Raw genomic sequence first — 144179 nt, 5'->3', positions numbered from 1 at the left:
CTAATTATTATCTCACGCAGTTTTGTTCGTCTGTTAGCACTGACAAATCTACACAAACGCCAGTGCTCTCGGTCGTGAACTGAAGGCAGTCGGCCACTGCGTTGTGCGTAGTGGGAAGTAACTCCCGATATTTGGTATTTTGGGCATACTTTGACTCTGTTTGGATCTCGGAGAGATGAATTCCCTAACGAGTTTCGAAATGGAATATCCCATGCATTCAGGTCCAACTATCATTCCGAATTCACAGACTGTTTATTGTGGACGTGCGGCCATACGTCGGTAACCGTTTCACATGAATCGCCTGAGTATAAATGACAGACAGTTCTGCAAATGCACTGCCCTGTTATACCTTGTGTAAGTGATACTACCGCCATCTTTGCAGGCGCAGATCGCCATCCCACGACTTGCCGCGAAAGGCAAAGGTCCCGAGTTCGAGTCTCGGTCGGGCACACAGTTTTAATCTGCCAGGAAGTTTCATATCAGCGCACACTCCTCTGCAGACTGAAAATCTCATTCTGGAAACATCCCCCAGGCTGTGGCTAAGCCATGTCTCCGCAATATCCTTTCTTTCAGGAGTGCTAGTTCTGCATGGTTCGCAGGAGAGCTTCTGTAAAGTTTGGAAGGTAGGAGACGAGGTACTGGCAGAAGTAAAGCTGTGAGTACCGGGCGTGAGTCGTGCTTCGGTAGCTCAGTTGGTAGAGCACTTGCCCGCGAAAGGCAAAGGTCCCGAGTTCGAGTCTCGGTCGGGCACACAGTTTTAATCTGCCAGGAAGTTTCATATCAGCGCACACTCCGCTGAAGAGTGAAAATCTCATTCTGGAAACATCCCCTAGGCTGTGGCTAAGCCATGTCTCCGCAATATCCTTTCTTTCAGGAGTGCTAGTTCTGCATGGTTCGCAGGAGAGCTTCTGTAAAGTTTGGAAGGTAGGAGACGAGGTACTGGCAGAAGTAAAGCTGTGAGTACCGGGCGTGAGTCGTGCTTCGGTAGCTCAGTTGGTAGAGCACTTGCCCGCGAAAGGCAAAGGTCCAGAGTTCGAGTCTCGGTCGGGCACACAGTTTTAATCAGCCAGGAAGTTTCATATCAGCGCACACTCCGCTGCAGAGTGAAAATCTCATTCCACCCAGTGTCTTTTCTACAATAACCAGTCCCCCACAAAACTGAACCACAACAATCCACCTTCTACCTCTGCTGAAAATATAATACACCTTCACTAATTTACACTCTGAACGGCCACACTACAGAGCCGCCAGCGTCCTGTTCTCCGAAACAGCAGTTGCCTAGTCGCTCGTCCAATGGCGGTCGTACGCGTCGGGGGTTCGTCGCGAGTCGCGCCAATACGTCAGCAGTTTTCCCTCCGTGAGGTGCGCCCGTCTCATAATCTCTAACCTTGCTGCTTACTCCACTTTCTCAATTTCTGTTTGGTCCTTGGTAGGTTACTTTGTGGGTGACTATATGTTCAGAATCAATGCTTTGTCTGGGTATTCTTCAAAATGCGCGCGTGCGCGCGCGCCTGTGTGTGTGTGTGTGTGTGTGTGTGTGTGTGTGTGTGTGTGTGTGTGTGTGTGTGTGTGTGTGCGTGCTCGCGTGTGTGTGCTCTCACGTACTGATTTGTTTAAATTTAAGGCACTGTTTTCCAATAGCTATGTGCTATCATTAACCTAAGTTATGCAGATAGGATACAACGAATTCCGTTGTGCTCTTGTTGCCAAAAGCATTAATATTTTTTTCCATTTTATTTTACTCGGATTGGGCTTCCTGCGGACCATGCAAATGACTACCTACCGGTTTTCAAACAATTGTGTTGCATTCGATCAGACTACTGTTGTTTCCGAACTTCTGTCAGCTTTTCTCCATTTCTTTCCTTTTTATTTTTTTTCCCCCTTGAGGTGAGAATCTAAAACCTTCGCTCGAAACATATTTCTAATTTCCATGAATTAGTTGACAAAAACGAAACTCTTACGGGATTGCTTCGCTGTCCGTCTATCCGTCTGTCTGAACATCTGTTACGACGACTTTTTCTCAGAAGTAGGCAAAGAAATCAAGTTGAGATTTATCTCTAATATTAAAGCCTACTGTCCTTGCGCGGTGTAAATAATTTGAGCTTTTAAAACAGCACAGTTAAAACATGCGGTCACATACGAATATATAACATCTTGATATTCGTTGACTCATCAAAACCAATACAAGCAGAGAGGGGAGAGCTGAAACGGAGGATCTATGCAAGGGAGATGAACTTGAAAGCAATGTTATAGAACCGGAAGTGGACGTAGATGAAGAGAAGATGGGAGATATGCTACTGCCATAAGAATTTCACAAAGCTCTGAATTATCTAAACAGAAACAAGGACCCTGGAGTAGACATTTCTTCGGAATTATTGATGGCCTTGGGGCAGCCAGCCATGACAAAACATTTCATTCTGGTGTGCAAGATATATGAGACAGACGAAATACCTTCAGACTTAAAGAAGAATGTAATAATTCTAATTACAAAGAAAGCATTTGCGATATACTAACACGAATTCTGTACAGAAGAATGGAAAAGTTGGTAGAAACAGGCCTCGGCGGAGATATAGGAACGCGTGAGGCAATACTAACACTGCGACTTATCCTGGAAGATGGATTAAGGAAATACCAAATCTGCATTGATAGTATTTGTAGACTTAGAGAAAGCTTTTAATTCTGTTGTCTGGAATACTCTCTTCTAAATTATGAAGGTATCAGGAGTAAAATACAGGGAATGAAAGGCTATTTACAACTTGTACAGAAACCAGGTGGGAGTACTAAGAGTTGAGGAGCATGAAAGGGAAGCAGTAGTTGAGAAGGGACTGAGACAGAGTTGCAGCGTATCCCCGATGTTGTTCAGTCTATACATTGAACAGGCAGAAAGGAAGCCAAAGAAAAATTTGGAGTAGGAATTAGAGTTCAGGAAGAAGAAAGAAAAACTTTTACGTCTGCCGATGATATTCTAATTCTGCCAGAGACAGCAAAGGACTTGGAAGAGAATTTCAACGGAATAGACAGTGTTTTGAAAAGATGGACACCAACAAAAGTAAAACAAGGATAATGGAATGTAGTCAAATTAATGCAGGTGATGCTAAGGGAATCAGTTTAGGGAATGAGACCATTGACGTAGTCAGTTTTGCTATTGTGGCAGCAAAGTTACTGATGACGGCCGAAGTAGGGAGGATATAAAATGTAGACTGGCAGAGGCAAGAAAAGCGTCTCTCAAGAAGAGAATACTTTTAACATCGAGTATAGATTAAAGTGTTAGGCTTTTCTGAAGGAATTTGTACGGATCTCAGCCATGTATAGGAGTGAAACATTGACAGTGAACAGTTTCGATAGAAAGAGAATAGAAGCTTTAGAAATGTGGTGCTACAGAAGAATGCTGAAGATCAGATGGGTAGATCACGTAACTAACGAGGACATAGTGAATTGAATTGAAGGGACAAAAATTTGTGGCACAACTTGACCCAAAGAAGGGATCAAGTGATAGGATACCTTCTGAGTCATCAAAGGTTCACCAATTTAGTATTTGACGGGAGTGTGAGAGGTAAAAATCATAGAGCGAGACCAACATATGAATACAGTAAGAAGATTCAGAAAGATGTAGGTTGCAGTAGTTATTCGGAGATGAAGTGGCTCACACGGGATAGAGTATAATGGTGAGACGCGTCAAATCAGTCTTCTGACTGAAGACCACCTCCACCACCACCACCAACAACAACAACAACGTGTTTTGAACTTATACGCCGATCTATCAAAACCACCATGGGAGCTCAACTTGTTCGGTCAGAGGGCTGGGCTACTCTCTGTAATTAAAAACAGTGAAGTATTCAACGAAGAATTTGGAGGGGTGTCATGTGACGTCCGCCCAGACGAAATGCCGAGAATGCTGACAAAAGGTAAAGCGCGTGCTTGGAAACCGCGAGTTCTCGAGATCGAATCTCGGTCTGACCTCGGATAGTTCTGTCTTCGTTTTAATTTAACCTTCACATCTGAACGATGTTGTAAAATTGTGAGCAAAAAACTAAACTCGGAAATGTAAGACTCATGAACGTTATAAATGATATTAGTAAGACAGTTCATTACCCAAAATCCCTGATTCTAAAACTTGATCCAGGTCCACGCCAACTGAAGGTGCCTAAATAAACCCCCTGAGAATTTGCTCTTGATAGGAATGTTCTCATCTAACTTAGTGGATTTTCGAGTAAAAAGCACAGTAACCCCTCACAATTGATTAAAACTGAACGCACCTGCAGACTGTAGGATTTTCACCAAATAACTAAGAAGTACTTCTTCATAGTTACTTCTTCGTTCTGAATTAAATATAAATTTCAAGGTATGCTTCATAAATATCCTCTGAAAAAGGAAACAACTTCGATAATCTCCAGACTACCACTTAGAAGAGAATAAATGCAGTCATCAATTTCGGCAACGTTGTTATTCGTACCATTATCCCAAAAAAATTCCCGTCATTTGTAGCACGCTTGTCTGCTCAGTAGTCATGATGGACGTAAACCTCCAGCCACTCCGCGAACAAATGCGCGGCGCAGAGCAGCGCAGAACGGGAGAAAATGGTGTTGAGTGTACGTGGCTGCGCAGTAATATTCCAGCATATACGCGCATGCATTGTTAACACTGAAAAACTAGAAACACCGCAAAAACACAAACGCGCACAAATGAACCTTTCCTTTGACGTTCCAACACTGCGTGGAACTTGTTCGCCGTTGCGCAGAGTGGCATTGTTTGGCATTCACACCGGCCGTGCCTCGCTGCGCCGAACCTACTTTGTTGGTTTTGCGTGGCGTGGCGCGGTCGAATTAGGGGCGGTTCTAGTACTTACAATATATTTGTGGATTGCAAATGAACGTTGATGCTCACACCAGAAAAGCGGTTCCCATCCTGGGGGATAATTAGCCCCTGAGGGGTTAAATGAAATTTTCTCGTGGTGAAAACAAAAGTATTCGATAATGTTTTGGTCACGAAACCACAATATTTTAGAAATATCATTATCATTATCATTATTTCGAAAGAATATAATAGTGACTCAATGAATTACAAATATCTAGATGTCTTCCAGTTACTAGCAACGTCGTTAGATTACAGATTGTGAAACGCATGTGTCAACATTTTCCTCGCGCAGTCAACCAGCTAAACACATTCTTCGTACCATGCATCTACGACAAATTTGAAACACATACGCAACCCATATTCTTAAGTATCTCATAAAAATGCCTTCTCATAGTTGTACGTAGTACACACAGTGGACCTGACATTGTTTTATTGTTCACTTCACAATAGATAAACGAATTAATTGACAGCGCAACACAGCGGTAGCTACTAATGACTACTACATTGCTTTATGGCCCACACAGTATTATTATTGTTATTACTAAAAGTTTAAAAGCAAAGGAACCAGCAATCAAGTGATTTACAAACAACGGGCCTGACTATAGTACACACATTTTAATTTGATAAATTTCAAATGGGGATACAGGATGTGAGTGAAGCAAGAATCTCTAGAGAGGGGCGAGGTGCAGCGGAAGCGCGTTTTGTAACATGTGCCTACCCTCAATGCGGATAATTAGCTTTCTTTTATGAGGAGTTGGAGATAGCACTCGCGATGCACCGATAGTACTTCCATCATTCTGGAAAAGTTGTTGTAAGAAATAAGCAGTATCAACAGTGTCATTGATTCATTAGTTCGCGATTTAATAAAACATCAATAAAAATTAAATATTAGCTTGATACATAAGTTCGTAGCGTTCTTCCGTAAGCACAACAGGTACACATAAAAAAGAGTTTACTTATCAGTAACATATTCTCCTTCACTATTTACGACAGTCTGCCAAAACTGAGCGACTGTAGAGGTTACATACTTTTGAGGCGAAGAACTAGTCGAGCCATGTTCGGAGTACATTTCCACCTGGAAATGAAGTTCCTTGAAGGAGAATAGAGAGAAGAAAAGGAGAAAATCTGAGGGTGCAAGATCTGATAAATAAGGTGGGTGCGGAATAACTTACCAACTCAACTCCTGTTGGTCTATGATTGTGTCTGCCAGACGTCTCAGTTGTTGACAATAAATACACTACTGGCCATTAAAATTGCTACACCACGAAGATGAAGTGCTACAGACGCGAAATTTAACCGACAGGAAGAAGATGCTGTGATATGCAAATGATTAGCTTTAGAGCATTCACACAAGGTTGGCGCCGGTGGCGACACCTACAACGTGCTGACATGAGGAAGGTTTCCAACCGATTTCTCATACACAAACAGCAGTTGACCGGCGTAGCCTGGTGAAACGTTGTTGTGATGCCTCGTGTAAGGAGCAGAAATAGGTACCATCACGTTTCAGACTTTGATAAAGGCCGGATTGTAGCCTGTCGCGATTGCGGATGCGGTTTATCGTATCGTGACATTGCTGCTCGCGTTGGTCGAGATCCAATGACTGTTAGCAGAATATGGAATCGGTGGGTTCAAAAGGGTAATACGGAACGCCGTGCTGGACCCAACGGTCTCGTATCACTAGCAGTCGAGATGACAGGCATCTTATCCGCATGGCTCTAACGGCTCGTGCAGCCACGTCTCGATCCCAGAGTCAACAGATGGGGACGTTTGCAAGACAACAATCATCTGCACGAACAGTTAGACGTTTGCAGCAGCAAGGACTATCAGCTCGGAGACCGTGGCTGCGGTTACCCTTGACGCTGCATCACAGACAGGAGCGCCTGCGATAGTGTACTCAACGACGAACCTCGGCGCACGAATGGCAAAACGTCATTTTTTCGGATGAATCAAAGTTCTGTTTACAGCATCATGATGGTCGCATCCGTGTTTGGTGACATCGTGGTGAACTCACATTGGAAGCGTGTATTTGTCATCGCCATACTGACGTATCACCCGGCGTGATGGTATGGGATACCACTGGTTACACGTCTCTGTCACCTCTTGTTCACACTGACGGCACTTTGAACAGTGGACGTTACATTTCAGATGTGTCACGAGCCGTGGCTCCACCCTTCATTCAATCCCTGCGAAACCCTACATTTCAGCAGGATAATGCACGGCCGCATGTTGCAGGCCCTGTACTGGCCTTTCTGGATACAGAAAGTGTTCGACTGCTGCCCTGGCCAGCACATTCTCCAGATCTCTCACCTACTGAAAACGTCTGGTCGATGCTGGCCGAGCAACTGGCTCGTCACGATACGCCAGTCACTACTCTTGATGAACTGTGGTATCGTGTTGAAGCTGCATGGGCAGCTGTACCTCTACACGCCATCCAACCTCTGTTTGACTCAATGCCCAGGCGTATCAAGGCCGTTATTACGGCCAGAAGTGGTTGTTCTGGGTACTGATTTCTCAGGATCTATGCACCCAAATTGCTTAAAAAAGTAATCACGTGTTAGTTCTAGTATAATAGATTTGTCCAATGAATACGCGTTTATCATCTGCATTTCTTCTTGGTGTAGCAATTGGTAGTGGTACACCACACCGTCGCTGCTCCTCCATATGCGTAACATTATCTTTTGTGGATGCGGCCTGGTCTCTGTACGGGGAGTTACTGCTTTGTTTGGACTCAAGTATTCCTTTCTTATGTTAGCATAAAAATATCCTTTCTCGTCACCAGTAATGATACAGGATAGGAATGGTCGGTGATGTTCGCGAATGAGTTGATGACAAGCAATCAGGGATGCAGATATGGCCAAACACTGATTTTTGTGACTTTGGCATAGAGAATGCTGTACCGATACACCCGTTTTGTGTACCTTTCCCAAGATCGTGCAATGATATTCTCGAGTACACTGACGTTTACCATCGAGAATTAATGCGTTTAAACGGCATTTCTGCGCATGGAGTGACACTAATGTCAAAACGATCGTCCTTAAGACGAGAAAACCATTTTCTTGCTTTGTAGTGTCTAATGTCAGTTTCCCCCATACACGACGCAAATGTTTCTGTAAGTTTTGAGAACATTTCTCGTGGATAACAGGGGTTTTCGTTAGTTCTTTAAATTGAGCATATACAGGCACGACCGCAAGAATCCTTAATTTTTTGGTTTACCGTTTTCGGTGAGTTACTGGCCATTTTCGGACATATCATGTCGGTAGGCGGTGGCTGTGAACGGGGTACGCGTAAAGAACTTCACGAACGTCAACTATTTGATGTTGGTGGAGTTCGTAACGCCTACTCCTTTCACCGCCACCGCCTACCAACATGTAGATGGTCAGTAACTGACCGAAGCCGATAACAACAAAAATGACGGTTTCGTGCGGTCGAGACTGTTTACGTTCCTTTTAAAGCAAATGTTTCCGGCTGCCTTCGCTGCTATCACTCTTCCATTGAACTCAAACAGAGGAATATGTCGGAAATGTTTCAATCTGTATACTTGACATTCCAATTTATTGTGTCCACGGCTTCTCTATCTGCATACAACAAAATCAAAAAATTACAATCAATAAATAAATCCGAAGGAACAGGAATATCAACATTAATAGCAAAAACGCTGCGAACTTATGTACCAACATCATATTTTCGTTTGTCGTTCAAAAAGTGTTGGAAGAAAGTTGCTTTTCATAGTGAAGTTTAGTTAGGCGCTCAAGTTGATTACGTTGGTGGAGGGGGGCGGTAATGGTTTCAGTAAGGCGCACAGTCACAGACTGGTCATTTACTCCACACTTGGATCACTTTTTATAGCACACATCTGAACTATTTTTTGTTTTCTATAAATATAAATTTTTGTATTGTGTATGTCTGAAAAAGAAAGGAGATACCCTCCTCCTTTGGACGTCACGGTCATTATGAAAGAAGCTGTCATCATAGGTCCAGAACAGTAACCTCTCCTGCAAGGAGTTACAGAAGCGTCGATTGTTTGTGCAGTTTGATAGCACCTGTTCGTTCAGAGAGCAGTATAAATTACGATATAATGAAGTGTAAAAGTCATAGGATAGCGATATTCACATGCACAGATGGGGGTAATACCGCGTACTCTAGGTATAGAATGGCAGTAGATTAACGGAGCAGACATTTGTCCGCAAGTAACTGATGTAAAAACGTTTGCGACTTGATTATGGCAGCACAACGAGAATAAACAGACTGTACACACATAATGGTATATGGAACTAGATGCATGCGACATTTCATTTTTAGAAATCGCTAGGGAATTCAGTATTCCGACATACACCGTGTCAGGAGTGTGCAGAGGAAAGGTTATTTCAGTCATTGTCTTTCACCACGGACAACGCAGTGGCCGACGGCATTCACTTAACGACCAAGAGCAGCGGTGTTTCTGTAGGGCTGTCAGTGCTAACAGACAAGCAACATTGCGTGAAATAACAGCAGAAATCAATGTGGTACGTACAACGCAACGTATATGTTAGGATAGAACGGGGAAATATGGCACTAATGGGCTATGGTAGCAGACGTCGAACACGAGTTCCTTTGCTAGCAGCACGATATCGGAAAACTGGCTTCGTGAGAAGAGTCCCAATTTCAGTTGATAAGCTGCAGTCGTGGACTGTGCGGCTGATCCCGGCGGAGGTTCGACTGCTCCCTCGGGCATGGGTGTGTGTGTTTGTCCTTAGGATAATTTAGGTTAAGTATTGTGTAAGCTTAGGGACTGATGACCTTAGCAGTTAAGCCCCATAAGATTTCACACATATTTGAACATTTTTTTTTTTTTTTTCAGTTGATAAGAGCTGATGGGAGGGTTCGTGTGTGAAGCAGACCTCACGAAGCCGTGGACCCATGTTGTCAGCAAGGCACCGAAAAAGCTGATCGTGGTTCCATAATCGTGTGGGCTGTGGTTACATTGAAATGGAATTAGTGGTTCAAATGGCTCTGAGCACTATGCGACTTAACTTCTGAGCACATTAGTCGCCTAGAACTTAGAACTAATTAAACCTAACTAATCTAAGAACATCACACACATCAATGCCCGAAGCACGGCTAGTCCGGCCGGCTGGACTTAGTGCTCTGGTCCAACTGAAGCGATTATTGACTAGAAACGGCTATGTTCGGATACTTGGAAACTATTTGCAGCAATTCATGGACTTGATGCTCCCAAACATCGGAATTTTTATTGATGACAGTGAGCCATGTCGTCGGGTCACAATTGTTGGTAATTGTGTGAAGAAGATTCTGTAGAATGGAGCGAATGATTCGGCCACTCAGATTACCCGACATGAATCCCATCGAACATTTGTGGGACATAATCGAGAGGTCAGTTTGTGCACAAAATTCTGCAACAGTTTTGCAATTACAGTCGACAATAGCGACAGCATGGTTCAGTTTTGCTACAGAGGATTTCTGACGAATCGGTGAATCCACGCTATGTAGAGTTTCGGCAGTATCCGGGCAAGAGAAGGTCCGGTATGGTATTAGGAAATATCTCATGACTTTTGTCACCACGGGATAATGCTCGCAGCGTGCGAATTCGCTCTGTGCGCATAACAACCCCCCCCCCCCCCCCGCAGTCGCCTCCTACTCCTCTTTTCCTCAAATTCTCTTGCAACAGACATCCTCTTCTACAAAAAGTAGACGAGAGACGCACTGTGCTGCGCAAAACGTTACGCTCTGCCCGCGGCAGACCTATTCCAACGCGCGCAGGAGGTGCTCGGTTCCGTGTGAACACGTTGCCGGCGGGCAGGTGCACGGCTCTGCGCCGCAGACAGGGTAGGGGCAGAGGTGGAGGATCGGCACCAGATTCGTCGTCCATCCTCTCTCCTGGTTCAGCGCCCCTAGCGTCTCCAATACGGTTTTCTGTATGCTGTTGGGGGGGGGGGGAGGGGGAGGGAGGGGGCGAGGGCCGGAGATAACAAAGGAGGAACGACGGGCGCGAAAGCGCGCCGGTTTATGTCTGCCAAGGCGGCTGCCGGAATTAGGTTAGCGGGAATGGAGGGTCCGGGGCAGGGGTAGTGGTGGGGGAGAGGATAAGGGATTCCCCGTCCCGCCAGACATTGACAGCCTCTGCAGAAATACGATACGTCAGGAAGAAAGATGTATTGATAAAAACGTGGAGAAACTTTCACGCCCTCTCGCCATCTCCTTGCCCCGGCCCCCTCCCCCAGCCCCAAGCGCCGTCTGAGCCCCTTTATATAAAAATGCAACTTATATGGAAATTGGAGCGAAATGGGAAGTTCAAAAGCAAAGAAAAGGTATCCAAATTGTGAGAATCGGAATGTCTCCGGGCTCTGCTATTGGGGAAGTGCAAGGTTATAGCGGGGGAGGATTGCAAGATGCGCCGGTAAGCAGAAAAATACATCTACGCCGCGCTGGAGTGTCCTGACAAAGGCTTGGGCCCGAGTATAGCCTTCGGAGAGGAGGAGGTTTGCCGGCAAGGCGTTATGGAGCAGTGATATCGTCGCTAATGGATGGCATACAGCTACCAAAAGCGGTAGAGGAATGATAACCTCAAATCTTGCCTCGTACTGTGGGGAACGGAGTTAAAATCCTGCTTCCACAAGTGTCATTAAATTTGTAAGTTGGTTTCTTAAACCCTGTAATGCGAACGCTACCAACACGGATACGGTTCAGTGTAACTTTCGCACCCTGGATATACATTTATATAGTGCAACAACAGTAGTGCAGCTCAACACACCAGTAATAATCATACGGCAGACAACACAAAATATACACAAGATGAAGAAGCCACTCCGGCCGATGTGGCCGTGCGGTTCTGGGCGCTTCAGTCTGGAACCGCGTGACCGCCACGGTCGCTGGTTCGAATCCTGCCTCGGGCATCGATGTGTGTGATGTCCTTAGGTTAGTTTGGTTTAAGTAGTTCTAAGTTCTATGGGACTGATGACCACAGACGTTAAGTCCCATAGTGCTCACAGCCATTTGAACCATTTTTGAAGGAGCCACAAACAACGGGAGAAAGTGGTTCACACTGACTTTTGACAACAAAATTAACCCGCAGGGTAAGAACCTTCATGAGAAAACGAGGAACCCATGCGGCATACAGAAAGAACAATACACTATGGAAAATATTAAAAATATTCGTCATACCAATGATAAATTCAGCAAAGGGGATATACTGGGTGTCACTCGTAAGAGCTGTCAGCGCTTTTTTCTTTGATATTTTGGCAGATTGCCGCACGGGGTTAGCCGAGTGGTCTAAGGCGCTGCAGTCATGGACTGTGCGGCTGGTCTCGGCGGAGGTTCGAGTCCTCCCTCGGGCATGGGTGAGTGTGTTTGTCCTTAGGATAATTTAGGTTAAGTAGTGTTTAAGCTTAGGGACTGATGACCTTAGCAGTTAAGTCCCATAGGGTGTCACACATATTTGAACTTTTTTTTTTTGGCAGATTTCTGCAGTTTCGTTTCTACTGTGCGTAGCTGGCGCCATCCCACAAAAAATACAGCTCATCACGTCTTTCATGCGACGTCCAGTGTTGACGGTAAGCGTCGGTTTGTTTCCCGTTACAAAGAAAATGATTTTTAGAGCGGAATTTTACTTGCCCATTCCATATAGAGCTCCCAAATTAGACTAGTGCGATATTTGTACTATCGATATGTTTTAATACGGACAGCAAAACAAAAGGAATAGCCAGTACTCTGGCAGCGACTGAGCAGCGCTGCTGGCGCATGGCGGTAACAGTCAGCGCGGGCCAGCCCAGTGCCGCCGCTACTGGACTACTGTTTATTCTTCCTGTTTTAGTGTTTCCATTAATACATATCGATAACACGAATATGATACAAGACTAATTTGGCACGTCCCTACGTAATGGGCAAGTAAAAGTCCAACGCTGTGTTTCAGTGAACGGTACACTGTGATACATTTATGAATAGGTCTTCAGGAGAGGAAATGAATTACCGAATAAAAAATACAGGGTGCCATTTAAAAAAGTCACACCGCTGTTCATATCTTTGTAGAAAACAAAGCTACAACGAAGGCAATCATGATGATTCATGTCCCCCTAACGGCTAAAGAACATTTCTTGAAACATTTTGTAATTTGCATCTGGACAAAGAGTTATTTAGGGTAGTCAAGATAAATCGGACACCACATATATATATATATATATATATATATATATATATATATATATATATATATATATATATATATATATATATATATAGGATCGGTATTATAAAAATTAAGCACAGAGACTAAGCCAGATATTCTTTTTTCAGTGTAACAGATGCCGCGACTTTAATTAAGTGATGCGATTTAAGGTAAGGAATGATTTTCAGTAGTATGAAGCAGAAATGTATATACTGTTGATTTAAAAAATTATTTCTGTGGTAGTGACATGTCACTCAGGTGGAAAATACATATGTAATTTACTGAACTTCACGTACTTTTCTTTTTATCGTTTCAATTAGTATTGTTATACTTATATTTTGAATGACACAGTTGTAAACTGTAGATTGACTCAAGTTAGGTTTGTATTTAATTTTAAGAGCGAACAGTATTTTCAGAGAGCCAATATTTTTCAGTTATCACTTTAAAGTGCAAAGCCTAAGGAAATTACAATTCTGAACTTCTTTATGAACATTTTAATCACATTACACATGTGTAGCTAAGAGCTTTTTACTCAGAGTGTTATCAGACTGGAATCAGTAACATTATTTTTTATTACTTTGGTGAAGTGAGCATAATATTTCGGTGCACATGGCCTTATGGTTGTCTCTGGGTGTCGGTTTTTTGTGTACTGCAGCTTATATCGCTCGGAGAACGACTAACTGAATGTAAACCGACTGCAGTACTTCTGCCGTAAGGGAAGCTTTGCTTAGTACTAATATTCCGATATTCTGTTGGAGTCCCCTACGATTTGGAGTTGCCGCCATTAGCAGTACGTCGTTTCATTATTCACTATACAGACTGTCGGTAAAATTCACAAGTAATGGTATTATATATTTTTCTTTCTGTTAGGTTTGATACGTTATGTCCTGGTGACCGACAACTTGTCTGTATTGTTTTGTTTTGGTGCGCATTTCTCATGACAGCGGAATTTCTGGGAACATCCTGAAAGTGTCCTGTAGTTGCAAATGGCTCAAATGGCACTGAGCACTATGCGGCTTAACATCTGAGGACATCAGTCCCTTAGAACTTAGAACTTCTTAAACCTAACTAACCTAAGGACATCACACACATCCATGCCCTAGGCAGGATTCGAACCTGCGACCGTACCGTTCGCGCGGTTCCCGACTGAAGCACCTAGAACCGCTCGGCCACTGCGGCTTGTAGTTGCAAACCGAAAAACAATTGTTACATCAGTTTCTCCTCACAAAAGTTAATCTGCTATTTAAATTTAAGGCACGTGTAATACAGGGTGGTTCAAAAGTCCAGAAACACCCTCATAAAATAGCAAATAGTAAAAAAAAAGAAATGTTCCTACACATGCGGAAGGGCAGGGGAAAAACTTAGAAGCCATATCACTAACATGGCGGCCATCTTGAAAGCGGCATTCGTGGGTTCAACTCGAAAATATCGAACGGGAAGGTGGTTATGTCACATATCAGATAGATAGAGAATTTCACCGGAAAAACGTTGACATTGCTAATTTGAAAATAGCTTTACTCATTATCGAGCTATAACCAATTATGTGTGGCAGCAGTGATTCACTCGGCAGGGTGACTTTTACTGACCGAAAAGGCATCAGATGAAGTTGTAAACTGTGCAAAGTGCAAATCCCATGCCTGACATGTTGCATCTGTTCCAGTGTTAGGTATCATTCAATTATTATTAATTTAACCATTGTTTCCTAATTTACAGCGTAAGAAAATATCATTAACACCAGAAGAACGCATCGAAACCATCTTCCTGTCATCAGAACTAAGCACACGGACCATTGCTGAGGATTTCAACAGTCACCACCCGACCAGACAACCCATTTTTCACACCGCAGTTGCCGGTGTGGCCGTGCGGTTCTAGGCGCTTCAGTCTGGAACCGCGTGACCGCTACGGTCGTAGGTTCGTATCCTGCCTCGGGCATGGATGTATGTGATGTCCTTAGGTTAGTTAGGTTTAATTAGTTCTAAGTTATAGGGGACCGATGACCACAGATGTTAAGTCCCATAGTGCTCAGAGCCAGATGATGTTCAGATGTGTGTGAAATCTGATGGGACTTAACTGCTAAGGTCATCAGTCCCTAAGCTTACACACTACTTAACCTTAATTATCCTCAGGACAAACACACACACCCATGCCCGAGGGAGGACTCGAACCTCTGCCGGGACCAGCCGCACAGTACATGACTGCTGCCCCTTAGACCGCTCCGCTAATCCCGCGCGGCTGCTCAGAGCCATTTGAATCATTTTTCACACCGCAGTTGCCAACATTTTAGCCAAATTCCGGGCAACAGGCTCCGTCACTGATAAATCGAAAGTTGAAAGACCTAAATCCGGCTCCGATGCAGCAATAACAGTGAGAGTGCTGGTAGCATTTGGCAAGAGTGCCAACAAAGCACTCGTCGCTTTTCGCAAGAATGTGGTGTTACCCGTACTTAAATTCTGCATATTGTATCGCAGCAGAAATGGCACCCGTACAAAATTCAACTGCTCCAACACCTGAATGAGGATGACCCAGACCAATTCGCAGAATGGGTACAACTCGCAGAATGGGTGACGCAGCAACTGCAGAGAAACCCTCGTCTTCCCTATCAGTGATGAAGGAAATTTCTCTATCAGTGGTGAAGTGAACAAGCAGAATCAGAAACATTGGTTGGACACAAATCCACACGGGACTGATGCGTCTGAAACCGTCGGTTCGCAAAACAAGCGATGGTCTGGTGTGGTGTGTAGGGTACTCAAGTGGTGGGACCGTTTTTGTTGAGGGTTTATTAACAGCCAACGGTTATCTGAGGTGGTTGGATGAAGAGGTGTTTCATACGCTGTTAAGGGAGGACAGGACATTTCTGGAATTCTTCCAGCACAATAGAGCCTGTCGCATTATGTATGCTGTGTTTGGGCGTACGTGGATGTGCCGTTACCCCAAAAATGGATTGGTCATAGGGGTGCAGTGGAGTGGTCACTACGTTCACCAGATTTAACTCCTCTAGATTTTTATCTGGGGGGGGGGGTCCAGTGAAAGCACTGGTTTATACTGTGAAAGTACGAAATCTGATACGTATTAAGCAATTCATTGTTGATGCGTGAGACTAAACGCAGCCGGATGTGTTGGTAAAGTTCATCAAGACTGGGTTCGGAGGATAGCATTAACACTCCGACGTAATGGACACGATATCGAGCAGTTCCTGTGACTGTTGGTGTTGTCTGGAGTGTGTAACGTCGGCTTAGTGGCTTCTCGGTGCGTCACACTCGCGCTGTCGAGCGTATCAGTGCTGCCCCACATAACTGGTTATAACTAGAAAATGAATAAAGCTTTGTTCAAAATAACAACGTCATTATTTTTCTGGTGAAGTTCTCTGTCCGTCTGATATATTACTTGACCACCTCCCCATTGAAAATCTTTGAATTTAATCCAAGGTGCGGCATTCTAGATTGCCGCCATTTTGGTGAAATTGCTTCAGAATTTCTCTCCCTCCACTTCCTCATGTGTAGCGACTCTGTTTTACTCTTTGCAGCTCCGTTTGATTTTATGAGGTTGCTTCCGCACTTTTGGACCACGCTGTACATTTGTGCGCCGCAATTAATTTACATGACACCCTTCAGGGTAGCCGAGAGCGCTAATGCGCTGCTTCCTGGACTCGGGTAGGCGCGCCGGCCCCAGATCGAATCCGCCCGGCGTATTAACGATGAGAGTCGGTATGCTGGCCAGCCTGGATGTGGTTTTGAGGCGGTTTTCCACATCCCGCTAGGTGAAAACCGGGCTGCTCCCCAAGTTCCGCCTCAGTTACACGACTCACAGACATTTGAAAACGTTTGCACTATTTCACGACTTACACTAGATGCAGACAGCTGGGGTACACTACTTCCGTCCCAGAGAGTTCGGGGTGGTGACAGGAAGGGCATCCGGCCACACTTTGCAATTAACACTGCCAAATCCGTCATAACAAAGCCGATCCCGCGTTGGAGCGGGACAAACGCCCGAGAAAGAAAGAAAAATGGTTCAAATGGCTCTGAGCACTATGGGACTCAACTGCTGTGGTCATTAGTCCCCTAGAACTTAGAACTACTTAACCCTAACTAACCTAAGGACATCACAAACATCCTTGCCCGAGGCAGGATTCGAACCTGCGACCGTAGCAGTCGCACGGTTCCGGACTGCGCGCCTAGAACCGCGAGACCACGAAAGAAAGAAAGCTGAACATAATGAAGATGCCGCCACGGGCAATACAAGTGCATCATAGAAGCATGTCGGACCGGGCCGGCCAGATGCTTTCATAAGGAGTGACCTGCTGATAAAAGTACTGTCACCACGGCGTCTAGCGATTACCGCTAGACCGACAAGCACAGGAGCCAGAATTTTATTATCATAGAAGCATCAAAGGGCATAGCCGCTGTGGTTTAGGTGACCTGATTGCCTCGCATGCGAGCAGTGGCCTTGTTGTGGCTAATGTGATGGCAACTGATGCCTTCACGAAACAAGACCGGGCCAAACCCGTATAGGTACTACTCATTTCTAGACTGAAGCATGCCACCTCCGAGTGGAAACCTATGCTGGTTCACGATTCCTCATGGATCGACTACCCACAACCCCTGGACTCTGGCACGGCTAGGTACGACCTTACTGTTTGTGCTAGATCCGGCGCTCCTGACTCAGCAACCTCGAATTGGTCGGCAACCTGCAGGTCCACTTCAGCCACTGTCGGCCTCCTACCGTGGTAGTCTGCAGTTCAAACCTGGGGCCATGCAGCCATTCAGACGCCTTCGCCTGTGCAGTCAAGCTCTTTACTGTCCGCCTCCGCTTCATGGGCAAGCGCTGTTGCTGAGAGTCGCCTCCTGCCCCTGTCCCCAAGGTGCGTGGCAGCCTCTACCCTGAAAATCTGCTGCCCGCTACCGGTGATGGCCTCCTTGCCGAGTTGTGGCCGTCGCCACACCACTGGCAGAGCGAGATGGTGGGCGGCTGCAGACGACAAGCCATTCGCTGACTGCAGCATCTCCTCGCTGACCGTCTACTGGCCGGCCGCGGTGGTCTAGCGGTTCTGGCGCTGCAGTCCGGAACCGCGGGACTGCTACGGTCGCAGGTTCGAATCCTGCCTCGGGCATGGGTGTGTGTGATGTCCTTAGGTTAGTTAGGTTTAAGTAGTTCTAAGTTCTAGGGGACTTATGACCTAAGATGTTGAGTCCCATAGTGCTCAGAGCCATTTGAACCGTCTACTGAAAGAATTCAGCTCGCGAGTAATGTCGTGGCAAAAATGCCACAGTATTCAGTCTCGTTGCAAACTTCCCCCATCGCCACGCCACGCTCTCTGAGGGCGAAGGGGGTGAAATGGGGGAAATTGTAAACACGCATGAGCCGTGGTGAAATTTGCTGTTTTGAAGAGCGCGCCGCAGCGCGTAGTGTAAAGCAGTTGCCTTCCGTTTCTGGCGGTGGCACCGCTGTGGCAATCATAGCTTAGGTGTCTCCCTCCTGTAGGAAAGGTCGGCAAGCGTCAGTCGAGGTCAGTCTGACTCGGCGAGTGTGGTCAGTTGGTCAGCCGGGTCAGTGTGGGGCAGTCAGTGTCTGTCTGTCGTCCGTAGTGCTAGTATGTGTTAGGCCGCCAGTCTGCTCGAGTTTGTGCAGGCAACGGGCATTGGCGGTTGGATCGATCGGTTGGTCGGTAGCGCACTGGGACACAAGATGACTTGTCCGTCTTGAGCGTCGGCGCATGTGAGGTCGCCCGTCAGTCCAGTGGTCCGCGCCGTATAGCGAGGGGTAGTGGCTTCGCGGCCGACACGAGAGCAACAGGAACAATATCGGGCTGGCGGGTGCGAGCTGCGACGCCGTGAGACGGGAGATCGGCGCGCCTTCCTGCGTACGTTGAAGCGGCTGGCAGCGGACGGTTCGGGAGAGCGTTTTGGGCGTGCTGCGCCAGGTCTTCGCCAGACATCGCAGTTTATTAGAAGTTAAGTGATTCGTGATATGTTGTTTCATTTACTTGTTAAATTCTACTTGTGTTCTTGGTCAGTCTCTCGTCCCCAGCTTGCTCGTCTGTCTCCCGCCCGCATTTGTTAGGCAGTTAGTGTCTGTCTGTCTGTCTGTCTGTCTGTCGGTCGGTCTGCCTCTGTCGTGTTTGTCGGATTCGGTGTTAACGAATTTATTGCTTAAAGTGTAAAGGCACAATTCCTGAAATATGTTTTTATCTTGCCTATCATCTTGGGAGGTGGTAGATGTGTAATGTAGAGCATATTGGTACATTTTATGTATTTCTGCATTTCATGGATTTGATTTAAATGGTCATTTTAGTATACGCGATGTTACAAAAAGGTACGGCCAAACTTTCAGGAAACATTCCTCACACACAAAGAAAGAAAATATGTTATGTGGACATGTGTCCGGAAACGCTTACTTTCCATGTTAGAGCTCATTTTATTACTTCTCTTCAAATCACATTAATCATGGAATGGAAACACACAGCAACAGAACGTACGAGCGTGACTTCAAACGCTTTGTTACAGGAAATGTTTAAAATGTCCTCCGTTCGCGAGGACACATGCATCCATCCTCCGTCTCATGGAATCCCTGATGCGCTGATGCAGCCCTGGAGAACGGCGTATTGTATCACAGCTGTCCACAGTACGAGCACGAAGAGTCTCTACATTTGGTACCGGGGTTGCGTAGACAAGAGCTTTCAAATGCCCCCATAAATGAAAGTCAAGAGGGTTGAGGTCGGGAGAGCGTGGAGGCCATGGAATTGGTCCGCCTCTACCAATCCATCGGTCAACGAATCTGTTGTTGAGAAGCGTACGAACACTTCGACTGAAATGTGCAGGAGCTCCATCGTGCATGAACCACATGTTGTGTCGTACTTGTAAAGATACATGTTCTAGCAGCACAGGTAGAGTATCCCGTATGAAATCATGATAACGTGCTCCATTGAGCGTAGGTGGAAGAACATGGGGCCAAATCAAGACATCACCAACAATGCCTGCACAAACTTTCACAGAAAATCTGTGTTGATGACGTGATTGCACAATTGCGTGCGGATTCTCGTCAGCCCACACATGTTGATTGTGAAAATTTACAATTTGATCACGTTGGAATGAAGACTCATCCGTAAAGAGAACATTTGACTGAAATGAAGATTGACACATTGTTGGATGAACCATTCGCAGAAGTGTACCCGTGGAGGCCAATCAGCTGCTGATAGTGCCTGCACACGTTGTACATGGTACGGAAACAACTGGTTCTCCCGTAGCACTCTCCATACAGTGACGTGGTCAACGTTACCTTGTACAGCAGCAACTTCTCTGACGCTGACATTAGGGTTATCGTCAACTGCACGAAGAATTGCCTCGTCCATTGCAGGTGTCCTCGTCGTTCTAGGTCTTCCCCAGTCGTGAGTCATAGGCTGGAATGTTCCGTGCTCCCTAAGACGCCGACCAATTGCTTCGAACGTCTTCCTGTCGGGACACCTTCGTTCTGGAAAGCTGTCTCGATACAAACGTACCGCGCCATGGCTATTGCCCCGTGCTAATCCATACATCAAATTGGCATCTGCCAAATCCGCATTTGTAAACATTGCACTGACTGCAAAACCACGTTTGTGATGAACACTAACCTATTGATGCTACGTACTGATATGCTTGATGCTAGTACTGTAGAGCAATGAGTCGCATGTCAACATAAGCACCGAAGTCAACATTACCTTCCTTCAATTGGGCCAACTGCAGGTGAAGCGAGGAAGTACAGTACATATTGACGAAACTAGAATGATCTCTAACATGGAAATTAAGCGTTTCCGGACACATGTCCACATAGCATCTTTTCTTTATTTGAGTGTGAGGAATGTTTCCTGAAAGTTTGGCCGTACCTTTTTGTAACACCCTGTATAAAGTTGCCAACCTTCCACCGTAAGAGTTCTTTTAAAAACAAGTTGCACGATCGGAGGCAAATAATTTTTAAAGTGAGTGTTTTGTACCGTTTCCATTCCTCCTACGGGGTGCATAGTTTATGTGTTTGTGTGAGTTGTTAGAATTTCTTTTAGTTTAAAGTAATCTGGTGTGCAGATTTGCACCAGTGTAGCCTTTCAGAGGTTGTTGTGAGCAGTCGTGACTACGGGCGTGTTAAAAGGGAGCGGTAAGGTTCTCAGCTCGAAAACTCATACTGTCAAAAGGTTATTTCTGCCTCTGAATAAATTGTAACTTGATATTTACAGGGTGCTTTCTGATTATAATTGTAAGTCTGTTTTAATAAGAAAAAAAGGCTTTTAATAATAAAATTTCCATTTATTGAAAAAAAAATTTTAATTTGTTCCATCCGTTACCCACTGGCAACTACATCCACGCTAACATTGTGTGATTAAATTTGTTAATGTTCTTGATGAATCGCTAGAAAATAAAGTAAATTGTTAAGAAAAGGTTTTGAAAGTAAATTTACGGTTCAACGGAGTATTTAAATCTGATCCACAACCCACCGTAAGGCAATCACACCCTGGTGTCTACACTTTTTACGAAGAAAAATTCTAAAATCCGATCTGATGACTACTGCTGCTGTCTCTTATACAGCTGTAAGCGTTCCACTTCCCGCAACGACCTGCACCATTTTCGTCATGAAGAATGTTAACCTGGCAGAAGGAAGAACTGTAAAACGCTAATAAGTAAATACAATGTTGCTGCTAGCAGTCAGTCAGCGCAACATGAGCCAATTGAGACTGCCACATGATGGTGAAAAAGTGGCTCATGTTGCTGATATGCTAAATGCACATTTCTGGAGTGGCTAATTGTATACACTCAGCTATACTCGTCATATATTCTTCACCTAGCTTCAGAAATTTACGATTAGCAATTTTTGTAGCTGTTGTGTAACTATTATAGGTGTAAACAAAAGCGTCAATTAGAGCGTAATAAAACATTTACATAATCCTTATAAACATAGGTCCAGAAACCAATATCTTCCTTAGTGACGTATTACCACTGAGTAAATGTCCGCCCCCGGTAGCTGAACGGCGCCGGCACGGTAGCTCAGCGTGTTCAGAGAGCTGGTTGGCCTCTGTAATAAAAAACTGAGTGGACGGATCAACAAACAAACTTGAACGGATGTCATGTGATGTCCGCAACGACCAAACACAACGATCAACAACGAACAAAATGAAAAAATAAAAATAAAGAAAATGGTCAACGCGACAGAATGTCAATCGTAAGGGCCCGGGTTCGATTCCCGGCGAGGTCGGAGATTTTCTCCGCTCAGGGACTGGGTGTTGTGTTGTCCTAATCATCATCATTTCATCCCAAATCGAAAGACTTACCCGAGGGGAGACCCTAGTCACACGACATTTATTTCAACTGAGCATATGAACACACAACACAATCCCAGAGAATCCGAGCTACAGATAGACGCTTGAGGAGCGCCGGCCGGAGTGACCGAGCGGTTCTAGGCTCTACAGTCTGGAACCGCGCGACCGCTACGGTCGCAGGTTCGAATCCTGCCTCGGGCATGGATGTTTGTGATGTCCTTAGCTTAGTTAGGTTTAAGTAGTTCTAAGTTCTAGGGGACTGATGACCTCCGCAGTTAAGTCCCATAGTGCTCAGAGCCATTTGAACAATTTTTGAACATCTGAGGACAAACACATTACAAGTGCTCCACTGTACGTGTGAAGGCAAGTTTCAGCACTTATCCTCTTCCATTCCGGAACACGTTCAGAAATCGCATGTGTGTTCCGAATCCATTGATAACCATTCAAAATGCGTTCCCAGAGTTCATCGACACTATCAACAGTGCTAAAACACAAAAAACTCTTAAATATCCCTAAACAAAAAATCCAACATGTTCGGAGAACCTGGTATTAGCGAGCTATCACCGTTGCACCTGTTCTCAAATTCCATACTACGTATTCCTGAACAATCACATCAGAGGGTGCCAGTCAACCATCGTACGCATAAGGAACATCATCGAAATAGTCGATTAGCTTGTGTTGCTGGCGGTAAAGGTACACCCGACCATTAAGTCAGCCAGGTAGGAAATGTGACCGTATCAGGGAAATCATTGATTCCCCGACCTTTGTTTACTAGGATAAGTTTTTTGTTTCATTGCTATCTCAAATGGCTCAAATGGCTCTGATCACTATGGGACTCAACATCTGAGGTCATAAGTCCCCTAGAACTTAGAACTACTTAACCCTAACTAACCTAAGGACATCACATCCATGCCCAAGGCAGGATTCGAACCTGCGACCTTAGCGGTAGTGTGGTTCCAGACTGAAGCGCCTAGAACCGCTCGGCCACTCCGGGCGGCCATTGTTATCTACTCGCCCATTTCGTCTGTACCTATAACAATCGAACTCCCTGTATGCAGACACTCGCCAATAGTGATCCTTCCTATAAACGTTCTCGTGTAATCTTCAGTGGTGTATAGTTTCTCCAGTACTTCAATGTATTTTTGAGTTACGTTGATCTCAAGTCTCACATATCGTGCGTTATTGGCGTCTTTCACAGCTTCAATAAGCCCTTGTTGGAATTCATCAGACCTGCACCTGCAGTTGTTTCCAGAAGATATCTGCTGTTAGAAAATCTAATGTCGCTTGTGCTTCTACTGTGTCTCCAGGTCACATCACGTCGCAGAGATACACTAAAAGAAGAAATATTCAACTGTGTGTAATTGACTGAAGTGCGTGTGTGTGTGTGTGTGTGTGTGTGTGTGTGTGTGTGTGTGTGTGGTGTTGGCAGAAACCAACCCTTGACAACAGTAAGCAGGTGCAACTGGGTGTAGGTACTTCTGCAGAGATGAAGAGACTTGATCTGGTTATAATAGCGTGGAGAGCTGTATCAGACCAGTCTTCGGACTGAAGATCACAACAGCAGATGGTCTCAATACGTGGTAGGTGACCCTTACACCTGTACCCACACGCTGTCAAATGTTTGTAGGACCCATTGCAACGATGTGCTATTTAAATTACTGGCTCCTGCAAGACTTTTTCGGGATCGAGTTCTAACACCCGTTCCAGTAACGGTTGTTCTTTGTCCACTGACACGACTAGAAGGTTCTCCTCCGCTCCCGCCTCCTCTCTCCCCAATCATGACGTAGACCTTCACTGACTTTGTCGTAAAGGATATTAACCCTAAGGGGAGGGGGGGGGGCGGGTGATGGTGGTGGTGGGAGTGTTGTAAAAAGTGGATCAGTGTGTAGACTACTGCGGCTAGCCGTTAGACAGCACTATATTAGTCAACCTACTTTCTAAGTTAGGATGGAAAAGCGACTCCTGTTGTCGATTAGCAATGTCTACATTCTTAAACTGGCAGAACGTAGATTTCCAGCTGTGTGCATCACGTATACTTCATCTTATCCAGCGAATTTTTTGGCAGGAATTTTCGTTGCTGAATAAATGTGAGGCACAGGTTGCATTTTGCCGCCATGTCGTTGCAGTCTCCACCGTAACCCGGACAAGTGCGGCCTTAGTGGGTACTATCAGCTGGGCCAGGTGAACCAAGGTTATGTAGCGAGGTGTTACTTCTCCCTCTCTTTCTTCTGTAACTAGGCTTGGCACCAGCTGTGGGCTCCGGAAAAAGAGGTTTCTGCGAAGTGTCAGAAAGTGCACCAAAATGGATTGCTTCGAAAATGAAAATTTTAGAAATTAATTAAAAGTTATTTCAACACTCTGAAATGGATTCATACTGAAATGGATGATGGGAACATCATAACAGATAGAAAGCATGAACATAGACTTTCAAAACAAATTTTTGACTACAAACCAAGACAAAGGAGAAGACTATGGAGGAGATGGGTGGACTTTGTTGACCAGAAGAGATGAAATCACCATAATGGAAGAAGAATATCATATATGCCGTCGACTGTAGAAATTATTAATTTCATTGCTGCAGTTAAGATCTTTGAGGCAATTTCAAGTGGCGCTCAAAAATATTTTGCTTCAGCACATGACAGACACATGTATACATGTCGGAGGATTTTGAAGTCTGACATGTGCTGAAGCAAAATCTTCTTGAGTACCAGTTGAAAATGCCTGAAAGGTCGAAACTGCAATAGTGAAATAAATAATTTCTACATTCAGCGACGAATATGCCGTATTTTTTTTTTTTAAATGTGCGTGACTGTGAATCCCGACCATAAGAAGTTAATCAGAAGAAGAAGAAGAGTCACAACTTCCATCGTGAAAATGACCACTCTTACACAGGTAGAAAGGCTGCTACATCACGAACCACACTTGCAGTCTATTCATCGAAAGGAATGTGAATCGTGTGGGGTGTCACGGTGGTGGTAGGAGTTCTGTAAAACGCATATTAGCGGACAGAGACCTGCAGCAAACACTGGACTCGCATTCGGGAGGACGACGGTTCAATCCCGCGTCCGGCCATCCTGATTTAGGTTTTCCGTGATTTCCCTAAATCGCTCCAGGCACATGCCGGGATGGTTCCTTTCAAAGGGCACGGCCGACTTCCTTCCCCATCCTTCCCTAAACCGATGAGACCGATGACCTCGCAGTTTTCTCTCTTCCCCCAAAACAACCCAACCCTACCTGCAGCAAACTGGCGCTACTCGAGCCAGTTCTGGTTTCTGAGTTAAGGTGAGAAACAGAGTGCAATTTTCCTTCTCGCATGAGCACGTTTACGAACTGAAGAACGTAAAGATTCGTCTGCGTGTATCACGTAGTAGTCATCGCGCCCGGTGAATTTATTGGCAGCAATTTTTGTTGCTGTATAAATGTCCCGGCACATGTAAGAATTCTCCCTAGCAGAAATGCAACTTCCGTCCCGGTAATGACTGCTTCTTCTCTGAGACAGCTAGAAGATCCCCAACGTCGAGTGGCAGACCTGCACAGCCTTCGTCGTAAAGGAAGCGAACCCAGGGGGTGAGAGTGGTGGTGGGATGGGGTGGCGCTGTGAAACGCGCATCAGTGGTGCCTCCCTCCGCCGCCTTCGTCAGTCAACATTTTCTCCACCTCCACCCCCACTCCTGGCCGGCTGGCGCGGCAGTCGGGAAGCTGTTAAGCGAATAGAAGTCGCGGGGCGAGGAAGCCGCCTGCCGTCTGCGGCGCCATCTGGCGATGAATGCGAGAGCCCGAAGAGGTGCGCTCCGCGGGGGCCAGAAACACCGTCAGCGGCAGGAGGAGGCGCCGGCGGCGAAAAAGGCGCCGATGTGTGTGCGCCGGCGGCTCCTTTATTGATCTGGCGGCGGTTGTGAGGGAAACATGGAATCCCGCCCGCTTTAAAGGATTTGAAATTCAATCTTGCGGGCGGCGCGTGTGTGTGTGTGCGCGCGCTCTGGAATCGATGCGTTCTCACCGAGCGGCCGCGGTCTCGGCATCGGTGACGCCGCCGTGTTGGGATGGGAGGTGGAAAGGGGGGAGCCGGAGAGTGGTGTGTGGCCGAGCGAGCGCGGCGCTAGGTCGCCCGTGCCTGGCTCGCTGGCTGCTGGCGTCTCAATTCTGCGGCCCGGCCAGAAAACAGGATGATGCATTGCGGCGCGAGGGATAAATATGTAGCAGGAGGGGTGGGTCGGCCTGGCCGCTAGACCGAGAGCCACCCGGCGCAGACGTCGTCAATAATGTATTGAGAGGGGTCGGGGGGGAGGCAAGGAGGCTGGCGTTGTGGAGCCAGCGTTTGCCGCCGCCTTCGCCACAGCCGAGTGCTCGTTTGTAGTCCTCTCCCCTCCCATCCCCCTCCCTCCCATCCCCTTTCCTCCTCTCCCCTCACCGCCGTATCCGCAGCAGCCTTGAGCGACGACACACTTACTACATGTCGCAAACAGTCGGCACTGAAGACAGCCAGGTACTTCTCCTCCGTCTTCCACTAATTCTGTTACAAAATCCATAAAACGGGCGCAATACTGTTTTATAGTGTTTCTATTTCACTGTGTAGTATTATGCAGATACCGCAGACGATCTACAGCTGTCTGAAATGGCAGAGGATACCTGAAATTTTGTGCGAGACCGGGATTAGGGGTGGCAGTTATCTCTAAAACAACCGGTTTTGGGTTATATAATTTTTTTTCCCCACACCAATTTAACCTGACCGTTAAAACCGCTCAAAACAACCGGTTTCTGTAATAATCGATTTTCGAATTTTCTTCCTATTGTTTCCTGTAATAAACGCAGAAGTCCCATACAGACAAAACATTTTGCTCTCTCTATTTCAAGATACAGAGAACCGTAAATGAAATAGGCAAATAAAGGAAAACTTCGTCTGTCCACCGTCGACTGGTTTTCTCAAGAGAGTAGTAAGTGGTTCAGTCTTATAGAGAGTCATCAGTATTCTCCTATTGACTCTAACTTTTTTTAAACCAGTTCAGAAACCATGTTCTGATCCAGGATCACGCCGCCATTTGAGCACTGCGAATAGTCAGTGCTAAATGATAAAAACTGAGAGTGAAGAACTCTTGTTATTCGTGTTAACTCGTCTTTTTTCAAGGGCTACAAGCAGATGAAGTCTTATTACGTAGACACAGGTAGCAGATCAGTTAGTCCTACTTTTACTACTGTATATGCTGTGAATGAACTGTTGTTAAGTTTTGAATTTGTTACTGTTACCATAATTCCCTTCCTCTTTTATTATTTCACGGATATCACATACAGCCGGCAGGAGTGGCCGAGCGTTTCTAAGCGCTGCAATCTGGAACCGCGCGATCGCTACTGTCGCAGGTTCGAATCCTGCCTCGGGCCCAGATGTGTGCGATGTCCTTAGGTTGGTTAGGTTTAAGAAGTTCTACGTTCTAGGGGATGATGACCTCAGAAGTTAAGTCCCATAGTGCTCAGAGCCATTTGAACCAAATGACATACAAATCATTAATCTTTCAAAGAAAGTGAATATTGTACTACATTCATACGTCGTTTCTTAAAAAAATATTTTCAGGCTAGGGTCAGTGCCATTCTGCAGCTCAACGGATGTCCGGCGACGACAGCGACAAACTACCGTATATATCAGGTGGGTGCAAGTCTTGCCCCCTACACGTACGGGCGTACCTTAACCCACGACACACGGCAAGACGGACATTATTATCTCAGCAGTGCTGTACGAATACTTACGACACATATTTTACTCATCGCTTTTCCCATGTTCTAAAACAATACAATATATCAAACGAATGGAAATTTTAGAATAAAAATTATTCTGTTTTTAAAAAAGATTTATTAAAAAGGAAAAATTTTATCACTGCTACTATGGCTAATTGATATTTCGGTTTTTTACTATATTATTATAGCTAGGACCAAACAAATACCGAGAAACAACGTTTATTGGCTCTGAGCACTATGCGAATTAACTTCTGAGGTCATCAGTCGCCTAGAACTCAGAACTAATGAAACCTAACTAATCTAAGAACATCACACACATCAATGCCCGAGGCAGGATTCGAACCTGCGACCGTAGCGGTCGTTTGGCTCCAGACTGCAGCGCCTAGAACCGCACGGCCACTCCGGCCGGCCAACGTTTATTCAGAATTGAAATACCGGCATTGCTTTTAACGGGTTGGTTATTCTCATCCCTATCAGGGACTTGATTCCAGATTTTCCACTTATCACGAGTGGTCGCCTTAGTCACTCTGGCTATCGATGAAAGCCTCCTCGACCGACCCGAATCCTCGTATGTCACCTGTTTCCACGTCCTATCCTCGCACATTTGCTATGATTTCCGTATTACATACCGGGTGATCAAAAAGTCAGTATAAATTTGAAAACTGAATAAATCACAGAATAATGTAGATAGAGAGGTACAAATTGACACACATGCTTGGAATGACATGGGGCTTTATTAGAACCAAAAAAATACAAACCTTCAAAAAATGTCCGACAGATGGCGCTTCATCTGACCCGGATAGCAATAATTAGCATAACAAAGTAAGACAAAGCAAAGATGATGTTCTTTCCAGGAAATGCTCAATATGTCCACCATCATTCGTCAACTATAGCTGTAGTCGAGGAATAATTTTGTGAACAGCACTGTAAAGCATATCCGGAGTTATGGTGAGGCATTGGCGTCGGATGTTGTCTTTCAGTATCCCTAGAGATGTCGGCCATCACGATACACTTGCGACTTCAGTTAACCTCAAAGCCAATAATCGCACGGACTGAGGTCTGGGGAACTGGGAAGCCAAGCATGACGAAAGTAGCGGCTGAGCACACGATCATCACCAAACGACGCGCGCAAGAGATCTTTCAGGCGTCTAGCAAAATGGGGTGGAGCGCCATCCTGCATAAACATTGTACGTTCCAGCAGGTGTTTATCAGTCAGGATGGGGATGATGCGATTCTGTAACATCTGTCGGACTTTTGTGAACTTTTTTTTTGGTTCTAATAAAACCCCATGTCATTCCAGGCATGTGTGTCAATTTTTACCTCTCTATCTACATTATTCCGTGGTTTATTAAGTTTTCAAATTTATACTGACTTTTTGATCACCCTGTACTATATAGCAGCACACAGACACTGCAGAATTATAGTACATACCTTTGCAACGTCCATCAAATATGCATACATTCTGAAGGACATCACATGGTTCTATAAAATAAAACACAGACACTCCAAAATGCTTACATGCCTACGGGTCGAGACGAGAATAATGTTTCTCTGTGTGAGGGAATGAAAGGAAATGTGCGAGTATAGTATGGACATGGGTGCATTGGCGCAGGTGTCGCACACAGATAGACAGATAGCAGAAGTAGTAAAGGCGACCATTCACCTGGAGTGTGCAAGATACCAGGTCAGTGCGCCTGTTACTACGTCGGTCAAACAGTACACGTTGTGGAGCAACACACGGCGGAAAACGAGAGGTGCTTACGCCTACGCTACACTGAAAAATCGGCCGTGGTAGAATGCGCTTTAGATAATCAACAACGAATTCTATTCGACGGAACATCTACCATTATGAGGACGAAGGGATTTTGAGATAGCGTTATAAAAGAATGTATAGAAATAAAAAGATCTGAAACACCATCAATAAGATCGGCCGTCTGCCGCTCAGCACAGTCTGGGATCCGGCCGAGGTTGAAGTGGGAGCGACAGACGCAGGACGCAATCATTTTCAGATCTAGCTAGAAGCCAGAGACGTCACAGTCAGGAGCGAAGCTACATAATGGCGAGCCACGGCGACACGGCAGTCAAAAAAATGTTCAAATGTGTGTGAAATCTTATGGGACTGCTAAGGTCATCAGTCCCTAATCTTACACACTACTTAACCTACATTAAGGGACTGCTAAGGTCGGTGTGGCCCTGCGGTTCTAGGCGCTTCAGTCTGGAACCACGTGACCGCTATGGTCGCAGGTTTGAGTCCTGCCTCGGGCATGGATGTGTGTGATGTCCTTAGGTTAGTTAGGTTTAAGTAGTTCTAAGTTCTAGGGGACTGATGACCACAGATGTTAAGTCCCATAGTGCTCAGAGCCCTGCTACGGTCATCAATCCCTAATCTGACACTCTACTTAACCTAAATTATCCTAAGGACAAACACACACACCCATGCCCGAGGGAGGACTAGAACTTCCGCCGGGACCAGCCGCACCGTCTATGACTGCAGCGCCATAGACCGCTCGGTTAATCCCGCGCGGCGACACGGGAGCCATTTACCACTGAAAACGGCCGAGGAGGTCTCCGTCGAAAGCTCGTGGCATTTTCACCACATGACGCGGCTAGAAGTTCGAGAAGATTTTAGTATCGTTCAAACAGTTGAGGACGTGAAAGACAGTTCAAGTGCATGTGTTGATTCGTTGTGTTTATACAGGGCACTGAAAAAATATGGAAACACCAAAAACACAAAGCATTTCCACGCCTAATACGGTGTGTGAAACCCATTGGCATTCGAAACTGCTGCAAATCGCTCTGGAATGAACAACAAAGAAAAAGAAAAAAAGCAGATACTTTCAGCAAAACAGTTGGCAAGTTCAGGTAACCATCATGAAGCTGGATAGCGATCACGCACCTTTCTCTCCAAAATCGTCCACAAGGCCTCCATAATACTGCGATCAGCTGATTATGGTGGTCAGTGGCCAAGCGATAATTTATTCCCGTTCTCAAAAAAACAGTTCTGCACGATGTGAACAGGGCCGCTGTTGTCTTGGAACACGGTACCGTCACTGGGGGCCAAATACGATGGGATGGACCGGGATCAGCTAAAATGGTCATGTAATCTTTGTAAGTAACATCACTTTACAAAATAACCATGGGGCTCACAGAACACCACGACATGGCTGCCCAAATTGTCACCGACCCACCATCATGATTTACTCTTGGCATAAAGCAGTCTACATCGAAGGCTTGGGACGGCGTAAGCAGGACGTAAACTCGGCCAGAAATTGGAATCAGCCAGAAACAAGACTCATCAGATCAAATGACTTTCTTCCTTTAAACCACAGTCCAGATTTCGTGGCTTCGGTACAACATGTTCCTGTCACAGGCGTTTGCGTCACTAGTGTGTAGTTTTGGAAATCCAGCTCGCCCTGCATTTCCCAGTTCGTGGAGTTCCTCTTGTATTATTTTGACGCTGACAGGGTTCGCGAGTGTGGCATTCACATCTGCAGTGACTTTTGCAGCTGTCCTCCCATTTTTCGTCGCAATCATCTTCAGTACCCGTCTTTTATGATCATTGACCACACACTTCCTTCCGCGATGTGACTTTGAGGATGATATTCTTCCGCTTTCCCTGCATATGGTATACATCTTAAATATTGTGCCTCTTGAAGTACCAAACATTTTGGCTACCTTGGTTACGGAAGCGCACACGATAGGACCACAAACAATTTGTCCACGTTTGAATTCACTTAACTCTCGGACCACGACTGACACTTACTACTTATTGTGGGGTGTCGATGGTCGAACCCGGAACTCCAGATGGCCGAGATGACGCTGGGACCCACCGCGCTGTATTTCGTCCGGCGGCTGAGCAAGTTCAATAGTGTCAAGGACAGTGCAGAGTGATACAGCGGTATTCGGTAGTATTTCTTTATTCACATAATTTACGTTATGACGATGGGTGCAGCATGGTGTCGGCGTGCCGCCTGTAGCCCTGTTCCATGAGTCCAGTTGGCTCAGCAACTCCTGGTATGCCGACGCCGCTGCTCCGTCATCAAGGCCGCTCAGCTGGAAGCTGGCCACGCTCTCCCCTGTCGCCGCCCGCTGAGGCGTCGCGTCTTGTGTTGTGTAGCTACCCGCGATTACGGAGACTCTTACAGTGCCTCGTCCCCACCGCCCTCTGCCCCGTTTGGCCTGCTCCATCCGACCATGCGACAAAGGTGGTTGTACGAGGGCAGTTCAATAAGTAATGCAACACATTTTTTTTCTGAAACAGGGGTTGTTTTATTCAGCATTGAAATACACCAGGTTATTCCCCAATCTTTTAGCTACACAACACTATTTTTCAACGTAATCTCCATTCAATGCTACGGCCTTACGCCACCTTGAAATGAGGGCCTGTATGCCTGCACGGTACCATTCCACTGGTCGATGTCGGAGCCAACGTCGTACTGCATCAATAACTTCATCATCATCCGCGTAGTGCCTCCCACGGATTGCGTCCTTCATTGGGCCAAACATATGGAAATCCGACGGTGCGAGATCGGGGCTGTAGGGTGCATGAGGAAGAACAGTCCACTCAAGTTTTGTGAGCTCCTCTCGGATGCGAAGACTTGTGTGAGGTCTTGCGTTGTCATGAAGAAGGAGAAGTTCGTTCAGATTTTTGTGCCTACGAACACGCTGAAGTCGTTTCTTCCATTTCTGAAGAGTAGCACAATACACTTCACAGTTGATCGTTTGACCATGGGGAAGGACATCGAACAGAATAACCCCTTCAGCGTCCCAGAAGACTGTAACCATGACTTTACCGGCTGAGGGTATGGCTTTAAACTTTTTCTTGGTAGGGGAGTGGTTGTGGCGCCACTCCATTGATTGCCGTTTTGTTTCAGGTTCGAAGTGATGAACCCATGTTTCATCGCCTGGAACAATCTTTGACAAGAAATTGTCACCCTCAGCCACATGACGAGCAAGTAATTCCGCACAGATGGTTCTCCTTTGCTCTTTATGGTGTTCTGTTAGACAACGAGGGACCCAGCGGGAACAAACCTTTGAATATCCCAACTGGTGAACAATAGTGACAGCACTACCAACAGAGATGTCAAGTTGAGCACTGAGTTGTTTGATGGTGATCCGTCGATCATCTCGAACGAGTGTATTCGCACGCTCCGCCATTGCAGGAGTCACAGCTGTCCACGGCCGGCCCGCACGCGGGAGATCAGACAGTCTTGCTTGACCTTGCGGCGATGATGACACACGCATTGCCCAACGACTCACTGTGCTTTTGTCCACTGCCAGATCACCGTAGACATTCTGCAAGCGCCTATGAATATCTGAGATGCCCTGGTTTTCCGCCAAAAGAAACTCGATCACTGCCCGTTGTTTCCAACGCACATCCGTTACAGACGCCACTTTAACAGCTCCGTACAGCGCTGCCACCTGTCGGAAGTCAATGAAACTATACGAGACGAAGCGGGAATGTTTGAAAATATTCCACAAGAAATTTCCGGTTTTTTCAACCACAATTGGCCGAGAAAAAAAATGTGTTGCATTACTTATTGAACTGCCCTCGTACTAGTCACCCATGGCCCTCAGTTGCTGTTGCTCCCAGGACAGGACCAGACTCAAACCCGCGCCCTCCTGGATGCTGTGCCACAACTTGCCGCCAGTGGTGCTTGTCAGATGGCAACACCCGCCGCCGCCTCTGCAACACTGCCATGCCCCCAGACCCCAGTACGCCAGTTGAGAAGCAAATGTGGCCCATCCTGGACCCGCTGCAGACCACTGTCACTGCCCTCCTTCAGGCAGACTGTGCAGTCTCCAAGTACTCGGCTGCCATTCCGTTCTGCCCTGGTGTTGAATCCCCAGAGGCAGAATACAGCCCGAACAAGTACATAGAAATAAAGCACAGATTTACAAAGAATATTTACAATATCGCTGCCAGACTGGCCCCTATAAGCATATACTAGTACTGGTCCGACCCGACTCTACACTGACCTGGCACACACCTCAAGCTAAAAGTGCCTGACTATTTATACTGCTTTTCCCCTCACTTCTGACGTAGTGTCAGAGAAAGACAGGAAATATGGCAGGGGTAAATTCCCGTACAAGAGCCACTTACACATCGCCACTCCCGGCTCTGGCCTACTGCCTCACCTCGTACATCGCAATAACGCTGCAGTTCCCTGCCTTGCTGTTGCTTCATTCCAAACAAATCGTACGTGCTATGCGCCACTACAGCTCCATGCCGTGTTTACCGTGTCTGGCCTACTGTCTGCCGATTATTATCACACACGGCCAGCAGCCCCAGACTTCATCGCCCAACCACGCCTTTACTGAATTTTAACAAAATTCCCTTTTCCTGTGACTGAAACTAGTACTAGCGCTGCAGTATTGGGGCAATTTCACGGATGCCGTTCATGATCAAACACAACAGCGGCACATGGTGATTCGTTTAGCATAAGCAATTATATGGAGCATGCTTTTCTCGAGGAGTTTGTATGTTTTGTCACACCCCTCTACATGATTTTTTTTAATATCATAGTTCGTGTTGGTCACTGTCCTGATGTCATTTTTATCTGCGATACGGTCCTGTACCTAACAGAGGTGGTCAAATTTATAATTATCACTTCAAAGAATCAAGCTGGGATTATGAATCTGGGTTTTGGTACTGCTCTGCTGATTCGTCTTTCATTGCGGCACATTTATCCCAACGATTCAGTGGAAATTACTGCCACACTATAGTTTTTTCATCAGAGGGAAGAGAAAGAAGTTGGTGAGTGCTGTGTCGTAAGAAACCCAAAGTTTGATAGTCCACATAGGAATCTACTGTTTCCTATGCAGGAAGCTACCCAGAACGGAATTAGTGGACCCTGTCTGTCTGCACCTAGAGTAAATTCTATGTACAAGGTTTTTAATGTTGCCGTAGCGAGTACCTAAGACATGGCGTGGGTTTCAGCCCGGTATTCACCTATTGAGACGTGGGAAATCAATTGAAAATCACATCCAGACTTGCCGGCACGTTGGCTCTGGTCGTTAATCCACCGGTCGGATTCGAACCACGACAGGTGTGTCTTTCCGTTGTAGGAGCGGGCGATTTAGCTCGCATTGATATCCGGGCAGATATTTACAGAGACAACTGGGATATTGTTGTGCAGAGTAACACAACTTTCGACAGCTACCCGTGGCGCCTCCTGCTAGGAGCCTTAAGTACATTTGTCAGGAGCCCTCGGTAGTATGCACCTGTAACAGTTCCGTTGCACCTTATGAGCACAATCGGTTCACTCCACCTCACGGTCATTTTTCCGCCCCGGGACTGGGTGCTTGTGTTCTCCTCGTGATTTCATCATCATCATCATCATCATCATCATTCATGACAGTGGCTAGATTGGACTGTGTGAAATAATTGGACTGTGTAAAAATTGGAACTTTGTAACATGCACTGATGACCACGCAGTTGAGCGCCCCACAAACCAAACATCCAATGGCTGTTTCACCAAAACATTCAACACGAGCTTGCGTTTTGACGGTTTTGCCTGTGCCCGTTTCCGCAGTGGCGAAGCCACTCGTTTTCATTGCTTGCTTTAACATTTTATTCTGGGTCACAGAGTTAGGTAACGGGCGAATTGTGGCATTCTGAATATATTCTAAGTTCGGAGTTGGCATGGTCGCATGGGCCGCTCGGCGGGCGCGGGCCGCTCGGCAGGCCGACCACGTGGTACTGGACGTTGGCCGAAGCAAGAGGGGTCCAGCCTGGTCTCGTGGCTGGGAATTCCATGGTGATGCTGTGACGAGGACGGTGCTTTGTGTCGATGAAGGAGATGTCTATGCTGGGAGTGCCAAAGATGGCGGACTTTGTGAAAGCATAATAGCAGACATTTCACAGTTCGTATCGAAATTAATAGTAGCCAGATGAATGATGGTACCTCAAAAAGAAACATGTACATTACCATTAATTGCACGAAAATTCTGATGGTGTAATCAGATTTTCAATATCTTTATTAGTTTTAAGTTTAGTATCTGACAGTAAATTATACAAGTAACTCCCAGCAACGAGTTTCAAAAATCTAAACGCTTAATCCGATTTTCTGGATCGATGTGTCTTTAGAAAGCTATTAGTATGAACCTAAATTGGTATAAATTACAGGCATTTAACTTGAATAGTATATGAGTTATTGGAGGTCAAAGTGGCCGATTACTATCGATGCCGTCAGGCCATAAGTAGTCCACAGTTACACGACGGCAGCAGTATACTTAGAAATATATTTATTTTTCTATGTCTTTGTTTATATCCGATATATACTATTCATGAACAAACTGGCCAAATATTTACTGTGTTTTAGAAAGCACAGAGACATTAAGCTACTGGCCTACTTTTGCTTGCTATTCCTTTGATATATGTTTATTTAAGTGGCTCTGAGCACTATGGGACTTAACATCTATGGTTATCAGTCGCCTAGAACTTAGAACTACTTAAACCTAACTACCCTAAGGACATCACACACATCCATGCCCGAGGCAGGATTAGAACCTGCGTCCGTAGCGGTCGCTCGCTTCCAGACTGTTTATTTAATTTGTTTATGTATTTAATAATGTATGTTAGAGCGTGTTTATGGTCCAGCTGTAGGAATATTTATTTAATTTCAAGTTATTTAAATGTAACTCCTTCATTATGTCTGCGAATGCGCGTTGGTTTTAAGACATGGCGGGAGCGCTCGTGAATGGGGAGACTGGATGGAATTGGGAGAGAGGACAGGAGGACGGTCGCATAGGACACGGAGATGGTCTTGGAGTATGGCGCGACGGACGCACGGTCGCGGGAAAGACTTGGAATGGAGCAGTTTCCGCGTGGTCGCGCGAAATAGAAATATTTCGTAGTGCCGACTCGAGCTCTTGTGCGATTTCCGTGGCTTCTACAGAGCAGACGTTGTATGCGTTTAGAAGTGAATATCTCGCGACCTATGTTATTGTTCATAACTAATTTCTTGGAGTAGGAATCTATTGTTTTCCTGTTATTCAACTTATATTTTATTTAATTTCTGTACCAAGGACACCAATAAGTTCAAAACTGGTTCAAATGGCTCTGAGCACTATGGTTCTTAACAGCTGAGGTCATCAGTCCCCTAGAACTTAGAACTACTTAAACCTAACTAACCTAAGGACATGACACACATCCATGCCCGAGGCAGGATTCGAAACTGCGACCGTAGCACCAATAAGTGTTTTGCAGAAATATCACATTCTCAAAAGTACTTCTACTATTGTACTCATCATTTAAGGTTGTTAAGATAGTACCTGCAGATTTCTTTAAATTACTATCTTTCATTTATAAATTTCTACGTAACCAATTGTCGAGTGATAGGAACCTTCGACCGTTCGATCAATGTCTATATTCGTATTGTATACTGTACACTCAGCAGTATTTGGCTTGTAATGCGGCAACTACGAATCCCAGCCTCTAGACAACGAAACCAGCCAAAACTTTTAATATTGCAACTCTGAGTCTGCGGGTACGTTGTTGAGGGCCACCATCATACCACACCATTTCATTATTTTATTTGAAAGGCCGCAACAGCGACACACCCAGCAGTCGTTTGTGATGATTAGGAGCATAAAGAGCTCATTTAGCTTGGCCAAACAAAGCTGTAGCATTTTTCTCTACTGTCTCTGCTCGATGAGCTTCATGAACAGGTGTGAGCAGTTGCGGATCCCAACGGGTGGTGACTTTTCTCATGTGCAAAATGTGAAAAATGTTGAAAACTCTACAATAACTTACTGGCAGTTTTATGACTGTGCCTCGATTGTGAAACGCCGTCCCTTGAGCGCCAGGGCCTCCTCTTCCCTTGGGACACACTTTCTTTACAGAGAGACGTTGTATCACTCCGTTCATCGTCATTCGGACTTCTCTGACCGTACTGAAAGTGATGTGGATACGCCTACGACCTACGCAGCCAGATCAACTCAACATCATAGGGAAGCGGTTACATAATTCACAGGCCCCAGCCATCCCGCAGACAGACGCAAATTGGTCGCGATTTGCCTCATCACTAGAATGCATCCCACCCGTCGATAGAGGTCATCGACCACAATGACCCACTCTCCTCCGCGCGTCAGGTTTCCGAAAACAGTGCCCATGATATCCTGGTCCTCAGGCCGTATTTAGTACGGCGCTCGAACCACGACAAGCAGTTCATTCCAAGTGGGCTTCCTTGGTTAGGCGCCGAATGCAGTCGCATTCCATGGATAAGGAATTCACTTTGGATCCGCAGCAATGACGAAGCGGTGTTTCATGACGCTGGTCAGCTAGTGGACTTGTAAGAGTTCTTGTCTTTATTTCTACCCTGGACTTGACTGTGTTTCATCGTACTGCAGCTGTGAAAGGAACTGGAACTTTAAATCATAGAATGTCTAACCGCACAAAACTTTACACTGTCATCTGGACTTGAACTTCGGCTAGTGTAGCGCATTGTACATTTACTAGTTACTGAGATTTTGTACCAATGTGTTTTCTTCCTACAGCTTTTCGTCAATATTGATGTCTTTCGTTCTTCCAAGAAGTCACTGTTCTCGTTCAGGTCTTTCGCTTTCCTAGTAATATTAGTGTTATTTCACTACTTGAGAAGAGACTTCCTTTTCAGTTCAGTTTATTCCTTTCCAAGAAGTAATTGTTTTCTCAAATGATTGATTCTTATGTTGTACTCAAGGATGCGTCGGAGTAAACGTATTCTCTCCTATCAAATAAACTTTGTTCCACCAACTGTAAGTAAACATTTCTTGCCTTCCAAACCAGGCAGGCACAACAGAAAGTGCCTAAGCCGCCTAACCACTGTGCCATAGAATAGGAAATTCTTCCAACATCTGAATATGGACTGTCATAGCGTTGTCCTCCTTCAAATACAGAAAACCCACTACTGTACTTTCTTGGTGGTTTGCGCCGTCTTGTTTTGGCCCTCTATCGGCATTCTACAGTACTGTCGCGCATAGATTTCCGTGTGTTACGTGATAGCAGACTTGTGCGGGCAAGCGAACAAAAATATTCATTCTACAAATTTATGAGTTTGGATATCATAATTAAAACCTTATGACGGCCTTTGATATATGACATTCAAGACCCACAAACGTGGATGAGGCACTGTCAATGTGTTCACCAAAATGTGTGCCAGCAAAGTGTGTTTTGCGATATCGATAAAATATTTACCTTCGTTTATTGTATATTATTTCTCTCTGTTGGTCACAATCAAAACATCCGTTTTAATGATGCAAGCCTCTCTTGTAGTTTTAAAAAATAAATTAGCGGACGTATGTATTTAGACTGTGCACTTTGTGTTCTCTGTGCGCTGTGCAACGGGAGAGACGAGTGGGCAATATCGCTTACAGGTTGATGCCTCCTATTCATACTCTCGGAAGTTCCCCCAAGAAGTCAGAATATTGGTGCTATTTAGAATCAACGAGTGGCAAGAGTATTTAACTGTGTGCCTATGCTAAGCATTTTATCATTAGATAAAAAAACTGTGATAGGCACCAATTACTGTTTGTGAGAAGGACTTAGAAGCTTATAGTCGAAACAAGACTGACTTGCACAGAATGGCTGTTGCGGATGATGTAAGTTGGGTTGCCTGTCTTAAAGTGCACGAAATAAGCTCACGGAAGAAAGGAAGTTAGTCATCCCAGTATTAAAGCACAAATGAATCGTTAAGCCATTACGAATGGCGCGCACGTTCAATCGCGCGCGCATTGCCTCTACGTAAGCGTGAGGCACTAGCGATCAGTGAGACATTTATGATATGTTTCAAGAGGACATTGTGTGTAAACATGGGTAATTGTAAGGACGTGACAGAGTGGCAGGCAGGGATAATCGTGTTTGACCATGCCCATGGCTATGCGATGTGTAAACTTTCTGCGTCTGTTGGTGCTTCACGGTGGACCATTCAACGTCCCCAAAAGCAGTGATGTAACACACGTGGCCACGGAACACGGCGTCAGGCCTGTGGTCGGTGAAAAATCCTGTCTGAGAGGGACCGCAGAAGCGTTACACTTACTGTAAATGAAAATCGCTTCGAAACTCGTTAGGAATTGCCACAGGTAGTGAATGAATGTCCACCGCAAAAATGTTAGTGAGAGAACATTGCAATGGAAACAGCACGCAATGAACATTTGGAGTCGGTCACCTCGCAAGAGGACACTGATACACCTATTTTTCAAGACGACAACAGCAAGTTGCGTCGGGCTGGAGGAATGCGTGACCGGTTTTCTGGACACTCTCTCACCCAGTACATATCGAACTGAATGCGAAATTACCTGACTTTAGCCTCATAGAAAATCTGTGGAACTTGTTGGAACAGCAGGTAGAACGCCGACACAGCATCCCCGCGATTTGGCGGAATTGTGAGATCAAAGTCCCAGAGATTGGCTTAACTTTGGTGCGACGTAACTGCAAACTTTGTGGACTCACATGCTAACCGAATCCACACTTATCAAGTCCAAGAACACAATTACACGGTATGAAATAATGCTTGCAATGATTTCTCTAGAGGTGACTAATATTTGTCTAGTGAGCTTATGATTAGGGTTTTATGTCGGCTACACTGGGAAACAAAATACGAATAATAAAATGGAATGTAGCCACTATAGTTGCCATATGTTCGTGCATAGATTTACTATACGACATGTATCTTATCAGCAACGTACATACTAAGCATTCGGAATTTTTAATACTAGTCTAATGTTATGCTTAAAGTGTTCGTACTGTTTCATAAACAAATACGGTAATGTTTTAACACATGTTCTGCTATATTGTTTACGAAGCTGGCGACCCGGATCCAACTTAGGAATATTAATGATATTGTATTTTCATCTGGTTCCCTCCAGTGAAGTTTCAGCTCTATGTGCCGACTGTATCATAATTAGTGGCGAAAACCGAATCGCGCGAAAATATCCGATAACCGAAGTAAACACGTTTCAATAAGCGAGCCGTTTGCGGGATAACTGCAATTCTGTGTCTACCAGCCGTCACTGACGTCATTGGCAAAAAAGTGCTTGAAATGTAAACCTTTCGATTAATTATCTATCTAATTAGGCTCTTATTTCACGAACGTGGTACATGAATAGTGAGGTACCGGCATATTTTGCTTTTGTTTTAAGAGGAAAAGAAAGAAGTAGTGCATGCCAACAATATGTAACTAATCCACCCACATTTTGCAGGTACCACAATTATGATCACCTCTTGTGCAGATAGATTTCAGCAGTGAATGTCGGAGTTTTAAAGAGCCAGTTTGTAATTAGTCCTGAGAATGAAATATAATAAGACCAAATTAATCGATTATCACCAAATGCAAATGACATTTGTGAATGTATTCATTCCTCTAAGCTGCACAACAGAATTGAAGTATCTCTTTCTTCGAAACCCGTAACGTCCCTATTCCAGTGTATAAGTCTGAAACTGGGCTCAAACGTGCCAATGACTTTTCTCTGCACTGGTGCAAAAGCGTGGAGCAGTGTGGCGTCACCACATGCTCGACGACGCTGCAAACTGCGATGTGTCGACACATGTGGAAAAGTGGCCGCAGCTCAGAAGTTCCGGTGACGTGTACAGTGGGTTAATGATATCACAGTGCCACCAAATTTCATTACAATTCTGTCCAACGTCACTGTGGACTTGTCACACAATGGGAAGGGCGTCGCCCACCTTACCCACGAGTAGCAACTTGGCAGGTTGGGTGTACTCTGGCATAATTTATTGAGCAAAACCAACCCACCCACTAAAATAACATGAAATATAAAAAATGTAATCAATAAAAAATTACTGGCACAACAAACTCTAGTTCGAGAAATATGTAATCATAATATTTAGCTCTCTTCAATCCCTTATACTTTAGTTCAATAGCACCATCTTCAAAACATTCAAAGTCCGATTAATTTATAACTTTATGAAACTTGCTGAGCAAAACCAACCCACCCACAAAAATAAGATGAGATATAAAAAATTAAATCAATAAAAAATTAATCACACAACAAACTCTAGCTTGTGAAAACGTAATCATAATATTTACCTCTCTTCAATCCCTTCTACTTTAGTTTAATATCACCATCTTCAAAACGTTCAAAGCCCGATTAACTTATTACTGTATGAAACCTATCTGGCAAAATAATTTTAAATTTACTATCAATCTCCAAACAAATTTTCCTTCCATATCTATTATTTAAATAGTCACATCCTGTAATGTAATACAATTCATTTTCCACTAGCCCACCGATCTTTATAAGCCAATCAGAATTGCTGACATTATTTGTCCTCCTCAGTAGAGCTTTCATTTATATAGGATAAAAAATTATGATATTAAAAATTTTCACTAAAAATTCTATGCATGTGTTAATTTTTTCTTACCATACATGACTATGTAGGCAATTGTATCTTTCGGAATTTTATTATTAATAGTGGCAAATAATTTCATTGTAGTTTTTTGTGTGGCTAACATTCATTCTCTTATACATATTTATAACAAAAAGATGGAAATCCTCACTAAGACTGAAGGGATTTAAATTGACATCGTCATTCAATTGAGTGACTCTCTTAAAATCGAGGAGAGTATCATATGATTTCTGATAATTATTTGGTGGATCAAGATTCCCAAATTCTTGTGGAAAAACTTAATTTCTTCCATTTTTCACATAGATATTTTGTAATTTAACGTGAGTGAATAAAGAAGAATCAATTATTTGATTATTTTGTCGATTAGTTTGGAAAACATCGAAAATAATGTAAGGCATATCAAATTCTGAAGAATTATAATAATTAGTAATACCTAGTTCAAAAATTATTTTTCCTTCTAATCTGGCTATTTCAACTTTTGTGATTCAAAGAAAGAAATTGGAATTTTTTGTTTTTTTTTATCTTTCTTCTTCTAGCTCTAGTTAACATTCTGATTCTTACTTAATGACAGGAACATGCATTTCCATAGATTCTACTACAATCTTACCTTCTTCTGGAAGTGTGTCTCTTATTTCAATTCCAGTATCATTTTTATCAGCCCATCTAAGAATAGCATCTACAGCACTTGAACTCCAAGTAAAAGTTATAAAAGTTACTGTTAAATGTCCACCCCACATCACTTCTTTATAATCTTTGAAAAATCCACCAAACAAATCTAGTGGAAAAGGTACTTCATTTTTCTTACTTTTTATGTTACCATTATTAAGTATATAACCTCCCACAGTTGACTCACAAGCTATAGTCGAAGTTAATCTCATAAGGACAGATGAAGAAATGAATGGATGCTCCATTCTAGACAAAATATTGTTTCCTTTATTTATAGTGATGACCTCGAACAACTTTGTCACACAGTTAGCAATTAATTTTTTTATTGGATTTTCCATCATAGGATGGATAATCTGTACCATCAGCTCCACTAATACTAAAACTCATATATAATTGAGCATTATTTGGATGAAGCCATCCCTTTCCAATATTTATATTGATCTCTGTGTTCTTATTGGGGACAAAATGGTTCAAATGGCTTTGAGCACTATGGGACTTAACATCTTTGGTCATCAGTCCCCTAGAACTTAGAACTACTTAAACCTAACTAACCTACGGACAGCACACAACACCCAGTCATCACAAGGCCGAGAAAATCCATGACCCAGCCGGGAATCGAACCTGGGAACCCGAGCGCGGAAAGCGAGAATGGTACCGCATGACCACGCGCTGCGGACCTTATTGGGGACATTTACATTATTGTTAGTGTTCTCATTCACAGGGAAGTCAATCAGATTATCATTTTCATCAGTTATAGTTATTTGTAAGTTTTAAATAAGTTCAAAAAGTGGAATACACACAGGACAATGTAGTTTGTGAATTATTGGCCCACCAAATTCTGCATTAGGTTTGAATGAGGCAATAATATTAGTTTCTTCATGAAAATGATCAGTATGATTTACAAACATCCCATCAGTCAAATTAAAATTTATATTTATTAATTCAAGATGAATAATTTTAGGAACATTGTTAGCAACAGTCTTTTCATTAGCCTCAACAATTTGGTTACTAAAGCCAAGCACACAATCTTTAATATCCATATATAAATTTACATCACTCTCAGTGACAACTCTATTTAAAATTTCATCTGCTTTAATGAGAATATTACGCTTATTTGAATGAATAAATTTTTCCAAGTTTTTCAGTCTGTACTGACTAGTTGTAATTTCTATTGTTTCTTCATCACAATTTCTTTTGCTTGCATTTGCTTTTGCTAGTGTCTTTGTCCCATGGGTTGAACAGTTTCAGCATGGTTAGGATCGGATTTGGCATGGTTAATTGAAGGGGTGGCCAGCTGCCCTTCCTGTCCCCACCCACTACCTAGTACCCCTCCCCCAGGATGGAATCAGTGTACCATAGCTGTCTGCATCTGGTGTAAACCATGAAATAGTGCTAATGTGTTTCAGATGTCTGTGAGTCATATACCTGAGGCAGGATGTGAGGACTAGCCCAGTATTCGCCTAGTAGGATATGAAAAACCACCTAAAACCAAATCCAGGCTGGCTGCCACACTGATCATCGTCGTTAATCCGCCATGCGGATTGAATCTGGGTCCGGCTGCCCACCCACGTCCAGGAAGCAGCGCATTGGCACTCTCAGCTAACCTGTCGGGTGTTTCTCCATCACAATATAATTTATTATTTTTCGATGTACTATTTAGAGTTAGAAAAGTTTAATAAAAACCAACCATTGCAACATTACTTAAGCTCTTTCCTTCTGTAGGTAGACTCAATATATTTTTGAGAACAGATTACTTGTCACTCAGTCGAAATAATCTGCTCATTTACTATTAAAAATTTTATTTAATTAAATGAGTGCTGATTGCGAACCAAAAATAAGAATTCTCAAAAAGAAATAAAAGATAAACATGGTAAATTATTATCAAATTCTGTTTGATGTGCAATTATAGGATCAAGTGTTTGTGGAAAATTACATTAATGATAGATAATTATATTCTAGCACCTGGATGGTTGAATTGGAATAAAATTATCATTTGTACATCTATTCTAAAAGTTTAGATCAACCGAAATACCGAGAATTTATTAAAAAAGTGAAAAAATTGAAGAAAACTGGTGTATAAATTACTGTTTTATCGAAAATAATGAAGAAATTATTCTGTAGTAAACAATCCAAAATGAATTTCATATTTGATCAGGATTTCGAATCTTCTTCAAACATTTTGGAAAAATGAAAAACATGGAAAAGGATTAATCAATTGGGTTTTAAATGATGTACCAGTACCTGAGATGAATCTTCCAGGCTATAAATTTTGAGAGCCTTTCATTAAGCTAGAAGAAAGATTACACATGGAGATCAAGGAATTAATCCATTAGATGAAGCTTGTAAACAACATGACATTACCTATCACAACCATAAAGATTTAGAAAAAAGACCTAAAGCTCATAAAGAACTTCAATTAGCTGCAAATGAAATAATGCATGCAAGTGATGCAAATTAGGAGAAAAAGTTGCAGCCACTGCAGTTAGAGGTATTATGTGTGGAAACAGAAAATTATGTATGGGCTTAGACATGGATGACAAGTTGAGGAGTATAAAACAGTGTTTAGAAGTTGCAATTTTTATTCTAAGGCAAATGGATTATCATATTTTATTTCAGTGCATTCAAGATCATCAAACATCACATTTTCCTTACCAGTTTGTAAATACTCAATTTGTTCTTGTAAATTCGGGAAATATTAGAAAATTTTATCATGAACCAATCGTTCACCTCAAGAGGTAATCAGCATTATAAAAAAATGTTCTATAAACTGGAAGTGTGGCAAGGGAAAAGAAGAGCATCTGATGAAAGAAATGGAAATAACATGCCAGAAATAGTGACACACAATGAAAATGTCTCCAAGCACATCTTGGAAGTACAGGAGGGATCGACCTAACGAGTATTCTGCGAACACTGCACTCCACTGCATTTCATCCTCTTCATGCCCTGCTGCTTCTACAGTTTCGTGACAATGACTTTATTTACTGGTTACTGTTCTCAGAATGTTATCTACAAAGAGTGCAAAGTGATGTGTATCAATGCGAAATTTTGTGTAATGGTATGTGTTCCTCAGTGCAGCTATCAGTCGATTGTTTAACGATTATTGTTGAACGATTAATCGTTTAACTATAATCGTTAACTATCAATTTGCTCAGAATTTTTCGCTAGTGTCGTATTTCCATTTCTCATCACAGTGTGTTAATGAAGGTTGATAAAAAGAATTTAAATTTCAGTAAGTGTAAGAGTGCTACTTAATTGACTTCTGGTTGATGAGATGGAAGACGACGAAATAGTTTTCCAGATGATTGGTATGAAGAAAGCGAAATGTGCACCTTATATCTGAGCTCAGAAATGAAGAGGGACGGTATCGAAGATTGCTCATAACCCATCCGTTTAGGGACAAAAAAATGTTCTCCAGATTTTTCCATCTTTATGTCGGGCAAGATCTTGTTGTAAGTTAGACCCACCTAGGCCACTATCTAAAGCATATTAATCCATATAAATTTTTTAATCTATATAAATGAGTAACTTTTCGATCGGCTGTTCTTTGCTGCTTAGTGAAAAGACTAAACCAAAATCAATAAAATATAAACTGAATAATTATCAATTAAATAGTATTGAATCATTTTTAACAAATGCAGAAAAAAGAAATATAGAGAAAAAAACTGGCCGAAATTTACGTATTACACTAGGTATTCCAGTTGTGAAAAAATTATTGAATATATAACAAAAAAGAAAGAAGGCTCTGGATTAACACAACATGAAGGTGGATTTCTTCTGCTACTTTTAGCTGCATTACCTTTCCTAGCAACTATCAGTTCACTTGCTGGTGGATCTGCAGCAATTGCAAATACAGTAATAAACATGAAAAAAGCTGATGTAGAATTGGTATAACAGAAAAGACATAATCGAACAATGGAAAGAAAAGGTACAGGATAAAGAAAAAAATTTCAAAAAAAATTATTGATTTATATCCTAATGCATTAAGTAATTTCGATATAGAAGAATTAGTTAAGCAATTAAAAATTGAACACTTCTGTGGCATTTTTATGATTGATGAATTAACAAGTCATCCTAGAGAATACAAATCTGGAATAGTTAATTTAAATGCATCTGATAATGTTGGTTCTCATTGGATTTGAATAAAGATATAAAATTAGTTTTTGGTTCATTTGGCAGTAATATACCAATTAAACTAGTTAAATATTTCGGAATAAATGATATATATTACAATGCTGAGAGAACACAAAATTTTATTGAAAAAAATTTGTGATCATTTACGTCTATTTTCCTTAAAAATTACTGTCAGATAATTACAAATTTAATGATATATTTAATTTATTAAATGGACATTTTTTGGAAATAAACTCATTAAGGATTTTCAGTCATCAGAGCCAAAATTGATGCAAAGGATGTAGTGGACAAACATTGTTTACTGAATGAGTTATCAATTGTTGTTACAAATCCTAATATACAAGTATTCTATCACAGTTGAATAATTATATCAGTAAAACTAATCTAACTAATTACTTCTTGAAAAAGGAAGTAGAAAAAGCTTTTGCAGATTATTTCTCAAAAACACAGTTAACCTCATACTGAGATGAGTTATGTAATCTTAAAGGTAAAGTATATGATAAACAAATAACTAAATTTACATTTATGACTAGACGTTAACGAAAAAAGCACAATTTTGAACATGATTTCAGGCTCAAAAGAATTATTGTTTTTGGTAATAATATAAGCAGAGATTTAAAATCTTATCACTTTGACATCACTGTAAGCATGGCTGATAAACTATATCTAATAAATAATAATCAATCAATAATGGAAAACAAATCAAATTTTACACAATAAAATTGAAAGAGTTTGTTAAAACTGTTCCAGTTGATGTAAAGTTGATTATATTCAGTGAAATAATTTAAATCTTATTAAATTTTTATACTATGTAAATGGATAATCATAATCACATCTACTGTTGAAGAGTAAAAAATCGCTGAGGCTCATAATACTCACAGATTCACCACTAAAAATGGACAACAGAGGATTGAAGGTCTTTGCACAGTATGTAAAACTAAAAAAAAGTAAGTTTGTTAAAAAAATTGTAGGTGAACGTGGTTCTAATATTGTTTCAGCAGTCAGTAAAGGGGTGCACAACTCTTTCACCCCTAATATTTGTGAAGAAATCATTAATGAATTACATAAACGGATAAGAAAACATTTTAAACCTAGATATGTAGTTTCTCTCTGTATGGATGATTTATGGCAAGCCAATCTAATCAAAATGGATTCTGGCAAATTGAAAGGATTGTTGAAGATGAATTGAGGAAATAAATATTTAATAACTGCTATTGATTAAATTGACGATATGAATATTTAATAACTGCTACTGGTGTTTTTTCTAAATTTGCTTGGGCTATCCGAGTTAAAGATAAAACAGATAAGGATATAGCTGAGGTTTTTGAAGAAATATCCATCGCTATAAAGCCAAAAAATTTACAAACAATTAGTAGTAAAGAATTCTGTAATAAAAAATTCAATGAATTGTTTAAGAGACCTAACATTAATCATTATTCGGATTTTAGTGAGTTAAATGCATGTCTTGTTGACAGATTTAATGGAACACTTAAAGAAAAGATGTGGAAAAGACTTGCTATTCAATAATATTATAAGTGGGTTGACTTGGTTAAAAATTTAGTTGATGAATACAATTACACAAAATATTCAACTATACAAATGAAACCAATAGAAGTTAATGAGGAAATTCTGAGACCCATTTGGGAGGCGGATCTAGCCTCTCCTAAATTTAAAAAAGGATGATAAAGTAAGGATCAGTAAACTTGAATGACTTTTTGAAAAATGATATACCACCAACTGGTCAACAGAAATTTTTGAAACTGAATCTGTTTTCATTCTAATGTTATCCCATACAAATTGAAATATATTGATGGAAATTTTTATGAGCAAGAGCTACAGAAATAAAATATCCAGACGTATATCTTGTTGAAAAAGTTTTGAGTAAGAAAAGACATAAGTGTATGTTAAATGGTTAGGATTTGATAAGTCACACAACAGTTGGATTATATTTTAAAGCAAGTGAATCTTTATGCTTAATTTCAATATATGTAATTTCATTATCTCTAAAAAATTCAACGTAATGTTTTTTGTTTTGTCTAAAATCTGCTGTGGGCAAATAATTGACTATGGGATATCATATAAAAGTAACGAAATGCTGTCAAAAAATAATACGCTTTTTTCTTCAAACAAACAAAACCAAATATTCTAAACCAACGACCTAAACTTAATTCATACTACTTCTCTTAAATCAATTTAAAAATATTCAACATGGGTGTAGGTGAAGTCGATCGAATTGTCTCCATTTATACAGAATAAAATTTTAATAATGTTTTAAATCTTTAATCTTTTAAATGTGAATTAAATGAAATGTTTTTTGTTTTGTCTAAAATTTGCTGTGGGCAAATAGTTGACTATGGGAATATCATATAAAAGCAATGAAATGCTGTCAAAAAATAATACGCTTTTTTCTTCAAACAAACAAAACCAAATATTCTAAACCAACTACCTAAACTTAATTCATACTACTTCTCTTAAATCAATTTAAAAATATTCAACATGGGTGTAGGTGAAGTCGATCGAATTGTCTCCATTTGTACAGAATAAAATTGTAATAATGTTTTAAATCTTTAATCTTTTAAATGTGAATTTAAACTTGACTTTTTGTTAAAATAAATAATAAACTGCGAAAGAGCAAGTTTAATGTAATATTTGCATTGAATAAATATTTTATACCATCTTTAAAGATAGATCATTTGAGAAGGTGGAACAATGACGTAAAAGTAGGTTATATATAGAAAACTCAGATTCTTTTTCTTATGATTGTAAAAATAAAACAAAATCATACTTTACCTATGAGTAACTACCAAAAATTAAAAAATTACATTAAAGCCAACTTATTATTTTTAAAATTTTTCCATTCTATAACGAAAAGTTAGACATCAGAGAATATAACAAAGGGGAATTAAGTTATTCTATTTGCAAAAGGAATGTGGTATGAATTTTTCCTTTGTGTTAGAAGATATATATAAATTATTTTATTTCTAATATCCATAAGGCACTGTATCATAATTTTCTACAAGAACTCGTTTCTCATACTGAAATGAGGATTCTTTCTTAACTTTTTTGTTGACTAAAGTTTTAGTATCAACATCTCTAGTTATCTGATTGTATGCTAACTCTTTCTTTTCTTTCACTTCACTCTCTATTAGCCTTGTCATAGATTCCCCATTCAACTTGTGAATATTGTGGTAATTTAATGTGAATCCTTTTACTTTCAACACAGAAATTTCATCGATTTTCTCATAATAATAACTCTTTGGTCCAGTAGATGCTTAATATATAATCCATTTATTATCTCCTAACTCATCTGTCCAGTCGCCCAACATACATTCTTTTTCTAAATTCTACATCTACATCTACATTTATACTCCGCAAACCACCCAACGGTGTGTGGCGGAGGGCACTATCATTACCACCCTTTTCTGTTCCAGTCGCGCATGGTTCGCGGGATGAACGACTGTCTGAAAGGTTCCGTGCGCGCTAGAATCTCTCTAATTTTACATTCGTGATCTCCTCGGGAGGTATAAATAGGGGGAAGCAATATATTCGATAACTCATCCAGAAACGCACCCTCTTGAAACCTGGACAGCAAGCTACACCGCGATGCAGAGCACCTCTCTTGCAGAGTCTGACACTTGAGTTTGGTAAACATCTCCGTAACGCTATCACGCTTACCAAATAACCCTGTGACGAAACGCGCCGCTCTTCTTTGGATGTTCTCTATCTCCTCCGTCAACCCGATCTGGTACAGATCCCACACTGATGAGCAATACTCAAGTATAGGTCGAACTAGTGTTTTGTAAGCCACCTCCTTTGTTGATGGACTACATTTTCTAAGGACTCTCCCAATGAATCTCAACCTGGTACCCGCCTTAACAACAATTAATTTTATATGATCATTCCACTTGAAATCGTTCCACACGCATACTCCCAAATATTTTATAGAAGTAACTGCTACCAGTGTTTGTTCCGCTATCATATAATCATACAATAAAGGATCCTTCTTTCTATGTATTCGCAATACATTACATTTGTCTATGTTAAGGGTCAGTTGCCACTCCCTGCACCAAGTGCCTATCCACTGCAGATCTTCCTGCAAAAAATGGCTCTGAGCACTATGGGACTTAACATCTTAGGTCATCAGTCCCCTAGAACTTAGAACTACTTAATCCTAACTAACCTAAGGACACCACACACATCCATGCCCGAGGCAGGATTCGAACCTGCGACCGTAGCAGCCCCGCGGTTCCGGACTGCAGCGCTCGAACCGCACGGCCACCGCGGCCGGCGATCTTCCTGCATTTTGCTACAATTTTCTAATGCTGCAACTTCTCTGCATACTAAAGCATCATCCACGAAAAGCCGCATGCAACTTCCGATACTATCTACTAGGTCATTTACATATATTGTGAAAAGCAATGGTCCCATAACACTCCCATGTGGCATGCCAGAGGTTACTTTAACGTCTGTAGACGTCTCTCTATTGATAACAGCATGCTGTGTTCTGTTTGCTAAAAACTCTTCAATCCAGCCACACAGCTGGTCTGATATTCCGTAGGCTCATACTTTGTTTATCAGGCGACAGTGCGGAACTGTATCGAACGCATTCCGGAAGTCGAGGAAAATAGCATGTACCTGGGAGCCTGTAACTAATATTTTCAGGGTCTCATGAACAAATAAAGCGAGTTGGGTCTCACACGATCGCTGTTTCCGGAATCCATGTTGATTCCTACAGAGTAGATTCTGGGTTTCCAAAAATGACATGATACTAGAGCAAAAAACATGTTCTAAAATTTTACAACAGATCGAGGTCAGAGATATAGGTCTATAGTTTTGCGCATCTGCTCGACGACCCTTCTTGAAAACTGGCACTACCTGTGCTCTTTTCCAATCATTTGGAACCTTCCGTTCCTCCAGAGGCTTGCGGTACACGGCTGTTACAAGGGGGGTAAGTTCTTTCGCATACTCTGTGTAGAATCGAATTGGTATCCCGTCAGGTCCAGTGGACTTTCCTCTGTTGAGTGATTCCAGTTGCTTTTCTATTCCTTGGACACGTATTTCGATGTCGTTTGTTCGAGGATTTGGAGAAGGAACTGCAGTGCGGTCTTCCTCTGTGAAACAGCTTTGGAAAAAGGTGTTTAGTATTTCAGCTTTATGCGTGTCATCTTCTGTTTCAAAGCCATCATCATCCGAGAGTGTCTTGATATGCTGTTTCGAGCCACTTACTAATTTAAAATAAGACCAGAACATCCTAGGATTTTCTGCCAAGTTGGTACAAAGATTTTACTTTCGATTTCACTGAACGCTTCACGCATAGCCCTCCTTACGCTAACTGTGACATCGTTTAGCTTCTGTTTGTCTGAGAGGTTTTGGCTGTGTTTAAACTTGGAGTGAAGCTCTCTTTGCTTCTGCAGTAGTTTCCTAACTTTGTTGTTGTACCACAGTGGGTTTTTCCCGTCCCTCACAGTTTTACCCGTCACGTACCTGTCTAAAACGCATTTTACGATTGCCTTGAACTTTTTCCATAAACACTCAACATTGTCAGTGTCGGAACAAAAATTTTCGTTTTGATCTGTTAGGTAGTCTGAAATCTGCCTTCTATTATTCTTGCTAAACAGATAAACCTTCCTCCCTTTTTTATATTCCTATTAACTTCCATATTCAGGGATGCTGCAACGGCCTTATGATCACTGATTCCATGTTCTGCACTTACAGAGTCGAAAAGTTCGGGTCTGTTTGTTATCAGTAGGTCCAAGATGTTATCTCCACGAGTCGGTTCTCTGTTTAATTGCTCGAGGTAATTTTCGGATAGTGCACTCAGTATAATGTCACTCGATGCTCTGTCCCTACCACCCGTCCTAAACATCTGAGTGTCCCAGTCTATATCTGGTAAATTGAAATCTACACCTAAGACTATAACTTGCTGAGAAAATTTATGTGAAATGTATTCCAAATTTTCTCTCAGTTGTTCTGCCACTAATGCTGCTGAGTCGGGAGGTCGGTAAAAGGAGCCAATTATTAACCTAGCTCGGTTGTTGAGTGTAACCTTCACCCGTAATGATTCACTGTGCTATAATCAATATATACTACAGAATCAGTATCGAAATCTATAATATGTCTTCCTATTTTATTTAACCTACTACACAACCTAAGTCTTGCATTTTATGTAGTGAATGGAGTTATGAAGATGTTTATAGCAGCATTGATTTCCATATAATAATACTTGAAATTGTACCTCATCTGTATCATGTGCTCAATAATAAAATTTACATCCTAATTATTTAGTCGATCATCCAGTAGTATATCATAAAACTGCTATAAATCTGTCACGTACTGAGTTTTCTTCATATTTTGTCTTCGCTCAAATTTTCCCCATAGTGAGTTAAGACATATCTTACCAACTGCTCGCTTTCCTTTATTCTATCATGATCCATGTTAATATCCAGCTTATCTGTAACTGTTTTGAAATACTCTTTATCACATTGATAATTATATGGATCGGTTTCGAGTTCTAATTTCAGAAAGGCTTTCATATGATTTTTTAAACATGTTGCTCTCCCTTTTAAAGTCGTATACTTCTTAGACATCTACAAATTTGTATGCCATTTCCACAGCCAACTTTACTTTGTCTGTTACCTGAGTACCATAAAACATCTTTCTTCATCACTGTGATCGCACTTTCTTATTTTTTCTTCTGCACATCTGACACACAAAGCAAACAACAGTTTCTCATTCTGTTTATCTACAGGCAAAACAGGCTGATACAATACTCCAGATGCCAATACTTTACAGTTGATAAATCTACACCATTTTTAGTATAATATCTTGGTCTATATATTTTTCTTTCATGTCGCTCAGGATAATAATCATAATATTGCATGGTTGGATAAAGGTTGCATACATAATCATGACTTACTTTTGTGCTAACATCATCAGCTTTAGCTCTTAATTTTGTTGCATTTGTTGCCCACCATTAAAAAATCTCTTAAATTCAGTTGTTCACCAACTTCTCATAGCTGATTCAATTTCATGACCTTTTTATATCCTGCTGACTTAAGCCAGTCACATTCCCAAATCCCTACTAAATTGTGTCCAGCATTTCGTATTTATGCACTTGTCATTTTGGTCTTTTGATAAAGATCATTCATTGTTTCCTTATTTTTGTTGTTAACTGTCTCACTTTCGAAACATTCTTACAACTATGCCAGAAGCACCCATGACATTGACAGACAGTATTAATTCCTGATCAAATCCATCTACTTTTGTGCCAGCTATTCTTACTTCCTCACCATTAAGAGCAGGTTGAATGTTGTTATTCTTTGAGCTGTTTAACCAAGCTACTGATTGTTTAATGTAATTCTCTTCCTTTATCCATTACAACATTTGTATTTTCAGATAAATATTTAGTTGTGTATATAGTTATGCAAACTTTAGTGATGGATAAATAACAGAATGGATCAATATTAGCTTTTTCTAGAAACTGTCTTCTCAGTTCTAAACATCCTCTTCTCAAAATGTCCACAAGAGAACTACAGTACTCGTTAATTTCTTTCTTCATATTGAACATACAATTTTTTCTTTGCTCGGGAGCTGTGCCATTTTAGAAACGCTTCCCCATCTTTCTGTTTCATAGTGTTAACACAGTAATATTGAGAATCAGGAATTGGCCCTATGTAATTTTCATTTTCTTGTGTATTGAACAAATTTGGAAAGTAGACTTTCTACAACTCTATCAAATCAAAAATTTTTGAAAACTTCTATGTGGTTCTTGGACAAAGTTACTGACACCTATAATTTTTGCATCTAACTGTTTGATCTCCAATTACATTAATTTTGTTTCTGTGTGGAAGGTATATGGATTTATTGTATTTTCAACACAGTACTTGAAAATGAATTGTAAATTGTAACCTTTTGTTTAGTGAGCTTTGAATGTGTGATAACTGTTTTCCTTTCAGATATCATTCAGCGGCATATTTCGTCATTTTTCTTTAATTTGTAAACAGTATCCCTATTAAAATAATGAACAACTATGAGATTTGGAATTTGTGTTCCAGGTTCTTGGATTGCTTCATAGTCAAACCACATGTATCTCTCAGTTCAGGTACAATTCACTCTCCCAATGAAGCCTTTTTCACAACATTGAAACTATTTACCTGCAACTATTTTATAGCATTCAAAGCATTGGTAAACATAAATAGCTTTGAATTCTCTACTAACATAAAAACCTTCTTTACTGCAATTTGGGCAACCTTGCACTACAATACCATAATCAAATTTTCTTTCACAGATACCTCCCTTTTGCAAATTGTATTGCATGTAACATTTATGATTTCCTATTTTAACTGCTTGTTTACAATTCCAGGAAAGTTCAAAAACACATTTATGTTCATCAGATCTCAAACAAATCTATTTGCATCCTTCACGTTTGTAAGTTGTATCACAACCTTCTTGTTGAATGTTTAGGCATTCTTCATTACAACAGTATCTGCAGCACTTCAGACAATTAATCTTTTTTTCTGCACTTTTGTGTTCTGCCCTTTTGCATAATATGCAAACTGTTTTCTCTATGTTACATCTGTGTTCGTAGTTGTTGTTATATGGTTTATTACAGTTATCACAGAAATATCATGATCTTAAGAAAGCTATAATTCTACATCAAAATGGTTGTGACTATTATACAGACAAATCTCTTCTCAGGACTACTATAGGTAACTGAATTGAAATTCTTAGCAAATGCAACATTTAATTGAATACCAAACCACAGTTTAACATTTTCAGTGTCATCTGTAGTAAACCCTTCTCCATTGCATTCACCCAACTGATTACATAATATTTATCTCCTACTCTGTATTTCATCTGTAATTAGTTCTCTGCCCAAAATGGTATTTTTATAGTATGTGAATGCCACAATTACTGCTGTAGGACAACAGATATTATCATTGTTATTAATTCTTGTGAATCATCTGTTACTCTTTCTGTCTTCAGCTAGATTTATTACTTTTGCCTCAATCACCTTGGCCTTTAGGAACTGATATCACTTGAATGTTAAATGAGGAATCTGCTATATCAATAGTGTCATCAGATTTTAAGATATCTCTTATTTATTGCACAAAACGTGAACAGTTTCTCGAGTATTATGTGATGCCTTATATCCTGTGGAAATTGGATAAAACATTTATCGATTGTTTGTTGTAATATTCAGCTTATCTCCTATCTTGAAAGTAGTTCTCTTTTTTTCTACTTCAACTGTACAACTGAGTGATTTCATTATATAATCTGTTTTATCTCTGAGAGTACTGAGTTTGTAAATACTGACATCATTAAAAACGATTGATAGTCAACAGAACAAGCTTTAAATTTTTCATTAAATGTCGATTTTATTTCCATTATCTCAAATAAATGCTTTTTAGGTGGCTCAGTCTCTTTTTCTTGCTCAAAGAGTTTGCTACTGAATCAATAAATTTGATCTAGTCTCACAATTTTTTCTTGGCTCGGTGTTCGAGCTTTTTCAATAAATCATCATCAAATCTGTAGAAATAATTTGTATTAGGTACTCATTTTGGTCTTGATTTAGTCTTATGGAACAATTCTGTATGAAATTAAAACTCCTGTAACCCAGTAGCATTAACTCTGATTTCTTTAATGTACTGTATTCGCTAATACCAAAATTTTTTGCTATAGCTCTGAGTTCCCTTACTTTAAACTCTCGAGGGTTCTTGTAGGAGGAGGTTAAGTATTTGGAACAATTAAATTAATTAAATCATCTTTTCTAAATCTGCTGCATACTCGTAAATTATTCCTTCTGCGATAATCACAGTTTGAGCGACTGTAAACCCTCTCAGAGAGGGTTCCATTTATTTAAACATTACCTTTGCGAAGAACTAAAGATTTCATTTTCAGTTAGTTTGGTGTGTCTATTTGTTAGAAAATGTTTTTTGAGACCACTTTCAACTATTTCTTTTGCACATGTACACTCTATTTTCATTTTTTACATATCTTCTCGTTGACAAATCTTGCATCTAGTTGAGAGCTTGTCCTTAGATGTTTGACTTAAGTCAAAGCAACTGAAATCTTTTATTTCTTGACAACCAATACACTTTTTACAAAGTGATTCACTTCGATTCTCTACTTCACTCCTGTGATTGTAAAAATAGAAAAATCTTTCAACTCCAGAAATTTTTCCAAAGGATTCTTATAATTAGGTGTAAGCTGTTTAAAATGTCCTTTTTTATTATTATTATATGTATTCCTCCTAAGCATATTATAACATCATTTATACATATGTGAATATTTATCCTTTGTATATTTATGTGAATGAAAGTTAGCAATTGGCTTCTCCACTTCTCATTTTTTACACTTCTTCATCACTTTCATTTAACGAGACACTTTTTTCATTAGATTAATTAAAATTATTCCTTAATAAATGAATCTGCTTTCTTGTTGCTGTGAGATAGATAGTTGTATAGATAAAATATTTACACTCTTAATTTTCTTCCTATCACTAGTATTTCTACTATGTATTTTTTATTTATGTGTTTGCAGTACAATATGCACTTATGAAAAAGAAATTGTAATCTTTAATAACACAGTCATACAGAAATTACAGATGGAATTCCAGGTGCCAAAGATCTGATACATGAAAAATTAACAGAGTGCTATATAATTACAGGGTCGACGAGTCTCAACACTGAAAACATTAAACAAAAAAAATTGTGTTTTATTAATGAAGGGATTTCTGGTTCCCTGATTTCCAGGGCCTAAATTTTTAGACTGCATTTTTCAAAGGAATCACAGTGTCCCAATATTTTGACTCAGGAATTTTGAGAAGAAATAAAGGCCATTATCTCGAATTTCTCAAACAAAATTATATTCCACATAGAGAGTGCTGTAGAATTTTAATTTATCTACTATACTTTTATTCTACATAAATGGATATTCTACTGAAGAAGCTAAATAATACAAGCAATACTAATATGTTTAAAATGATTAGTGGGCTAGAGGTCAATAAACGGAATTATAGTACAGGTTGTGAATGTTCAAATACTAGATATGGAGAGAAAATTTGTGTGGAGCTTGATGATAAATTTAAAATTATTTTGCCTGAAAAGTTTAATAAAAAAATAAGTAACTATGACTTTAAATTTTTTGAAGCTGGTAATATTAAACTAAAGTATGAAGGAATGAAGAGAACTAAAAATAATGATAACGATTTTCACTGTCTGGAGTTCATTGTTTGAATATATTTTTTATTGATTTAATATTTTGTATATTATTTTATTCTTGTGGTTGGTTGGTGTTGCTCATTAAATTATCTCGTAGTGCACCCGAATTGCCTAGATACTACTCCCACATTTCACCCCTTCTTTTCACGCCTCTGGGATGGAGGTCAGGATCACGATGCCCAGCGTTTAAATCAAGTGAGTTTCTCATGAGTGGCCGAGGAAAACATTTCACTTACATGGTCGCTCAGAATCTAAACGGAAAGGTCTCAGGGGGTGGCATAAAAGGTCCTTGACACGCTGATTCCCCCACATTTCTCGGTAGAAAACAACAGTTCGTAGTGGGATGAGTAAAAGAACGACATGCTAGATAACTTCTGGTATTATTGACATCTGCTTGGTGACTGACTTTACGGGGTTGCAAAGAAACTGGACGAGTTCTCACCACTTAGGATTGCAGTGTGACTGCAATTTTTGCTCTGATATATACGGTGGAACCACTAGGGACCTTTCATATCCATTCGAAGAAACCTGAACGTGATCCGAAGAGACTAAGGATGCTCTTCCAAGACTCCTGTTTCACACCCACCTCTGGCGTGATCATGAAGGGGGGCAACATTGACACATGCGTGAATAAAGCTGCGAAGGATCGCTCTAAAACCACCCACCCATGTCCCTCAGTTTGGAAAAACCCTCAGTGGCAATTGCCCACATTTACTGAGACTTTTGTCCGCCCCCGGTAGCTGAATGGTTAGCAAAACGGAATGTCAATCCTCTGGGCGTGGGTTCGATTCCCCATTGGGTCGGTGAACTTTCTCCGCCCAGGGACTGGGTGCTGTGCTATCATCATCATCATCCTATCATCCTCATCGACTGCAGGTCGTTGAAGTGGCGTCAAACTGAAAGACCGGCACCCGGTGAACGGTCTGCCCGACGGGTGGCCCTAGCCATACGACTAAATAAACTGAGAATCTTAAAAATGTGCCTTTACAGAGAAACCCTGCGAAATTGTAGTAGGCGCTTTAAGGCAGGCAACTAGCCTCGGAGGTGTGTCAAGTAGTTACTTACCTAGAGGTACCGCAGGTTACTTTGCAGGTTTTATTTGTAAAGGTACGTTTTTAAAATTCTCAGTAGAGGAGGAAATGTCGCACCGCTCCACGATCACGCGAGGGGCAGGCGTGAAACAGGAATACTGAAAGAACAAAAGGTTACTTTGCTGCTTCGGATACGTTCACATTTCTTCGAATGGTTTTGAATGGTACTTAGTGGTTCCAGCTTGTACGCCAGAGTAAAAATTGTGGCCGAGGCTGAACGCCGCAGGGGTGCGATCACGCTGAATGGGTATGCAGCCCCAGAATGTCCATAGAGGAGGGATGGAACGTCTGAAGGAGTCAGCAGTGTCAAAGTTTGTGAAGAACGTCTTCATGTTGCTCATCGCTCTGTGAAATGTCGATTTCGACAGCGAAATGTGTAGAGAACAACGCACGAGGAAAGGGGTAGTGTCATAGAACCCCTTACCCCACACTCTGAGGGCTTATCGTGTCCATTCTGACCAGCGGTGTGACTGAAATATTTTCATCCGCGTCAAGAGTAAGGGGTGAAGTATGGGTAAATGGAGCTGTTACGACCCTCCCATCATGTGACACGTTCACGGTGTTGTTGGGCCGAACTGTGGTGAAATTTGTTGCGAATGTGACATCATTAGCACACCTTACACTTCACGTGAACTTCTGAACTCTGGCCTTTTTTTCGTAAGTTTCGACACCGTTCTGTTTGAAGTGTCGACGAGCCTGATGGTGACGCTGCAGAGAGCTACGCTTTTCAGCCATTACAGAGGAAGTCTACAGTCACCTTTGACCAGAATTTCAAATTGTGCATTGGACAGGAACACAATAACGAGGGAGAGAAAAAGTGATCCTTTAATTCTGTTGCACAGTGTAGTGTTTGATTTATAGTTTTTAGGCAGTTGAAGACGACTGAATGGACTGAAAAGGAAAGAAACGAAAGACTGAAAATGGAGGGGAAGGCTTTAGAGTTGTTCTCCAAAGCCAAATTTTTATGAATGTTTTCTGATCTTGAAGTTCAATTATGTGGATGTTATCGGCTTTCACTTTCTAGTATAAAAAGAACTCCTCCTTGTTCTGTCGTTACTATATTGTCTTCCTAGCATCTTCCTTCTCTATAAATCATGATTTTGACACTAAATTCTTGCACCTTTTTAACTGTCGAGAATATCAATCTGCTGCTCACACTATAGCGTTATATTTCTTGTTTGGTATGTGGAAAATATAACTATCAGCTAAAAACCGGTACATTTCATTCAGCAGCCAAGTTAATTCTTATTTATTTTCGGACAGCATTGTTATTTTATCAGTGAATCCTGTCATCTGTAAGTACGAGTACCAGAGTTCTGACTGTGAGAATACGTTGAACTCTCGTGTTTAAAGCTATTTAGGTGACATAGTTAAATGTGCAGTAGATAGCAGCAGAGAAATAGAGCGCTCAGGATTACTGCGCTCTAACCTGCAGTGAGTAGTAAGTACTTTTCTTACTATCGAAATGTGGTGAAATGGTTTGCTACAGGGCACTCTTTTAGAGCTGTTACCCTGATCCCTCTCTTTCGGTTCACTAGGCCGTGTCCCCGTGGACGGACTAGCAGTTAGGGAGTGGATAGAGAAGTGTAGACATGTTTTTTTTTTCTTAGTGGAGACTCTGTCTTGGTAGGAAACGCGTTGTAAAGTGAGAGTGCAAGGAAATGTATGAGGATCGTTGTTGGTAATGTTTGTGCAGTGGATTTATTGGCAACTATATAATTTTTGGAACTGGATGTCACATTAATAAGATAAAATTTTCGAAATAAATTGTTTGCTCTTCAACAAAATCTTTCTTTTGCTAACTATATGCCTCCTAGTAGTTAGTAGTTAGAATCATTATATGTAGCTGGCCGTAGTTGCTGCTTGTTGTAACTGCTGTAGCTCGTGTTCTGAAGATTTTCTGTGAGGTAAGTGACTTATAAAAAAAGGGTGTTCGTGATTGAAATGAGTGTAGGCAATTAACAGAGTTGGAGGTTTCTTCATATTTCTTTAATTTCATATTTTTTGGATTTTTATTATTGTTGCAATTCAGGGCCAATCTTTTGCGTTAACTACTGGAAGTCATGTTGTCACTGTATAGCAGTCATATTGCGTTGGACTTGTATATTGTGGGTAATAAATGAATAGGTTAAGTTTGAGTTGTCTTTGTCAGGGAAAATTCTGTAAGTTACTTTTTAAATGATAAAAATAATTAAATACATAGTTTCAACACATCCTTACAGTATGATAGGATCACTGATAAGTTAGAAGTGCTGTCCTAAAATGAAAAAGAATCAAGATGGCTGCAGAATGAAATGTGTTGGTTTGACCTGAAGGTTATAGTGTGCAAATAAAAAGTTAGAAAAATAACACTATAGTTTTCACAACTGTTTGATATTTTCGATGGTTATATTTTAACGTTAGACAAGTGGTGGACGAATTTTGCTACTTGGAAATCATTATTTACAAAGAGGGAAAATGCTAGAAAGACTTTGTAGAAATGACAGCACAAGGAGGAGTGGTTTCTATAGACAGTAAAAGTCGATAACATCCAAAAACCTAAGCCTCGAGATCAGAATAGAGTCATAAAAATCTCTCCCTGAAGAAATATAGTGCTTGCATGAAATGTGTGAAGTTTATTTGAATCCAAAATGTTAGGAGATTCTTCTGACTTATATTTGAAGACCGATGTCTTGCTTTTGGGCAATATGTTTGAAAATTTTCAAACACTTTGTCTTAAAAGTACATAATGAATCCAGTCCAACACGTGCTCTCACCTTTCTTGACACGGGATGCCAATTGTAACTGCTGGCAGACACAGAATTGCAATTTGTTGAGCGTGGGACCACGGATGTTAATATGACAAACATAATAGATATTTTGACATGGAATGCATTTTAAAGGAAGATTTCTAAGATCCACAATATCCATGTTGTTCAGCCTAGCCTGACTTGTCCTGAGTTCAAAGACTCAAATCTGTCTTCGGTCTCTTGTAATCCTTCAAATGGGTGATAACGGCTGCTGCTCTGAAGTTTGTGACAATTGGATATTTTTCAGAGACGGCTACCACTCTGTACGTTTTATGCCTCAAGCTGCTTTACATTATGCAGCACTGAATGAGAAAAAGGCATCCATGACTTATAGCAAGTAATAAGTAAGCAAAAGAGGTAAGATTATTAATAGTAATGAATATCAGACTGAAAGGTTTTCGAGAGTTTCATGTGTGTGTGAAGAAAGTGTTGAATGACCGCTATGATGACTCAGTTTTGCTAATTTGCTATGGGAAGCTGCCACAAATTATCACATGTAACCACTGAATAGTAGATTTATACCTAATACAGCTTTTGCAAGGAAATCTCAGTCAGCAAATTAATTTTCGAAAGTATTTTAAACAGCTGTGTAACTTCAACAGTGTCTGTTCTTTCAGGCATGTGTTAAGGTAGACACCAAAGTCTAATAATACCAGGTATATACAAAAACAAGGGTAGAGAAGTAGCAGGAGGAGTAGGAGGAGGTGGGGAGGAGGAGAACAACACTATGAGGAAGATGATGACGAAGAAGATCAAAAATAGTTAGGACCGAAAATTATAGCTGACACATGTGGACAGACTTTCAACATCGTTTTTAATAAGCTAATAGAATAATGTGTGACCCTGTACACAACTTAAGATGTTATCTGTTTTGAAAAGTGTAGATGATTGGTGATTCTCCAGTTGATGTTGATGAGTGTGATTTAATACTTCACAATGTAGGATACCCAGAAATGAGAGGATTAAATAATCAATTAGTTAAAATTAAACCCTATAAAAATAGTTACAACATTACACTGCAATTGTATGGGCTACCAACGCTCATAAGCAAAACTATATCCGCTTCATATGAGTAAGTTCCAACAGAGACCATAAACGAATACGCTAATACAACTGACCTGCAACAAAAATAAGTGGTTAATCATTGTGATGAGATGATGACATACATATTGACTTGGGAATGTATAGGCGTGTACAGTATGGTTCAAAAATGGTTCAAATGGCTCTGAGCACTATGGGACTTAACATCTATGGTCATCAGTCCCCTAGAACTTAGAACTACTTAAACCTAACTAACCTAAGGACATCACACAACACCCAGTCATCACGAGGCAGAGAAAATCCCTGACCCCGCCGGGAATCGAACCCGGGAACCCGGGCGTGGGAAGCGAGAACGCTACCGCAAGACCACGAGCTGCGGACTGTACAGTATGTAAATGAACTTGACACAAGTGGAAGACACTGTCCAACAAACAACCAACACATTTTATTATGATCATTTGAATAACCGAACTGAACTGGCAACTTGTTTTTCTTCTGGCTTTGAAAATGCTAGTTAATATTTCATATGATCACAACAAACTAAAAGAATGGGAAGTTATCTATGAAAACATTCTGTCAGTTGAAAGACATCAACAAAAAGTTTATTACAAAAATCAAAAGATTTGGATTCATTTCACATAACCACTTCACGAGATTTCACGTACCAAACAGTATGCACTGTGTCATGAGAACAGGTAGTGACAGCCGTTTTCGATTTCAAAGAAGAGTTGAAAGTTTAGGCAGAGTTATAGTTTCAATATTAAAAGTTGTTTGTCAGAGAAGGTGAAAGCTTATTGGATGAAAGTTCATGTTGTATACTGTTTGCCCATGACTTGCAATTCAGTGTCAGTTATATCTTATTAAGACAAATACAGCTGTCAACATTTAGTTAGCCAATGGAGATGTCTCACATATTTACTCAAATTATAACAACCTACTGTTCGCAGTAAATGATATTCCAAAAAGTGTTGACGGTGAGTAAGAAAATATTAAATTCATTTGGTTCCACACTGTGACAGTATACGATGCCACATCATTTTTGCAGAAAAGCAAAGTTAACTGTGTGCATGGAAATATAAATAAAAAGCTTGATCAAATTTATATTTGAAGTATTATTGTTTTATTCTTTCTCGAATTCCCTAAGTAATACATCACAACGTAGACGCCTCTTTCAAGCGTGCAGAGAGGTAGAGCAATGGAATTTGTCACAATAGGAGTGCAAAAGAGAGAGAGAGAGAAAGAGAGAGAGAGAGAGAGAGAGAGAGGTGAGAATTACTAAAAAAGTATTTAGTGATGAGGAAGAGTTTGAGGTGTTTATGTATTTTTGATGTCTAAAATACTGTAAGATACAGTGGAATGAAATTATTGTTGCTATTACTGATTGTGCAGTATATTGACGATGCAGAATTTTAGGTGATTACTTATCTTTCGAAAAAAATACAGATATGGTTGTTCAGTAAATTACATCCATTACATTGTTTTTCATGTTTTTTTGTATGTATGTACGTGTGTGTGTGTGTGTGTGTGTGTGTGTGTGTGTGTGTGATGCTAATTTATGCAACAAAAATGGTACTCCTTATACAAATAATTTTGAACATGGCGTCAAAAATTCAGATTCTGGTAATTCATGAATGTGTTGAGTGTGTTTATGTAATTTTGATAAATAACCGAATACTTCAGCACATGGTTTTAATTCTGCTGAATTTTACATATTTTTTATGTGTAAATTCTGTAATTTAATTGGATACCTTTGATTATGGTGCAAACATTTCATATACTTTCAACATGGTGGACTACACACATTGGCTGACCGTTTTAGGTGGGAAATACTGTGCTTTAATTGACTATTTCTTTATAATTGATGGTAAACTTCTTTTTCTTTAGTTTTCCTATCAGCTCCACATTTTTTTGTTTTCATGTTAGTTAAAAACACTGCACTGTGATTGTCTGTTTCGTTTTTAATGGGTGTTAAATTTTTTTTTTAATTTTCTTGCCAGAGCCACCTTGGCTTTCATTTTAATTTCCCATCAACAGTACATCAACCAAAAAGGGGTATGGCTGTTCATGTCATGATGATGATTTCATACAAAATGGCCACGGCTAGTGACGTTATCAATAGGGCAATCACCTGCTCTCGTGAAATTACGAATATCAACGTACTGTACCACTATCCCAATAGCTACACTACTGCTTTAGTTAAATGTATTATTATTAAGACTTCGTCCATAACGATTAATACATGAAACATTACCATTTTTCGGGTGTGGACCACACGGCATAAAGGGACACCCAATAAGAAAGTGCTGCACAGAGATGATTTTAGATTCATCAGAAAACCTTGAACACATGAAAATATACGAGACTATGATGTAGTCATTACACCAGTAAAAACCGTTTCTTTAATACGTGCATCGAGAGATAATTACCTGGTTAAACGACAGAAGTAAACTTTAAACTCAAGCGAAAGCACAAATTAAAGACGATAAATATAGCAGACTTATAGTACTCTAAGCTGCAAAATGCACACTACACTTACTGTAGCTCATTGCATGAGAATGGGCATTAGAAGGTTGTCGGAAAGCAAGCTATCACACCAGTCGTTCTTGGCTAAAACATGGAAGCAACAGCCAGAACAGTATCAGAACTACATCAACATGCGTAAAGCCGACGGCTGGAAACACTGTGCCGTATCGCTTGGTTCTTCGTTCAACAAGCCTCAAGAACACAAAACGCGGCCTCTTCAGTCCCGGTGATACGCTCATACCCACTGCCTCCAGAGTGTTCCCTAGCAGAAATGTCTTTACTCGATTAGTCAAAGAGTGTGATACCATAACTAATCGATTATTTGGTACAGCAGCTTTGCATCGTGTCCAAGATTCAGAATTCGCGGGACAGTGAGTAATTTGAAAGGTTTCATTTTAGAGAACGGTTTTCAATGTATTGTTTTCATTAAAGTAGAAGGATATCATTTATTGGCAGTTGATGTGCATTTCCCAATCATGTTTCAGCTGTGTTACGAAACCGATTACTTTATTTTCGATCTATTAAAGCTAGGATTGAATGTTCTTAGTTATTTAACCCACTTTTCCCGAAATATCTTATGATATACGTTACCACTAGCTGCTTCATACAAAGGCACCCTGAAAAATAATGCCTCAGAATTTTTTATTCTGTTCTTAATAGCGACTGAGGTATTACGTGCCATGTATATCTCTCGGTCGACTTTCCCGCTTCGCAGATGCAAGCTGCAACCAACCCTCTGCTACCAGAGCCCTACGAATTGTAGTGTAAGGTGGGTATAATTTCGCACCTTACAAGCACTCATCTACATAATTTGTCGTGATTTACAACCGGAATTAAGTATCATTTGATAGGTTGTATAACGTGTTTATGAATATTTAAAGAAGACTGGCATTGTCACGTACATCTTGTAAATAGTTGTTAACGCTTACTGCATGAAAGGTGATGGACTGTCTCTTTCTTATCAAAACATCCTAATGAATGATTGCCTCTACTAGCAGAGGTTGGAACGCCAGTGGAAATGAAACGGCAGGCGTAACTCACGCCCTGGGTGGAAAAGCCCGCACAGGTGTGCTGGTCTGCTTAACACAGGAAGTATCCCAAGACAGACGGTCGGTCCACCTGAGCGCTGAAGTACAATACAGCGGCGGCCGGCCGTTATCGAAGCAGGGCCGAAAGGCGAACTGGATAATACTTCAGAAACTCTGAAAATCTTGGACGCCGCAGAGAGGAACGAGGAAGCGTTACTTCAGAAATCACGCAGGCTGGGTTATTTCCGAGGATTTTTACTCTGAGAAGCGTACCATTGTATGAATTCCTGATTAACGGGTGTAGGTATTTCCTAGTAAACTTTCCGCGCTGGACGACAAAAGTCTAAAATATGGTTGGTCGGTGTTCGGAAGAATCTGTAAAGAGGGAGCATATTCCGTGGTTCTGAGAATATGATTCACCTTCTGCAGTTACGAGGGTAGAGGAGCCGAGCTTTGCTAGGAAGCCAGCGCTGGAGAGAATGAAGTATTCCGTTTTGAGAGCCCGTTTTTGACGGTTTCTTAGTATCAGCTTTTGTTAGTATGGATAGACTTGCTGTCTTTGCTCTCAGGAGATTTTGTAGTTAGACCGGTTAGGCATTGTACTGTTGCGAACTTACATGATTCTGGACTTCGCCTCTGGGTAAGGAGTCGTCGTTGAGTAAGCAGCGTTCAATGATTGAGAGCACTTCATCTGCCTATACTCACGTTGAGACGTTGTCTGAACTCCGTCCTTGTGGCTGAGAGTTCGCGTTTCTCGTCTGTAGAACACAGACAGGAGAAGACAGTATTAGATTATACTAGTCAGAGGACAGTCTTCTGCCGTCCTAGTTTTTGAATGAGTTTTTTTTATATTTTGTGGCTGGATTTCTTCCGTCGTCGCAGACATGTACGAGAACCATCAGCCCGCATCTCGTGGTCGTGCGGTAGCGTTCTCGCTTCCCACGCACGGGTTCCCGGGTTCGATTCCCGGCGGGGTCAGGGATTTTCTCTGCCTCGTGATGGCTGGGTGTTGTGTGCTGTCCTTAGGTTAGTTAGGTTTAAGTAGTTCTAAGTTCTAGGGGACTTATGACCACAGCAGTTGAGTCCCATAGTGCTCAGAGCCATTTGAACCATTTTTTTGAGAACCATCACTCCAACACACCGGACACAGTACGTACGGTGATACTGCTAATTACTTCGGCTTATTAGGGCTATAAAGCTAAACAGCTGAGATCACGTAAATTTTATTTCCACTGAGTTTACACACTACTGTAGATCATCTTTGAAACTGGTGTCTTCTAGTGTTTGGTACGTAGATGATGTCAGTCATCTCGCGTTATTTATATTAGATCGCATAGCCATAAAAAGGGGAAGATTTGGGCAATTAATCAATCGTATTCGTTAGGAAATTAATTTGTATTCCTTTATGTCCATTAGTCATTGATATATAAATATTTATAATATATAAAGGGGTTTTAATCTACAATAAATGTATAAACAGAAACAGCATTTATCAGTTTGCAGTTACTAGTTCCCTTAATCATTCATTTATATTTATGTTGTTATTTATATGTTAAAGAGAAAGAAGGAGATATCACCATTAAGAGATCCTAAGATCTGCTACAGGGGGTAGTCAGACAGGGCCAAATCTTCGTCTTCGCGTTCAGTATTTTACCTTGAGCACATTCATTTTACACCCGCCTGGAGTAACATCCTGGAGTAGCGTTTAACCTTTCCCTGTTAACGTTGTACGTATTATTTTACACAGGGGTCCAGTGGATCTCCACGATGTGTTAATGTTGCTACACAAGTAGAAAATTAATAACTAGGTTATTTAATACAAAAAGTGTAGAGGCAATTATGAAATTGAATCAGTTAATGCTTATTTGAATGAATAATGCATTTTGTCACATTAGAAAACAGTAAATACCTACAGTTACGTTTACACAATATAAACTGAACATTCACTGATTCAACAGTTTTCTTTTGATAACTCTTTACAGTTACCATTCGGACACTGATCACGTACGTTTCCCACACTGATGGCAAGTAAATCGAGTTTTTACATCCTTATTTCTAGGGCAGATGATGCGTCTTCTTTTCGCAGCTCACACTTTCTCTTGTGCTGGTTTGTCATTCACAGCAGATGTTGATCGACTCATTTTTTCTGCTCTTTTGCTTTATTGGAATAAGCGATCTATCGTTGCCCTTTTCTTTAGCTGCTCTTGCACCAAACCGAATCCACTTTCCAAACAGCATCTTTGATCGCCATTTTCTCTTCAGGGCTATTGCTTCTAAATATTGCAAAAAAAAATGGCTCTGAGCACTATGGGACTCAACTGCTGTGGTCATAAGTCCCCTAGAACTTAGAACTACTTAAACCTAACTAACCTAAGGACAGCACACAACACCCAGCCATCACGAGGCAGAGAAAATCCCTGACCCCGCCGGGAATCGAACCCGGGAACCCGGGCGTGGGAAGCTAGAACGCTACCGCACGACCACGAGATGCGGGCTAAAATATTGCAATGCTATTGATATCAGCTAGATCAATTATTCGAAAGAAACTAGTCAGAGGCCATCTATTGCACATCCTTGCAATTTAGTACGTGGCACACAACTTGTCCACTACACAAACAGACAAACAGCCCTCCCTACTCCCCCCCCCACCTCCGCCCTCCCGCACGACCCCCCACCCCCCACCCCCCAGGAGGCAGGGTCGGTTGTGGTCTCTTCAAGATGCATAGAATATATTAACAGTATATTTGAATTCTTCTTTGGGGCATAGGAGAGCGAAGTCATTTTGAAAGCGAAACGTTGTGGATTTCACATCTCTCTTCTTAGGCACAATTTTTGATCACCCGGTAGTTAGGCTGGCTATGAACACATTTCTCCAAATGAGACATCAGTTTCTTGATATCATTACCTTACAACGTTTGACTTTTTAGACGGAGCCATAACCTCACCTCTGCTTGCTCCGCTTAATCACCATTAAAGTGAAAATCGGAGGGGACCAAGCCGAAACGGTATGGAGGATAATCAATGACAATGAGCTCAGGGCGTTGGTAATGATATCAAGAAACTGATGTCTCATTTGGAGAAATGTGTTCATAGCCAGCCTAACTACCGGGTGCTCAAAAAGTCCGTATAAATTTGAAAACTGAATAAATCACGGAATAATGTAGATAGAGAGGTACAAATTGACACACATGCTTGGAATGACATGGGGTTTTATTAGAACCAAAAAATTCAAACGTTCAAAAAATGTCCGACAGATAGCGCTTCATCTGATCAGAATAGCAATAATTAGCATAACAAAGTAAGACAAAGCAAAGATGATGTTCTTTCCAGGAAATGCTCAATATGTCCACCACCATTCCTCAACAATAGCTGTAGTCGAGGAATAATGTTGTGAACAGCACTCTAAAGCATGTCCGGAGTTATGGCGAGGCATTGGCGTCGGATGTTGTCTTTCAGCATCCCTAGAGATGTCGGTTGATCACGATATAATTGCGACTTCAGGTAGCCCCAAAGCCAATAATCGCACGGACTGAGGTCTGGGGACCTGGGAGGCCAAGTATGACGAAAGTGGCGGCTGAGCACACGATCATTACCAAACGATGCGCGCGAGAGATCTTTCACGCGTCTTTTTTTTTTTTTTTTTTTTTTTTGTTCTAATAAAACCCCATGTCATTCCAAGCATGTGTGTCAATTTTTACCTCTGTATCTACTATTCCGTGGTTTATTAAGTTTTCAAATTTATACTGACTTTTTGATCACCCGGTATATGCGGAAATAAATATGATGACCTGAAGAATGCAGATATAGAATGTTAATAAAGCTTGTTTTACTTAAAAAGCTTTCAGAGTTCTCATATAAAAAATTCGGAAGTGTTACTTTTCACTCTGCTCCCGTATGTGTCACGCTCCTTTCCAATGCACACAGAGAAGCGCCCTTCGGGTTAGGCTTCAAGGTAAATAGCAGACGACGTGTTCACATTTAGGAACGTCGTGGCACGTGGACGACACGGTGTCAGGATAGCGTGTTGGCGCAGTTGGCTGACGCAAGACAGAAGGTATGAGGTCGCAAAAGAGGCGATGCTGGAGAGGGCAAACGTCAGCTCAAGCCTGTAGCGTGACGCGTGACACGGGGTGGATCGGCGTACAGCGCGTGGACCCGCTAGCCGCCAGGTCGTGCTCTCCTGTCGACACGACCTGTTGGCCCCGTCCCACGGCGGGCAGGCCGCGTGTGCCCAGTGAACTCGTAACCTTTGCGCAGCGCTCGCAATTACACGCACCGCGCACCCGATCGTGCACTCGATTATACACCCGACAATGGACGGCGTTCACTTTCATCCGGCGAGTAACGGATGCGCACGACCGCCTACGAATCAACGTTTTCATTAAAAAAAACTCCTCAGAGAATCGGCGTAATGGAAGTGCGATTAAGGGTAACAGTCACCTAAACAAAGCGCACTTAAATTGTTGTTTTACTTATTGCACTGTGTCTGTTCTTATAGACTTGGCATGTATTACTGAAGGCACAGACAATTTAAAATACGTATTAAAAACCTACGCGGCAAAAAGACGATAATAACGTCGAAAACCTAGTCTCCTTATCCCTATTGCGCGGATCGAAATAATGTTGCGAGCATTGGGAAATGTAGACGGTGAGGCACATGGAGGCTTGGATCGGTCCACGGAGCGTGCACCAGTACCCGAAATGCTTAATGTGACCGCTCGCGATAAAAGGTAAATAAAAAAAGGGGCCAGGTGCAAGTAGGACTCTCGCTCTGAGGGTTTCATACAAACTCCGTCGTGCATGTAGACATCCATCGACCTCGGGAATCAAGAATCTCAAGTTTTGACTGATATCGACATAGATACTGGCACGATGAGACTTTCACTCTGCAGCGGAGTGTGCGCTGATATGAAACTTCCTGGCACAAAAAAAATGGTTCAAATGGCTCTGAGCACTATGGTTAGGTTAGGTTAGTGTTGTTTAACGTCCCGTCGACAACGAGGTCATTAGAGACGGAGCGCAAGCTCGGGTTAGGGAAGGATGCGGAAGGAAATCGGCCGTGCCCTTTCAAAGGAACCATCCCGGCATTTGCCTGAAACGATTTAGGGAAATCACGGAAAACCTAAATCAGGATGGCTGGAGACGGGATTGAACCGTCGTCCTCCCGAATGCGAGTCCAGTGTGCTAATCTGAGCACTATGGGACTCAACTGCTGTGGTCACAAGTCCCCTAGAACTTAGAACTACTTAAACCTAACTAACCTAAGGACAGCACACAACACCCAGCCATCACGAGGCAGAGAAAATCCCTGACCCCGCCGGGAATCGAACCCGGGAACCCGGGCGTGGGAAGCGAGAACGCTACCGCACGACCACGAGATGCGGGCCTTCCTGGCACATTAAAACTGTGTGCCTGACCGAGACTCGAACTGGGGACCTACGCCTTTCGCGGGCAAGTGCTCTACCATTTGAGCTAGCCAAGCACGACTCACGTCCCGTCGTCACAGCTTTACTTCTGCCAGTACCTCGTCTCCTACCTTCTAAACTTTACAGAAGAGCACTTGCCCGCGAAAGGCAAAGGTCCCGAGTTCGAGTCTCTGTCCGGCACACAGTTTTAATCTGCCAGGAAGTTCCATAGACACTGGCTGTTATTGGTCCTAGGAATGACAAGGTTTAAAAGAATGTTTTATGTTGGATAACAGATGGTAAAAGAGATATTTTTCGTGTTTTATAATTATAAATTAAAAATCATTTGATTTTTTCCTTTACCTTTAGAGTGAAACCTTGCTTCTTGCCAAATTTCATGAGTGACAGTCGATGACAATTACCGTATAGGTTTTAATAAGCGAATTTGCGAGTATCAAAATATGAGACATAAATGACCATATCATTTGATTGTGTTGGCTTTGAATTTACAATTTTTTGCACCACCTAGGGTCCATAAACCTTAACGTGTCACTTAAATTTCAACATGACACATCTATTCGTTCGAATCCTGCCTCAGGCATGGATGTGTGTGATGTTCTTAGGTTAGTTAGGTTCAAATGGTTCAAATGGCTCTGAGCACTATGGGACTCAACTGCTGAGGTTATTAGTCCCCTAGAACTTAGAACTAGTTAAACCTAACTAACCTAAGGACATCACAAACAGCCATGCCCGAGGCAGGATTCGAACCTGCGACCGTAGCGGTCTTGCGGCTCCAGACTGCAGCGCCTTTAACCGCACGGCCACTTCGGCCGGCGGTTAGTTAGGTTTAAGTAGTTCTAAGTTCCAGGGGACTGATGACCTCAGAAGTTAAGTCCCATAGTGCTCAGAGCCATTTGAATCATTTATTCGTTCCTGAGAAAAAGAATTTTCGACAAACATACAGGCAACAATGTGATTCTGTAATGGCCCTGTTTCTACCGACTGATGTACGAAACACTAAAAATGGTTAAGGTGAACGTTTGAGTTAAGCACGAATTGAAAAAAAAGAAATAAAAATAAGAAAAAAGAAGAAAATAATTAAGGCGGCTGGTCGCGAAAGGAGGGACCCCCGAGTATGAGTTCCGGTACGACAGGTATTTGTCACTAATAGGTAGTGCATCTGTACGAAGTTGATTTCAAAGAATTACAATCATCGAATAAATTTTGTCACATAAACTTTTCCCGTTAGCTGCACCTGGCGGGAAACTGGTGTTGGCTGGTCATTGTAGCTGTGCATAGTAGCATGTACACAAGACCTCTGCTATTGATCTTATGTTCTTTCTTAGTACACACTTCAAAAAGTGTTTTGCATCACCTCGTTTCGAGAATTCCGGAACCTGTACAGAAAATTGCAATAGAGATCAACATAAAGATCATTTCCACCCTTTTTACTGCTCATGAAAACCACACATTGCATGTTGTACCACCATACAGCGAGACCGTCAGAGGTGGTGGTCCAGTTTGCTGTACACACCGGACATCTAATACCCAGTAGCACGCTCTCTTGCATTGATGCATGCCTGTATTCGTCGTGGCATACTATCCACAATTTCATCAAAGTACTGTTGGTCCAGATAGTCCCACTCCTCAACGGCGATTCGGCGTAGATCCATCAGAGTGGTTGGTGGGTCACGTCGTCCATAAACAGCCCTTTTTAATGTATCCCAGATATGTTCGATAGTGTTCATGTCTAGAGAAGATGCTGGCCACTCTAGTAGAGCAATGACGTTATCCTGAAGGAAGTCATTCACAAGATGTGCACCCTCCGCCACACACCGTCAGGTGGCTTGCGGAGTATGGATGTAGATGTAGATGGGGCGCGAATTGTCGTCCATAAAGACGAATGCATCGCCAATATGCTGCCGATATTGTTGCACTATCGGTCGGAGGATGGCACTCACATATCGTACAGCCGTTACGGTGCCTTCTATAACCACCAGTGGCGTACGTCGGCCCCACATAATGCCACCCCAAAATGCAGGGAACGTCCAACTTTCTGCACTCGCTGGACCTGTGTCTAAGGCGTTCAGCCTGACCGGGTTGCCTCCAAACACGTCTTCAATGACTGTCTGGTTGAAGGCATATGTGACACTCATCGGTGAACAGAGTGCGATGCCAAACCTGAGAGGTCCATTTAGCATGTTGTTGAGCCCATGTGTACCACGCTGCATGGTGTCGTGGTTGCAAAGGTGGACCTCGCCATGCAGGCCAAAGAGTGAAGTTGCGCATCATGCAGCCTATTGCGCACAGTTTGACTCATAACACGATGTCCTGTGGATGCTCCAAAACACTAGTCAACATGGTGGCGTTGCTGTCAGGGTTGCTCAGAGCCAGAATCCGTAGACTGCGCTCATCCACTGCATTAGTAGCCCTCGGACGGCCTAAGCGAGGCATGTCATCGACAGTTCCTGTCTGTCTGTATCTCCTCCATCTCCGTACAACATCGCTTTGGTTCACTCCGAGACGCCTCGACACTTCCCTTGTTGTGAGCCCTTCCTGGCACAAGGTAACAATGCGAACGCGAACGAACCGCGGTATTGACCGTCTAGACATGGTTGAACTACGGACAACACGAGCTGTGTACCTCCTTCCTGGTGGAATGACTGGAACTGATCGGCTGTCGGACCCCCTCCGTCTAATAGGCGCTGCTCATGGATGGTTGTTTACATCTTTGGGCCGTTTAGTGACATCTCTGAACAGTCAAAGGGACTGTGTCTGTGATACAATATCCACAGTCAGCGTCTATATTCAGGAGTTCTGGGAACCGGAATGATGCCAAACTTTTTTTTATGTGTGTATCAAAGTAAGAAGGCGTCTTCAGCACGTTCGACTGTACGAAAATGTGCTTAAAAGTAATTCCTCCGAATTTCTTCTGCACAATTTCTTAAGATTTCTTAAATAAAATTATCTGTATTAACATTTTACTTATCTGTTCGGTATATACACTCCTGGAAATGGAAAAAAGAACACATTGACACCGGTGTGTCAGACCCACCATACTTGCTCCGGACACTGCGAGAGGGCTGTACAAGCAATGATCACACGCACGGCACAGCGGACACACCAGGAACCGCGGTGTTGGCCGTCGAATGGCGCTAGCTGCGCAGCATTTGTGCACCGCCGCCGTCAGTGTCAGCCAGTTTGCCGTGGCATACGGAGCTCCATCGCAGTCTTTAACACTGGTAGCATGCCGCGACAGCGTGGACGTGAACCGTATGTGCAGTTGACGGACTTTGAGCGAGGGCGTATAGTGGGCATGCGGCAGGCCGGGTGGACGTACCGCCGAATTGCTCAACACGTGGGGCGTGAGGTCTCCACAGCACATCGATGTTGTCGCCAGTGGTCGGCGGAAGGTGCACGTGCCCGTCGACCTGGGACCGGACCGCAGCGACGCACGGATGCACGCCAAGACCGTAGGATCCTACGCAGTGCCGTAGAGGACCGCACCGCCACTTCCCAGCAAATTAGGGACACTGTTGCTCCTGGGGTATCGGCGAGGACCATTCGCAACCGTCTCCATGAAGCTGGGCTACGGTCCCGCACACCGTTAGGCCGTCTTCCGCTCACGCCCCAACATCGTGCAGCCCGCCTCCAGTGGTGTCGCGACAGGCTTGAATGGAGGGACGAATGGAGACGTGTCGTCTTCAGCGATGAGAGTCGCTTCTGCCTTGGTGCCAATGATGGTCGTATGCGTGTTTGGCGCCGTGCAGGTGAGCGCCACAATCAGGACTGCATACGACCGAGGCACACAGGGCCAACACCCGGCATCATGGTGTGGGGAGCGATCTCCTACACTGGCCGTACACCAGTGGTGTTCGTCGAGGGGACACTGAATAGTGCACGGTACATCCAAACCGTCATCGAACCCATCGTTCTACCATTCCTAGACCGGCAAGGGAACTTGCTGTTCCAACAGGACAATGCACGTCCGCATGTATCCCGTGCCACCCAACGTGCTCTAGAAGGTGTAAGTCAACTACCCTGGCCAGCAAGATCTCCGGATCTGTCCCCCATTGAGCATGTTTGGGACTGGATGAAGCGTCGTCTCACGCGGTCTGCACGTCCAACACGAACGCTGGTCCAACTGAGGCGCCAGGTGGAAATGGCATGGCAAGCCGTTCCACAGGACTACATCCAGCATCTCTACGATCGTCTCCATGGGAGAATAGCAGCCTGCATTGCTGCGAAAGGTGGATATACACTGTACTAGTGCCGACATTGTGCATGCTCTGTTGCCTGTGTCTATGTGCCTGTGGTTCTGTCAGTGTGATCATGTGATGTATCTGACCCCAGGAATGTGTCAATAAAGTTTCCCCTTCCTGGGACAATGAATTCACGGTGTTCTTATTTCAATTTCCAGGAGTGTATATATATTTATCTCTCAACTTAGTCACACTGGCGACATACACATGTCTCAGAACGGGAGACCAATTTATTGATACGGTCACTGTATAATATTTGATTTTGTTTGAAGGGTCCACAACCGCATCCTTGCACAGCTTCATCACTATCAAAGTGCAGTTCTGTTCATTTTGTAAACAGATGAAAATCGTGTGGGCCAAATCAGAAATGCATGGTGAATGATCGATGACGGTGAACCCGAGGCGACTGGCTGTCACTGATGGCGCAGCCCTTGTGTGTGGTCTGGCATTGTTACTCTGTAGGAGAGTGTGCTCCATGTGTTCACGAACTCTTAGAATTCCTGATTCGATTACAGCACGCCGTTCCTCACGCACCGACATAGCTACGTTACACAATGCCATGTTACGCATTGCAGTTGGGAGCCCTGTAGTGGCAGAGGGCTGCAAATATGAAGACACTAAGAATGAAGATGTAGAATGTTAGCAAAGTTTATTTTATTTTAAAAGCTCTAAGAGTCTTCACGTAAAAATTCGGAGGCGTTACTTTCCAGTGCGCCTTGCAGCTTCCGGTCGTAGATATTTAAGTGTTTGTAATCAAACAGTCGTTGTACTTTAACGTATAGCATCTATGGTTGAATCTGCATAACACTGCTTCCTTTTCCACGTTGCAGCAGCTGTTTGTCTTACTGGCGACGATATACAGAATGATTCACAATCCCTGCTTCCGGTTCTACGGATTGCTGAGGGAACTTATTAAATAAAGTTTTGGTAAAGAACCCAATTCCAGAGATGCATCGTTTAAATATAAAATACGTTTGAATAACGGATCACCTTCATATCTCCTGCTTCACGGTACGGACTAAAACTGAGAAGTGGGCGCCTTCGTCTGTCCCTGTTGTAATTATGAAATCGCATACCGTTTTCGTACGACAACAATAACGGCGGATTGAAACAGGCATTTTCGGAAATAGGAGGGTTGAGCGCAGTAGTGCAGTGCTCCACGGACGCCCCCCCCCCCCCCCTCTCGAATTCTAAGAGGGCGTCTTTCGTCAATATAAGGTTAACCTACGACAACATTGCCAACGCCATGTGCACAACAGCACACATATCAAAAGTAATTTTCTCTGCTGCGTGTGCACTGTGATGCGCGATATTTGAAAGTGATTCGGTCTTCAAACTTACTCTACATACAAACGACACATTTTTGGACATGGGTTTCTTACCAAAATTTTATCTACTAAGTCCTCTCTTCAAGCCCTATACGCCTGTAATACGAATTGTGAAACACCCGGTATTTCTCAACTACTGACTTTTGAGCTAGTGTACTCACCAGCGTGACAATAGAGAAGGCAGCAAATGCATTTGAAGCAACTACAATACACAAAAACGATCTTAACGTTCATTGGGTGGGAGGATCTATTTCTGATCGTGTCACGGCAAGAGAAGAAAATGCAGTGCAGATCACCGAGGATAATCAGTGGTCAAGCGAAGGAGACACAGCCAGGAAATTTCTACGGGTGGTCTAGGATTCAGTCTCACATGCGACCAAGCGCACACGCCCATTTTCGACGTTTGCCCTGTCGAATGAGTCATCTTTTGATAGCCGGGTGCAAAAATTCGGAAATGCTCTCCTTATCACTGGCCAAGAATTCTCTCGATCAGAAACGGAAGGGTAAGAAGGAGAAGGAAAACAGAATGAAAGAGAGAAAAAAATAACATATCTCCGAGGAAAGGAAATAAAAACTCCTTCTGCCAAGATTAAATTGCCCATATCTACTCGGGAAACAGATTCCATCCCGTCACGCGGTTCAAGACTGAAGCGCCTACAACCGCACGGCCACACCGGCCGGCTGTACATTGTCAATGCATGTGCAAACATTACGGATGGCGAACTACTCGCTGTTGAGAGGAATGTCGTTACACGTATTGCCAAATGCATTGAGGTTGACGTACATCATTTTGAGCATTTATTGCATTAATGTGGTATTTACAGGTAATCACGCGGTAACAGTATGCGTTCTCGGAAATGATAAGTTCACAAAAGTACATGTATCACATTGGAACAAACGAAATAAAATGTTCAAAAGTACCTACGTTCTGTGTTTTAATTTAAAAAAACCTACCTGTTACCAACTGTTCGTCTAAAATTGTGAGCCGTATGTTTGTCACTATTACAGCGCCATCTATCACAGCCGGCCGAAGTGGCCGTGCGGTTCTAGGCACTGCAGTCTGGAACCGCGAGACCGCTACGGTCGCAGGTTCGAATCCTGCCTCGGGCATGGATGTGAGTGATGTCCATAGGTTAGTTAGGTTTAGGTAGTTCTAAGTTCTAGGGGACTGATGACCTCAGAAGTTGAGTCCCATAGTGCTCAGAGCCATAGCCATCTATCACAAAGCGAAAAAGTGGTCTAACTAAAACATTCATATTTCTTTACGTAATACACGAATATGTAATAAAAAATTGGGGTTCCTATTTAAAAAAGCTCAGTTGATATCTGTTTGACCTATGGCAGCGCCATCTAGCGGGCCAACCCTAGCGCCATCTGGTTTCCCCCTTCAAGCTAGACAAGTTTCATTCTTTGTAGTTTTTCCGTTTGACGCTTATTTCGTAAGATATTTAGCCCAGTCACGATCAATGGACCACCCTGTACATATATTTCCTGAAGTCATGGGTTTTCGCCATGAACAGTACGATTAAGCTAAAGAACGGTGTCTCTAGGCAGTAAGGGTTATAAAGGCGTAAGATGCTGTCTCTGTGAGCACTGCTGAAGAAGTTAACAAGCGAACTCTTGCACGACTGAATGCATACTCTTATCCTGTGCAAATAAGAGAATTTGCAGTGCTAAAAAACTGTTATCTCGCTCTTATTGTTTATGGATTAAGAGTAGAAATGCTTATAATTTTACAACTATCAATATGCAGGCGCTTAAATGACAGGCTGCTGAATAATGAAATGTAGTAGGTGCGTCTGTAAAGTTTGATGAATGGTCGCAGAAAATACAGGAAACAAGAGTTACAAACATATAATCTCGTGACCAGCATGGGAGCGTATTCCAGAGCGTGCGCAGAAAATACAGGAAACAAGAGTTACAAACAAGTAATCTCGTGACCAGCATGGGAGCGTATTCCAGAGCGTGCGCAGAAAATACAGGAAACACGAGTTACAAACAAGTAATCTCGTGACCAGCATGGGAGCGTATTCCAGAGCGTGCGCAGAAAATACAGGAAACCAGAGTTACAAACAAGTAATCTCGTGACCAGCATGGGAGCGTATTCCAGAGCGTGCGCAGAAAATACAGGAAACACGAGTTACAAACATATAATCTCGTGACCAGCATGGGAGCGTATTCCAGAGCGTGCGCAGAAAATACAGGAAACCAGAGTTACAAACAAGTAATCTCGTGACCAGCATGGGAGCGTATTCCAGAGCGCGCGCAGAAAATACAGGAAACCAGAGTTACAAACAAGTAATCTCGTGATCAGCATGGGAGCGTATTCCAGAGCGTGCGCAGAAAATACAGGAAACCAGAGTTACAAACAAGTAATCTCGTGACCAGCATGGGAGCGTATTCCAGAGCGTGCGCAGAAAATACAGGAAACACGAGTTACAAACAAGTAATCTCGTGACCAGCATGGGAGCGTATTCCAGAGCGTGCGCAGAAAATACAGGAAACAAGAGTTACAAACAAGTAATCTCGTGACCAGCATGGGAGCGTATTCCAGAGCGTGCGCAGAAAATACAGGAAACCAGAGTTACAAACAAGTAATCTCGTGACCAGCATGGGAGCGTATTCCAGAGCGTGCGCAGAAAATACAGGAAACCAGAGTTACAAACAAGTAATCTCGTGACCAGCATGGGAGCGTATTCCAGAGCGTGCGCAGAAAATACAGGAAACACGAGTTACAAACATATAATCTCGTGACCAGCATGGGAGCGTATTCCAGAGCGTGCGCAGAAAATACAGGAAACCAGAGTTACAAACAAGTAATCTCGTGACCAGCATGGGAGCGTATTCCAGAGCGCGCGCAGAAAATACAGGAAACCAGAGTTACAAACAAGTAATCTCGTGATCAGCATGGGAGCGTATTCCAGAGCGTGCGCAGAAAATACAGGAAACCAGAGTTACAAACAAGTAATCTCGTGACCAGCATGGGAGCGTATTCCAGAGCGTGCGCAGAAAATACAGGAAACACGAGTTACAAACAAGTAATCTCGTGACCAGCATGGGAGCGTATTCCAGAGCGTGCGCAGAAAATACAGGAAACAAGAGTTACAAACAAGTAATCTCGTGACCAGCATGGGAGCGTATTCCAGAGCGTGCGCAGAAAATACAGGAAACACGAGTTACAAACAAGTAATCTCGTGACCAGCATGGGAGCGTATTCCAGAGCGTGCGCAGAAAATACAGGAAACCAGAGTTACAAACAAGTAATCTCGTGATCAGCATGGGAGCGTATTCCAGAGCGTGCGCAGAAAATACAGGAAACCAGAGTTACAAACAAGTAATCTCGTGACCAGCATGGGAGCGTATTCCAGAGCGTGCGCAGAAAATACAGGAAACACGAGTTACAAACAAGTAATCTCGTGACCAGCATGGGAGCGTATTCCAGAGCGTGCGCAGAAAATACAGGAAACAAGAGTTACAAACAAGTAATCTCGTGACCAGCATGGGAGCGTATTCCAGAGCGTGCGCAGAAAATACAGGAAACACGAGTTACAAACAAGTAATCTCGTGACCAGCATGGGAGCGTATTCCAGAGCGTGCGCAGAAAATACAGGAAACAAGAGTTACAAACAAGTAATCTCGTGACCAGCATGGGAGCGTATTCCAGAGCGTGCGCAGAAAATACAGGAAACAAGAGTTACAAACAAGTAATCTCGTGACCAGCATGGGAGCGTATTCCAGAGCGTGCGCAGAAAATACAGGAAACCAGAGTTACAAACAAGTAATCTCGTGACCAGCATGGGAGCGTATTCCAGAGCGTGCGCAGAAAATACAGGAAACCAGAGTTACAAACAAGTAATCTCGTGACCAGCATGGGAGCGTATTCCAGAGCGTGCGCAGAAAATACAGGAAACCAGAGTTACAAACAAGTAATCTCGTGATCAGCATGGGAGCGTATTCCAGAGCGTGCGCAGAAAATACAGGAAACCAGAGTTACAAACAAGTAATCTCGTGACCAGCATGGGAGCGTATTCCAGAGCGTGCGCAGAAAATACAGGAAACCAGAGTTACAAACAAGTAATCTCGTGACCAGCATGGGAGCGTATTCCAGAGCGTGCGCAGAAAATACAGGAAACCAGAGTTACAAACAAGTAATCTCGTGACCAGCATGGGAGCGTATTCCAGAGCGTGCGCAGAAAATACAGGAAACCAGAGTTACAAACAAGTAATCTCGTGACCAGCATGGGAGCGTATTCCAGAGCGTGCAAAGCCGTCTGTGGTGATCTCACTCCCTGTTAAGAACCACCGTGCACCGGCTTTGTAAGGTCCCTGGAACCATCATATAGCTCGCTGATTACAGTGTGGTTAATTTCCTTGTATAAAAGTGTCATTTCTGTTGGTGCCACTGTGTATTTCCTTCAGTTACCTTCTGTACTGCACTTTAGCAGCTCTTTCTATGTATGGTACAAGTTTCGTCGAGCTATGCTACTTGTCATTGACACATCAAGTGAAAATTACTTTCGTCCTTACGTTTTGCACACCAAGATTATCGGAAAGGGGTTGATCTTCATCATTACAAATTTCCCGTTGTGCGTGAGTTAAAGTATCCACATTAACCTCCACCTCCTCACTTCTGCCGGCGGTTCAAATGGTTCAAATGGCTCTGAGCACTATGGGACTCAACTGCTGAGGTCATTAGTCCCCTAGAACTTAGAACTAGTTAAACCTAACTAACCTAAGGACATCACAAACATCCATGCCCGAGGCAGGATTCGAACCTGCGACCGTAGCGGTCTTGCGGTTCCAGACTGCAGCGCCTTTAACTGCCGGCGGTTCCCAAACGAAGTGATACCGAGACGTCCTATGCGTTAAGTTTTAGTTAGTTTTAGGTCTTTGGAAACAACATTCCATAGGCAGAAAAAAGCTTTAGTAAATGCCGGAAAATGTATTTCTTTACCCGACAATTCATTTTATGGGGAAAAAAAACTGCAACACTATTTCCTTGTCAAGTGTGTTACCTGCTGGACGATTGCGGAACATCCGAAGCTTTGTTCTGCTTCACAGTTTAAGAAATCTTGTTTCCGTAAATCGATGTCTGCCGGCCGGAGTGGCCGAGCGGTTCTAGGCGCTTCAGTCCGGAACCGCCTGACCGCTACGGTCGCAGGTTCAAATCCTGCCTAGGGCTTGGATGTGCGTGGTGATCTTAGGTTAGTTAGGTTTAAGTAGTCCTAAGGTCTAGGGGACTGATGACCTCAAAAGTTTAGTCCCATAGCGCTCAGAGCCATTTGAACCATTTTTGAAAACGATGTCTCGCACATATTTATACAGCATTTCTCTCTTACCATCATCGGAAGCCATGTTTATTCACATAATTCCAAGTGAAATTATTCCCTAAATAACTCTTAACTGTGTTGAATTTTTGCGGTGACACCGATCATTAGAAGTAAGTGTTCAAGTTCACGGAAGTTGTGAAGGAGTCTAAAATCTCCCGTTTTAGATTATTCAGCGTGGTAGACTGCATTGAATTTCAAAACATTTAGCAAAGTCTCGGTGTCTTGTGAATATGTAACGTTATTTGGGCGACGTAATTTAACACGCTCACGCCGCGTGTACCGCCGGTGGCTCAGTCTACCAGCAACGTGCGATGTTTTACTTAACAGCCAAGCGCATCGGACAGCTCTCAATACAATTTTGTGCGATCCTTCAACAAGACAGCTTTTTGAACGAATCAGGTATCACATAATTTGCTTTTAATTGAGTATAATTTTTTTAATGTGATCCCGCCATATTTTAAAAACGAAAGGTCAACACATTAATAAGACCGCCGCCCCAAGCGAAAAACAGGAAAAGCAGCGCTGCCAGATAACAGAACGAATCAATACACGTGCCGCTCAACAGCGATAAACATAGTTCGATATGCCAGCTTGGAGTACATTAAACTCTCGGATACGGACTTCACCTATCTCCCCATGGGAGAAGAGAGATGGAGAACTGATAGTCTTTGTTGATAGAAAATCCAGATTAAATTATGGCGGCTGCTTTTATGACGTGGTGCTGTTCTCGGGATACCTAACGGCTGTTAGAATGGATCGTAACACGGGATATTCATAAAGTTTAAATTATCGACTCGAAAATATAATGTATCCAGTTTTCTGTGCGTTTGCAGCTTGAAGTCTAGAGTTCTGGAACAAAATAAACTACCATACCACGCCGCTATAAGGCTGAAAACAGAATGGCGCTACCCAGTGTTAAAGTGGGGTATGATGTTGTAATGCATTTTCTGCATTGTAAGAGGAAAAACTTCGTAACAATCCATGTTGAGTGCGTAGATGTGAGCACTAACATGCACCATCATATGACACAAAGGTTAGGAGGCGGAGGTGCTTCCACTGTAGTAAAACAAGTATGATTTACGAAGAACGAGGTAGTACGTCATCTCCGTGTGGAGAACCGGGAAACACAAAATGAGCGTGTGCGAAGATCAGAGTATAAATACTGAGGCGATAGTAGGAAAAGTGGAAGCGAATCGCGGAGTGCTTTCTAGCATCACCCACGACATTCTCAGCATAACAAGGTCACCAACTGCTCGATTCCGCAACTTCTCAAACGAGTTCGGTAAGCTCACCAAACAGAGTCATCGTTGGAAATATTGTGGTTCAAATGGCTCTGAGCACTATGGGACTTGACATCTGAGGTCATCACTACCCTAGACTTAGAACTATTTAAACCTAACTAACCTAAGGACATCACACACATCCATGCCCGAGGCGGGATTCGAACCTGCGATCGTAGCGGTCACGCGGTTCCAGACTGAAGCGCCTAGAACCGCTCGGCCACACCGGCCGGCCGAAATATTGTGGCTATGTCTTCCAATCGCAACGCATATTGATACCACAGACATGAGCGATGTCTTGCTGCAATCCGCAATGACAAATGAGAAAGGCTCCTGAGAACACGCCCTGTCTCTAAGCACAGCGCCGACCGGTGTGGCCGAGCGGTTCTAGGCGCTTCAGTCTGGAACCGTCCGACCGCTACGGTCGCAGGTTCGAATCCTGCCTCGGGCATGGATGTGTGTGATGTCCTTAGGTTAGTTAGGTTTAAGCAGTTCTAAGTTCTAGGGGACTGATGACCTCAGATTTTAAGTCCCATAGTACTCAGAGCCATTTGAACCATTTTTCTAAGCACAGCATCGCCATCACCCAGAGGTCGATATTGAGCCGAACAAGGACTCGCTCTGGACAGTTAGTGATCTTCGATGAAGCAGTCCTCGTCTATTTGGGACGCGAGTGCTATACAAGTCTCAGCTGGAACTGTAGTTTTGTAAATGTTGTACTTGTACCTTAAGGGATGAGTTTGTTAATTTGCGTGGATCAAGTGATGCTTTATTGTTCGAAGACAGTCATAAATATTCCGATAATCCGAGTGGCAAAGCACTGTAAAAAGTTAAATAAATCTTTTCATTGTTCTTGTGGTAGAGTAAACTGTTTCATATGTTGTACTTCCAAGCAGCGATATGCCAGAGCAATCAAAGAGCCGACAGTTATGACTGAACGACTGTAGTTTCTTCTGGACAGTTATGACTGAACGACTATAGTTTCTTCTGGTCGTAACAACTTCCTTAGCCACCTAAACATATCAAGACAAAGGGCAAGAGCGAGTAAGCAGTGGAAAAGAGTGACTTCATTACCGCCGATAGAGGTGAAGAGCCAGCCATTACTTGGCGAGGTGATGGTGAATTTTTTTATGTTTGGGAGAGTTGAGGGATGGTCTGCCATGGCGGTTAGTTAACAGATTATGCGTGTAAAGGGAACATCGTCACAGGAACAGTTTACTCAAATCTCCTGACTAATCGTCGTGGAAAGTTGTCCAAGGAGGCGGGTTTCTATCCACATCTACAGCAATATCCAACAAGCCACCTAACGGTGTGTGGCCGAGGGTACTTCTGATACCATTAATTCACCTCCTCCCCCATTTCCTGTTCCACTCAGGAACGGCGCATGGGAAGAATGAATGTCGGCAAGTGTCTGTATCAGCTCTAGAGTCTCGAATTTTCTCGTCCTTGTCATTTCGCGAGATGTGCGTGTACGTAGGAGGAAGTAATACGTTGATCGACTCTTCCTGGAATGCGCTCTCTCTAAATTTCAATATTAAATCATTCAACGATTCATAACGCCTCTCTTGTAAAATACCTACTATTGGATTTGTTGAGCACCTCTGTAACGCTCTTGCGCCAGCTAAGCGATCCTGTGACGAAACGTGAAGCTCTTTTTTGGATCATGTGTATGTCTTATCAGTACTACCTGTTAAGGATCCTAGGTTGCTCAACACCCAGAAGGATCGGTTGCAGAAGCGCCTTGTAAGCAACTTCGGTCGTGATAGAGTCAGATCTGCTCCGATATTCGGTGAGCTGGTATTTTTTCCACCAAACGGCAGAGCTCGATGGTGTCAAATACTTCCCTGAAGTCAACGAACACGGCGTTAATCTGAGCGACGTTGTCTACAGTGCTATGAATGTCGTGCAGGAACAGAGCGAGTTGAGTATCGCAAGATCTCTGTTTGCGGAATCCAAGTTCATTTTTAAAGAAGAGATTTTCGTTCTCCAGTAAAGTCATAAGTCTAGAGCACGAAACATGTTCCATAATTCTACAAGAGATTGACGTCAGCGAAGTAAGCCTATAATTGTATGTATTTTCCTGCGACCCTTCTTGTTGGATTGGGTTTTTGTGGGGGGGGGGGGGATGAGACCAGACAGAGAGGTCATCGGTCTCATCGGATTAGGGAAGGACCGAAAGAAAGTTGGCCGTGCCCTTTCAAAGGAACCATCCCGGCATTTGCCTGGAGCGATTTAGGGAAATCACGGAAAACCTAATTCAAGATGGCCGGACGCGAGATTGAACCGTCGTCCTCCCGAACCCTTCTTGGAAACGGGAACTAGCTGCGATATTTTCCAGTTGCTATGTCTCCTGCATTGCTCCAGCGATGTACGATAAGCTACTGCTAGAAGGGGAGCACTTTCTTTGGCATTATCTTTGAGGGATAATAGAGATATCTCGACTGGTCCTGATGCGTTTCCACTACTAAGCGATTGTTGTTCCTTCCTCAACGACAACACCCTACCACATTCTGCAGAGGACTTAGTCATATACGCTACATTTTTGCACTGCAAAATTTACCCGCGACCTCCGCACTCTCGTGACATCTGTATCTCTTTTCAGTACTAACTGTTTTTAGCAAACAGAACACAGCATGTTGTTCTCAATGGAGAGACGTCTACAGACGTTAAAGTAACCTCTGGCGTGCCACAGGGGAGTGTTATGGGACCAATGCTTTTCACAATATGTATAAATGACCTAGTACATAGTGTCGGAAGTTCCATGCGGCTTTTCGCGGATGATGCTGTAGTATTCAGAGAAGTTGCAGCATTAGAGAATTGTAGCGAAATGCAGAAAGATCTGTAGCGGATAGGCACTTGGTGCAGGGAGTGGCAACTGACCCTTAACATACACAAATGTAATGTATTGCGAATACGTAGAAAGAAGGATCCTTTATTGTATGATTATATGATAGCGGAACAAACACTGGTAGCTGTTACTTCTGTAAAATATCTGGGAGTATGCGTGCGGAACGATTTCAAGTGGAATGATCATATAAAATTAATTGTTGTTAAGGCGGGTACCAGGTTGAGATTCATTGGGAGAGTCCTTAGAAAATGTAGTCCATCAACAAAGGAGGTGGCTTACAAAACAATCGTTCGACCTATACTTGAGTATTGCTGATCAGTGTGGGATCCGTACCAGATCGGGTTGACGGAGGAGATAAAGAAGATTCAAAGAAGAGCGGCGCGTTTCGTCACAGGGTTATTTGGTAACCGTGGTGGCGTTACGGAGATGTTTAGCAAACTCAAGTGGCAGACTCTGCAAGAGAGGCGCTCTGCATCGCGGTGTAGCTTGCTGTCCAGGTTTCGAGAGGGTGCATTTCTGGATGAGGTATCGAATATATTGATTCCTCCTACTTATACCTCCCGAGGAGATCACGAATGTAAAATTAGAGAGATTCGAGCGCGCACGGAGGCTTTCAGACAGTCGTTCTTCCCGCGAACCATACGCGACTGGAACAGGAAAGGGAGGTAATGACAGTGGCACGTAAAGTGTCCTCCGCCACACACCGTTGGGTGGCTTGCGGAGTATAAATGTAGATGTAGATCCCAGGTTGATGAACACCACCAAGGATCTGTTGACCAAGCGCCTTGTAAGCCAGTGAATCCTATCTGGCCGGCCAGAGTGGCCGAGTGGTTCTAGGCGCTACAGTCTGGAACCGCTCGACCGCTACGGTCGCAGGTTCGAATCCTGGCTCGGGCATGGATGTGTGTGATGTCCTTAGGTTAGTTAGGTTTAAGTAGTTTTAAGTTCTAGGCGACTGATGACCATAGCAGTTAGGTCCCAAAGTGCTCAGAGCCATTTGAACCTATTTTGAACTATCTGTTTCCTCGGATGACGAAACCAATGTGTGACAGACATTCCCAAAGTGATGATGAGATGGAAGTGTCCTGAACAATAAATACTCAGACTTCTACAACCAAAGTTCACATCATCCATCGATGTGAAATATGTGCCGCATTGAAGGGTGAACATAAGAATATAGTGGGGTTCTAATACCATCACGAAAGTTGATGTTGACTTTTTTTTTCTTTTGGAAGTGACAATTTGAAACTCAGCGACTCCCCACGCCACTCACCACACAAGAGTGGAGATGCTGCTATATAGTAACATTTATCAGGCATCAAAACTGTCCTTGACGTGAGGAGAACTTGTGTGATTAAGACTTTACAGTTTGCAACAGTGAAGCAAACAAAAGTGAATTTTGACGTGGCAGACACGAGTGCTTTAGCTCAGTTCCTTCCTCGGCGCAAACCCTTTGAGATGGTGTCTTAGAAGGTCTGTCGTAATAAGAAGGCTAGGGAAATATTTTGATTCCATCCCAGTTAACGGCTCCGACGGGCCGAGCGGATCGCTCGACGGCGCGGAGCAACACGGCGGCAGACTTCGCTTTAATACTTGAGCAGGACCTGTTGGAATCCGCAGCAGGGGAGGATACCACTGTCAAGTTTAAAAATTCATTTATCAGCTGTTGCCGAAGCCGCGGCCACGCCAATCGATGCCGCGACGAGTCGGTACGAGGGCGGAGCTGCGGTGAAAGAAATATGAACTGCGAGCTGTCAATAAGACAAACCGACATGATTAATTCATCGGGGACGGCTGCGGGCGAATAACGAGCCGCCGCCGCCACCGCCTTCCATATTTTATTCATTTTCGATCTGCCGGCGCTGCCGACGCCGGCGGCCGTGCGGTGTGTGCGCGTGGCGGCTCGCACCTGCCCGGCTGCCTAGGCGCCGGGTGGGTGGGGGCATGCCGGCGCCGCGGCTGACTGATTCCTGCTCGTGACACGTGTCGCCAGCTATAGATCAGCGCGGGATTAGCTGGCGGCGACGAGAATGTGAGCGGAAAACGCACGGCTGCCTGCCGACTGCCGTCTGTTGTAAGCGTAGGGGGCAGTCGGAGAAGACTGGGGCTTCGTGATACCGTCTCGCAGACGGGAGAAGTAGGCACCGAGGAAGGGCGACAGGTAGTTCAGTTGTAAACACCAATGTATGGGCTTATGTTTGGGCTCGTCCACCTATGCTACAGACTTGTTTGAGTTACACTACTGGCCATTAAAATTGCTACACCAAGAAGAAATGCAGATGATAAACGGGTATTCATTGGACAAATATATTATACTAGAACTGACATGTGATTACATTTTCAAGCAATTGGGGTGCATAAATCCTGAGAAATCAGTACCCAGAACAACCACCTCTGGCCGTAATAACGGCCTTGATACGCCTGGGCATTGCGTCAAACAGAGCTTGGATGGCGTGTACAGGTACAGCTGCCATACAGCTTCAACACGATACCACAGTTCATCAAGAGTAGCGACTGCCGTATTGTGACGAGCCAGCTGCTCGCCCACCATTGACCAGACGTTTTCAATGTGGAGAATGTGCTGGACAGGGCAGCAGTCGAACATTTTCTGTATCCAGAAAGGCCCGTACAGGACCTGCAACATGCGGTCGTCAATTGTCCTGCTGAAATTTAGGGTTTCGCAGAGATCGAATGAAGGGTGGAGCCACGGGTCGTAACACACCTGAAATGTAACGTCCACTGTTCAAAGTTCCGTCAACGGCATACCATCACGCCGGGTGATACGCCAGTACGGCGATGAAGAATACACGCTTCCAATGTGCGTTCACCGCGATGTCGCCAAACACGGATGCGACCATCATGATGCTGTAAACAGAACCTGGATTCATCCGAAACAATGACGTTTTGCCATTCGTGCACCCAGGTGCGTCGTTGAGTACACCATCGCAGTCGCTCCGTCTCTGATGCAGCGTCAAGGGTAACCGCAGCCATGGTCTCCGAGCTGATAGTCCATGCTGCTGCAAACGTCGTCGGACTGTTCGTGTAGATGGTTGTTGTCTTGTAAACGTCCCCATCTGTTGACTCAGGGATCGAGACGTGGCTGCACGATCCGTTACAGCCATGGGGGTAAGATGCCTGTCATCTCGACTGCTAGTGATACGAGGCCGTTGGGATCCAGCACGGCGTTCCGTATTACCCTCCTGAACCCACCGATTCCATATTCTGCTAACAGTCATTGGATCTCGACCAACGCGAGCAGCAATGTCGTGATACGATAAACCGCAATCGCGATAGGCTACAATCCGACCTTTATCAAAGTCAGAAACGTGATGGTACGCATTTCTCCTCTTTACACCAGGCACCATAACAACGTTTCTCCAGGCAACGCCGGTCAACTGCTGTTTGTGTATGAGAAATCGGTTGGAAACTTTCCTCATGCCAGCACGCTGTAGGTGTCGCCACCGGCGCCAACCTCGTGTGAATGCTCTGAAAAGCTAATCATTTGCATATCACAGCATCTTCTTCCTGTCGGTTAAATTTGGCGTCTGTAGCACGTCACCTTCGTTGTGTAGCAATTTTAATGACCAGTAGTGTGTACGCTAGTGTTGAAAAGTTAAACACGATGACGGAAAGAGGACATACCTGGTGTACAACGAAATGTGGATTTTTTGTCTAAAAACATGTTTAACTCTGAAGAATGATGCAAAGTGCTTCACTTAAAGTATGCTCCATCGTTCGTTATACTCCACGCCAGTAAAAATTGTCCCCTTTTGGTGCGAACCATTCACCGAGCAATTTCTTCATATCTTCGTATGGACCAGAGCGGTGCGCACCTAGTGCGTGACTCATCGATGCAAACAAATGGTAATCGGAAGAAGCCAAGTCTTGTGAGTAAGCCACACGGGGTATAAATTCCCAGCCGAGTGCTTCCAACGTGTTGCCTCTTTCGGTATTGTGGCCTTTTTTCAAGCAGCAAACGGTTCTAATCGGACAGTTGTTGTTGGTAACGTTTAGTATTAACAGTTTCCCCAGGTTTTAACAGTTCATAACAGACAACGTCCCTTTGGTCCCACCAAACACACATGATATTTTGCGCTTGGGATTCTCAAAGGAAATCCACTTTTCATCCCCTGTAACTGTACATTGCAAAAATGACTTCCTTTTGCACCGAGCGAGCAAAAATCTGACATGTGTTTTTGTGCTTTTCCGTTTTCCCCTCGATCAATTCATGTGGTACCCATTCACCGATCTTGACAACCTATCTCTCACCTCTCGTAACCGACTGGAAGCAGCTCGCTGACTAACGACCATTTGCTAGGCGAGTGTTTTTTGGGCTTGCGATTCATCTTCGTTCAACAATGCTTCCAATTCGTCATTTCGCTTTTTTTTTTGGCGATTTTCCACGTTCCTTGTCTATATCATCGAAGTCATTATTGTTGAAGCGCCGAAACCATCGCTTTCACATATCTTGAGATGGAGCATCTTCACCAGAAACTTCTCGAAGTAATCAGTACTATTCAGCAGCAGTTTTCTTCAAATGAAACCAAAAAAATTATTGCTGTACGCGAATGCAACAACATAACACTATGCACACACTTCCCAAATTTACCACTCGAGCGCGTCTGACACTTCTTCATACCCCCAAAAAATGGCGCAGTGTCAAATCTTTCTGGCACAAACTCCGTCGGTGCGGCAGCTGTTGTCCGAAAACCGCATTTCGTAACTGTACATCTGGTATTTACGTGAAAGAAGGCGAACTTCTTAGCTAACAACTCTCTTTAACGAACTGTATTGCAGATTATCGGTTTCAGTAAGCATGGTTTCCATCTTCAGATCTGTCAATAATTCATACAATGTGAAATTATACAGAGATAAAGTTAAGTATACCGTAGCAGGTGCATTATAATAGCAAAACCATACTACAACATACTTCGATAAAAGGTTATTACATGTCTCTTATACCCGCTGTGGGCATACTCTTTGTAAAACATTGCCAGGTATGGAAGGATGCCTTGCAACGGTTCGCATGGCTGCCTCCTTCGGAGGTTCGAGTCCTCCCTCGGGTATGGGTGTATCTGTTGTCCTTAGAGTAAGTAGTGTGTAAGCCTAGGGACCGATGACCTCGGCAGTTTAGTCCCATAGGAACTTACCACAAATTTTTATCGAGGTATGCTGAAACACCGTTTTGTTATTGTAATGCACCTGCAATTCTATATTTAATTTTATCTCTGTATAATTTCAGTTTGTACGAATACACTGACAGATCTGAAGAGGATAACCATGCTTACCAAAATTCATAACTGACAATGAAGTCTGTTAACAAGCGATGATGCCTAAGAAGTTCGCGTTCTCAAAAGTAATTATTACATATTGCCAATTACCACTCGAGATAATTAAGAGGACATATTGCTGTATAAGAATGTTGGAAGAAATACTGAACAAGCTACAGCTTATTCACAAGTCATACGGCATAAAACAGTGCTCGAAATATACTCATAATGTTAGAACACTTCTGATAGATAAGATACGCAATTGTAAGAAGAAAACGGAACTAGGGAGTCTATTCCACAACAAAAGAAGCTGTTAATAGTGGAAACGGTTACCCCTAACTGCCCCACATGATGTACAACGAGGTGAAATGCTTCTTTGCGAGATGGTTGAACAGCTCTCTTGGCCATCGACCCCGTTATTCAGCAAGAGCATTGCAGAGTTCAGGAGGTGCCCTTGGTGGAAACTGGCGAAATACAGTTCGCTTCCCTAGTGCATCCCAGGCATGTTGTATAGGATTCCGATTCGAGGTCCTTGTTCTCCAATTCATGCGACGGATGTCTTTACCTTCCAGCAACTCATCCATGAGAGGAGCTCGATGCTGAAGGACGTTATCGTCCATAAAGATAAAGTCTGGACTAACTGCAACTTTGAAAAGGTGAACATGTGGTAGCAGTACCTCCATCTCTATACCTGTGAGCGTCTACAGATTCCTCCCATCACCACGATGTTCCTGGGGTTGTACTGGCTAACAGGTTCTCTTCGGAGTGATGAGCGACGAGAATCATTTTGTAACCTGAAGCGGGATTCATCCGTGAAGAGCATATGCCTCCAGTCATTCATGGTCCAATTCACACTCATTCACAGCACACGGATCCCGTCTCTGTGCTGGAGTGAACTGGATGCAGCACACTGCTGGACGCCTAGCGACCAGCTCTGCTGGGCCTCTGATATACTGTTTGTCGGGAAACAGCAACTCCTGAGGCAGCGGCCATCTCTGCAGGCAGTCCTTCGCCTCGAAACCGTCGCCAAAGTTTCGAAATGGCACTTCGTAGTACACCTAAGGATACTGAGAATTCAGTCTGCTATCAGGCAGCTGAATATTCTCCTTTGCAAAACAGGGTCCAAATGGCGTCTTTGCGACATTATGTTCTCAACTTCAATTAGCGAGTACTCTGCTCACAATGGATGGAGCAACAAGACTTATACTTAAGTGGTCTCAAGCACGGTTTGTGTTTACCTTTCGATTAGGCCGCTACTCACAGCACAGAGTACTCCTTTCATATATATAAAAAAAGCTTAATTCCGTCCGAAAAGGCCAACGGTACCGGCCGGCCGCCGTGTCATCCTCAGCCCACAGGTGTCACTGGATGCAGATATGGAGGGGTTTGTGGTCAGCACACCGCACTCAAGGCCGTATGTCAGTTTACGAGACCATAGGCACTACTTCACAGTCAAGTAGCTCCTCAGTTTTGTCTCACAAGGGCTGAGTGCAACCCACTTGCCAACAGCGCTCGGCAGACCGGATGGTCACCCATCCAAATGCTAGCCCAGTCCGACAGCTCTTAAATTCGGTGATCTGAAGGGAACCGGTGTTACCACTGCGGCAAGGCCGTTGGCACTATATACACAGCGAAAAAGTAGATTTCATAGGTAAATATTTATGGTTATGCTTAGCTTTTCGACGCTAGCATACTTGACATACAGGGACGCTAAAATAAATGTGGAGTTGGAAATATTTGATGCCCCTGAAGATAGGCAACCCAACTTACATCACCCTCGCCCAGAGCAGACTATGTAAGTTCGGTTGCCTACCTACAGGTGCATCAAATATCTTCTGCGCCATTTTCATTTTGCCTACTTTGTATCAGCATCTACATCTATGTCTATAGGGTCCAAACAATATAATGTGAATGGCAGAGTGTACACCTCATGTTAGCTCTTCATCTCGCTCCATTGACATATGCGATGCTGGAATAATGATTTCTGAAACAGCTCTGTACTTGGGTTTATTTGTCTAATTCTGTATTGCAATCCCTACACGAACAGTGCATAAGTGTTAGTATATTCCTAGATTCTTCTCATAAAGTTTGTTCTTGAAATTTTCTACATACACTTCTTCAGGATAGTTAGGTTCTATCCTCGAGCATCTGCCAGTCCAATTTCTTCAGTAACGCTGTGACACTACGATGGGTCAAGCGAACTGAGACCATTTGCGCTGTCCTTCACGTGTTCAATTTCCTGTGGTAGTCCCACTTGGTATGCTTCTTCTAACATTTGTGCGACTGATTCTGATCTATTTTCCTACCACACTTGTGCAACGACACACTATGAGTGTTTCTTGAATTTGTGTTGAACCTACAGCCTGCAAGGTAGGAAGACACCAGCGCACCATGCAGAGTCCAGAAGAATACAGCAGTACTGACAGTTTTATAATCAATGATCTCAATGCGGGTTCCACTACACTCCCCGTAAAGGAAACGTTATTGCTAACAGAAATTAGTGTACAGCTACAGGCGTAACTATATGTTAGAAAAAATGAAAATCTTAGATTTTCATTATTAAGGCTTGTTTTTACTCTAAGTAATACTTCATGACATAGCAATCGTAATTATAATGTGCACAGGATGGTAAAATATTGATATTTGGTGGTCACAACTGTGAAGCGAAACTCCTAACTATTGTACGTTTCTAGCTTATCAAAGGCGTTGTTTCTTTTTTAAGGCACTGGGTAATTGCTGCTAAGTAATACTGAGACAAACAGGTTTTTGCCATGCAGGTTTTAGCACAGGTGGCTACAGTGAGTCATCAGTGTTTTGAGCTGTGTTTCTCCAGACGTTTATCTCCCATCTCAGCTGTGTTCTTGCAGAAAGACTTTCTGAATGGTTGTCGTTACTAGTTAGAGTTATTGGGTATCTTCCTGTGACAAGATCGGTTTCTGTCAGCGACCTGCGCAGTGGCCACGGCGTCGCATTGTGTCTGCTGAATCCCCTGCTGTGAAGGTTTCGGCTGAACACGGGACAGGTGTTGTCATCCTAAAATTCTCCTTTCCTCAGAACTGTGTCTCATAGCTCGGGTTTGGGAAATTACTTGTAAGCGATTCCTAGTGTGTGTTAGTGGTTTATATTCACGAGATGTCGGCTTGTTTATTCGATTTGCATACCAATAAAATTGATACATTTTCACATAACTACGAGGTGCATTCAAGTTCTAAGGCCTCCGATTTTTTTTCTCCGGACTAGAAAGAGATAGAAACATGCGCATTGTTTTAAAATGAAGCCGCGTTCATTGTCAATACGTCCCAGAGATGGCAGCACCGTACGGCAGATGGAATTTTACCGCCAGCGGCGAGAATGAGAACTGTTTTAAATACTTAAAATGGCGACGTTTTCCTTACTTGAACAGCGTGCAATCATTCGTTTTCTGAATTTGTGTGGTGTGAAACCAACAGAAATTCATCAACAGTTGAAGGAGACATATGGTGATGGAGTTATGGATGTGTCGAAAGTGCGTTCGTGGGTGCGACAGTTTAATGAAGGCAGAACATCGTGTGACAACAAACCGAAACAACATCAGGCTCGTACAAGCCGGTCTGACGACATGATCGAGAAAGTGGAGAGAATTGTTTTGGGGGATCGCCGAATGACTGTTGAACAGATCGCCTCCAGAGTTGGCATTTCTGTGGGTTCTGTGCACACAATCCTGCATGACGACCTGAAAATGCGAAAAGTGTCATCCAGGTGGGTGCTACGAATGCAGACGGACGACCACACGGCTGCCCGTGTGGCATGTTGCCAAGCAATGTTGACGCGCAACGACAGCATGAATGGGACTTTGTTTTCGTCGGTTGTGACAATGGATGAGACGGGGATGCCATTTTTCAATCCAAAAACAAAGCGCCAGTCAGCTCAATGGAAGCACACAGATTCACCGCCACCAAAAAATTTCGGGTAACCGCCAGTGCTGAAAAAATGATGGTGTCCATGTTCTGGGACAGCGAGGGCGTAATCCTTACCCATTACGTTCCAAAGGGCACTACGGTAACAGGTGCATCCTACGAAAATGTTTTGAAGAACAAATTCCTTCCAGCACTGCAACAAAAACGTCCGGGAAGGGCTGCACGTGTGCTGTTTCACCAAGACAACGCACCCGCACATCGAGCTAACATTACGCAACAGTTTCTTCGTGATAACAACTTTGAAGTGATTCCTCATGCTACCTACTCACCTGACCTGGCTCCTAGTGACTTTTGGCTTTTTCCAAAAATGAAAGACACTCTCCGTGGCCGCACATTCACCAGCCATGCTGCTATTGCCTCAGCGATTTTCTAGTGTTCAAAACAGACTCCTAAAGAAGCCTTCGCCGCTGCCATGGAATCATGGCGTCAGCGTTGTGAAAAATGTGTACGTCTGCAGGGCGATTACGTCGAGAAGTAACTCCAGTTTCATTGATTTCGGGTGAGTAGTTAATTAGAAAAAAAAATTGGAGGCCTTAGAACTTGAATGCACCTCGTATGTCGTGTGAGATATCAATTTAACTGGAATTGTTTCAGGAATGTAATGGAAGGTGTGTTATTTGTCTGACACCTTACATTCTCACACACTAGAGCAACTTTTTAGGGTGGGATACACTAGGATACTGTAAATATTCTTCACTGTAGACTGAATACATTTTCCCAGTATACAGCCAATGACCTGACCACTCCATTCCATATCCATATACATTGTTATAGTCACGTATTAGTATGAGTTGACTGGTTCAAATCGTGACTCATTGATATTGATACTGCAGTCATTGTATGTAACATCTATGATTTTTTTTTACATGCACAATTTTAGGTTTCTGCACATTTAAATTAAGTCTCCAATCATTCCACCTGATAGAAATCTTAACAAGATATTTGTACAGCATTTTTAAAGTAGTACTTCATCACAGATAACTGTATCATCAGCAAAAAAGTAACAGCTTATTACGAATATTGTCTACCAAATCACTAATACACAGAATGAGCAGCAAGGTTCCCGATACATGTCCCTTGGGCATGCTTGAAGTTACTTCCATCTCTGTCAACTACTCTCCATTTAAAACAACACCCTGCGTCCTCCCTACCAACAAATCCGCAATCTAGTCACGAATTTCGTCTGATATCGCACACGATGTGTAACGTCGCAAGTTAATGCGCGATAGCATTCGTTGCTATACAGGCCGCAGTACTGGACCCGGAGGCAGTGAAAGAAACCGCCACTTGTGTCTTAGCCAATGAGTCATGTACACCTGCCACTACGGAAGCGTGACAACGGTTCCTGTGTAGCTTCTTAGCGATCATACATTCACCACCTATAAGAAACTAGATAAATGATATTAGATATTACTCATTCATTTTTAAAATCGGCACACTGCCTTATGACATTCAGGAGAAGATTGTATCCAAAGTTCTACATTGTAATTATCATAGTTTCAGAGATATTAAAAATTGCTAAAAAAGTAAAAAAACTGACACGTAGAGAACTAAATTCAGTTAGGAAATATAATAGTTTATCTTTTTTTATAATTGGAAAACATAAACAGAACTCTCAGTGTGCCGAATTGTGATTTTCATATTAAAACATTAATTATTTTTCGTTTTTGTAATATATATATAAATCAGACAAAATTATTGTTTGTGTCCAATATTGTTGTGGGAGTAAATGTGATTGAATGAGTGTGTGTACTTGGGACATTCGTCAAATTTTAATGTTGCAATATATACCATACTAAGAAGGCTGCAAGAGTGACGCAAGCCTGTCGTGGGAAAATGTTCATAGGGAATTCATCCACTTTGCTGATGACGTATGTCTAGGTGTGACTGCTATTGTAACAGAGCAGCCAGAAAGTCAGCAGGACTATTATCTGTATCCAAAGAATATTTCCAGATTTCTTGCCTTTTCGTTTTCGTTTATTAAATATTATTTTAATATTCGTATATCAGAATGACGTAGTTGCGCCTGTATGTAAGGATTGGCGCAGGCCAGTTTTGGCGCGAGTATGATCATGAGCGATCATTCTGATTGGCAGCGAGTATGGTTAGCCAATCAGAATTGAGACGGTTCCACTCGTAAATGATAATTATACTGGGAGTTAGGCTGCAAGAGATGGAGTCTCTCGCTAGCTTTGAACGCGGACGGTCATGTTACTAGTATGAGTAAAAATAATGTGTAAAATGAAAGAATATTGAAAAAAATAATGAAAGAATATTGAATTCCTCGCGTGTGATACGTGTCGTGACTAACGCTGATGTAGTTACGGACAGTTCTGTGAGCTTTGGAAGTTTTAGAACTGTTTAGTTAGAATTATATTTGCGTGTGAAAATTTGGCCTTCATATTATCCGCGTGGCATGTTTCAATATTGAACCACTGAGCATTTTTGACGAGCTATTTCTTCTTTGAAATCCATCAGAAGGACAGAATGTAATAACTCATGTTAGTTTTGGAATTAATGACTGTGGAAACATTGTTTAACTCGGGTCAAATTTGGACAAATTTCAGGCTGCTGTGCGTGCAAAATGAGTGTATGAATTGTGAACTTGACGAAAATAACCAATGTGGACTGAATAATACCGTTTCTTTGGTTAAACATTTTTGATTGGAAATTTCGGACATTATTTTCCAGAGCCAATTCATTGTCTTACCACCCGATAAATTTTTTTATTGGCAGTTTTTATACAGAACTTTATTTCATTACTAGAGTTGTGTGGCCTCAGTAATTGTAGATATTCGATGGTGTTGTTTATCAACGATGCTTTTACATCATATTGTAAGTACCTACATTGCCGAGTGAAGGGACATGTAGCAGACGCCGTTCTGAGGTAGGTGAATTTTTAAATTGCAGCCTACACAGCAAAAGCAAAACCCGCACCGCCGCAGATGGTGTTTTCGAAGATAAGCATAGATGTGTTACCTAGAAACACGTTTTTTGGATGTCAAGACATACTGAATCTACGTGACTGTGTTGATCCAAGGCTTTGAGGATGTCTTGTGAGAAAAGCGGAATATAGGTAAAGAAAGCGCGGTGTTTCCAGAATCCATACTCGCTGGGATGTAGGAGGTCATTCTGCTCAAGATTCTACAACAAATATATGTTAAGGATTTTGGACAGTAGTTTTGTAGGTCGCCTCTGCTACCCTTCTTATAGATGGGTGTTACCTTTGGTTTCTTCCGTATAAACGATACATTTTCTTTATGCAAGGTGTCTACTGTATGTTATGGTTAAGAAAGGGACTAACTCAGCAACAAAATGATATAGAATCTGATAAGCCTTCCATCAGCTCTGGAGATTTCTTCTATTTCAGCTGTTTCTCAGCAACACTCATGTTAATATCTACCACTCATTTCTGCAGCAGTCCATGAATTGAACTGCAGCAATACAGTTTGGTTTGCCCTTGTAAAGGAACATTTGTAAACCGAGTTCTGCATTTTATCGATCGCTTTCATATCCTGAATTTCAGTTCCTGTCTAGTCCATTAGTGTGCAACTCCGACTTCCCATATAAAGGGTGTCCATAACTTATCCTTACAGCTTTAGTTCAAAACTACACTATGTAATAATGACTGGTTTTCGATATGTCGCAAGGTAACTCATGTAGATTTTTTCAGGTGTCGCAGGAAAACAAGGACGCCGCAGGAGAAAGATAAGTCTGTAGACTGATTCACAAAGACAAAATATTTTACCCAAGTGCAACGAAACGTTCGGACACAATATGGAAGCGACCCAATATCCCCGTGAACTATTCCAGCTTGGCATACGTCGTTTCTGGAAACAGTTGTGTTCTCCATATCCATTTCAGGCGCCAACGTGGACAAGGGAAATCTGGTGTTAGCAAGTAGTCCGACAAAACCAGTGCGTACAGAGGCCAGAGAGCTGGAAATGTCCTAACCAACAGTGTTCAAAGTCTAGCATAAAAGGTTACGTCTTTACTCCAATAACATGCAGTTGCTTCGGGCACTACAGCCTACCGATAACACCCATCACATCTACAACCCATTTGTTATTAGCCATAACTATTAAAACATGAATTCCCACGCCGTATTTATCCATCAGTATGTGAAAGGCAACAGAAGGAACTACTGCATGTATTTTGACGTGGTCGTCATTAAATGATAGAATGACTTACGAGGAACGTTCGTGTTAATACACACATCAAATAATTTCTGCATCACCTCGGTTCCGAGAGTTCAGGAACCAGTACAGAAAATTGCAACAGAAATTAACATAAACATCATTTCTGCCTTTCATACTGCTCATGATAACCAAACATTGCGTGTTGTACCACCATACAGCGACACCTTGAGAGGTGATGGTCCGGATTGCTGTACACACCGGTACCTGTAATACCCACTAGCATATCCTCCTGCATTGATGCATAACTGTACTCGTCGTGGCACACTATCCACAAGCTCATCAAGGCACTGTTGGTCCAGATTGTCCACTCCTCAAAGGCGATTCGGTGTAGAACCTTCAGAGTGGTTGGTGGATCACGTCGTCCATAAACAGCCCTTTTCAATGTATCCCAGGCATGTTCGATAGGGTTCATGTCTGTAGAACACGCTGGCCCCTCTGGACGAGCGATATTGTTATCCTAAAGGAAGTCATTCACAGGATGTGCACGATGGGGGCGCGAATTGTCGTCCATGAAGACGAATGCCTCACCAATATGCTGCAGCATGTTTGGACTATCGGTCGGAGGATGGCAGTCACGTATCGTACAATCGTTACGACGCCTTCTATGACAACCAGCGGGATACGTCGGCCCCAGATAATGCCATCCCAAAACAGCAGGGAACCTCCACTTTCGTGCACTCGCTGGACAGTGTGTCTAAGGGGATCAGCCTAACCGGGTTGCCTCCAAACACGTCTTCAACGACTGTCTGGTTGAAGGCATATGTGACGCTCATCGGTGAAGACAACGTGATGCCAATCCTGAGCGGTCCATTCGGCATGTTGTTGGGCCCATCTGTACTGCGCTGCATGATGACGTGCTTGCACAGATGGACCTCACCATGGACGTCGGGAGTGAAGATGCGCATCTTGCAGCCTATTGCGCACAGTTCGAGTCGTAACATAACGTCCTGTGGGTGCACCAAAAGCATTTTTCAATATGGTGGCTTTGCTGTCAGGGTTCCTCCGAGCCATAAACCGTAGGTAGCGGTCATCCACTGCCGTAGTAGCCCTTGTGCGGCCTGAGAGAGGCATGTCATCGACAGTTCCTGTCTCTCTGTATCTTCTCCATGTCCGAACAACATCGCTTTGGTTCACTCCGGGAAGCCCGGACACTTCCCTTGTTGAGAGCCCTGCCTGGCACAAAGTAACAATGCAGACGTGATCGAACCGCAGTATTGACCATCTAGGCATGGCTGAACTACAGACAACACGAGCCGTGTACCTCCTTCCTGGCGGAATGACTGGAATTGATCGGCTGTTGGACCCCCTCCGTCTAATATTCGCTGCTCATGTATGGTTGTTACATCTTTGGGCGGGTTTAGTGACATCTCTGAACAGCCAAAGGGAATGTGTCTGTGATGCAATATCCACAGTCGACGTGTATCTTCAGGAGTTCTGGGAACCGGGTTGATGCAAAACTTTTTGATGTGTGTAATTTAGTACTGCTACGCCACATAAGTCGTTCAACCATGGACACTTAGTGCTACCGATATGAAGTGGGGCTGATCAGTAATATAGTATACTTTAATAAGTCTAAAATTGTAATGTAACCACTAACCAAAACATTCGTTGATAGGTCTCATCTTCCTCCTTACTAGCTGAGGTGTGTTTAGCACAATAGATCAAATCATGCTGCCACTTTCCACTAACACAGAAGACTAATCAGTTGTGCATATCGAGCTACCTTTTAATACTCTAAAGATCCAAGATGGCGGCACATCTAGTCAAGTTTTCTTCTGGTCATACCACCTAAATTTGGTTGAACATGCGGATCGAAAGTCCTGCTATCTTAGATATTTAGAGTATTATAGGTGGCTTGATAGCCACAACTGATCAGTCATCTTTGATATTTGAAAGCGTCAATATGACTTTCTCTAATGTGATAAATATCCTTCAGCCATTAAAGACGAAGATGAGAAATACCAACGAGACCTTTCGTTTGTGGTTTTTATTGGCAAACGTGGGCAATGTTCTTATTGATGATGGTAGCATAAATTACACTGAACATGATACGCCCATCAGCTAGAACAACTTCGGTGTTCTTATGCCAATCACAGAACCATTTTGTGACAGTATCGGTTGGTTAAAATTTATGATCATATGGGGTACCGTGAGAAATTGGGGAAGGGACTGCAAGTTTGTCTGTCATAAACACCGTGTCAAGCCAAAGTTACCATTTCTCTTGCAAAAGAGTGACAAGAAGTAGACCGCGAAAGAAAAAATACCGAAATGTGATTGTGTACAGCGTTAAAACAGTTGAGGGTTGACTGTTTAACGTGGATGAATAAAATTTTGGAGTAAATATACATAACAAATTTGTATGTCAAGTCACAAGAATGGTAGTGAACAAAGTTATCGCTAAACTACTTATAGATTTTGTGAAGTTGTAAGTAGGCTGTTTAGGTTTTTATGTTGGTAAGCCACGTAGAGCTCTGTCTGAAAATCACAGACTGTGCTGTGTGCAGTCTGTGGCTGATTTGCATTGTTGCAATATTTGCTATTGTAGTGTTGGGCAGTTGGATGTGAACAGCGCGTAGCGTTGCGCAGTTGGAGGTGAGCCACCAGCAGTGGTGAATGTGGGGAGAGAGATGGCAGAATTTTGAGAGCGGACGTTCTGGAGGTGTGTCCGTCAGAAAAAGGAAATTTGTAAGGCTGGATGCCATGAACTGATATATATACACTCCTGGAAATTGAAATAAGAACACCGTGAATTCATTGTCCCAGGAAGGGGAAACTTTATTGACACATTCCTGGGGTCAGATACATCACATGATCACACTGACAGAACCACAGGCACATAGACACAGGCAACAGAGCATGCACAATGTCGGCACTAGTACAGTGTATATCCACCTTTCGCAGCAATGCAGGCTGCTATTCTCCCATGGAGACGATCGTAGAGATGCTGGATGTAGTCCTGTGGAACGGCTTACCATGCCATTTCCACCTGGCGCCTCAGTTGACCAGCGTTCGTGCTGGACGTGCAGACCGCGTGAGACGACGCTTCATCCAGTCCCAAACATGCTCAATGGGGGACAGATCCGGAGATCTTGCTGGCCAGGGTAGTTGACTTACACCTTCTAGAGCACGTTGGGTGGCACGGGATACATGCGGGCGTGCATTGTCCTGTTGGAACAGCATGTTCCCTTGCCGGTCTAGGAATGGTAGAACGATGGGTTCGATGACGGTTTGGATGTACCGTGCACTATTCAGTGTCCCCTCGACGATGACCAGTGGTGTACGGCCAGTGTAGGAGATCGCTCCCCACACCATGATGCCGGGTGTTGGCCCTGTGTGCCTCGGTCGTATGCAGTCGTGATTGTGGCGCTCACCTGCACGGCACCAAACACGCATACGACCATCATTGGCACTAAGGCAGAAGCGACTCTCATCGCTGAAGACGACACGTCTCCATTCGTCCCTCTATTCACGCCTGTCGCGACACCACTGGAGGCGGGCTGCACGATGTTGGGGCGTGAGCGGAAGACGGCCTAACGGTGTGCGGGACCGTAGCCCAGCTTCATGGAGACGGTTGCGAATGGTCCTCACCGATACCCCAGGAGCAACAGTGTCCCTAATTTGCTGGGAAGTGGCGGTGCGGTCCCCTACGGCACTGCGTAGGATCCTACGGTCTTGGCGTGCATCCGTGCGTCGCTGCGGTCCGGTCCCAGGTCGACGGGCACGTGCACCTTCCGCCGACCACTGGCGACAACATCGATGTACTGTGGAGACCTCACGCCCCACGTGTTGAGCAATTCGGCGGTACGTCCACCCGGCCTCCCGCATGCCCACTATACGCCCTCGCTCAAAGTCCGTCAACTGCACATACGGTTCACGTCCACGCTGTCGCGGCATGCTACCAGTGTTAAAGACTGCGATGGAGCTCCGTATGCCACGGCAAACTGGCTGACACTGACGGCGGCGGTGCACAAATGCTGCGCAGCTAGCGCCATTCGACGGCCAACACCGCGAGTCCTGGTGTGTCCGCTGTGCCGTGCGTGTGATCATTGCTTGTACAGCCCTCTCGCAGTGTCCGGAGCAAGTATGGTGGGTCTGACACACCGGTGTCAATGTGTTCTTTTTTCCATTTTCAGGAGTGTATATGAAGACTTTTGAACACTATTAAGGTAAATGCATTGTCGGTTCTCTATCAAAATCTTTCATTTGCTAACTATGCCTATCAGTAGTTAGTGTTTTCAGTAGTTAGAATCTTTTATTTAGCTGGCAGTACTGGCGCTCGCTGTATTGCAGTAGTTCGAGTAAAGAAGATTTTGTGAGGTAAGCGATTCATGAAAGGTATATGTTATTGTTAGTCAGGTCCATTCTTTTGTGGGGATTATTGAAAGTCAGATTGCACTGCGCTAAAAATATTGTGTGTCAGTTTAGTGATGATCAGAATAAGTAAAAAGAGAAATGTATGAGTACGTTCAATTTTGGTCAGCTGTTTGAAAATCAAATAACTTAAGAAGTTTACCAGCACTGTCATTCTTAATTTTTCTAAGGCTACGTTTCAAAGCGTCCAATTATGGGACTGCAAGAAACTTTTACGTCTTCATTGGATAAAGAACATGGTTTCACCAGGCTGGAGGCCACAAAGTAGGACTATAGAATGGATCAGTGTTTGACCCCGTGTAAGACTTTTTAAGTGCACGAAATACCAACATACAGTATTTGCAATGTGCTCCACTGTACTTGATGCCAATCGTTTCTGTATTGTGTCAGTTAACGAACAACTCACAGAATGGCTGTTGTGTAATGTTTAACAACATTCAGCAATTTGTCTACTGGGACAATAAGAATACCCAAAAATTGACTGGCGTAAGTCTCCCATACACTCAAGACCGACAAAAGCTTGTAAGTTAGTCTGCATAGAGTTTTGACTATCTGCCAGTAAGTCACATGGAATTTTTTAACACTTACTCCAACAAAGGTGATGTAATTGTTATTTTAAAGCAATAGAAACATATTTTCTCAATCTAGGACATTTTCCTCTACAGTACCATCAAATTTACGTATTGCCAAATTAGGTCTGGTTTATACAAACAATGTTATTCCATAAGCCTTAAGGAAAAGAAATAATGTGTTGAACAGACTTAAACGATTCCCTATCAAGGGAATTATTGCCCTAAGTACAGTCAAGGTGGTGCGTGTACGAAAATAAAGCTGGAAATGCAGGACAGCGAAATCAAGAAACGAAAACTGTAGGATACGGTAAAGGCAACTGCCATAAAGGAGGAATATAAAAGGCAATTGGAAAAGGAAGTAGCTACTGCAGATGTGCATGCAAGTTTTACGTATTGCTTTAAACACTGTGTAAGGAGAAATCTGGCGACAACTGGGTAACTCAAAATATATGAATTAACAGGAAACAACAATGGATATTTCTCACATTTCAGAGTAATGACTGAAATCATGGGAATCGAGAACATTTTCTGCATTAAGGCACACACATATTTTTTCGGTGAACCTCCTTTCCCATTTTGATCGGCTAAAAAAGAGTGGTTAGATTCCATCCAAATGTAGTGGACTGGAAGTTCACACCTAGCAACTGAAAAGCCGTTTGGTAGAGATCAAAACATTTAATGGACACTCGTCTGCAAACGTTGGAAACTTTAAGTTCTATATAGAAATTTCGCTTTAACGTAGACACAGGAAGATGAGGAATGCTGGAACGATATTGCGATGGAGGAAATAAGAGGCAAAATTAGAATCCCTGAATTTTTTCGTCTAGAAGAACTGCACGAAGAAACGAAGCTAATTTTTAAAGCCAAAAAACAGATATTTTATAGGAGGAAAATGAGGTAAGTATTGGAATTCTAGAATATCCCATCTTTGTATTTGTTAAATTACTGGCTCGAGAAAGAGACAGCAGATTCAGATATAGCCGGCCGAAGTGGCCGTGCGGTTAAAGGCGCTGCAGTCTGGAACCGCAAGACCGCTACGGTCGCAGGTTCGAATCCTGCCTCGGGCATGGATGTTTGTGATGTCCTTAGGTTAGTTAGGTTTAACTAGTTCTAAGTTCTAGGGGACTAATGACCTCGGCAGTTGAGTCCCATAGTGCTCAGAGCCATTTGATTCAGATATAGATTTAAGTTATAAGTTAAAAATTAAGCTGGATGTTGACAAACTACACTAAACAAAAATGAAAACTTGTTTTCTGTTTGTCAATGTATATTCAAAACTAATACAAGTTCTTCTACGAGAGTATTTGTTTTTATTCACTACACTGTCAAATATCCAAAAAAGTCTCCTATATAGAATAATCTACATAATTATATGACTCTTGGATGGATGAAGTGGGTACCTGGATTACCTTGAAAAGTAGTTGAGATTATGTAGATGAAAGCATAGCGACTCCAGTTTCTTTTTATTTGAATAACGTCTAGTTTATCATAGGAGAAGAAACAGAAAGAACTTTCTATCCTCAGGCAAAAACTGGGAGAAGATTTAGAACAGTCACTCGCATACAAACGATGTAACAAGAATCGCTTTCTGGCCAAGATAACAGGCACGGCTCTAATTTCATGCCGTGGTGCACAAGTGTTCCGTATGTCTTCAAACTATGATTACCGTGTTAAAAGTGTAGCGTGACGTGTAGTTATTTTCAGTTACATCAGAAAGAAGTAATGCCAAAACAGTTGCAAGAGTGTAGGGTAAACTGCATGGAAAAATGACAACAGAGAGCTGACTTTTATGAAGCCATAACTCACTTCTAGGCAGGTAGGTGCGAGGAGGGTAAAGAAGTAATGGGAGGTAAGCTTCTCCTATATAAAAATGGCGGTGACGGTCGCGATGAGTAGTCGCGCGGTTTAGGGAGCCTTGCGCTGTTCTCGCGGCTTCCCCCATCGGAAGTACGAGTCCTCCCTCGGGCATGGGTATGTGTGTTGTCCTTAGCGTAAGTTAGTTCAAGTTAGATCAAGTAGTTGGTAGGCCTAGGGACCAATGACGTCAACAGTTTGATCCCATATGAACTTTACACAAATTTCCAATTTCAGGCAGTAACGTGTGACGCACTGCAGTCTGCAGTAGGTACCTTGTTATCGATCTCTGTGTTTATGCCATAAAGCAGCAATATATGCTCTCGTCGATGAAAACTGAAATGAGAAATGATCGTGTGGCATTGATGGCCGGGAGGCCTCATCCGGGTTGCAAGTCTTATTTCAGTTGGGACCAAGGGGGGCATCTTGCGCGTCTGTGATGATTAGGACAGCATAACACCCAGCCCATGAGCGGAGAAAATCTCCAACCCGGCCAGAAATCGAATCCGGGCCCACTGCATGGTCGGCAAACACGTTATCTCTCAGCTAAGAAAGCTGGCCTCACCGATGAAATTTCAACGTTACCATGCAAGGATTGACACGTAGATCTTTTTGGAAGCAGCAGAAGGACTGTTTAGACCGTTTGTCGTCTATGTAATATGCGTCATAGGACTGGTCCCTGCATTGCAACATTACAAGTTAGACAGGAAATTACACAGTTGCAATGCTATGAATCATCTCATTTTATAGGCACAGCAGTCTTTATTTTCACTTCCCCTGCATCTATAACATCCACATTAAAGTACCTAAAAGCTGAAACCAAAAATAAAAATACTTTTAAACAATTCATCTGCCTCAGGGATGCAGAACATTTGATTGCATCACACTGATTCATCCTTACACAGAGAAGGACAGGAAGTTTTGGAAAAGAGAACTCACAAGCGAAAGGTCTGTCTGACTGCAGCCTTAGACATCAATTTATCGACTCTCGGTTGCACGAAATTGGTGGATAATTGATATAATCGATATCTGGTATGTGCTCTGATGGTTAAATATTTTTATAGGAAATTGCGCAATTCACAGCTTGCATCACTGATGAAACAGATTCCAAGATTTAAAATAGTAAAGTATTCAAGGCGGTGTGTGTGTGTGTGTGTGTGTGTGTGTGTGTGTGTGTGTGTGTGTGCAGCGCGCGTGTGTGCGTGGGTGTTAGTGAGGTGGTGTAGCTGCATGCTGGCTTCGTGTTTCACATCCGGCAGAAGGTGCAGCTGTGTCTGTTAGCGAGACACGTGTCAGCGATTTGCGTGATTTGTCACGTAACTCAAACTAAGCAGCTTTTAGATTCATGTGGAGGATCTCGCATTTTTATTGGAAAACAAATCCTGTCGCTAGCCTGTAGTTTATATAATATATATTATTTATACCACAAGTGCATTTTCTTATAGTCGTAAATTTACGTAGATGAGGTTGAGAATGGAGATATGATACTGCGAGGAGAATTTAACAGAGCACTGGAAGACCAAAGTCGAAACAAGATCCTGGGAGTAGACGAAATTCCGTCGGAACTACTGATAGCCTTGAGAGAGCCAGACACGTCAGAACTATTCCATCTTGTGTGAAAGATGTGTGAGGCAGGCAGAATAGTCTCATACTTCAAGAAAAACGTAGTGATTCCAATTCCAATGAAAGCAGTTGATGGCGGGTGCGACTGTTACTGAACTATCAGTTTTGTAAGTCACAGTTCCAAAATACTAAGACGAATTCTACATACAGAAAGTCAGAGAAACAGATAGAAGCCGACCTTGGGGAATATCGGTTTGAATTCCAGATAAATGCAGAAATACGTGAGGTAATACTGACTCTAACATGTGTCTTATAAGATAGTTAATAAAAGGCAAATCTACGTTCATATCATTTGTAGACTAAGGGAAAGTTTTCGGCATTGTTCACTGGAATACTCTCTGTGAACTTCTGAAGGAGGGATAAAATACCGGGAGCGTAAAGCTACTTACAACTTGTAGAGAAACCAGACGGCAGCTATAGGAGACGAGAGGCATGAAAGGGAAGCAGTAGTTGAAAGAGAGTTACGGGGTTTTAGCCTCTCCTTCATGTTATTCAATCTATACATTGAGCAAGCAGAAAAGGAAACCAAAGGAACGTTTAGAGCATGAATTAAATGAAAAGGTGAAGAACTAAAAACTCTGATGTTTGTCTATGACACTGTGGTTCTGCCGAAGACCGGAAACGACTTGTGAGAGCGTATGAACAGCGTTTTCAAAGGGGGATATGAGGTGATCATAAAAAATCAAAACAAGGATAATGTAATCTATTCCAATAACATCAAGTGATGCTGAGGGAATTAGGTTAAGAAACCAGACACTTGAAATGGTAGGTGAGTTTCACTATTTGGTCAGTAAAATAACTGATGATGGCCGAAGTAGAAAGGATATAAAATTTAGACTGACAATTGCAAGCAAGACGTTTATCAAAAATAAAAAAAGTGTTAACATCGAATTCAGATTTCCGTATTAGGAAGTCTTTGCTGAAGGTATTCGTATGGAGTGTAGCCATGTTTTGACCTGAAACGTTGACGATAAGCAGTTTAGGCAAGAAGAGAATAGGACTTCTGAAACGTTGGGCTACAGAAGAATGCTGAAGATTAGATGGGTAGATCGCGAAACTAATGAGGCGGTACAGAACAGAACTAGGTAGACATGAAACTTGTGGTACAACTTTGCTAGAAGTTCAAATCGACTGATACGACACATTCTGGGAATCAAGGGATCACGAATTCAGTATTGGAGGGGGGTGTGGAGAGAGTAAATCGTCAAGGGAGACCAAGAGATGAATACAGCAACCAGATTCAGAGGGATGCAGGTTTCAGTAGCTATTCGGAGATGATCCAGCTTGCGCAGTATAAAGTAGCGTGAAGAGCTCTATCAAACCAGTCTTCAGACTGAAGACCACAACAATAAAATCTATCCAAATCAAACAACATTTTTTTTTGTGAAAGTTTCACACACATTAATGGAGTGGCCGAAGAATACGGCTGATTGTAACGCTATCAGTAGTGTGTACCTCAGACTACATGTCTGTCTGTTTCATATCTTAATTTCATCAACATTCGTAAATCGACTGCAACAACAATGATTGATTGTGTAATCTGTCCATTTATCTTACAAAGTTTTTGTTATTGCGATATCTGTTACATCGTCACAAGTTCAAGTCCATATCGTAAATTGAATGCGCTGTGTGTTTACTTGATATATATCAGGGTGTACGTATCCTCTGTCAACGTGATACAATTATAAAAACTGTACTGTGCAGCTACAAGAAGCCGAAAGTTACGATAAGCTGTTGCACAGTCTCTAGATTTTTTACAAGTTCGGCTAGCTATTACTGTTATCACACAGATTCGTACATCAAGCTGTGCTACAAACTGTAAGCCCATAATCTCCTGGCCTACTCCTTCTGCTCCTCTTCCTATTACCACGATCCCATACGTCATGATTATTAGATTTTCATCTCCCTTCACATACTGGATTACATTTACAATATCTTGATGCAGTACACTTTCTACACCTTTTCGTCTACTGCTTGCGACGTCAGTATGTATACTTGAGCTATTGCATTTAGCGCTGTTTTGCTGTCGAATTCGATAGGCAGAGTTCTATCACTGACCTGCTCAATATAATTCACTCTTTTCCATGCCTTCCTGCTCATAACGAATGCCTTTCCCCTGATACTATTTTCTGTTGCTTCTGATATTACTTTATATTTATCTGACTTATCACCCATTTCCATTTCCAGATTTTCCAGCTTTTCTAGTATTTTCAAACTTCTGACATTCCACACTCCGACTCGTAGAATGTCATCCATTCGTTGTTAATTAAATTATTTTTTCATAGTTACCTCCCGCTTCGCAGTCATATCTCAGAGATCCAAAGAAGAGACAAATCCGGAGTCTTTTGCCAAGAGCAAGATCACCATAAAACGTTTTCAATTACAGGCATCATGTCCTATAGGTATACATCATCTGTCTTTAATGCAGTGGTTTCCATTACCTTCTGTATACTCAATTCGCTTCATCATTGTTGATTCTTCCGCCTTTTAGAGACAGTTTAACTCCACAAGGACAAGAGCTTACCCTGAAAATCTGTCCGCTCCTCCGCCCTCCTTGACAAATCCGTTGGCAGAATAAGTGCAACTTCTTATATCAGGAGTCTACGGACGCCATTGCAGCTGATGTTTATTTAAAAGATGATCAGCCGCTAGGTTCGATCCCCGCACCCAGAATGTTTCAATCGCGAAGTGAAAACTCTAGCGGTAGACTCCTAGACGACGGGTAAATGAACTTAGAAACTCCAACAACCGATTTCAATATAACATTGTAACAAATATAAGCATGAAAAGGGAATTTTCCTGCAGTGTTGAGAAAATGGATGATGTGAGTGCTACGACTCTGTTGTGAGTTTATGGAGTAACTTCTACTGCTTCAGTCCCTTTTTACTGATATTTAAATAGCAAGACACATTGCGGCAGCATGCTTCCGTCGTCGTGTGCGTTACAGTTATATGTACATTACCTAAATCTGAATTTTAATGAGGTTCATTCGGTGGATGTGCCATTGAGATTTTGTATAGAAATGTAACCCTCTGCAAAAAGATAGATTTATTCTAGTGCGTACTGCAAGTGGTTTGTATGTATTAAACCATTTCATTAGTGTATTTACTTACATTTTGCTGGAAAATTATTGTGTGGCACGTAGAGTATAGTAACAAACACAGCAAAACTTAACATTTAGATATTTACATAATTCCAAAGATTCTTTTAACTGCTAAGATGAACTACTTTCAATTATTACAGAGATTGATTTTATTGCAAGGGCGTTTTGTTAAAGGTGATTAATATATATATATATATATATATATATATATATATATATATATATATATATTGGCAGCTGTACATGGTATACTTGAACCCACTGTGGGAACTTTATGTAGCAAGTAAATTTAGTTACTAAGTGTGAAACTGTTGCAGTTTAGTATTAGATCAAGACAGGCTTGCGGCAACAACAGCTTTTTATGTTTTATGAGATTCGAGCAGATGACTTTGAGTAACTATAGGCTGGGTATCGTTGTGTTTGGGTGTGTTATGTGACATGATATTACTAGTTGTGCTGAATGGAGGAGATGGATGTTTCCAATTTCTACTATTTGCCGCAGACTGTTTTTTACTGAGCTATTTTCAGAGACTGTATGTGCTTTAGCTAGTATTTGCTTCAGTTTGTTTCTCATTTTGTAGCTACAGGTGTTTTCTGAGTTCATATTCGGTCCACTTGGACAAAACTCTATGTGTATGTTTGGCTGTGATCCAAGCTTTGGTGATCCAAGGATTCATGGTACTGCTATAGGGAAAAGTAGGATATAGTGGCCAGGCTGGGAAAAGCCTCTACTGCAGTTACTGGTATTCCTTTGGATACGGACATTAATATTGTGCCTTGTTCAAATATTGGTTCTTCTCACTGCGAAACTGCTGAGTTTTCTTCCTCAGGATGCCAAACTTCCGTGTCTTCTTCTAATAGTCCTACCGGTTCATTTCCGGAACCAGCTCATATGCTGTGTTCAAGCGGAGGCTGCCTCCAGATTATGGGTGATTACCCTTCTCCAAGTGAAGTTTCCCCTCAGCGGCCGACCACTGAAGAACATCTTTCTGAATATCCAACAGATGGGTTCCTCACAAGCCCAAATAATGTAAAACATTTTCCTAAGAAACAAAGCAAGACTCAAAGGCAAGCTGGGAGTAGAAAAGGAAAGACAGCCATAATCGCTTCAAGCCCTTGTAAAGATGTGTTGACTGAAGCTAAAAGAAATAAAGATTAAGAGCTTTTGATGAAAAAAGAAAGTTCGAAGAAAAACAAACAGATAAGGCCAATTTTGTACAATATGAGGCAACACAAATTAAAGGTAAGTAGCTAAAAGTGTGACCAAACGCTAAGGGATTGTCTGCTTAAAAGCAAATTTTTCAAGGAGAAATTGAAGAAGAAAATTACACTTATCAGCATAGCGATACCGACTGCTTTTCCTGCAAGGAAGCGTTTTCTATGTTTACAGAAAATCAAAGATGGATAAGGTGTAGGAGCTGTAAAGCTGGACTCATGAACTGTGTGCAGGATGTGAGGAGGACGCTAACAACTTCACCTGCGAATTTTGCACTTGACTTAATATTGCTTCTGAGTGGATAAATTGTGAATGAATTAGACTGAAACCCGTAGTTAGTTGTTGATATCTCTACTTACACCATTAGAGATGTAATTAATACTTATCATTTTTGTGACGTTTTGTGACAACAATGTATTGCAGTACGTTTATTTCCCATTTGTTCTATTGTTCTCCTAACACTAATAATCAATGGTGATATAAACATTTTTGGCCTACCCATTTTTTAAAAACTAAAGGGTCTGCTTGGGAACAGTCGCAAACAACTAGCCACTTTAGCCTATCAAGCAGGGAAAACTGGCCACTATGTAAGCAATCAGAAAAATGTTTATGTATCCTATAACATTTACTTTTACCTTAGTTATAAATGTTTGCTGTGATTCCTTATAGTATGTAGGTTCGAGATGTATGTATAACAAGCTTCTGTTAGTAGCCATGGTCTCATTACAATTCAATTTCACTTAGAGTGGCCACTTTGCCCTACCTTCCCTACTTTGTCTCAGGGTCAGGTAGCAAGGAATCTCGTATTTTTAGTTGCAATTTGAGTTTCGTCTGAAATGCTATTACGGAATATTTTTGTATTTCGGTAATGCTATTTTCGGTGAAGAAATGTGATATTTTTCTGATGTATTCTGCTTCTTTACTCATTCACACAGATAGATAAAACACAATGAGGCATTTACAAAGTAGTATGTGGTACATACAATGTCCTCTATATAGGTCAAATGGGGTAAGAAACAGGGTACATTAGACACATAAATGCGTACCACACAAACAATATATTATTTTAAATCAGCAATAGGCATTCACATAAAGGACAATGGCCTCCATTTCACACAATCATGAATGATCATTATATATTATATAAAACAGAAAAAGGACACCAAATAGATTTGTATGATGAATTATAAGCTTTCATTCAAGTAACTGTACATGGCGACAGGATTCTAAGTGGTAAACTAGAAAGTAATAGTATAAATTTCTTGAAAAATTTCTCTTGCTTATTTGTTCATATTTAATCTTAAGCAAATATTAATATCCATTAATATGTACATGAAAATAAACAGTAATAAAGTAAAGGTTTAATCGTCATTGTATGTACTATACTAGTGACGGTAAATTTTGATGTGCCAACCAAATAATAGTACACACTAACACAATTTATCTTTCTGTACAGGATTATATTTCGGTACATAACCTCACTGACACACCCAGCAAATGATCTCTTCACAATTCAGGATTATGTAATGTACATTTAATGGTAATGCACCTGATGAAGGCAGCATGCTGCCATAACAGATTGCTAATTAAATATCAGCCAAAAGTAACTGAATCTACAGAAATTATTTCACAAATACATTTTTGTTGCTCATGTAGTAAAACTTGATCCTGGCATGACATTTTGATTTATTACATCTTCACTTCTAACGCTAATTGTAACATATTTTGGAGATAGTATCCTCATATACCATTAACTGTACTGGCCACATTATATCATTGTTAAACACATTATTAGTGAGATATGAAATTTTAATCATGGAATTTTGTTTTTTAAAGAAATGAGGGGGGGAGGGGTATTTACTGGTGAAGTACCAAACAGAGCAGGTTAGAGAGAAGTCAATAGAAAACGTTTCCCACTAGATGGAACAGCTTAATGAGCTAGCGCCTCAGGGAATAGTTAACTTGATGTTGGAAGAAGCTGTAGAGAAAGGAAACAGTAGAGGTAGACAGAGACTAGAATATGAAAAACAAATTATAGAGATGTGTGAGGTAGTAACGTAGAGATGAAAAATGTTAACACAAGACTGCAAAATATGGAGAGTAGCATCAGACTAGTCGAATCGATGACTTAAAGAGTGATATGCTGATGTGTACATGAAAAGAAAAACCAAGGAACTTCAATTGCACATTTTCCGATATTCGATAACTTCTTGGATTGTAGTAGATTCTTCTGCAAGTACTTTTGCAGTCTCACTTCAGTCAGTAAATTAAAAAAAAAAAAAATCCTGGCTTCGGTTTTAGCATCCGGAATCAAAACTCTTTTTAACCAAACATTAAACGAAATGTTTATTTTTTTCCCAAGCTGATGCTCATGGAAACAGCGAGAGTAGTAGTGTATCTCTGAGCCTCAGCGTGTGGAAGTATGGCCCTCGGATTTGTGGTCCATTGGATAAACTCTCGCACCATCGCAAGCGTAGCTATTTCTACTGTTTGCTAACTTTAAGCCCACGCCGTTAATTTCCATGGTTGCTGAAGAGCAGTTCAAATAAAACTTTGCCATTTTAATCAGTATTCTGACGCCTCGATGCGTGCGCCGAAGGATTTTCCAATTAATCTAAGTCCAGCCCTCCAAGTGTATTTACTTTTCTGCGAAAATTAAATCTCATCAATATTTACCGAGCCCAACGGATTTCCGAGCCCGTCCAAATGTATCGACTATCGGATTTGGGCTGACAAACAAAAATGACGGGCAGGGCGATGGGGCGATGGGCGGGCATAGGTAAACACAGTAGCCGTGCTGCTCGGCGAGCCGCCATGACCCTCTGCAGGTTCCCGCGGCGGCCGAAGCGCGCCGCCACATGCGCCCTTCTCGGCGTCCTATCGCCAGGTGTCTCTGTTCCCGCATTTACCTGTTGTATCGTTCCGCGGGCGTTTGTTTCCTTGCTAGGCCCGCGTGTGCGTTGTTTGTCACTACTTAATGAATACTCCCGGTTGTGTCAAAGCTTCAGTGCGCGCACAAGCAAATCACACACGGCCTCGTAAAAGACTACTTGTACTGCTTGGAGCCGAGGTACAAAAACTGAGTGAAAAAAAAAAAACAACAACAACACAGTTTACTAATTAATCGAGAGTGGTACCTGAGTTCTCACACTTTTCCTCTTTACATCACCTGCATTCCTCTCGGTCGGTGACAGAAAACGCACGATGTTGCCACAGTATTATTTTTGCAGTCATTTCGTCCAGGAACCAATATAAAGGATCAACTACTATCGATCAGACGTCTATAACTAAAATGGTATATGTGGCAAAAGCCCTCTTTTCCCACAGCCGCCGGCCACACATTTCATTTACTTTCAACAACAGAGTTCTTGCAGCACCTTCGCAACGGTATTGTCGACTAGCGGCTGATGGAACGAGAATGCAATTTGACGGAGGGCTTCCTTGATTTTTGACAAGTCCTGCTGATACAAGACGACCGAGAACTGATGTTAGAGGAAGCAAGAAAAATTGGAGGAGGATATATGTAACGTTCTTGCCCTTCAAACAGGTATCAAGTTTCGCTTGCTACGAACTGATGTGTAAATAAAATAAATTTCAAGCCCAACGATCCTCAGTCTGCTTAATAATATTACGGGAGTTCTTTGTAGCTGTGCCTACACACAGCTATATTCTCTTCACTTTAGTTGAGCCCTTATGTAAACAAACGTGTACTCATGCCAGTGACCATTGGCTGTATTGTCAACGTTTGGTGTCGTAAGATCACTGGATGTAGGCCCTACGCATGTGTAAGGAATTAGATAGTTATTCTAGAGAGAATGAAACTCCGATACACCCTAAAACATCCAAAATCTTAAGTTATTTTGTTGGTAACTGTGCCAAGCGTTTGAACCAGAGTGTTCTCGTATTAAATCTCTTGGTCAATCGGTTTCGCTGTGCTTTTTTGCCGTTTATCCCACTTACAAAGTCATAAAACGTGCTAAATCTGCGCAGAAAAATTTGGAGACAGACAGTTTAGCAGCAATGAGATTAGCGATAAGCAATAAAACTGGGGACCACGAAGTAGATAATGTTAAGAATTTTTGCTAGCTTTGAAGCAAATAATGGATGACGGACGAAGGCAACACTAAAAGCATATTAACGCGGGAATGGAGGGCACGCCTGGTTAGCATCAAACATCGGTCTTAACCTGGGGAAGAAATTTTTGACAGTGTATGTTTTGAGAACAGCATTTTATAGCGTTCATTTTGTATGAAAAAAACTGAGGAAGAAGAGAATCGAAGTATTTCAGATGTTGTGCTACAGACGAATGTTGGACTGATACGATAATGAATAAGGAAATACTCCGCAGAATCGGCGGAGAAAGGAACATCTGGAAAACAATGACAAGAAGAAAGATCAGAATGATAGAATACATGTTAAGACATCAGGGAATAACTTCCATGGTACTAGAAAAAGCTGCAGAGCAGAGGTATCCAACCTTTTAGCTTACCTGGGCCATTGTGGAAGAGGACGAGTAACTTTGGCCGGCACATAATACATTTTACTCTAACAATAATCGCTAAAGGGAAAAAGGAGGGAGTGACGGTCGGAGGTATATATGTATCTAACTAGTTTATTATTAATTAAATTGTGATTCTTTATTTTAAAAAAGCAAAATGGAATTCATTTGACATTTCGTATATGAGTTTTCAGCGTGTTCTCAAGGTGTTCATCTAAGAATTTGGTTCTGTTGCTAATCGATATACACTTTACTCTTGAAAATAACTATCCACAAACATGCGTGCTTCCAAACAAAGATGACTTACGTAACTTATCACTGTTCATCTCCGGGCAGGTGTGATTTGCGAAAGTCCAAAAAAGGTACACCAACAAATTTTTCCTTTACTTGGATGTCAGACTGCAGCTCCATGCATTCTGTCTGAAAATCTTCTGTAAAAGTACTATATTGTCTATAAAAGGATTCTCATGAATAAAAAATATGTTATTTTTCGAAATTCCTGAAATCGATTTTCAAATTCTTGCATCAGGTTGAAAAATATGGCTGCTCTTTGCATCCTATCTTTACGATTATGCTTGGCCTAAGTGTTGAAAGGAAAAAAAATTGTTTACATTCACTTACGCTTGTCATAATTTCAGTTTCATTTGGAACGTTTTTATTGTTTGAAACATTGCACTGATAGGTAGGTTTCTACTTATAAAATACCCATCACTGCACATAACACCTTCACTTTATGTTTTTTCCCTTCTTTTTTTCTCCTTTCTAGAAATACACTTCCCCAAGCTGTGCATGGCACAATACTAACATCTCTTCCTCTTTCTGAGCTCAACATCTCTCATTACTGAGGGATGCTGACTCAGTTTTTAGGATAGCAAATGGGAAGTTGCGGTGCAGAAAATGGCCCATTGTGTGTGTGTGCGTGTGTGTGTGTGTGTGTGTGTGTGTATGTGTGTAGTGAGTGAAGTGTTATGAAACAATGTGTGTGTAGTGTGTGCAGTGACTGATAGTGAGATATGAGTGAACAATGTGGCATTACATTATTTAATAATTTATTTGTAAATAAATTATTGTATAACAAGAGCAAATCTAATGATTGTCTCTAACTAGAAGTCTGTAAATACATGTGTATACGAATTAGCTTGTTTTAAATTTATCTAAATTTGTAAGTACTTTGACATGTCCTACATCCTTGCAAAGAGGATTTAGGTTATGACATGTTCGATATGCCTGTCACCATTAGCGATCATGTGGCACAGACGAATAGCGAAATTCTGCATGACCCGATGAAGTGACGATGACCTCCTGGATGGCTGTATTAAGCTCAGCAATTGTTTTGAGATTATTGCTGTACACCTTGTCTTTGATATACCTCGAAAAAGGAGTCACATGTGTTCAGATCCGGAGAATGTAGCATGAGCCACATCTTTTCGAAATCAGGGTCACTTTGGACAATGGTTGTGAAATCGTCTTCCAAAACCTTCACGTACCGTTCAGTAGTTCCCGTGCCATCAAGAAATAGCGCAGCGATTGTTCCATGACTGGAGATTGCTCACTATACAATCATCTGTTGAAGGCGAAGAAACTTCTCGATCAGAAAATGTGGGTTCTCAGTCGCCCAAATGTGCCAATTTTTCTTACTGACGAATCCATCCAAATGAGAGTGGGCGCCGGTAATCCAAAATAAACTAAACCATACTAAACTAAACCATACTAAACCAAACCATACTAAACTAAATCGTGTCCCGCGGCAAACCGAGCAGTTTGAACGTCCTAACGCAAACTTTTCAGAAGTTATGATGATTTTATTTCATATAGTTTAATAATTGTCACTACGTACATGTATTGCGGTGGAACCTTTTCTCTCTTCTTTCAAGCTTCACAGAGGCTGGTAGGACTAGTGATTCTGGAAAAAGGTTCATTGTTGAGATATGGCTTAGCCACAGGCTGTGGGATGTCCCCAGAATGAAATTTTCGTAAAGCTATGAGGAGGGATCGTTAGGTGTGTTTGAGTAGCTGAATCCGTTGAGCACTTGTCTGCGGATGGCAAAGATGTCGAGTTCGAGTCTGGGTCCTGCAATCAGTTTTAATCTGCCAGGAAGACTAAAATCAGCGCTCACTACACATTCACTCTTGGTGTATTCACTTGTCACACGATAGGTTACAGAGTCCTCATACTCACTATGGTATGCTATGGTAGACACAAATGCGGATGGTATTTGTCGTAGAAGCTACCAAAACACAAATTCGAAGAGCAATGCGCACATTTAATGAAAGCTACTGCCTTGCAGGCACATAGATTTTTCAGAAGCGATTTCAAAATGACATTTCGTTCAACTTCAAAAGGACTGTTAATTCTTCGATCAACTTCGAAGTGAACCATGCGTATTTGATAGTTCCTGTGAAAGCCTGTGCACTTCATTGATGCAGAATTGAAGAAAGCATTTTTAAGGAATCATCGTTCCTTAACAACTCTAGATCATTTCGAAGTTTTTTCGTGAAAATGTTGACCTCCCTGCAAAATTAAACATCACAGAACTAGCAAAATGAAATGTATTTGGATTGGATTATTTTTACGGTACAGGTTCAAGGTTTTCTTCTGTCTACAAGGATTTTATCGTGAAGTGTGTGACTAGTCTGCTGTCCCAACGAATCAATAACGTAAAGAAGTTTTTCTTGCCCCACGCCAGATTTTGAAAACACTTCGTAACAGCACTTTTATGAACTTGCCTAATTTCGCTCAGGTCATAATTAAATTTTTTAACTGATGAGTCAACTGGTCAACTATTGTTTGAATAAACTGACCAAATTTCCATGACGGTTCTTTCATACGTGAGGCAATGTAATGGAATATCTTTTCTGACGCAGTTATAATAGACTGTGCTGAGAAGGGACGATTAAATTTGTTCAAATATGTTTTCGCCCCTTATTCTACAAGGGATCTGTTGGACGACGATTTGTCTCAGCAGTATATTTGATGCGTATTAATAACATTACCGAGGTCAATATTAGAGATGAGTACTTTGGTCTTTATCTGGAATCTTTTCGCAGTTGTTAACACTTCATCCATCTTTGCGAACTCTTTGGAGCTGCTCAAATATTTGGAATTTTAACGAAGAACAACGAACGGAATATACATTAGAAGAAAGTGTGCTGTAATGATTGATTTACTAATGAAATTACTATTGCGATACTGACATTTTCAAATTTTGCATGACATATACTATTTAATTGTATTCTGTACGGTGAAATTGAGAAAAAAAGAATGTATAGGCAGGGCTTGAACCCACGCTACAGGTAGTTAGCTGTGAATGTCAGTTCTTGCGCTAGCTCACTCAGGCGAAATACACTGACGGAAAAGAAAGTCGCAATACCAACGATGAGCTGTGGGGCAAATGAAAGTTGGTAAGCGCGTTTCTACTCTGAAAGAGCTGTCTATTCAAATACCGCCCCGGTCACATGAAAGTGAAACTAGTGGTGCCACTAGGGGGATGCAAATCAAGTTTGTCTTAAACATAGGCTGTAACGGTCGTGAGCGCTACTTACCTTTGTAACTGGACGAGGTGAGTAGATGGCAGTCAACAATGCGTTTAAGGCAACAAAGACGCCATTATCAGCATCTCACTAAGTTTAAAGGAGGATGTGTATTAGAGCTACGAGGAGATGGATGCTCCTTCTACGATATTGCAGAAAGACTTGGAAGGAATGTAGCCACTGAACATTATTGCTGGTAGCCGTGGTCACGAGAACGTATGGTCGCCTGAAGACTAGGCTCTGACCGGTCAAGTGGCAGTACTGAGAAGGAAGACCATCGTGTTCTGCCTATAGCTCTGGCGCACTGTACTGTTTCTGCAGCAGCAATATGAATAGCAGTTGGCTCCACTGTAACACAACGAATTGGTCTTTTCCGAGCCAGATGCCGTGCAGCGTGCATTCCACAAACCCCAATCCACCGCCATTTTCGACCTCAGTGGTGTCGAGCGAGAGCTCACTGGAAGGCAGGATCGAGGTCTGTTGTGCTTTTTGTTGTAATCTGGTTCTGCCTAGGTACCAGTGATAACGCAAAAGTTGGTTAGAAGGAGGCCAGTTTAGATCCTACAACAAGCCTGTGTACGTGCTAGGAACACTGGATCTACACTTGGAGTTATGGTAATTGCACCATGAACCAGATCCAGGAGGGAAAAGGTGGTGTACTGGTTTTTCATCAGTTCACAATCTGTCGAAGAAGGTAGCCCTTACTGCCTGCTTCATTTTCAACAGTTCCTCAGTGTTATTTCTAATGGCCATCCCATAATACTGCTGTAGTTCATCAATCATTTTGTATGTCAGCCTGCCTCTTATGGTTATACCATCAGAAAGTTTATTGTCTCCCAAACTTCGTTTCAACTTCCTCAACCTAGAGCCCATTGTCTTCTGGACATGACCTTTATAACACAAAAATCCACAGCCTTCTATATAAAAAATTACCTACTTTATTAGATCTCGAAGTAATGCACGTAAAAATTTTAAGACTTTCAATCGGTGTGGATTATATAGTTATGATCTGGGGTGCGATTTCATATGAGAGCAGGAGTACTCTTGTTATTCCACGTATGCTACGTGGAATAACAGTCTGGTGATTCGACCTGTTGTGCTGCCATTCATGAATGGCGTTTCAAAGGGTGTTTTCCAACAGGATAACGCTCGACCCCATACCACTGTTGTAACACGATGTGCTCTACAAAGTCTCTACATTTTGCCTTGGCCTGCTCCATTACCAGACGTGTCTCCAACCGACAATGTAAGGGACATCATCGGACTGTAGCTCCAGCGTCGTTCGCAAGGAGCACTAGCCATCCCTGCATTGAATGGCCAAGTGCAACAGGCGTGGAACTCAATCCTTCTACTTATTTCCGGCACCTGTACGGCACAGTGTATGAACGTTTACATGGTTGCAGGCAGCCGGCCGTTTTGGCCGAGCAGTTCTAGGCGCTTCAGTCTGGAACCGCGCTGCTGCTACGGTCGGAGGTTCGAATCCTGCCTCGGGCATGGATGTGTGTCCTTAGGTTAGTTAGCTGTAAGTAGTTCTAAGTTCTAGAAGACTGATGACTTCAGATGTTAAGTCCTATAGTGCTCAGAGCCATTTGAACTATTTATGCTTGCGTGCAACATTTTGGGAGTTACACCTGTTATTAAAGTACCAGCAGTTCATATTTGCAATGGCTTACTTCGCGCTGACGTAAACCTGTAATCTTGTAATGTTAATTATGTAAATATGTTACCTAGACAAACCTATTACTGAAATTTTATAACTCTAAATTATGTTTTTTGACACTGCAATTTTTTACCGGGAGTATATGATAACGTTATAGATATAGAAAGTAGACATAAAAGCTGAAGCGCTTTTATTGCGAAACTGGCGGCCATGGCATCAGAAGTCGCTAGGCAGTTACTCAGGACATGTCCTTCAACAACAAGGATACACAAACAGCGGCCCGCGGGCGTCATGCAGCCTGGCAGTGATCTTAAGACAGTCTGTCCCTCATCGATAGCTCTTTTAACTTTTTCACTTTTTTACTCACCTTTTATTCCCTCCAGAAATAAAGAGAGGGGACACTTGTAGATGTTAGTTCTTTTGCGCTCAGTCTAGCTTGCTTTGGGACAGGAGAACACCAATTGGGAATAATAACTTGTCTCTTGCCACGTCATTTTGGAACTAGTGGCCCTTATATATTCAAAGTAAGGGGTTTGTGGCCCACTGTACTAACGAGTCTGTACACTTCTGCTCTACAACATACCTAACACCCGTCAGAATCCGTGATTAACAGGTCTGAAGGCCCCGTCTTTAGCCTCCCTACGTGGATGAACGATGTGGTCTACACACACACACACACAGACACGGATGTTACGACGGTGATACAGAACTTTCCCCTTAAGAATCATGCTCAGCATCACGTCATAGAGTGCGTGTAGCTCCCCCCCTGAAGCACAGTGAATACCTCGCCCCGTCTACGACCGGATAGCGGCGACTCGTCCAGAGTGTCACTTTGTCGCGCGGAGGCGCCGCCCCGCAGCGGCGCTAGGCGTCTCTGGCCGCGGAGGCGGCGGCGGCGCGCCTGGCCGTCAGCGGCCGTCAGGAAATATACGGCGGGAGGTCGTAATAACGGCAGCGCGCGGATCCACAGGAAGACGGGGATAAATCTCGGCCGCTTCCTGCAGGGCCCGCTGCTCGTAAATACGGAGGCGGCCGTGCGCGCTGCGCCGCGCCGCCCTGGCAAAAACGGCGCAAATAACACGTAAATAAATAACTGTCCTCCGGCAGCCTGATGAGTGTTGCCTCGCCAGCGAAAAAAGACGGGCGACGTGCGAAATGTCCAGGTCCGGACAGCGAGCAGCGCCTTCGCACCTTAGGTGTGGCCACACATTCTGTTACGAGAGACCTACAGAGTGATTTATTTATTTGTTTACACTGTTCCGGGAAAATTAGTGTACCCTTTTACAAGTTTCCAATTCACTCAAGATTTATTGCTGCAGCAGTGCATATGGAGTACACGAAATGATCGCATTTATAGAACAATAGTACAAACGGTTCTGAGGTACGAGGTATTGACCTGTGGTGAATGGTTCAAATGGCTCTGAGCACTATGCGACTTAACTTCTGACGTCATCAGTCGCCTAGAACTTAGAACTATTTAAACCTAACTAAACTAAGTTTCAAATGGTTCAAATGACTCTGAGCACTATGCGACTTAACTTCTGAGGTCATCAGTCCCCTAGAACTTAGAACTACTTAAACCTAACTGACCTAAGGACATCACACACATCCATTCCCGAGGCAGGATTCGAACCTGCGACCGTAGTGGTCGCTCGGCTCCAGACTGTAGCGCCTAGAACCGCACGGCCACTACGGCCGGCGCCTGTGGTGAAACAGGCATATTAGTACGTGGTGTAACCTTCACGGGCTCAGTGCGGGCTCTGATTCTGACCACCAGTCGATCGTACAGATGGTGAATACTGTCCTGGGATACGTTAGCCTACACCTGCTCGGCCTGCTCAGGTAGTTCTGTACGAGTTGTTGGTAGATGAGTTGCACGAGTCGCTTCTCGTCCCATCATACCCCACACGTGCTCGACTGGAGACAATCCCAGAGATCATGCTTCTCAGGGAAGCTGCTGCTCATGTTGCAGTGTATGTTCAGTTTCATACGCAGTGTGTGGGCCAGCATAATCATGTTGGGACAACGCAATTACTTTCTTGTTGCAAGAACGCAAAAGATCGGGTATAAGACCATTTCGCAGATACCGAGTGATGGTTAGCGTCCTCTACAGAAGCACCAGAGGTGAACAAGCGTTGTAGCTTATCGCACCCCAGAACCTGGGTTGGGGCCAGTGTGTCTCGGACTAATACACTCCACGACATAACGTTCACCAGGTCTACGTCATATGCGCAACGACCATCACTTGCATGCATTTAGAATATACTTGCATTACTGAAGACCACAGCGCACCAGTCGATGCCGTGGCGTGAGTGGATGACGGGCTACAGGTGTGCTTTCCGGTAGTCCCACTGCCAATAACCAATTCGCAACAGTTTGTGTTGACACATCTGGGCTCACAAGCTCTTTTATCTGTGTCGTGGTAGCAGTACGGATCTGCCATTGCTGTCCTTACAGTACGACGATCTTGTCGGGCGCCTGTACTTCGTTGACGTCAAGAAACTCGTCTACGGGCGTGGAGAGTGCTGTAGTGACCGCTGATACAAGCATCGCTGCATAACTCCTGCAGTACGTCTAATTTGTGTGGAAATTCTCCGAAAGGATCACCCCACCGCTTGCAAGGTCACAATTTGACACCGTTCGAACTCCCTCAGTTGGCTTCACAAAGCATGAGTGCGTCTCCTTGGCGTGGTTCCCTGGTTGTTTCACACGTTTGCACCGCCCTAAGCATTCCTTACTAATGCGTAGACACAGATGGCGGTCTGGTAGCTACCCCACTACGCTATATGTTTGCGAAACACATTGAAACCATTACATAGGCCAACAATGTAAAAACTTTTTTGCTGAAAATACCTTATTATTATGTTTTTTATGGTGTGAAATCCAAATATGATACTTAAAAAACTGTATCACCCACCATTTCTTCGCATTTTACATTTAGATTTATTAACTTAAGCGATTTTTTTAAAGAATTTAAAAGGTTTTATATAGTTAAAATAGTTTAAAGTGGAGGTGTAATGAATGTATGAGACTTTGGTAGCACTGCTGAAAAAAATTTGCTGTGAAAAAAGGTCGATTCTATTTTTGTGTTAATAGATGGTGTATTGTTTACTGTCAACCTAACCTGTCTTTACTGTCAACCTAACCTCACTTTCTGTTTCCTGTACATGTGCTCAGTACAATGTCTAATCGTGGTTGCAAGAACTCTGCTGAGAGTTTTTGTTATATTTGTGGTGAATTTTTGATTAAAAAACACCAAAGAAACATTGCAGACTTTGTGAAAAAGGTTTATCTATCGTACTTCTGATCTAAACTTGGTGATAAAGATAAATCTTGGGCGCAGCATAAGCTATGTTATGTGTCGGTTGAAAATCTGAGAAAATGGTCCAAAAAGGAGAAAAAAAAGCACTTAGATTTGCTGTTCCTATGATATGGAGGGATCCACGAAATCATCCGGATGATTGCTACTTTTGCAATGTTAATATTACTAGTCATAATTCGAAAAACAAGAAGGTAATAAGCTACCCTAACCTTCTGTCCGTCATGCGACCAGTAGGGCATGGTGTAGATTTGCCGGTTCGTGAACCACGAGATGATTTAAAGTCTATTCCAACAGAAGTATTTTCTGATGTACAATGTGCAGACCGATCTTAACTGTTTGGTTAGGGATCTGGGCTTAACGAAAGAAAAAGCTGAATTGTTTGGCTCTAGATTAAAGGAAAAGAACTTACTGGCAGTTGGAACCAGCATATACAAGTATAGAAAGGATGTTTAATGAGCCTGAAAGAACAGTCACCTTGATTACTTCCTGGACAATATGGGAGATGTTAGTGACGAGCAAGAAGAACGTTTTCTCCAGGAAGGCCGCTGGAACGCCAACATCATGGGGACTACTGTTGGTAACTCCACCGAGAAGCTCAGCAAGCGACTCATCGTAGAAAAAGCTATATAAGAAGCTTCAAAGAAAAGAGAGAAAGCAAATACAAACAAATTCCAGCTGACAAGTGAAACCTCTATTAACACATATCATTGTTACAAGGAGCTCGCTGTAAATATAAACCATGCTTATGTTGTAACAAAGCGTTTCATTAATTTTCCCTTTTACCGTATAGCTAAGTAATTTTATACTGTATAATAAGAAGCATATTGCTCGAAAAGTATTCGTGATAGAAAAAAACTAAAGCTAGATTTGGTTTCGGCTCATAAAAATCTATTAAAGTAAAAAAAGTTTTTAAAAAAAATTTTTCGTTGGCCTACCCTCCAGCTGACATATTCTGTCACCGGATCAAAATCGACTCCGTACGTCCTGCTGTACTAATTTTTTCCGGCAGTGTATTTCGTGTAGCGTTCGATGCTCTCATTGGTGTTGTGGTCCAGAGACCGGTTTGAAGCAGCTCTCCAGACTAGTTTATCCTATGAAAGCCTGCTCATTAACGCATAACTACTACAACTTGTATCCATCTGCACATGTGGTATCGGCGAAAGATCACGGTGCCTTAACAAGGTCGGCAACGCAAATCGGTACCACAGAAATTAACCATGTCTCACTGCAATCCGCAACTACCAATGGGAAAGGCTAAAGAAGATACACCCTCCCATTCAGCACCAGAGCGACCTCGCACGACGGTCAATATAGAACAGAGCACTGAAGCGCCATGGCCTAGTTCATGATCTCAGCTGAAGTGGTCAAAAGTAATGAGAAGGACGAAAGAGTTATTGTAGTCTCAGATGGAAATGTAATTTTGTAAACGCTGAATATCGCATTCAAGAGAACAGTTTAGTGCACCAGGTGATACATTTATAGTCAATGACAGTTGTAAATTGTCAAGCACACCCATGACAAACGATTGTATCAAGTTAAGTAAATCCCTTATCATTCTTGTGTCTGAAGAGTCAAACAAACTGGTACACCTGCCTAATATCGTTACGGCCCCCGCGAGCAGACAGAAGTGCCCCAACACGATGTCGCGTGAACTCGACTAACGACTGAAGTACTGCTGGAGAGAACTGACACCATGAATCCTGCAGGGCTGTCTATATATCCGTACAATTACGAGGGGGTGGAGATCTCTCCTGAACAGCACGTTGCAAGGCATCCCATATATGCTCAATAACGTTTATGTCTGGGGAGTTTGGTGGCCAGCGGAAGTGTTTAAACTCAGAAGAGTGATCCTGGAACTACTCTGTAGCAATTCGGGACAAGTGGGGTGTTGCATTGTCCTGCTGGAATTGCCCAAGTCCGTCGGAATCCACAACGGACACGAATTGATGCTGGTAATCAGACAGGACGCTCACGTAAGTGTCATCTGTCAGAGCCAGGGGTACGATATCACTCCAACTGCACACGCCTCACACCATCACGGAGCCTCCACCAGCTTCAACAGTTCCCTGCTGAGATGTAGGGTCCATGAATTCATGAGGTTGTCTCCATACCTGTACACGCCCGTCCGCTCGATGCAATTTGAAACGAGACTCATCCGACCAGCGAACATGTTTCCAGTCATCAACAGTCTGATATCGGTGTTGACGGGCCCAGGCTAGGCGTAAAGCTTTGTGTCGTGCAGTCATCAAGAGTACACATCTTTCTTGGAACGACTGGGAGATCTCTGGCAACATGCCTCTGTACTTCAACTCATTTCCACCACGTACTTAATATCGGTATGCATGCAACAACTAATATGTTCTAAAATTCGCACATAAAAACGGGATTTTCCGGTGGTCGTTCCTCGGGTTCTGTTGGTGATAAAGGGTAGGATGAAGTGTTTTGGATATTCCTTGGGTTGGGGCCATGTGTGTACCCGACAAAAGGATCTTCTTAGTGTCACTATCTTACAGTACAGAGTCAAAGTATGAATATTACACACTTCCTCCTGATTAGGCAAATTTACAAAGCTTAATGGTTCTCTCTGCATTTGATGTGCTCTGCGGTGGGTTCGATGACACTTATGGAGGCACCATTAGTTCACGAGCGGTTCTTTGGTAAACTCAACGGACATGTTTCTTTACTATATTTTCGCTGTCATCAGTGGACCAAATCCCACCCGAGGATTTCCAGAGGTGTAAAACTAGTTTCGTGAAATTTAGCCTCGCGGGGTAGCCGCCCGGTCTCAGGCACCTTGACACGTTTCACGCCGCTCTCCCCGTTGGAGGTTCAGGTCCTACCTCGGGCATAGGTGTGTGTGTTGGCCTTAGTGTAAGTCAGTTTAAGTTCGATTAAGAAATGTGTAAGCCTACGGACCAATGACCTCAGCAGTTTGGTCTCATAGGAACTTACCACAAATTTCCAATTTTTTCGTTATTTTTCAATTTCACATAAGTAAACTATCTAAATTTTGTTTACCAATGCATTTCCTTTCGAATGATTTACATGTCCTAGTTCAGCAGGGAAAAGAAGGGAACCAGCGGGAAGATGTTCATATAAATAGAGCACTAAGAATGCAATATGTTCCTGTTTATTTAAAAAGCTCCGACTGAAGAGTGGCGTACCGTATACCTGATTCTACCTTCCTCAACAGCTTTAAAAATTTTCCCAAAATTTTTTTAATGCGAAAGTATTTGCTCTTATTTATGCTGAGGGAGAAGAACACAACTGCAGTGATAAAGAGACGGTAAAGTAATAAACATTGGAAGATAGTTGACAGTGGTAGTTTACAGAAAGAGAACAGGAGACAATGACAGTGTGAGAGAAAGATAAGGACACGGGAACTGTGGAACAAAGTTGACAGTAGCAAAACAGTGCTAGGAAAAGAATGAATGAGGAAGTGCCAGTGGGAGAGGAATAAAGAGACGGAGAATGTGGAAGTGGCTGAGAGCCAGTGTTATGAGAGACATAGTCTATGACAGTGGCAACAAGGAAGAGAGAGACAGAGAAAGTGAGAAGAGACAGCTGCAGTAGGAAGGAAGGACTGAGATGTTAGTGGTAAGGGAGAGCAAGAGGGAGACACTGACAGTGAGAGGAGACTGTGGCTGTGAGACAGGAGACAATGACAAATACAGAGACACACAGAAATAATGACAATGAGTTGGGCGGAATGAGTGAGTGAGAACGGGCAGGTGGGAGTGGATGGGAAAATTGCATGTTAAAAAAGAAAGCTCACGTCAAAATTTTTGTTGGAATTTTTAGAGGTCCTAGGAAGGTAGAATCAGGTAGGTGGCTCTCCACTTTTTAGTCAGTCTTTCAAACAGAAGCATATTCACCTTTTTTCCGCTGGTATCCTTATACTTTAGACGTCATCAGTTATTTCGGAACCCAAACAGAAAAACCTCATCTAATATTAAACAATCACGAGTACATTAGCTATTGCATACAAAGATAGGACAAACCGTAATTCCTATAAAAAAAGGAAAATACGTGAAAGTGTCCAGTTTTTACAGCCTCTCAGCTGCTTTTGAGCCAATCTCATGCAGTACTTCCAGGAAAGCACGTAAGGGTGAGTCCTGAGCTGCAGGTGACAATGTCTGCACCAACACGATGTACTCCCTCTTGTTTTGTGCCTGCAGTGAAGAAAGATTCATATCCATACATATTGTTTTAAGGACATTGACATCTACGATGTACAGACCGAAGATTTAATTTACTCTCTGTATCTTCAATTATCCTTCCACTTTACGAAGACGGAGACGACACTAAAGAAACTTATTTCACTTTTCAGCAGTTCAAATAATTGCACGATATCGTATCTGCTACTTACTGTCATCCGCCGAATAAAATTTCAATAAACTGAACACTGACGATGTATAGGTAAGTCTTACAATGCACGTTATGAGACGGCAGTGTTTGCACCATGGATGAAAAAGTACCTTATAACAGGTACCTGTCAATTGTGAAAAATAAACAGCTCGTGACTGAGCGAAAAGAAGTTTTGGGAGATATACTTTTTTTTAAGGTGTCAAATATTTTGTGAGGTGACAGCACTCGCCAAAACATCAAAAAAAGGTCAGTAAAAATTATTCCGCCAACGCATTCGGTTTGAGATATAAAAACTTGTTGTGGGGTAGGGATTAAAGTGTTTTCTTTGTGGATAGGATGCTCCGCCAAGAACGTCAACATAATGTGTTTTGGTATCGTCGTGTGTCACAGGACCCTAGGTATACTTTACTCCGAGCATTAGTTAATCTGCAGTCAGTTGCGTGATTCCATTCGTGTTGTACTATAATTCAACTCATGTTTATCTGAGTTTTCGTGCAGTAAATTACTCGTAACTGTGTTATCTACTCACACAGGCGTCTTGACTTCTTTGAATAGTATCGTTATGCTGTTTGTTCATAGGAATGATTCAATATAATTTCTTCTCTGTTTTCCTGCGCCTTTTATCAACAGAAGCCCAGTATAGCCTACACAATGAATTGCCAGCAAGCCAAACAATATAAAGTATCACAAAAGGCGACACACAGACTTAGAACAGAACCTCAAAAATATACACAGGGTGGATACAGTTATACCTCTTTTGGGTTTTCGGCAACCTGAAACGCCTTCTAAAACAATGATTTTATCTTAGAACTCTTCCATTTGGTCCGTGTTTGCATAGAAAAACAGTGTGTAACCATGCTATTTTATGCATTTTTTAGATTAAAAAAAACACTGATGACGGTGATATTTGTCGTCGAAACTAGTTTCAGAGAATAAAGAAATAAACGAATAACAAGGTGTTTTGCAACAAGGCGGACTCAATTTTCTGATATTACTGCCATCTAAAACCACGCGTGAGATTTTCGTATTCTTTCGCTCGCTACGCAGAAACTGTTAGTCCTGCAGAAAAAATGAGCAGGACCTTTTTCTGGATGGTTTAACGTAGTTAAGATTCGTGCTGGGATTCGTTTTCGCCGGAGGCTACGGTTTCGAGTTATGAAGAAAAACGCTCTTGAAGGCCACTTTTGTACGCTTTTCTTGAATAATTCGGGAACTACTGCCTCTGGTCAAAACGTATCCGAGTACACAATTTAATTACATTAAATTTCCTGCAAATAAGGTCCATTTAATTTTTTTCTGTAGTTTGCATTTAGGGAACGAGAGAATATTAAAATTTTGCGGGTTGCATAAAACACGTAGGCAGGGATAACTGAAAACCTGTATGTAGTGACATATGCTTATAGAACCTCGGTTTTGGTTTTGACCAATATTACTTCCTGTAAGGATATGGGATACCGCTTCCTCATTCCTTCAACTACCCCGTATTGAGGGGATAGCCTGATACGGCGCTACGGTCACGCTAACATCACGAAATGTGACACCCAGCTTTCTGTACACGACTGGGAGACCTATCACACCATGCTCCGGTACTTTCATTCATTTCCGCCGAATAGTTAATAGGTGCGTTACCGTATCTATCTCAGCCTAAGTTTTGCAGATCAGTGTAAATAATTACTTACACGTACGCTGTGTCTATAATTATTGTTTACACATCCATGTTGATAATTTCGCTGCTAATACTTACATATCGATCACAGTATATATGAATCCTATCAGGTGGTTGACTGCAGCAGCTCCGGAACTACTGTGCGTTGGGATGCGACGCAGTACGGCTGCCGCTCCCTGCTGCTACGAGCCCAGCCTACTCCCGTCGCCCGGCGCACGTCCGCGGCCGCTCTAATTGCTCCTTCGGCCCGACGTCTTCCTCCTCCGCCTGCCAGACGCACACTCCACCAACAAACAGACGCACCGCCGCAGACAAAGGAGTCCGACCCGGTCGCTACGTTTCAAGTGGATGTGCCTTTCAACTTCCCTCAAATGACTAGAATAGCCTGGTTACGAAATACACTACTGGCCATTAAGATTGCTACACCAAGAAGAAATGCAGATGATAAACGGGTATTCATTGGACAAATATATCATACTAGAACTGACATGTTGTTACATTTTCACGCAATTTGGGTGCATAGATCTTGAGAAATCAGTACCCAGAACAACCACCTCTGTCCGTAATAACGGCCTTGATACACCTGGGCATTGAGTCAAACAGAGCATGGATGGCGTGTACAGGTACAGCTGCCCATGCTGCTTCAACACGATACCACAGTTAATCAAGAGTAATGACTGACGTATTGTGACGAGCCAGTTGCTCGGCCACCATTGACCAGACGTTTTCAGTTGGTGAGGGATCTGGAGAATGTGCTGGCCACGGCAGCAGTCGAACATTTTCTGTATCCAGAAAGGCCCGTAAAAGACCTACAATATTGGGTCGTGCATTATCCTGCTGAAATGTAGGGTTTCGCAGGGATCGAATGAAAGGTAGAGCCACGGGTCGTAACACATCTGAAATGTAACGGCCACTGTTCAAAGTACCATCAATGTGAACAAGAGGTGACCTAGACGTGTAACCAAAGGCACCCCATACCGTCACGCCGGGTGATACGCCAGTATGGCGATGAAGAATACACGCTGCCAACGTGCGTTCACCGCGATGTCACCAAACACGGATGCGACCATCATGGTGCTGTAAAAAGAACCTGGATTCGTCCGAAAAAATGACGTTTTGCCATTCGTGCACCCAGGTTCGTCGTTGAGTACACCATCGCAGGCGCTACTATCTGCGATGCAGCGTCAAGGGTAACCGCAGCCATGATCTCCGAGCTGATAGTCCACGCTGCTGCAAAAGTCGTCGAACTGTTCGGGCAGATGGTTGTTGTCTTGCAAACGTCCCCATCTGTTGACTCAGGGATCGAGATGTGGCTGCACGATCCGTTACAGCCATGCGGATAAGATGCCTGTCATCTCGACTGCTGGTGATACGAGGCCGTTGGGATCCAGCACTGCGTTCCGTATTACCTTCCTGAACCCACCGATTCCATATTCTGCTAACAGTCATTGGATCTCGAAAACGCGAGCAGCAATATCGCGATATGATAAACCGCAATGGCGAAAGTTTACAATCCGACCTTTATCAAAGTCGGAAACGTGATGGTAGGCATTTCTCCTTAATACACGAGGCATCACAACAACGTTCACCAGGCAACGCCGGTCAACTGATGTTTGTGTATAAGAAATCGGTTGGAAACCTTCCTCATGTCAGCACGTTGTGAGTGTCGCCACCGGCTCAAAATGGTTCAAATGGCTCTGAGCACTATGGGACTTAACATCTTAGGTCATCAGTCCCCTAGAACTTAGAACTACTTAAACCTAACTAACCTAAGGACATCACACAACACCCAGCCATCACGAGGCACAGAAAATCCCTGACCCCGCCGGGAATCGAACCCGGGAACCCGGGCGTGGGAAGCGAGAACGCTACCGCACGACCACGAGATGCGGGCTCGCCACTGGCGCCAACCTTATGTGAATGCTCTGAAAAGCTAATCATTTGCATATCACAGCATCTTCTTCCTGTCGGTTAAATTCCGCGTCTGTAGCACGTCATCTTCGTGGTGTAGCTGTTTTAATGATCAGTAGTGTACGAACTCTCTTAAGTGTTTCCTATTTGAGCTGCAAAACTGCAGTATGCACTTTTAACGTACCAAAGTCAGGACATCGTACAATACAGACTTGTATAGACTTGGATCAAGAGCTAGATTACTTAAGATATGGATTTACATAAAATTAGTAAAATATACTGAAATTCTTTTAGCCACCAGATAGTTACGTAGGGTGTTACAAATATTGTCCCCAATTTTCAGAGTTTAATTCGTGCTCCAAATGATGTAAAATCCATCTTGTTTCAAAGAACGCTCAGTGCCACGCCCCCTTCTTCTACACGACTCTGTCCTTGTTTGAGTTATTTTGTTATTTCTTGCCATCACAGAAGACATATGTAAGGTACAAAGGCGTGCGGGTCTATTTACGAAGCGACTCCTTACTATTTGTTAAATAAATGCAGCACAGTTGGCTGAACACAAATCCCGAACGAAATCTTTTATAAACTCACTTAGGAGAGACGCCCGAAGGTAACACTTTCTCTTCTACAATTATTAAAATGTTCTCATATGATGCTTGTCTGGTGTTCAGTGATGGTAACAAAGGAAGATTCAGGGCCCTTATGAGATTTGGATTTGATGCAGTCTGCTTTACTGAACCTGCTGAAGAAGACTGATGATGTGCATATTGCCAGTTCCAAAATATCAGTGAAGGATATTGCAAAAAGGACACGCCAGAAGGATCAGACAAGAAGGGAAGAGCTAATGAAGACAAAAAAGGACTAATACACGGCTATGGCCAACACTAGCATACATAGTTCTGAAACTGCAGTATACTAATAAATTCTTTTTTCTATATGTAACACAACTTTCATTTTTCAGTTCATAAGTAAGATTTTCTGTTGAAGTACTGCAGATAAAACGGAGAAATTTGCTACAGACTTTGTACATACTATAACGCAACTTTCTCTAAAACAAAATTTTTCACAGTGCATTACTGTAACATTTATTAAATGCGAAATAAAAACGTAGAAAATAATAAAAATTTCTACGTTTCGTACATAAAAATTAAAAACAAATGTTGTGAGAGTTCTAAGAGTAATATTAAGAAACTGATTCATAGGTTTGTTTACCTAATTACTAAGAATAACCTACCACATTTTGAAAGTGTCAAATAAAGTAACCATCGAGAAAATATTCTTCACGTGATGTAATATGTGATAAAAGTATCAGGTAACGTCCTGAACAAATTATTTGACAAAAAGGTTGAAAAAGATCCAGACTATAGCCAATAAAATAATTCTGACATGCAAACATTTGGTTCAATTGTCTCTCAAACTGTCAAAATTACAGAACCTGATAATACCTGTGTATTTTCTCATGTTTCCTCCCATGAGTATTAATAACGAATGGCAACTCTAAGTAACAGGCAAACAGCGCAGTTCATCGTAAAAGATCTGTAGTTTGTAGTGAAACAGAAGCTACTAAAGACTAATTTCCCTCACAGACACCACAAGCTTAAAAAAGTCACAGATCCCATCAGTAGAGTACTAGGAGGACACGTTATTGATACCCTATTTAAGCCAACAAGGAAGGTACGTCAATATTGGAACACTGCAAAGGGCATACGCCCGCCGCATACCACAGCCGGAGCGTAAAAATTCTCTTCCTCATGTGGGCACCTGTTCATCTCTCTGTCGCTCGTCGCTCTCTCTCTCTCTCTCTCTCTCTCTCTCTCTCTGTCTCTGTCTCTCTGTTACTGTTCGGTAGCTTTGGTAAAGTATGTAAATGATGTAGGAAATGGTAGGATTACCAGTCGTACTGGTAGGGAGAGAACAATAAATGAAAATGTGAGACAGAAACTGGGAGCCGACGACTTCGCTTTGGTTTCTTTGTTTGTTTGTTTTGCATGTAGTTAACACAGCCCAGCATTCAGTGATAGTCCGTTGTCCATTTTAAATCCTTAAAGAATATAAATAGCATTTGTAACTAATAAGAATTAGCTGATTGCGTAACTTCAGCGATTTTACGTAATCAAAGAAACTACTTTTGATGCTACTGCAGTTTACATGCACAAACATAAAAAAAATAATTATTTTTGTTTTGTATTCATCGTGATTAGACGCAAGACTTTCCTGTTATTCAAAAATTGTTGACGAATAACAGAAACATGTTTCATTTAACTTCGACAAAGTATTGGAGCGATGTTTGATGTATTTATTTTTTAATTTTACCTTCTCTTGAGGAAATTACGTTTTTTAGCGCTGTGTGATAAATCTATTCTGTTTTCTTTATTTCCACTACAACATCCCTGTGTTTCGCGTTACAAATCAACAATTTTCGAATAAAACGTGAACTAAACATCGACAATTTCAATTTTTCAATAAATAGTATATAATTATAATTAACAGACAGGAGGATAACTATGTAGCACAGTGTTCGGAGTGTTACCCGGAACGGTACATATTCTCACTCAGTTTCTAACGGTTCACCGATTCCGGTTTTCAGGGGAATCCAGTAAGACAATGATTTCATACGTAAAGAAAGCGATCGGTATGAGGAAACGCTCGACAGGTATGCAACACACCTAACGTACAGGTAGCGCGTGCACAACCTAACTCACTAAACTACTAGGAAAAATACCTTGCCGCGCGAGATTAGCCGAGCGGTGTAGGGCGCTGCAGTCATAGACTGTGCGGCTGGTCCGGCGGAGGTTCGAGTCCTCCTTCAACAGAAATCTGAGAGCCGAGGCAATTGAACAAAGAAACTGCCGCCTTTGTTTCTCCTGCTATATGCCATGAAGTGAAGGGTGTAGTTGCCATAATTTTCGTTTTCTTGACATTCCGCGTTGGAACAGACTTCGTACTTTCTTCTTTCACCTTCAGTAAGAGTATCTTTAACGTTCCTTCACTTTCTGCCACCAGTGTGGTATCATCTGCAAATTTAAGATTATTTTCATTTATTCCAGATACTTCGAGTCCGGTTTCTTCATTCCGGCATTACCCATAATATGCTCTGCATGCAGATCGAATAAACAAGGTGAGAATGTGCAGCCACATCCTACTCCTCTCTGAATCTTCCACCATTTAGTTGATCGATGTATGGCTCTCACCATGGCTTCTTGGACAGAGAATAAATATCGTATGAGGTGATCTGGTGCTCTCATGTTCCTGTGTACTTCCCATAATGCTATGTGGTTCACACTGTCAAAGTCTTTAGCATAATCAATGAAGCAGAGATGCATACCCTTGTGGGTTTATCTTGTCTTCTCCGATTCATCACATGTCGGCAGTTTCCAGTTTGTCATTCTGGTACTTCTCGGTCTATGCGGTGTGATTCATCTGGCACTACCTATGGATTTTATGCAACCCGCAACGCCTTCATGCACAACGCACGGTATTTTCATGTTCTCTCGCCAGCTACGTGCTAACTATTAGTCCTACAGAAAGAAATGAACAGAAACATAATAGGAAGATTAATGTAGTTATAAATTTCGTATTGGGAACGTTATCCCTGGGGGCCAAGGATTTCGATTTATTCTAGAAAAACACGTCTGAAAGCTACTTTTGTAGATTATTCTTGAAAAATGTAAATTGGTTACAGATGGGGCATTTGTCTTGTGACAAAAGGCAGCCAAACTGAACATTTGTAACTAAAAATTAATGACAGACGGCATTTAGTGTTGTATCATGTATTTCTGTGGGATATTTACGTCTTTCATAGTTAAAGGTTACTTCTGGGTAACTAATTTATAAACATCCTGTATATTATTTCTTCACTTCGTCGTGCTGTAAATTCAAAGCGGTTACCCACTCCTGAATTATAAAGCAATTTTTGTTTTGTTCGAAACATTGAACTGAAAACATATTGTTCAGATTACTTGTTGCTTTGAGTATCCACGGGGGATTTTAAATCGCTAACTTGTCCTCAGTAACAACATGATCACTTACTAATCTACTTCTTTCTGATGTATTTCGATAAATACCAAAGTTGGAAATTTGTGGTAAGGTCTATGGGGCCAAAATGCTGAGGTAATCGGTCCTTAGGCTTACACACTACATAATCTAACTTAAACTAACTTACAATAAGGACAAAACACACACCCATGCCCAAAAGAGGACTCGAACCTCCGACGGGGGAAGCCGCGCGAACCGTGGCAACGCGCCTGCGACCGCACGGCTAGCCCGCAGCGCAATATGTACTACATCACTCTGTGCTATTAATGCGCTATATCCTGCCACGTCGTATAGTCGTCATTTTTTCTGTGTTGTGGGTTCGTTTAACAACACAGTAATATTCCGCCGCATCAACAATCACGCAAGGCAGGCTGACGGGTGTTATACCGCCGACTGCTGTTCGTGAAACATGGTGAGCAATGCTCCCGCGCTTACTATGATGTTGCGGAAAAATGATATTTAGGATTTATGTGCTAGTGCTGTTGGTTTAACTACTTTTTGTGTGTGCAGTCAATGATTACAGGGCTGGGGACACATTTTCCGTGTACAACTGGACGCTATAAACATAAAACTAACACACATTCAATTCGGTTCACTGTCTTTACCAATCAGTTCTCACTGTCGAACGTTCAAACATTTTCAACGCTACCCCATTTCTTAGTTGCGCGGAGCTATGCGTGTGTTTGTGTGTGTGTGTGTGTGACTAATTCTATAAGAGGTGATCAAAAAGTTTTCGTTGGAATGCGTTGCTGCATCGTATATGCAAAACAGCGCGACTCTGTTGCGGGTATAGCAGCACCGATATGTAGGCAAGGAACTAGTGTGGTATTAGTGACATTTCGACGTGCGTGCGCTAAATGTGGGAACGTGAACTACGGCAACGTTGTTAGCAAATGCGTTCCAAAGAGGACCAACGTGCTGTTCTTCCTTTCTTGGCTCCCGATGGCCAAACATCGGCAGACATCCAGAGGAGAATGAAGAATCTGTATGTATCGGCATCTTTGTAGAAAACCACCTTTGTGGAATATTGTGCCAAGTTCCGTGCTGGTTGCGATTCGACATAAGACGCCGGTCGGTCTTTGTGGCCAGACACAAGGAAACTTATGTCTCCATCACGGGGGAGAGGTACTGCTGAGGCACGATTTAATTGACAGACATCATCGCAGTTCAGCGAGTTTGCCAGAAATATTTGTAACTTACATCCAAAAACCAGTCTACCTTTTGTTTAAAACCATATCAGAATCCCTGCAGTAGTTTCTGAGCTTAACCTTCGCGTGGGCAGACAGATGTGACGGGTTACATTAATTTATAATATGTGTAGGTGTATTGCACCGTCTATTGTGGGTTTTTGCCGGCATTGTACAAGTGGTAAGTAAGGCAATCGGAAATGTATCTCCAGAAAATTATGCAAACTGTCGTGTTTCATGACGATTGGTAGCACTTCGCAACACAGTCTGATATACAAGAGGATTCTGAAATTGATGTGCAAAATCCACCAATATCTTGCATATAACCACGAACAATGGGGACATTAAGAGGTAAAAGCTTACATTATTCATATAGACGAACTACACTAAGGGATCCATCGTTTTCAAAGTTCTGAATTTTCCTAAGTGTATGATGTAGAATCATGATTGTTACATGAATAGAATCGTAAGCACAACGAGTTCGCGCTGTACCCACCGACTGGCGTTAAGAGTACAGTGATTTCAGAAAATGGCGACAAAGTATGAAAAGAGATTTTGTGTGTTGGAATATGCGAGATATTAATCTGTTACAACTGCGCAGCGTCTAGAAGGAATTATGGAAAAGAGCTCCTATGGTAAACAGACTATTGTGCGCTGGTATCGACAAACTCGGGTACACTGGTTGTCTCCGTAAACAGAAAAGTATTGGTCGACCAAAGGCTCAGATGCAACCGTTGAGAGGGCGAGGGAAGGTTTTGCACGCGGTCCAAAAAAATCAACGCTGTGTGTAAGCCACGAACATAGAATACCGCCGCAAACTATGTGGAAGTTCATGTGAGGGCGCTTACGTCTAAAACCTTACAGTCTGCAGCCCGTGCAACAATTGAAACTGTAAGATCCGGCCGGTGCGTTCAGTTTTTCATCAAAATGCAGGAAGAACTTCAGACGAACATTTTGCCTCCTATCTGATATTCAGCGAGGAAGCAACCTTCCATTTCTCAGTAAAGAGTTATCGCCACAGTATGAGAGTGTTGGGCACTGAACATCCCTCATCAAACTGTAGCGGATGAACGAGATTCGTCGAAAGTTAATGTTTTCAGTGCAACGTCACAGACGAAGCTGTAAGTGCCGTTTTTCTTCTCTGAGGAGAAGTTCTTTACAAAACTGAATGCTGATTCTGAGATTTTAACCTTATAACAAGCTCTGGCGCCCTCTCATTGGAGCGTCGATGTTTGTCGCTTCCTAAACTACCAACACCCACATCACTGTATAGTGGTGAAGATGATGTACCTCTTTCCTTCATTCCGCAAATCGCCTGACCTGCTGCCATGTGACTTCTTCGTTTGGGAGTAAATTAAGGAACGTGTTTACGTACCCCCTCTGCCGAGAACACAGGAACAGTTCAGAGAACTCATAATTGCTGCTGTGAAGATATTGGTAGGATGTTGCTACATTAATATGGAACGAACCTGGTTAACACTTGGACACGTGTCGTGCGATCAGAGCGCAAAATGCAAACGTGGTGAGCACACGGTTCTGTTCATGCATTAGTCATATTTGTACAATAAATTTTTTGGAAAACATAATTCTTTGAAAACGAATGATCACTTATTGTAGCCGTGTACGTTAGTTCACATGGCAAGAAAATGGCCGTACCTACGATTCGTGCATGTTCCACAAAGGAAGGGAACTGAGGCGTGTACTGGAACAACGACTTAACTGCAATTCCAATAAGTCAGTAATTCTTACATACAATTATGTTCAGAAAAAAGCAGAACTCCTTGAAGGAATAGAGATATGACGTTCATACTCAAAGGACATGAACATTACTACGTTCTCCAGAAATGATTAGCATATGAACCATGTCGTCCAGCGGGTTCAGAATCAACATGGATATGGCGGCGCAACACAACTTACCGGTAAAATATTGCTGCCGCTCTCGTTGCCACTATAAGTCGAGGATAATGGATCAGAGTGACTTGCAGATGTGTAGGATGCCTCGCAGAAATATGCGCGAACCGTACCGCCGAATCAGTGAGCTTGAAAGAGAGCGCATTATTGGGATGAGAGAATGTGATGCATCAAAAATGGTTCAAATGGCTCTGAGCACTATGGGACTCAACTGCTGAGGTCATTAGTCCCCTAGAACTTAGAACTAGTTAAACCTAACTAACCTAAGGACATCACAAACATCCATGCCCGAGGCAGGATTCGAACCTGCGACCGTAGCGGTCTTGCGGTTCCAGACTGTAGCGCCTTTAACCGCACGGCCACTTCGGCCGGCTAATGTGATGCATCCATCTGGGAAATTTCTGCTCGTATGGGACGAAGTTTCCCGGAAGTGCAATGAGTGTTTGCCAAATGGTTGACGGAAGGATGTAGAAGACGACGAGATTTTTCAGGTCGCACCAGCGAGACCACCCCCGAGAAGATCTACAGGGTGATTCAAAATGAATACCACAACTTTAGGAATTTAAAACTCTGCAACGACAAAAGGCAGAGCTAAGCACTATCTGTCGGCGAATTAAGGGAGCTATAAAGTTTCATTTAGTTGTACATTTGTTCGCTTGAGGCGCTGTTGACTAGGCGTCAACGTCAGTTGATGCTAAGATGGCGACCGCTCAACAGAAAGCTTTTTGTGTTATTGAGTACGGCAGAAGTGAATTGACGACAGTTGTTCAGCGTGCATTTCGAACGAAGTATGGTGTTAAACCTCCTGATAGGTGGTGTATTAAACGTTGGTATAAACAGTTTACAGAGAATGGGTGTTTGTGCGAAGGGAAAAGTTCTGGACGGCCGAGAACGAGTGATGAAAATGTAGCACGCATCCAGCAAGCATTTGTTCGCAGCCCAGGAAAATCGACTCGCAGAGCTAGCAGAGAGCTGCAAATACCACAATCAACTGTATGGAGAGTCCTACGAAAAAGGTTAGTTATGAAACCTGAACGTCAACTACCCGAGGCGATGGATCGGCCGCCAGGCAGCCCGTGACAGAGCACTTCATCACTGGCCTCCAAGAAGCCCTGACCTTACCCCCTGCGATTTTTTCTTATGGGGGTATGTTGAGGATATGGTGTTTCGGCCACCTCTCCCAGCCACCATTGATGATTTGAAACGAGAAATAACAGCAGCTATCCAAACTGTTACGCCTGATATGCTACAGAGAGTGTGGAACGAGTTGGAGTATCGGGTTGATATTGCTCGAGTATCTGGAGGGGGCCATATTGAACATCTCTGAACTTGTTTTTGAGTGAAAAAAAAACCTTTTTAAATACTCTTTGTAATGATGTATAACAGAAGGTTATATTATGTTTCTTTCATTAAATACACATTTTTAAAGTTGTGGTATTCTTTTTGAATCACCCTGTATATCTCATCCGAATGGCACTGCAGGACAGATTTGGTCCTGCTGGAACAGTGTGACACATCGTACACAATCAACGTCCGTCGTCGTTTCGGCAAGTGTTACGTGCGCGTCGTCCACTTATCCGCTTACCTTTGCCGAATATGTAGAAACATGCTAGGCGGCAATGGTGTATAGAACGACGTCACTGGGGCCAGGAATGGCATCAGATAGTGCTTCCGGACGAATGCAGGTTGTGCTTATTTGAAAAAGATGGTGGCCGCATTTTGGATGGCCGTACACAGAGGGAGCGGCATCACAGTGACTGCATTCGCACAAGATATAAAGCGACAACTCGAGGCCTTAGGGAGTGGCATGCTGTTGGGTACAACCACAAATCACAGTTGTTGCGTGTCCAGGACTCTGTGACCAGTGTGCCCTACGTGAACGACTTCCTGCGATCCGTAGCCATACCATTACTGCCCAACACCCCCGACGCTATTTTTCACCAAGAGAAACGAACACGTGCTTTCGTGGTGTCACAGCACGTCAGTCTTTCGCCCTGGCTCGACAGATCACCTGACTTGTGGCCAATCGAAAATGTGTGGGATGTGGTGAAACTACTGGTGTGATGCTGTGACGGAATGCCAACCACCATAGGTGAACTTTGGAACTAGGTAAATGCAACATGGAAGGGTACACAACAGGACGCCTATCGCGGCTTATACGCATTGATGCCATCACGCATGGAACAAATTAGCAGACAAATTTACTTGTCCTATTCAAATTTAGCGCCAGTCGCATAAGAGTGGCGCTAGCAGCACCACTATGAGAATGTTGTTGTTGTTGTGGTCTTCAGTCCTGAGACTGGTTTGATGCAGCTCTCCATGCTACTCTATCCTGTGCAAGCTTCTTCATCTCCCAGTACCTACTGCAACCTACATCCTCCTGAATCTGCTTAGTGTATTCATCTCTTGGTCTCCCTCTACGATTATTACCCTCCACGCTGCCCTCCAATGCTAAATTTGTGATCCCTTGATGCCTCAAAACATGTCCTACCAACCGATCCCTTCTTCTAGTCAAGTTGTGCCACAAACTTCTCTTCTCCCCAATCCTATTCAATACCTCCTCATTAGTTACGTGATCTACCCACCTTATGTTCAGCATTGTTCTGTAGCACCACA

General features: G+C 42.6%; 1 pseudogene; it reads right to left on the bottom strand.

Moving 5' to 3' along the window:
- Window positions 1–94080: 94080 nt before the first annotated feature.
- Window positions 94081–94198, bottom strand: LOC126203274 (5S ribosomal RNA; annotated as a pseudogene).
- Window positions 94199–144179: the final 49981 nt, after the last annotated feature.

The sequence above is a fragment of the Schistocerca nitens genome, chromosome 1 (genome assembly GCF_023898315.1).
Source record: "Schistocerca nitens isolate TAMUIC-IGC-003100 chromosome 1, iqSchNite1.1, whole genome shotgun sequence".
In the NCBI taxonomy this organism is placed as follows: Eukaryota; Metazoa; Arthropoda; class Insecta; order Orthoptera; family Acrididae; genus Schistocerca; species Schistocerca nitens.
This window is presented reverse-complemented; position numbering and strand designations above follow the sequence as displayed.